Raw genomic sequence first — 114,851 nt, 5'->3', positions numbered from 1 at the left:
TGCTCCTGAGAATTTGCAATAATTGTTCTAACTCACGTTACATAAGTGTATCCTAAAATCCAGCATTGCAAAGGCCTTTATGCACCCATCTGTTAATGCATATATCAGTGAAACACCAATGTTACTCAGATGGTGGAGCCACGCCAGTGCGCGACATGTGCCAACAGTTATTGTGTTCTGCAAGCGTACCGGTGCCGTGGAGGTAGTAAAGTATTGTGCCACATTGTGCTAAGTAGTGTTTTGATGGTGATGTGCTTGGAAGGTTGGTGAGTGATGGGGCAGCTCTTGTGGTTTACAGTGAAAGTTTTCAGAGTTGTGCCAGTGTGATATACTAGTGATGTGCAGTGTTGTGTTGTACCAGTGATGTGCAGTGTTGTGTTGTACCAGTGATGTGCAGTGTTGTGCCGTGGCAGTGATGTGCAGTGTTGTGTCTGTCTCTTATACACATCTAGATGTGTATAAGAGACAGGNCCGTGCCAGTGACGTGCGGTGCCAGTGACGTGCCGTGCCAGTGACATGCCGTGCCAGTGACATGCCGTGCCAGTGACGTGCCGTGCCAGTGACGTGCAATATATCAGGTTGCAGTTTAGTTCGTCCCGAGATCGCGTTGAGCTCCCAGGTTACAGGCGCCACTCGCCAGTCAAGCTCATATTTTCTCAGGACACGTTACGGACCCACACAAAATTTCTGTTGCTGCGAAGGATCAAGCGTTGAGGGACCGTCACTGTGTAGTGTGTGACCTGAACTCTTTTTTTCTCTCGTGAAGCACTGCAGACGAAAATGTGCGTTAAGAGTTGGAATATTTATCCAATGAAACGAGTTGAAAACGTCCGTGTTATGATCACAGCTGACTATTTACGGGTTTACTTCAACCCAATTGCTCATGCGAGTAGTCGGTTTGATATACATGCGGCATGAGCGGTTATTTCTAAGCAAAGAGCATGTTAAATTTGTATTTATTTTTTCAAGACAAATATGTGCCCTCTAATTTCCGCAAGAATAAATGCTGATGATTTCATTGTTATACTTCATTGAGAACTGTGGCTACTCACCAGCTCTTGTATGTTGGTATTATATTGTCAGAAAATTTTTCGAGCAAGATGAGGGACGATTACTTTCGAGCAAGCATTCGCAATAATTCTTGAGATTCTTCACGTGTAAACTACATTAGCTTCCATAACCTCAACTTTATCATGAATATTGGCATCCAGAAAAGCCATTGGTGTTCCGTCAATCATGTGGAATGCACAACAGAGGCGTTCACCGAAAACTGCCGAAGTATTTGGGTGGGGTGGGCATGCATATTACATACCAATTGCTTTAATAATCTTGAAGCTGGTGGACGACGTATCTAAATTTAAATGCGCTTACGCGTTCAATATTTAAGTGAAGAAATGGAAGAGAAACTGGCCTTTGTCGGGAATTCGTAAGATATTTTTTAACGATATGGCCTCGTGATATCGGCATACTTTTCTGAATGCTGAAGTGAATCGTCTTTGTTACCAGACGGTAGTTGCAACGATCCCTCATGACGCCGTGATCCGCTGACTTTCGACTGGACAAACTTCTGTATTTAGTGAATAATATTTTATCATTTAAGACAGCTGCCGGAGAGACGCTGTTCCCTACGTGCAGACTGCATTGAAAAAAAGCCATTCGAATCTTCATTTTTTTTTTTTTTTGTCTCTTTTGTGGAGCTTAANTGTTTAATTTCCTACCTATTCTATTTCGATTCCGTGCATAATTCCTGTCTCTTATACACATCTAGATGTGTATAAGAGACCTGTGCTGATGCCTCCATCGTTTGCTACTCTGGATTTATTGGTGCACTGAAGTTTTCGTGGAGCTGGAGGTCAACGTTATCACGAACTTGAAATTGATGTAAGAGGTAGGTTGAATGATTTGCCGATGCTTCTTTGTTGGTCATATGGTCAAAATTCATTCTTCATAAAGTTATTGAATCAAAGTTAAATAAATTGAATAATATTTTATTCTTTCTAACTTACATATAATGAATTGCTTTTTATCGTTTTAGAAAACAGCATATTGCTGAACCCTATTTTCTAATGAGTAACAATAATAACAATTATAATGTTCTTATTCGAAGTAGATGTTACAAAATATGTGTATAACCCACTCTGTTTATGTATTGTTCCTTCATTTATATTGCGTTCTTCATGAAAATTTAGATTATAAAATTGAGTGCTCAAATAAATGCTTAAACTAAAGTTTTTTTTCTCCCCTAACGTGTCAAAACTTACACATTTTCAATGTCTCCTCGTAAATTCACTATATATATATATATATATATATGGACAAAAATTATTGACCAACTACCAGTTTGCGAATGTTTAACCTCCGCTGGCCCAACAAATTTGTACGAGCTTATATCATTTCTATATCAGTACTTATTTAAATACTGATATAGATATATCAAAATAAATATTTTAATACTTATACGAGCCTAGATCAGTATTTAAAACGTTCCAAGTAATCAGAAACCATATTTTTCCATGCCAACTGAAATAAGGTTCGACCATTGCTGTCGGAATCTATTTCTAGGAATGCCTTTGCAAGTTATAGTTTTCACTAGAAACAAACAATAACGTTTACACAACCTGAAGTTGAAGATAATAAAGCTGAGGCTAGTACCAGGTCACTAGGTTATGTTTTAAATGAGGCATTCGTTCAAAGCATAGGCTATGTACCTGTGCAACTTGTGAATGAACGCTAAATCATATATATCATTTGTAACTACCTAAGTACATGACGACGGAAGGTTTTCATGAAGTGAAGAGTGAACAAGTGAACATGCTCGCAATTTCTTTGGAACCTAAAAAAAATTCTGGCAACGCTTGCATGAACATATTGTAGTAAAATAACCTCGTTTTTAACAAGATTACTTTTCACTGGACAAAATTATGCGCGGAAAACGTGCTATGTAGCGGTTTCAGCCTTTATTAGGCCTGTCGCCGGTTCTAAACATTGCAGAACACATACAGCATGTTGCGGGCTTGAACTAGCAACTCGCTGCTTTAAATGTTCATGCTTAACTGCCCGGCGTCCTTGCCGATTCTGACCAGAAAGTGGCGCACATAGCTGACATCGAACCCGCACCTCTGTTCTTCAATTTGTTACTCTGAACATTAACCACTGGGCCGCCCTGCCCATCCTATGAAACCTAGACCCTAAAATTTATTTTGGAAATTTGACCCAAAAGTGTTCCTTCTTTCGTTTGGTCAAATTAATACTCCCTAGTTCTCGAGTTTTGCCAGTGAATAAATTTACGTACTGCATCAAAACCAAAATTCAGTGAAGGTAATAAAATACATATATTAAATTATTCATGTGTGCTGAAAGTATTTAAAACGTTCCAAGTAATCAGAAATACTCTTTAAACTATAAGTATTATTTGAAAGCTAAAAAATTATGACGTTTTCCTAATCATCTCTGATTATTAGTAAAAGTTTCGAGGGTCCTTTTCGTCGCAGAATTAGGCTACTAGCGTTTGTCAACAATCAGACTAATTAATAAAGTATGGTTTAATGTAAGTTATAAGCTCCCATTTTGTTACAGAATAAAAAATGATATAATTTTAGTCAGAAAACCATTTCTAAAAAACGAGAAGGAAGCTGAACCGCAATCAGGGTCGTTTACCGACCAAACTGTTCTGGATGTAAACATAAGTCCTCATGCTCATCTGCTACTTGAATTGACAGTTGTTTCTTCTGCAATGTAAAAAATCAAGAATTCACTAAGATACAGGATAAGGAGGAATTGTCACGGAACTTTTTAATCTTGCAAACATTTGCAAAAAAAGGGGGCCTGGCAGACCCCCCGGGCCCCCCAGAGAGTATTTTAGTTTTCTTCTAATGATTATTTGCGTGAATTTTCTTCAATCTTGGTCTATACCCGTATACCAAGTTATAAGACCTTTAAAAATCAAAGCATTTGAGATGCGGCGCCTTCACGTTTGGGCCCAAGGACTACAGATACATGGCAGGGAGCAATTTTATTGCTTCATTAAAATGATTTTTAACGGTACATATGAGAAGTTTTTTCACAATATTAATGCTAAAGAGCTGAAGCAAATAACCATATACGAATGGAGCGTCTAACTTAAAGTGCCTAATAAAGTATTTTAGAAGTGAGCAGAACCAAATCTTGGTTTATTTTTGATCGTTAAATTTCTAATAGAAATAATTTTTTTGAAAATGAGTTAAATATGCAGTAATTAGTGCAATTTTATCCTCTGTCGATACCAACTTACAGAAAGCTTCCTAAAATTACGCAGCTTGCACAAGAGTCTTTAACTCGTAGAACACGTTCAGAGCAGCGCCCGGACTAAGGCCATTTGGACGAAAATTTTGTCAATTATTGTCTACTTTGAAAAATCATATCTTGATCTCTATAGACGTTAGGATCATGAAACAGGGTCCAAATTAAAGGCAAAGACTTTTTCTTTATTGTTAGGGTTGTTGAAAAAATATACAAAATTTTTCCGTAGAGTTATTAAGCTTTTAATTGAGAAAATTCTAATTTTTGCATACAGCTTGGAATGAGCTGTGTGTGTCCAATTCAAGTTGTGTGGGAATTAGTTTTTATGTGTCTAATTCCGTTTCTTAACTTAATCATCTATTAATTTATTTAACCACTTGAAATCAGCAAATACAAGTATACTTAAAGGATTCCTAATATATTCACAGACGTATTTAAAAGTCTCAAGCCATAATATTCTTTCTACACAAACAGTTTATCACTATTTAGTAATGCAAGGTCAACTACCAACTTTCATATGTGTTTCAATGTTCTCACTAGTTGACTTGGACTTTTGCTCTGCGGAACTTAACATTTTTCCGCTAGACCTAGTGTTTTGCGTAAATCTTGCAAGCAATAGTATGATGTCACTATTTCAACCATCTATAGTATAGTATAATATAGTATAGTATCTTCAGCATTAAAGAATAGGCCTGGATAGGCCTGTTACTGATTCTTGTAGGTACTTTTCTTGACTAGATTTTGCATTATATATTTAAAAATTAATATTATTCATCAATCAAATTATGAATTTTATATATGGTTATATGAGTTTAGTATTAAAATTTTCAAAAGCATCATTGCTAGTAATTTTAATAATACCCAAATTAAGTTTTTGAACTTTTCATGCCTCTAGGAAAATTTTCATTGTTTAGTAGTAAGAATTACTGCATTTTGATAAATCAGAGAGGCAGGATTGTGAAAATTTAGGAATGTACATCAGTAAAATTTGAATATTATTAGAATTTGGATATTATTAAAATTTACTAGCAATGATGCTTTTGAAAATTTTAATACTAAACTCATATAACCAAATATAAAATTCATAATTTGATAGATGAATAATATTGATTTTTAAAGATATAATGCAAAAATTGTTGTTCGATTATGAATATCAAAAACATTATTTAAAAATGTTTCACAATTTATAGGAACATTACCTAGACAAGTAACATGACATGAGGTATTTGTAATTTAAATGCTCAACATTCATTGTGGTTACAGCATTCAATCATTCATAGAACAACTCCATTATTGTCCATTGATTCCAAATTAAATGACCATAAATGGATTTGGTTGGTAATTAATGAATCAATATTGCATATGGGAATGAAAATTTCCCTATTTTGTCAGAAACCTTTCATGAATGAATATGATGAAAAATTTATTGTTTGTAGTCAATGCAGTCTTTGTAATCACCAAATAGTTAATTTTAATATGATAAAGTATAAGAGTGAGATGGCCATGAGATTTGTAAGATCGTTGTCAATGTTAACAACAAACAAACAAACAAACAAACAAATAAACAAACAAACAAACAAACGCGAAGCTAAGCTAAGAAAAACGTGTTAAAAAAACATTGTTGTTCTTAGCATAAAAGATAGAATGTTTTTAATATAAAAGAAATATCAACAATTTCAGTAATAAATATAAGCCCTGACTCACTTGGCAACTGCCAATTGAAATGCCATGAAGCACTGACAAAGTGACAACTGCCTATTGGAGTCTGGACCAATCAGGGAGATGTAAGTTTTGTTGTGTGTGTATGTATGTCATTTTGCTCTCCTAAATAACCTCTGCTGTGTGTTATGTTGAACAGTAAACTCTGTATCTTAGTGTGAAATGATATTATTTCATTTAAGTTAGTTTATTGTCTTCAATTATTGTTAATGGACTAGTACATATCAGTACAATTACATTTTTTGAACATCTGTTTGAACTTTCAAGTGATTGCATCAAATGACATTGAAGGAGTGAGTTTGACTTTTTCACAAATTAATAAACACAGCCTTTCAATTTTTCAAACTTGAGTTTTTGGATTGAAACACTGGCTTACATGGATGGAAAGTAATATATGAACTACCATTTTTTAAAAATACAACCTGGCTCCATGGCTTAATCTGGTATACATGAGGCTCTAAGCCTCACTGGTGTACACCCGGGTGTACAAGGAGGCTTGTTGTACCCTGGAATTCTAGAGGGGTACTAAATTAACCAGTATGCATTGCATATTGGACACAACCAATCACAGTCTGGAGAGGATGGATGACATCACAATCCCAAAACATATTGGACACAACCAATCACAGTCTGGAGAGGATGGATGACATCACAATCCCAAAACTAAATCAAAGTCTGGAGATGATGGCTTACAATTCCACCAACCAATCACAGTCTGGAGTGGATGACATCATAATAAATCACAGTCTGGAGGTGGACATGCATCTGTCTAAAGATGACAGAAGCTTTATGCACTATCCTAGAATTCCTGCCTGCAAGGAGCTGTATATAATTATGTTCTTGGTGTACACACTGGCCTGCATACATCTGGGTCCAGCATGGGTGTTGCTTGCCTGCAGCTACTTAAAAGCCTCAAAATCTGCTCCAACTATCATCTGTTACAATACTGGTATTGCGAGGTATGAACCGGTATAAAATGGAACGTGATGTAACATTGCTTCTATCATTTTTCACATAATTGGCTGCATTTTCATTTTGGGCTCAGAAATACAATCTTCTCATTGAAATTCCCAAGCTAGACATGATTAATCTGCTCCAACATAGGATTGGAATTTTCCCACTTGTTACCAAAATCTCATGGTTTTAAAGGGAAATTTTTTCTAAACTTTCAGCTCAATCATGAATTTATGTCAAGAATTATAAGAGGTAATCCATCTGGTGGGCATCTTGCTGTTCTGCAAATGACATGAAAGCTCATTCAGGGCTCAAATGGTAGATGCCTGGCAAAAGAATTCTGTGAATCAGGTATCAACTATACTTGTATCTACTTTTATTGCTTCAACTAGAGCTTTCCTGACATTTTTAGAGCCATAAGATTCCCTCTAGATGAATTAGCTCCTATCTAATTGTTGACCAAAGTGCATGATCAAGCCACTAAATACCAAAATTATTTCATACTCCTTCCATTGTGTCTACTTTACTATGTTTTATTATAAGGCTCAAAATTTTCTTATGACCCCCATGTTGCTGCCAAGAGTAAAAAATATTTAATATATATGTGTTCAAATTTTCATTGTCAGATACTAAAGGAATCTGCTGCACCTTCTGACAGGTCTTTAGAAATTAATTGTATCTATACTGGACAAGCAACATGGATGAGGAATTTGATAAGAAGAAAGCCCACAATAAAAGGCATGCTGGCCGCAGTGCTGACAAAAAAGCTGAAAAGAATAAGCATATTCAAGAATACACAGACAAACAGCGCAATCCCAAGGCATTTACTTTCAAATCAGCTGTAAATGCAAGAAATAATTTTCTAAGGTAAGATAGTTTTTTTTGAAATGACCTTGTTTGCTTATATAAATCTTTATTTAGTTATGGATCATAAATATTCTCTGTTAGGAAGTGGAGTCCTGAAATAAAATGAGTTGTTGACTTTTTCCCAATATTCTTATTTTCCTGAGGCTTAATTTTGTGTCTAATACATTTTTTATTTTATTGTATAGGAAGCAGAATTTGCAGCACAAGAAACATCACATCCCAGTGGTAGACAGAACTCCTCTAGAGCCTCCACCTGTATTTATTGCAATTGTTGGTGGTCCATGTTCTGGGAAGAGTACTCTGATGCGCTCCTTGATTCGGATCTACAGTAAACAGAGGCTCACATCTATTGCTGGCCCTGTCACTGTTGTGTCTGGTGAGTGAAATACCATTGAATCCACCATCAAGACGCTGTCAGTGTTAGCACTTATTCCCCTCATGTATTATCAACATGAAACTGACCTTTAATTCAATGTCACCTCATTAAATATCATTGTAAGTTGGACAAATCCCTAAATAAAATATGTATATATACCCTATTTTTGTTCTCAGTTCACTCTCATTGAAAAGAATGGCTTGATATGATCAGGAAGTATAGTTTCATTTTTATCTGATGAATTGCTTTATTTTTCCAGGCAAGAAGAGAAGAGTGACATTTTTTGAAGTGAACAACGATCTTAATTGTATGATTGACATTGCTAAAGTGGCAGACCTGGTCTTGATGCTAATTGACATCACTTTTGGTATCGAAATGGAAGTCTTTGAATTCCTGGAGATTTGTCGAGCTCATGGCACTCCAAAAATTATGGGGGTGAGTAGTCACTGTTCAACTAAAAGCATATGTTATTCTATCCAACTTATGAATGACACTTGAATTAGATTTATAATAAGCTTTTTTCTTGCAATTATGTTTAGTTAACATTATTTTAACATCAGATGCCTGGTGTGTGACACTAAGCTGTAAGAATTTAATTTCCTTTAATTAGGCTTCAAAGATCTTCTGATGTTTCAATGTCTAGAATATGAATTAAAGTATGACAGCAATGTTATCTTCTAGCACAACTTCACTCAGCTTTCTAATTTCATTTGTGGGCATTATCTGCAACTTTCTTTTATGTTTGCCTACACTTCCATGTAGGAGATGCTTCTTACTTTGTCAATTTGATCTAAAATTTGAAGAATGTAATTATAGGCTCTAGTATATTTTATTAAATTAAAATTATTTTTATTTCTGTTCTTTTCATTTGAGAATTATTTTATATCTCAGGTCCTTAATCACATTGATGTCATGAAAGATAACAAGTCTCTCAAGAAACAGAAGAAGGCCTTAAAGCAACGTTTCCAGGTTGAACTTTATCCTGGAGCAAAACTATTCTACTTGACTGGTGAGTAGCTCAGTCAAATATGTGTAGTTTGTTCCTGCTGTGGTTATAAGATTGATAAGATGGATAAATTTATAGGAAAATTATAGCTAATAATTTCTTCACAATAACCTCATTTGAAATTTTTAAATTATATTTTTGTTAGAGTAGAATAAGCATGATTGCAAGGTGAATAAACGGTAATTAATGAATTTAAAGTACGGTATGTGATTTGTCCTCACCTACGGTACATTATTATTATTTTTTTCAGGTATGATCCGTGATGAGTATATGCTTCATGAAGTCAAAAATTTAAGCCGCTTCATTGCTGTGAGCAAATTTCGACCATTAACATTTCGATCTTCTCATCCATATGTTGTTGGTGAGCAGACCTTATTTATCTCCAAGATGTGTGAAGATTTTTCAATATAAAGAAATAAATATTGTTGATAAAGTGACAATTTATTCATAATTCATATCATCAGCTGTCGATTGAATGCCTAAGTGTACGGTATTAATGATTAGATACAAGAAAATAAATTATTTGTATTTTAAAATTTTTCTGAAGTGCTATGATGGTTTCTTCTAGAGAAATGAATCATTCAAATTAGTGAAATTACTCTTCCTTGTCAAAGAAAGAGTCATTGCACTTCCTTGCATCTGAATGTTTCTATTTGCATCATTCACTTGTGCAGTTGACCGATGGGAAGACCTCACTGATGCTGAAGCTTTAAGAAATACCAAGTGTGACAGAGATGTGGTGCTCTATGGTTACGTCAGGGGCGCCACTCTCAAGCCCGGCCAGCAAAAAGTAAAGTTCATAGTTTCCGTTTGCAATTTAATTATTCTTTGCAGAAATTTTACTCTCTCTGGCTTTTAATTCCTTTTACTAGTAAGTTTTTCTCTTAACTTTAATTGTATATTTCTCTTATGTTTTCCTTTGCAATTAACAAATGAACATTTTTTCATCAATTATACATTATAACGCTACCATTCTTGAGGTTTCCTGTATTTTACTGATAGTTATACCCAGATTTTCAGGGTAATTTGAATTGAAAGTTCCAATGTTGGCAGTATTTAAAAGATTTATTATTAGTCTCGGAAATTTGCCAGGTGCACATACCAGGTTGTGGGGACTTCGTGTTGGACAGCATCCAGTTTCTGCCCGATCCTTGCCCCCTGCCGTCGCACGAGAAGAAACGATCGCTCACCTCCGAGGAGCACCTACTGTATGCGCCCTTCTCAGGCGTGGGGGGCGTCGTGTATGACAAGGACGCCGTCTATATTGACCTGGGTGGCTCGCAACACGGCCGCTACATCAAGGAGCAGCAGGAGAAAGAGAAGAAGCTATTGCAGCAGCAGTTTGTGCAGTCTGGTGTGACTGTTAGTATCATTACACTTGTTGTTGCTCTAGTTGTATATTTTAGCTTATCTTCAATGAATCTTCCATTATACATTCTGTTCATCTTAGCTTTTCCTACATTTATTATTGTTATAATCTTCTTTTATCTCACTAGATGTTTAGAAGCTCACTCAAATGCTGTCTAATTAAAACCAACTGGCTGGTTGTGTAAATCGGTGCCAACTGGAAAATATTGGCAAAAAAGTTCAGTTCAAATCTTCTATTATTTATTTTTTTGCTTATATTTTGCTGCCTCACTGTAGGATGACTGCATATCCGCAAAATTCGAAGCATTCAATTTTCCGATGAATATCCTGGCATTATTATATTAATCTGCATCTCGTGCTCGTGAACGTTCATATTTTGAATACCGCCAACAAATACATTGTGTGTTTGTGTATTCAACAGAAAAGTGTGGAGGCTCGTGCCGATCAAGACGATGAAGATGATGACCATGACGAGGGCAACGCTGATGAGGACAGCGATAACGACGAGGAAGCAGAAGACGACGATAACGAAGGAGCAGTGCAGCTCATGAGCAGACTGCAGCGCTTGTCAGCGAGCGCCGCTGACGGCACACGTCGCGTTCAGCTCTTCGCAGGCGGCGAGCACATCATCTCTCAGAGACCCGAGCCTCGATACAACAACCCTGGGTGGGTAGATCTTGCATCATGTCATGTCATTGATTGTACAAAGCTACGTGAATATGTAGAAATCGATTCATGAAAGATTATGATCATACTTGATCATGATAAAGTATTCATATGGGGTCATGAAAATGCGAAAATCATTTACATTTGCTAGATGACTGTGGTGGGGGATTGCAATCATTTTTGGTGCGAAAGATGTCTAATAACATTGATGTCTTTTTAGAGCTTACACAGGTGAAGGGTCTATAATGTGATGACATACATTTATCCGCGTCATTTAGATGCTCGTGTTCGAAAATGTTGTTTTAATTAGTACTTAGAAGTAGTATTTTTTCTCTGTAGGTATTATAATTTGAAGGCAACCTAAACAGTGCGTAGGTTCACAAATTAACTGAAGACGTCTTCTGAACATCAGCGCATCTACAATCGACCTTGCATGATGTGAGCGGAGAATTAGATTATTTTTTCACGAGGTGCCGATTTGTGATACCCCTAACAAAATTAAAGTGGCGGATCACAATTACCTTTACCTCACGCTTGAATTTCACTTTTAACTTAGAATTAGTGCTTGTGTTTTTGCTTCTGGTTGTTATTAATTGTGGGTTAATATATCTTCTTGGACGTATATTTTTCAAGAATTAAAAGTGCAAATTTATTTAACGCCTGATAGTGATTCAATGTAGAAATACGGGCGTTTAATTTGTGATTATCAATTACGAATGGCCTATGTGTACAGTGCTGGAGGGCTCCCGAGCTTCGAGAGCGTCGTGGACCAGACCGGCCGAGTGCGAAGGCGTGCGCTAATACCTGAGAACGAGGAGTACCGCACCAGCGGCGGCATGGCTGATGCGGGGCGCGGCCCAGCTCCTGCTGGGGGCGATGATGACAACTCCAGTGATGAGAACGACTCTATTGACGACGACAGCGAAGAGGGTGATCAAGATGACAAAGAAATCGAGTCTGATGGTGATGAACAAGAAGATATGGATAACGATGAAAATGATGAAGTAAAGTCGGATGATGAATCAGATACGGAAGTTCTTCCCAAGAAAAGAAAGGCGCATGTAAGTTTTTTTTGTTGGGCAGCTCATTATAAACTTCAGGTCATGAAGACTTAAATTATATTATGTGAACGGTTCAAACCGGAAAAGAGTTATATGCTTGACCGCATCCTGTTACGTGTCTCATAGTGTCAACCTTGTTTCGTAGAATGATAATAACTATCTGTTTGAAAGGTCAACTGTGGTATATACTCTTACATTGAAATATTTGATTACATTTGGTGGTTTCTAAATACTTGTTAATAATATCTATAACGCCTTGATTATGACGGTATTCCATTCATAAATCGCCACTCACGTCTTTCCAGTAAATGTTGAAGAAGAAAAGTTTTATATTGTACCAAGTTTATTACAATTAACATAATAACTCTTTGGTTGAATTGAAGTGATTAGTTGTATTATTTGTGTTCTAAGGATTCGGGTGTCATCAACACAAATGTGACCAGCAAGAAGAAGCCCAAACTGGAGGGCACGGACGCATTCTCTAAGATCCAGAGCGTCCTGCAGTCGCTCGAGGAGGATGAGGAGGGCCAAACCTCGTCAGGAACTGATGACGTTGGCTATGCCAGCGGCGACGTAGGCACCTCTGGCACAGCAGATCCAGACGATGAAGATGAGGGAGATGAAGAGAATGATGGCGATGATGAATACCAACGCCTCATGTTCGAAGAAGCTCGTCAGAATTACTTCGAGCATCAGAGCGATCCTCTCACTGTGGATGCTGCTGTGTATGGCGATGGTATGACGCATTCCATCCAGGTTGTTTATTGTTGATTTACTTGTTAGTTGCCATGAATTGTTTGCTTTCTTTAGATTATGGCTTTCCAAAAATTTGAAAACGTTTTCTTATAATTATGATCTCAGGAATTTGTTCTTTTAGTTAGAAATCCCGATCAATTTTCAAGCTAATTATGTAGTTTATTTCTCCATATTGCGTATGTCCATTCATGAACCACTCCTCCATGTCTCACAGAATTGGTTCGTGGGTACGGGGAGGAAGAGATCTACGGCGGACAAGGGGACAAGCCTAGGGTGCCAGTGGCTGACGAGGACGATGATGACGGATTCCTGCAGCGGGTCGAAGTAGTCAAGACGATCTATGACGAGCGCGATAGCAGCTGTCGCAAGTATGGCAATGTCCTGAGGGAGTGGAAGGACGACTACAGCGCCGTAAGTTCCTCTCTAACGGTTCCTCAAGTTTCTTTTTCTTTTCCAATATTGACGTGACGAGTTCACTGTAGAAGAATATTGTAAGTTTTTTTTTGTATTATTCTGTTGCCACTGGGTATTTATTCTTATTAATACCCTGTCGTTGTCGGCAGTATTATCACCAATTCTCCTATTGAGAATTGTTGGCTAAAGGAAAAATTGTTGGTTAATTTGAAATCCTCCTCCTTGGTGAATTGTTGCTAAAATTTGAAATCCCGTTTGCTCGGAACTTGGAGACGATTTTCACAAGCATGCAGCTTTACATGAAAAGTTGATGATATGTAAATATGTAATTTGATGAGCAGGCAGAACATGCTTGTTGTATTACCATGTTCGCATTGCTGACAGAACATTTTTTTTTCAGGAAAAAGATAGTATAAAAGATTGCTTCGTAACTGGCAAGTGGAAGGACAGTGAAGACGCCCAAACGTTGCTGAAGCTTGACCAGGGCGACCTCTATGGAGACTTTGAAGATCTGGAGACTGGCACCAAGTTCCAAGGGGAGGATGATGACGAGACCGACAAGAAAGATTCTGGTAAGGGCAATTTCATAAGAATTTGAAAATTTCTACGACCAAGCCCAGTGCTTGCCATGAACTTAACTAAATGTTCATATCTGAAGGAAATTTCTAATTATTTTCTTACAAATTTCTTAACAAATGAAATGATGAAAAAATTAAATTGTTAATTTTGATGTGTGTGTGTATTTTTAGCTCTAAATAAATTATTCACTATCGTGCAATTCACAATATTTCCCCACACAATGATTTTATTTACGGAGTATATTCCTCAGAAACTCTTTTAAATAAAATAAATTCTAGAACATTGATCTCGATTTCTTGATTTGGCATCGATAAAATAGATTTTACAAATCCTTGTAATACCAGTTAGGTGTTTTCGTTACTATTATTTGCGCACTATTGTTTTGGCCAAGGTTTCCTGGTTTGTAGTCATTGAGTGAATTGTATGTGTTTCAGCTGCGGATGAATTTGCTGCAGCAACAACCAACAAATCAGAAAATAGTCGCAAGCAAAGAATAATAGAAAAGAAGAAAAAAATCAAGGCTAGGCTTCTGGAAAATGAAATGGACTCAAATACAGACTATTTTGATAGCTGGAAGGCAGACATGGCTCAGCAGGCTGAAGTAAGTCAACTTCCAATCAACATATTGGTTCTTCAAAATGACGAGATGGGGACTTAGTGCTTTCCCATACTACTGGAGACAGTAATCTTCTATACACATAAAAATACTTGTTTGTTTATAATGCCTGATGTCAGTTTGTTTTTATTCATGTTTGTATATAAATTATTATTTTACCTAATTCATCATGCTACTAGTTTTTTACTCCGATTTTCACCTATTAATGACTTCCAATTTAGCTATGAATCGTTCATTCCCTCAACTTTTCTGGTATAAATAAATAAATAATTTTTGAAAAGAAAACTCCTGGCCATTTCCGAATAATCAATAAATGAACTAATTCACAGTTAAACCGGACCGAGTTCGAGAGTCTGAGCGATGAGGTGCGAGTGCAGTATGAAGGCTTCAGAGCGGGCATGTATGTAAGGCTGCGCTTCAAGAGCCTGCCATGCGAATTCGTCATCAACTTTGACCCCACATACCCTCTGATCGTGGGAGGACTCAAGGAGGAGGAGAGCATGAATGTTTACAACCGAGTGAGTAACACTCTTCTAACAATGAATAGATATTGCTGGACATCTGTGACTGCTAACGATTGTTAAATTTTTGCCCTTACTTTAATTGGTGCGAATTCATATTCTGTATTGTTGGAAAGCTGTAATTTTCTTTCCTACGTGCTCGAGATTGTGAATTAATAACTGCAAGAAAAACTTGTTTTCTTGCTACCGAGACCTGCTAATGTGTATTCTGATCCCTTGCAACTAACAGACCCCTAACAGCTATTGTTTTCATAAGGTGCGAATGAAAGTTCATCGTTGGTACCCCAAGATCTTGAAGAACCGCGACCCCCTCATCCTCTCGGTGGGATGGCGACGTCTCCAGACGATGATGTATTATGGCAAACGTGAAGACGATCTCAAACTTCGGTCTCTGAAGTATGCCAAGAAATATTTACACGTTGAAGGCCTGTTTTGGGGCCCCGCTTCGCCCGTCGGTACGGGGTTTGTTGCTTTCCAGAGCGTGTCTGACCGCGTGAGGAACTTCCGCATTGCCGCCAACGGCGTCTTGCTGGACAATGATAAAAGCACTACGATGGTGAAGAAGTTGAAGCTGCTTGGTCACCCCAGAAGCGTAACAAAGAAAACTGCTTACATCACAAATATGTTCCATTCAGAAACCGAGGTAGCGGCATTTTTGGGCGCCAAGATACAAACTCAGTCTGGCATCAGGGGTCTCGTTAAGGCTAGCAATGGTCTGAAGGGCGATTTTAGGGCCAAATTTGAAGACACCATAAAAATGAGCGGTGAGTTCAAGACTTGAAATTAATTTAGCACTTGTTGCCATTGCCAGTTTTTTGCTTTAGGTTGACTTAATTTGTCTATTACTTGAAAACAATTAGAATGATTCCTTAACTGTGGTTTTCATCTTAGAACAAAGTGCAATCATGCTATTAGTATGAGCACTGTTATTACAAATTAGTCTAATTCATGTTCAAAATTCGAGTGATCAACAATAGGAGTCCTGTTAAATTACTGACAGAACTTCTGTTCCTGTCGATAATGTGACAATTAATTGTCATGACTCGAAGTTGTGGAATTGTGAGACTGACATTAGTGTTAACGGCTCGCTCTGATCTACTCTTGTTGTTTGCAGACGTTGTCCTATTGAAGACTTGGACTAACGTTGAGGTTGCCAAGTATTGTTCGTATGTGCGCTCCCTGCTGTTGACGCCGGAGCAGAAAGCACACTGGCAGGGAATGAAGACGGTTGCTCAAGTTAAAAAGGAGAAGAACATCAGGAATGAACCCAACAAAGACTCTCTGTACACGGTGAGACCAATTATTTAAATACAGCCACTGAGCTTTGACGTCAGATCAATAGTTTTGAAATGATTTACCAGTCATAATTATTCATAGTATTGGCGCTTCTTGTGGTGGAAAAGTATTTTTTTTTTTAATTCCATCTCCAATAAAAATTCCCTCGTGAAACAAATGCAAGCTCCGGCGTTCCATCTGTTAGTCTGTGACCACTTGTTCCGCCCTTCTGTTATAAAATTTGGAAATGTTATAGAGTTGTTTCCGTATAGTGATTCAATCCAACACGGCGTTTACGCAAGTAAACCACGAGTGTCATCATGGGGATTGCTTTCACTTAGCATGATAGAGGAAATTATATTGATATGTCTTATGGGCCAATAACGATGGAGTTGCTCTATTTTGAAATTATCCCATTACAAAGGCAAAACTTCTCATATTATCTAAATTTCATGTTGCTTGAAACATGTTTGAATTGTTCAGGAGATCACACGGCGACGAACGTACGTGCCGCAGCCGATGAAGGTACCGCGGTCGCTGCAGGCAGCCCTGCCGTACAAATACAAACCAAAGCACCAGACCGCCGTCGCGGAGGAGGAGCGCGTGCTCGTCGTCAAGGACCCGCACGAGGAGAAGGTGAGATCTGCAACCCACTGCCTTACATTTCTGCATCCCGTAACTTTCTCTTCGTCACTGAATTTGTCGTGTCGTAACAAGCATGTTACTCTTGTTAATTTTGTAATAAAAATCCACTTGTATTCATAAATCGCACAAGGTCTATTATTTGCCAGCGATGAATTAATTAATCATTTCCTTTGTTTTGAAAACGGTTGCTTATCATTGTTCTCGGCCTTCATCATCCTACTTGCGTTCACGAGTATCATCCAAGAAAAGTGCTGACTAATTTCACTGTAATTCGTGCACTCACAAGGACCTGAATCAATTTTTCATTCATAGCCTCGAAATTCGATAGCATTGTTCGTGTGATATTTTTAGTCTCGAGCTCAGGTGTCATTTTACAAACATTTTATCGTAGTAATGCCATCATCAATCGCGGATAGAATTTTGCTTAATATTCTGTAGTTATGCATCATAACGCGTCCACTGGTCACCTTGTAGTACGCTTGCAACTCTTTCATTATTCTGGTATTCACCTATTACGCCCATTCTTTACATTTCGAGTAATCATATTTATCTCTGCAAGAAGGTAGCTATAGTGAAAATGCTTACATATCAGTATAGCATCGGGAACGGTTAATGTATCCATATGCAGAGGTTTGAAAGTTTGTAAAGCCGTTGAAGCATCAACTATTTCACTAAAAGTTCGCGATGACGTACAATATGGGGGGACAATTGTACGTCGCGATGACGTACAATTGTGTACGTCGCGATGACGTACACAACCGGTGAATCAATAATATTTTTTAGTGTTTAACACGTGACGCCTACCCTCAGATGGACCGCTTCATGAACCGGTACCGGGAATTGCTGGAGGAGAAGAAAAAGCAAAGCAAGATCGCCATGAAGGCCAAGAAAACAAAGTTCCTCAAGAAGAAGAAAGAACAGGACATGTTCAGAGCAAACAGGGAGAAGAAACAGAAAACAGCCGCGTGCAAGAAATACAGCCTCAAGCACCCCAAGAAACCATGAAAATTCAAATAAATTTATTGCGAGATTTGGTGGTTTTCGTTCCAATAGAACATTTTTGCGAGCACGATGAAGCATACGGTGCTGCAACGTGTATTTTTTAGCAGAGAAAAAGTTCTTGTGTGCATTAGGCAAATTAGAACATAGTTTTAGATCTCGAACATTTTTTATTACAAATCTATAACAATAGGATATTTATACAGCATTTATTTTGAGGTTTAAATCCTTGTACATGATGAACAGTCGTCATCAAGCACATGCTTAGCGAGACATCAACACCAATTAATATAACTAGAACTACATTTCACAGCATATTGCTGTCTCGTGACCTGACCCTCCTAGTACGAGTAAGAAATATTCACGAGTTCTAAAAACTGTTAAAGCTGCAAGCACTTAGCCTTTAAACTGATAATAATCTGGAGTTACACGCAAATTCTCTACTAATGAAGCGAATATTTCAATGAAATTCATTTTTTTGGTCCTTCGACATTGTACTGACCGCATTCTCACGACTCGTTATCACATATTAAGTGATGATGAGAGAGAGAGACCAACTAGCTCATTCAGTAATTGTCTTCACAGTAATTTAAAACTATCACAAGCATATATGCATATTTTCTCAGTGCAAGCTCCTAATTAATGAGAGCCAGACGTCTTACCAGACTTAGCATTCGCAGGAACTTCTCTTCATTATTACGCAGGAGCTTTTCGTTATATTACGTCTCTTAGGAACGCTGTTGTGCTGAGGAAGATGCGCTACAGAACGCGGTCTTTGAAGGCAAGTGCCGTGATGACTTTACGGTGCCCCTGGTACCGTCGCTTCACGGACGACGTTTTGATTGACCATAGCCGCGCCACGTAATCCGATGATCCTGCAACACGAAAAACTGATGAAAATTTGCTGCTGCACCAGCAATTAATAAATAGGGATATAAGCTTCAGTTGATGACGAAAAAACAAGGAACCTTATTTTCAACTGTTTATGGATTGTTTGCATTAAATTTAATGTTATCGATAACTCACCAGTGAAAAGGTATTGTGAATCCCCCGAGTAAGCAGCATCCCACACCCATTTTTGCTGCGTGTCAGTCAGAGTTGTCACTAAAGAAAAATCGTCGGTCCGCCATATTTTTGCCGTACAGTCAGCTGATGTTGTCACCATCGTACTAAAGAATAAGAAAAAAAAAACTCACGATTTTATTCAACTGAATTGATCATTTGAATTGCCTCCAAAAAAAAATAGATCATTGAGTCTCGTGGCTTTGCGTGTATTCTCTCAACTAGGTATTCTAAAAAGTTGCAAGGCGGGGAAATTTATTGTTACTAAGTGCACAAAAATGGCTTGACTCACTTGCAATCGGGTGCGAAGCGTACTTTAAGAGCGTATGTTGAGTGGACGTTTATCTTGTGGACAGGCACAATTCTCGGAGGTGCTCCAGTAGAGCTGCCATCCAGCCGCCAGACGTACGCCCTTCCTTTGTTGGTGACGGCGGCAAGCATCTTGCCGTCGCTGCTCACGTCTAGGTGCTGGATGGAAGCTTCCACCTCGGGAATCTAGAGCACAAAATACATCCAAGTGGCAAATGAATTCATTTCCTCATCTTTTTCTATTTACTGAGTTTCCGTAAAACAGAATATCTTTTTCCTGGCAATGATGGTAGCAATGATAACTGACCTAGGTACATGAAATAAAAAAAAACTGGAAGGAAAGCAAGTGAAAATCTAGATTGTTATTAGGCACTACTGGATGCAACTTTCATGTCTCCACATAAATAAACTTATAGGTCAACAACAATCCTGGGAAATGTCACAATGGAGAATCTTGTATATAAAATAAAAATAGGATATGAAGTTAGCAACAACTACCTACATGATTAAAGCAATAATGTCTTTCTGTTAATTTTACTTGCTTGTCTGGTAAACTCACCAGCTGTTCACTGTGTTTGGTCTTCACATCCCAGATGTGGATGATACCTGATTGGTCCCCAATGAAGAGCTGGGCTTGATTAGGATGTAATGTTGCACATAACACTGGTGAATCTATTTGGAATATTCTTGCCACCACCAGACTTCGTGCTCTGAAATAATAATAGAATTAAAGACTTCAAGCCAATCCTGGACCATGTCCCCTCAAGGCATCAAAATATTTTATTTTATTATGTTAAAGTAATATAAAAACAGGTGACTAATTAATTGTATGTATCCTCAACAAATATTCAAAAAATTTATATTATTGTAAGACTTTAAGAAGAATGTTCAATGAACATTGTCTGATGAAAATTAACAAATCAAAAGCTTTATTTTTGACTTGTTCATTTATGGAATGAAAAACCAAAATTACTATAACAAACCCTGCAACAATAAGCTTTATACCTGTACTTTTAATTTTAGAATATCATGAAAAAGCAACATACATACCCTCTTATATCCCAGATTTTAGCTGTGCAGTCTTCCCCGCCTGTGTACATCCACTTTCCATCTTCTTGGAAGCCAAGTGCTGTGACATTTTTTTGAATTCCATCATAGCTGATGAGGTGGTTGGGGGAGTTGCTATTGATGTCATACATGCGAACATGTTGGTAACCTGCAGAGCCCAACAGGAAGCGGTCTGGACTGATGGCAAGTGCATTGGTTTGCTGCAAGTCATTTTAAGGAAAACTATTTTGTAAAATTGGTGATGAAATTGAGTGCTTATTGTTCATGCAGCGCAACATTAGTTTAGCATATATATTTATGCATGTTTTTTTAATATATATATATATATGCTCTGTGATTAGGCTGTCAAATAAATTTCCACCACAAAACTGATATAGCTGGTACATGTAATCATACACCATAAGTGGGACATTATTCAATGATTACTAAACTGAGCTTGACTCAGTTACATTTTAATAATGAAGACACCNACCTCTTATCCGAAAGCTTGAGAGATTAAACTCAAAAGATGTCCTCAATAAAACTGGCATTATTTTTAACCAAACATGTTTAAATGAAGGGCTCTACCCTAAATATCCAAATACAATGCATTATATACAGGATCTACCCATCAAATCTGGCAGCAATACTCCATCTGATGTTGGTAATTTTTAGTATTTCCAATACAAAATCTGTTGTATATTCTTATTATTTTGTTATAGATTTCTCATATAGTATAAAGCATTGGCCTAGTATTTCTGAGCCAGTAGGCACAGGAGAAAATAATTCAATAAAAATCATTAATAAATCCTAATTTTTTTCATAATTTGAATAATTGTTCATTAAGAATATTGTTCAAGTGGAAGATTGTTATAACTCCTGAAAACACTTTTGGCAAATAACGTACCAACGCTCAATGAACTACAGGTTATGTCTCTACGCCATATTGATCGTAAATAGTGTGCATCCATGTCAATCATGCCGCATTGTTTGCGAATCGTGAGTGTCCAAATCAATCATTGGGCATCGGCTACATTGATCGTAAAATGCATGCAACCATGTCAATCGTGCCGCATCATTCGTGAAAAGAGAGAGTCCGCCACGTTGATTCTAAGATGCATGCATCTGTGTCAATCTTGCCGCGTCATTTGCAAAGCATGTGCATCAAAATCAATCATTGGGCATCAGCCACATTGATCGTAAAATGCATGCATCCATGTCAATCATGCTGAATCATTCGTGAAGTGAAAGAGTTGGCCACATCAATTCTAAAATGCATGCATCTGTGTTGATCATTGATCATAAAGCATGGGCATCTATGTCAATCATTGTGCTCATGTCAATCATGCCGCATTGTTCGTAAAGCGTGAGCATCGGCCACATCAATTGTAAAATGCATGCATTTGTGTTGATCATTGATCATAAAGCATAGGCATCTATGTCAATCATTGTGCAACAGCCGCATCGATCGTGCAAGTACTTACGCCATTGTTGGTCATCGGGCTTCAGCTGAATAAATTGTAAAGCATGCGTATCAGCATCGATCATCAGGAATCATTCATAGATGCACTTTTGTTTTTCCTGCAAACATACTGGCAAATTTCTTCCCTGGGGTACTGGCGTACATCCCAAATAAACTTCCAGCGCCCACACTGCACCTTCCAGACCATGGGCAATCAATTTTGGTGTCCTCAGCCCTTGCTGTCTGTTTGCTGCAAACATTGGCATCCACAGTTTATTTAAATGGTGCCTTGGCATCTTTTGGGCAGAATAACAGCATCCTTGACCTATGTTGTGTAATGTAAACTCTACAGACTGGATAGTGATCAATTTCTTACGTATGATAATTGATAATGCTGGCATCTAAAATATTTACTAACTTACTATTCTACTTATAAAACTAAACAATGAACTTGAGGAGGGGCAAAAAAAAATATATTCTCCTTAGAACCTATGTCCTCTATGGGCCACTGGCCACTGGGTTTCCTTTGGATGCCAATGTGGGGTCAAGCAGGAATGGAATATATCTACTTGGCGAGCAGCGACTGACTTCTTCAAGCCGTCGTTTTATGGATTTGCCAGTCGTGATTCCATTTCTCTGAGCCATGAATTCTATACCTTGGCCATTAAAAGCCATTTATAAGCCGGCAGCTGCAAACCTTTTACCAAGTCCCATACACGTGTTACCCCTAATCTCTAATTTTACCCTAAAAAAAGTCAACACTAACATTTGTCTTTACTTAAGTCGAGTGGCAACTGATCTCACGACAATGCTGTCTGACCACTCTGACGTGACCGCAGCTACATAATCTTTAAGGAAACGTTTTATTTTGACTTGTTGTACTGTAAATGCACCATATTCTGACATTATGGAAAATTTCAACACTTCTCAACTTCTTCCTTTACATTAAGCTTTGTCTTAGTTCCACGCATGCGTAGATGGTTGAAATAGTGACGTCATACTATTGCACGCAATATTTCCGCAAAACACTAGGTCTGGCCAGAAAATGTCAAGATCCTCAGAGCGAAAGTCCACATCACCCAGTGAGAACATCGAAAAACGTGTGAAAGTTGATAGTTGACCTTGCTCTACGAAATAGTGAAAAACTGTTTGTGTAGAAAGAATATTATGGTTTGAGACTTCTAAATAAGTCTGTGAATATATTAGGAATCCTTCAAGTATACTAGTATTAGCAGATTTTAAGTGGTAAATAAATTAAGAGATGATTAAGTTAAGAGATGGTTTTAGACACATAAAAACTAATTCCGACACAGCTCGGAATTACACACAGCTCGTGCCGTGATGATGCCGAGCTGTGTTGTATTCTGACAAAGCTCACAAAGGGTATCGGAATTCCAACACAGGGCGTCAGAATTACGATCTTGAAGCGCTGTCGGAATTAGTCTCTTAATATGCAGCACTTAGTCACACATGTGTTGGAATTCAGCAATTTTGTAGGTTCGAATTTTATAGGCTTTTAAATAAATATGGCAACAGTTTGTGACATTTCATCATTGCTGGCGCATAGTGTGGTGTTTTGAGAGTGACGTAAACCAATCAGAACTAGAGTTGCGCATACGGTGATCTATTTATAGCCATTTATTTCTTGCTACGTCCTAGAGGTGTCGGAATATGGTGTGCTTATCCTAATTATGTTGTGCAGGATATTTTTGGCAGGATTGTCATTTGTCAAGTATTGCGGAAGTTCTATTTAATTTATGACATGTTGAAAATTGCAGAAAAACGTTGCAGAAGTTTTATATTATTAATGACATGAAAATTTTATGAAATGACATGTTTGCGGAGTGCAAACCGCAATAACCACAGTTTTCACTCCGCAAACATGTCGTTAGGTGCATTTTTTCAAACAAAAATACATGACTTTAGAGCCGCAAGATTTCATGGTAAACGTGGTATATTCCGACATCATGGGTAATTCCAACACCTCTCTAGTTTTTCTCTTTATATTAAGCTTTGTTTTAGTTCCATGCGTTTGTTGATGGTTGAAATAGTGACATCAAACATTTGTGCATCAAACTACTGCCAAAACACTAGGTCTGGGCCATCTAGCAGGAAAATGTTGAGATCCAAAGAGAGACGGTGCTGCGGTGCATCTAGCACCTCAGCTGCTTTTGCTAATATGAGTGGGTGGATATCATCCGGGCCCGCCGCCTTGGTAGGGTTGAGTTCGGAAAGCAGCTTCCTGACCTTCTCCACTGAAAAGTCAAAGTCCACCAGTTCCTCTCGGAGTGTTGCTGCGGGGGGGTCAGGGAGGGGACCATCCGGTTCAACTGTGAACAAGCTTTCGAAGAAAGCGTTGAGGATATCAGCTTTTTTTCATTTCTCGATGCGTCCTTAATGTGTCGGAATATACCACGTTTACCCTACCTACTAAAATTATATGATATTAAGAGCCACGATTTTTCAGAAAAAAATACAACTTTTCCAGCCTTTGTGTCAAGGTTGCTGTTGAGTGTTGACTGTTGAAGTGTTGAGTGATGAAAATCATCAAAAAATGTCAATATCTCAATTTAAGAAGGCCCTAATATAGGTACAGCTTGGAATTGGTGTGCAATGTTTCATATACCTACATATACTACTAATTGTCAATGTATGACTAAACAAACAAAATAAAAAATTCTCATGCAGCTTGAACATCTTCCTCTTCCTGACTAGATATAAGGATTATTTCATTATTTGTCATATATATAATAATGACATACATTTAATGAGCACACCAATTATTTTCACAAAATTTGGAATGATGCGAGATTAAAACTTAAAAGAGCAGTTTGCATTTTGCAACAAAGGATACACTCTCCGGATGAGAAAAAGTCCTTGCGCATTCTCCATTGTGTGCGTGCCAAATTTTAATATCAAAATCATAACTTGCCGTTGCCAATATTATGCTGTCATTTTTAGTATCCATGTCGAAGCCCTAAACGATAAAATACGAAAAAGGCGAGTCAGTAAATGAGACCTAAAATTTCCATTCCTTCACGCTTTGGAAGGAGACTGCTAGCCTCCAATTCAAAATTACTACTGAAACTGCCTTGTGCCTTCGTCGTACAATTTCCCATGGAACTGTTGCAGACGCCAGACGGCAGATGTGTGGTCTGTGCCTCTGTGGTGCTTCACCGTTCACAAGCGGGAACGCAGCCGAACACGACCTACTTTGAAAATGCTTTAGAATAGAATAAAAGTGTCGGCACTGAAGAAATAGGCCCGTAGCCTGTTGCCGATTCTTGAATTTTGAACCAATTTTGAACAGGCCTTCCAAAGTTCATCGGCAAAATTTATGAAGTCAAAATTTTCTGGGTTGTTTCATTTTAAATGCTCATCAAGTTGACCGAGTCCATCGTCAAAAAAGATTGACAATTCAAAATTAAATTCCTGATATTTTTATAAATAGGTATTTTATGCGAATTTCGTTTTTCAGCTTACAGATTTGAGAAACTGAGTTGAATAAATGAAGTTGCCTATAAAAAAAGTCACGAGATAATTAAATTCAGATAATACTAACCCAAATAACTAATAAACAGTATTGTGCCTAGTAGCAAGCGCAATCAATTGTGGGAGTCGGGGGGGGGAGATTCGCGCGTTTATCACTGTTAAATGTTTTGTTTTGAGTTAGTACCAAGTCATAAAGCATCGGGAGTGGTTGTGCGCAGGGAACTCCGAAAAGTTCAAACTCTGTCTCTCTACTTCATACGATAATTTAAAAACTTATATTAGCTTTAGATATCGAATAATCAATTTATCTATAATGTTGTAATAGAGAATTTGCATTTTGAAATTTGAAGTGAAGTTGCTTTATAATTATTCTAGGCATCTATATTTCGAGCTTTCTACGTTAAATTACTCGGGCCTTGAAAGTTGCATCAGTAGCACTATTTCCCTTTTTTGACGTTTTTTGACTTGAATTGAATAGCAACATTCTTGAAAGTGCATAAGAAAGAAAAGGGGAGCAACTAAATTGTTTGAAGGTGAAATTCTTCTATGTTTTGTCATTCAACCATTAATTAAGATTTTTAAAATTAACTTTTATTGCAAGTGTCCCGGATTACCCCCTTCCCAGGGGTAAATCAGGACAGTTTTATTTTGCGTCTGGCACCTTACAAATAGCATATGGAATTTTTTTGAAGATGCCATTGGATAGCCCCCGCAAAGAGCTATAAAATGAGCCTAAACTTGTTGCTGAAATGTTTCATGGTAAGAAGTTATTAACAAAAAACGCTCAAAACCATCCTTTTTTTTTGCTGTTTGACAGTATATATATACAGTCATTTGCAAAAGTTTAAGACCACCTTCCAAATTTGGGTTTTTTGCATTAAAAATTGAAATGAGGCAAAATATTCAAACTGTTTGTATTTGATGAGACAAGGTAAAGAAATAACAAGCAATTTGTGATATATTTGATATATTCAGTACTTAGTTTGTCTCCCTCTATTGTCAATAACAGCCTGGATTCTTCGTGGCATACTGATGATAAGTTTCTGACAGTACTCATTGGAAAATTCTTTGCACCATACCTGCTTAATGCATTTTTCTAATGACTTCAAATTTGAAGGCTGCATTGCTGCTACCTTATCATTCATGACTGACCACAAATTTTCAATGGGATTCAGGTTTGCGCTAATTTGCAGGCCAGTACAACAATTCAAGGTTGTTTGAGGTCAAAAAATCTTCACCTGCCAGGCCCGATGACATGGAGCACCATCCTGCATGAAAATAGTACACTGGTGTATTCTCATGTGTAGTACAAGCTTTTATTGAAGCAGCTTGAGGTACCTTGCTCCATTCATGGTTGTTTTCTGAGGTAGAAATTATGATCCAGCTGTCCCATTATGGCTAAATGCCCCCCAAACCATGACACTGGGTGGATGTTTCATGGTAGGTACTGTATATTTCTCTTCAAATCTTTTACCAACTGGTCGCCTAATGTGTTGATGGCATGACCCAAACTGCTGAAATGTAATTTCATCTAAAAACAACATTGTGTTCTACTTGGCAACCATCCAATCTTGATGTCTCCGAGCAAAATTAAATCGCTTAATTTTCATGGCTACAGTTAACTTTGGTTTTTGAGCAGGCTTGAAACTCTTTGCTTAAACGGCGTGAAATAGAACTGATGCTCACCGCACATCCTTTTCGAAGCAAAATTCCTTGAATTTTCTTACAGGAACTTGTTGGAGATCTTGCAACAGTGAGCTTCATGATGTTGTCATCATGGCTGGTTGTTTTCCTCGGACGCCCCGATCTTTTCTTGTCTGAATAATAGCTATCATGTTCAAACTTGCGTATTACATTGTTAACTGCAGTCTTGCTGCATCTCATCTTTAGAGAAATCTGGCGTTCAGAATAACCTTTGTCATGTAAGATCACAATTTGAGCCCTCTGGACTTCGGTAAGAGAAGCTTTTCTACCCATGTCTAATAAATGAATATTCTGCTGGCTTGTAGCTACAATCTTCTCATGCAAGAGCTGGGAGGTAGCTGATGCATGAACACACTTCTCTGATTGCCTGCAGCTACTGTTAGGCCCGCCGCAGGCTCAAACTTGTACACCACTCATCCAAAAAGGGTCATTTCCTGATTTAGGTCAAATTCTGTGGGTGGTCTTAAACTTTTGCAAATGACTGTATATATATATATATATATTTATATAAGTAGATCGATAGTGCGACGTTTTTATGATATTTCGCGACAAAAATATATTGTGCGACAAAATCACGTCGCACTATATTTTCGGTGATTAATCTGTACTCAGTTGTGCGACACCGACAAGATGAACGCTATTATGCGACATGCTAATTAATAAAAATCTCGTTAGGTTATGGTTAGAATTAGGGTAAGAAGTGTAAAAAATGTTTCTTTAGACACTTTTTTACAATTTTACTAAGGTTAGGTCCAGCCAGGAAAGGTTCTATTATATTAAATAACCAATTGAAAAACGTCGAAAAATCACTGTCGCGGAATTTCAATGTATAGCTATATAATAAATATATATATATATTACATATATAGCGTATAATATATATACGCTTTCATTAATTAACCAGATGTTGCTTTGAGTATTTTTTCTACTTACGCAAGAATAATTTCCTTCGTTAATTCATGTTCAAATATTTATGGTTTTTAATGTCATTAATGAAAACTTTGAGTCGAGATTTATTATTGAAATCTTGAATAACGTTTTTACATATACAGTGTGTATCTTAGACTTTAAATGGTTAATTTCCCTATGAATAACGGAACATTGCAACAATATTCGTCTTCAACAATAAAAAAAATATTATCCATCAAAATTATTGTTGTTATAATATTAAATGCGCGTCAGCGATCGATAAAAATTCATGTCATAATATTGCCAAATAATTTCTCATAATATTTCTGAATAATCTAAGAGTAATCTTTCAGAAATACTGCTAATGCAGAATATTTAGTAGTTTAAAGGTTTTAGTTAATGACTTAGGTATGACTATAAAGATTAAAACATATTTCTTGCATATATAGTGCAGAGATCTTCAAATTCCTTGTGAATACAATATTATAGAATTTTTCTATTTATTAGGTTTTACTCCAACACTGAGGAAAAGTACTGAGTCATATTATTCGAATAATGACGCACTTCTATCCAGCAACAAGAGCAGAGAGCGGATGTATAAGCGCTGATACCTACCCTCTTTTGCAGGGACCAACTGTCAGAATGACCCACAAGAGGGTATGAAACGCGTTGTGGACAATGTTCTACAACTATTTCTCTACGATACGCTCTTTCCTAGGATGAAGGTATGATATTGAACGCTTACTTACATCATATGCGCAACTGTTATTAGGGTTTTGAACTATTATTGGCGTTAGTAGTGTTATTATTAGTGTCATTATTAGTGTCATTATTAGTGTTATTATTAGTGTCATTATTAGTGTCATTATTAGTGTTATTATAAGTGTTATTATTAGTGTTATTATTAGTGTTATTATTAGTGTTATTATTAGTGTTATTATTAGTGTCATTATTAGTCTTATTAGTGTTATTATTAGTGTTTTTATTAGTGTTATTTTCAGTGATATTATTAGTGTTATTATTAGTGTCATTATTAGTGTTTTTATCAGTGTTATTTTTAGTGTTATGATTAGTGTTTCGAAATTTATCCTGCATAATATGCATACTGTAAGCGCGACGGCGACTTCCGACCGCTCTTACGTCAGCGCCAGCCAGACAAACGAACTTTAACCGTGCAGGGAAGTGAACTTTGGTAGTCTGACGATTTATTGGTAACACAGGCACTGGTAAGAACACAAAATACTCGGAATGAACCCAAAAAGCCACAAAATAAACCTTCTTCTGAAGGCAAAAATTTGGCTACTGAAGCGTCGCCAAAGATCTTGCAATATTCATCCACTTTCTGCACAGTGGCTGGTATCCATGATACTTTTTTGGTCTACTTATAGGACTTGAAATTGAACTTGAAGGAGAGTCTAAAAAACTCTCTGCTTTGCCACTATGGCCCTATACTATAGACCAGTGGTTCCCAAACTTTTTCAGGCCAGCCACCAGCCCCTCCCTTTTGGCACCCTAGTGAATCTCTAGGACTCTAGCGCCCCTAACTCCTAAGCCAACAGACACATATAAAAACATACACCTCTTTCTTGAAATATAGTACGCTGCAATTTTAAAAGACAAAGGTTAAACAAAAATGTGTATTTCTCAAGTAGAACCTCATTTAGTGAACCAATATGTTTTTCAACTGTTTCAGCAGTTAGCACTAGAAACCTAGGACGTCTCAGGTGAATTTACAGCCAGACTCGTGGCCGGTCTCAGGACCAATTTCCAAATTCAATTATCAAGTAATATCTCCCAAACCAATGAATGCAAATCTATGAAACTTGGAAGTTGGAACATGTATTCATCAGAACCTAATGGTGATGTTTAGCTTATAATTTTTTTAAATTTCACCTTCATTTATGAGTTACACATATATTGCGAAACAGATCAAAAATTGCAGTGCAAAGAATTTCTTCCAAACATCAAACAGATTTGAACAAAATTTTGAATGTACATTCCAAACTACCAAATGGTGATTTTTAAGCTCAAAAAATTTTTTATTTTACCTTCGTTTGTGAGTTTTTTTTTCATTCATCAAGAAATTTCTTATAAACTACTGAACAGATTTCAACAAAACTTCGTATATAAATACCTAACCACCCAACGGTGATGTTTAGCTTGTGACAATTTTTCTATTTTGCTTTCGTTTGCAAGTTATACAAATATAGGAGGAATTGGCCAGCTTTTCCACTGGCTGGTCAGCCTGGTTTAACCAAGAGCTGTTTATGTATAGGCGGTATAGCCATGCCCGTATAACTTGCAAATGAACGCAAAACAAAAAAATACTAAGGTTCCTTCAAATTTGTTCAGCAGTTTGGAAAAAAATTCTTGATTACTGCGAATTTAAACATGCGTATTGATGTTTAAATCACAAATGAAGGTGAAATGAAAAAAACTCAAGAACGAAGGCACAATCGAAAACATTTTCACAAGCTAAACATTACTGTTTGGTAGTTAGGACTGCAAATTCAAATTTTGTTCGAATCTGTTCAGTAGTTTGGAAGAAATTACTTGATCACTGTGAATTTTGGCCCGTATTGCCAATTGCCATATAATTATGGCAAAATTCAAAAAATTTTCCCGAGCTAAACATTATCGTTAGCCTATTCATTAGGACCTAACGATGTTAGGTCCTAATGAATATGTGTACTAAGTTTCATCAAGTTAAGTTCATTAGTTTGAGAGATATTCCTTGATCATTGAATTTGGAATTTGCCACAAGTCCGGCCGTTAATTTGTCTGAGACATAAACCCAAGAGAGGTTAGAAAAACAGATCAGGGCGACAAAACCATTGCTGGGAGTCATGTGCTGCACGTGTTGTGTACAAATCGTCAAACAAACGTTTGAACTTCTGACATCGACTTCAGACTACCACCCCTCCCCCTATCGCCTCCCTACCGCCCTCTTCCTTACCGCCCCCAGAATCTTTCCACCGCCCCTAGGGGGCAATATTGCCCACTTTGGGAACCGCTGCTATAGACTATAGAGCCTGCAGTCTGCAATACTGCATACTGATACTGGTAGTGGTATAATAGTGTAATTTGAATTTTACAGGATTAACAAAAATATTATTATTTAATTTGTGTCATTGTTAAAAAATTTCTTAATGTATTTTAAATTATTTTTTCTTTTAATATGCATATTATCAGCATATATATATATATACCGTAAAATGGGGTAACTTAGACCGGCGGGGTAACTTAGACCACTTTTCGTTTTTTTAACAAAAACCCCCACAACTCAAAAACTATTTGACATAGNTTCAAAACATTGAGTGACATTCGGGCTGTGTGAGCTGTAGCCCCATCCTGCTGGAACCACACATCTCCGAATGCTTCATTTTTGTTTTCCATTCTGGGCTGCAAGAAATTTTGCAACATTGCAGCATAGCATTTGGAATTCACTGTCATGGTTACTCCCTCTTCTGAGAACGACTTTAACAGGTTGGAGCTAACGGCCACCATCTTCCAGTTATTGTTTTCAAAACATAATTATTCTAAATGGTATGTTATGCTAACCTCAAGGAAAATAAACTTTCTTCTTTATGTACCTACAATACTCTTTTATTTTGCCTCAAAGCTGCACAATCATTTCTGCCCCACCCTGTATATTGAGAGGTTGAGAATGGATTGACCTTTTAGGCAATTACAAAGATTTTCCACCCTAATATGAGTACCTACCATATTCTAATTAAAATATTTAATTTCAATTTTTAAATATTTTAATTTGAAACTAGACAAAACAATTACAATTCCCATTTTACGGTATATAAAATAATTAAATGCCGTGAATGTAAATAAAATGTTTGAATTATGCATAGATTTATTTCCAACAGTGTTAGCTTTTCTCTAACATTAGTCTTGTTTCAAGTTGTTGCTGATTTTAAGTGGTAAGTAAATTAATAGATGATTGATTTAAGAGACGGTTTTAGACACAAAAACCAATTCCGACACAGGGTGCCGGAATTACGAAACACAGGATGTTGTATTCCAACATAGGGTGTCGTAATTACAAATTACGATTTTGAAGCGCTGTCAGAATTAGTCTCACAATATGCGGCATTTAGTCACACACAGTGTTGGAATTCAGCGATTTGGTAGATTTGAATTCTAAAGGCTTTTAAATAAATACGGCAACTGTTTGTGACATTGTTACCGATGTCTCAACGGGGGTGACACGAAATCGTCGCCTACTTTGACTAACTTGTTGGTAACAAAGAATTAGTTAAACTGATGTGATGACTAGAGGTTGAAAAGGAAAATGAAACGCAAATACTGGTTCTAATAACTGTTTCGATCTCATACAGTGAAAGTGACAGGAAAATGACAGAATAAAGGAAAATGTGTAAAACTGATTAACTGATGCTGAACTAAAGATGATGCCAAGTAAAAAATGCACACGGACCAATGAGTAAGATGCACACCAATAACTGCTTCCAATACAAGTCAGTTAGGAGGTTTATAGGGTGCTTTAGAGCAAATCACTCAAGAGGTTAGGGACTAGGGAGAGCTTTCCAGCAAATCACTTGAGAGGTTAGGGAGGAGGAGGCTGGTACAGCAATTCATCTGGCACCACACTTTAGAATAGTCTTTGACATAAATTTAGATAATCAGTTACTGATCTAAACCTGACCTGAAGAGAATAAGATTTATTTTAGTTGAATTAATGAAATAGTTAAACACTTCAATAGAAAACACACAGTAACACACATGAGAGGGAAAAGGTGAACACATATAAGAGGTACAAGAGGGTGTGCTGCTAAGTAGCCTAAACCACCCCCGCCAACAATGTTTTATCATTGCTGGCGCATAGTGTGGTGTTTTGAAAGTGACATAGACCAATCAGAACTTGAGTTGCAGATATGGTGATCTATTTATAGCCATTTATTTCTTGCTATGTTCTTAAGGTGTTGGAATATAGTGTGTTTACCCTATACGTTGTGATTTCTTGGAGTATTATTATACCTATGGTCCTACCTAATACCTACCATTGTGCAGGATTAGAATTTTCCTACTTGTTTCTGAAATCTCACAACTTCAACATGACAAATTTTTGAATACATTTGAAATCTTGTGGCCCAATTGTGCATTTTTGTTAACTATTATATAATAAAGAGGTAATTCATCTGGCAGAAATCTCGCGGTTCCGGAAATGGCAGAAAAGCTCTAGTCGCAGCCCTAAAGTTAGAAGTTTTCCATGCCTGCCATTGCGGCATTGCAGACTCTTAATTGGAAAACTGGGCAGAAGCCACCTGTGAGTTGGACAAATATGCCTGTGAATCTGGCTAATTTTATATACCGTCAACCGGGGCTACTCGGGACGATTTAGAAAATATTTCATTCATAACTTCTTACCATGAAACATTTCATAAACAAGTTTAGGCTCATTTCAAATCTCTTTGCAAGGGCTATCACATGGTTTCTCCAAAAAAATTCCATATGCTATTTTTTTTCCATAAATGAGAAAACACGCTAAAAAGATAGTGAAAAACATACCTGAAACAGAAAGGAATGTTTTAGTGACAACCATCATATGTTTTGGAGAAATAAATCATAGTTTAGGTCAATTACTCTTCATTCTATGATGCCTGGTGCACAATTCTAAATATGACATTCTATGCACAATTGTGTGATGACCGATGATGCACTAATTTTTCGATAAGTGAACTTTTTTTTGCTCAGCAAGGTAAATGTAATCAATATTATTTCAAAATTTTTGTTCTTTTTTGTTATAGTGAAATCACTTGACTCAATTAAAATTGTGCAAAATTACAAACCATCCTGTAAGCTTACAGATACAGAAGAAATGCTACATGGCTGCTGATATGAAGCTTGCAGTGGACAAGGTCATTGTCAATGCTCAATGGCATGTCCATGGATACAGTAATATCATATTAATAATATGGCAATTAATGAATATGGTAATATACTATCAATAAAGGAAAAACAAGTTAAAATCACAGAAAATGTCATTTATTTTACATCTACATCATCTACAATGAAAGAGGACTTCAAAGTACTGTTAGTAATGGATGAGTAAAATCTGCATGCTTCAAACATTTTAAAATTAACTTTTATTGCAAGTGTCCCAGATTACCCCGTTCCCAGGGGTAAATCAAGACAGTTTTATTTTGCGTCTGGCACCTTACAAATAGCATATGGAATTTTTTTGAAGATGCCATTGGATACGTAGCCCCTGCAAAGAGCTATAAAATGAGCCTAAACTTGTTGCTGAAATGTTTCATGGTAAGAAGTTATTAACAAAAAATGCTCAAAACCATCCCTTTTTTCACCATTTGACAGTATATATATATAGGTATAGCATAAGTTTTTATTTATCTGTTATTATTCAAACCAATTAATCGTTTTTTTGCATTAATCAAGTCAGTTACAATTGGCTTTGAGTTTCCTATTTTGTAGGATAGGTAGTTTGACTAACATTGTATGGTAGTTAGATGTTTGTTGTGCATTGGGATATTGTACTTCATTTGATGCATACGGTAGTTATGGAAAACTACTCCAAGCTTTTTTGATAATTTATTCAATTTATGCAAAGATTTTTAATGTAATAGTCATAATGAACATTAATGAAAAAAAATATTGACAAACTTCTTTTCATTTTGAAAATGTACATTTACCTAATTTTATAGTACTTTCCCTGTAATGGACAGTACGGTATCTCTTGCCACTGCTCCACATATCTTTCATTAATTATGTTGTAATTCTCACTGAAATTTTCTCCAGATTTAATGACATTCAACTTTACTCAAATTAATTTCACAAATGATATTAATAATTAAATAGCTTAAATGGATAAATTTCTCCTGTATTCATGTATATGTGTAGAATTTATAGGTTCTACACTATTCTAATTCTATTTTGCATTTTCAGATTGTGGCCTTCTGAGAGATGTTGAACTTAACTGCATGTAACACTCTGAGAAGTTCATAGAAAATAAAATTCACTTCAAAGCAGTTGCAATAATGGCCAAAAAACAATCCAAATCCGTCTCCACTTTAAAAACTCAGAAGAATGAAGCAACACAATCTAAGCTCCCTTCACGCACCTGTAAAGCCAATGCAGCCATCCCTGTTGTAGCAACAAAACAAGACAAGCCTGTTACTAAAATTAGCAAGAAATCAGTCATTAAAGAGGGCCCCAAAACTCCAAAAGCCAAACCCCTTCCTAACAATGTTCCTGATAGCAATAAAAGCAATGAAAGAGTGAAAAAAACTGGTAAACTGTCATCAACTCCAAGCTCATCTAAGGTTTTGTCCAAAATTGCAAAAAAGACACCTAAGCAGTCATCAACTGCTAGTAAAAATGCAAATGTTTCTATGAAAACCCCTCTACTTTCAAAAAGAACTACAGCTATAAAAGCAATAAAAACAAATGATTATTCTATTCTGGGTGGGAGAAAAGCTTCTATGGAGAAGAAAATTGGTCAGAATGCAAAAAAATATAAGAAAAATATTGACAAAACTGTAGAGGTTTCTCAAATTTCTGAAGAATCTGAAATTCTTGGACCAGTTTCAACTCCTGCTGCACCTGTCTCTGTTTCTGGTGACAATATCAAGACTGCAAACATTTTGCTTCAACCAGCAGCAAAAGCTGGTCGTGGAAAACCGAGAGGGAAAAAGATTCCAGCTGGGAAAACATCTGCCACAACTCGAGTTACAAGGACACAACAAATTTCCCAGTCTAATAGCACTTTGTCTCAAGACCTACAAGTAAATGAGAGTATTTCCTCAGGCAAAAATACCGTTCAGGCTGGTAGACACATTGAAGTGAACTCTGTGAAACCCCTGAAAAGAAAAACATCTAATGCAAGTGAAATAACTTCTCCGAGCAAAAAAGTTCTAAAAATTACTTGTGAAAGTGTTGCAAATTCAAATGAGATGAAGGATTCAGGAGTTGCTGTAATTACTGGTGAAATAACTCCCACATCAATGTCTGTTTCTGATAGTCTTTTTCAGGATTCTTGTCCTCCAGAACCCAGCTCGAATGCGCTATCTAAAGTCGGCCGTGCTAGCATCTTTGATTTGTCTTCAATCAGTGCCACAAAGTCACCTATCATCCGGACAAGAAAAGTGAATCCCAAGTATTTAGATTCAGCTGTAATACCAAGTACATTTTCATTTATGAAGAATACCATAGAACAAGGCAAAACCACCCCTGGCAGTACTGGTCCTGCAAAACTATCAGTATCTGTGCCCACACCTCGTATCTTGGCTAAGGATATCACCCACAGGAATGTAGTCACAACACTGGAAGAGTCTTCTAACACTAGTGAGCAGGAGGTATCTGAGGTGACTCGTCCTAGTAAGCCCATGTTGGGTGACAGGCGTCAGAAAAAATTATTGAAGACAACACTCAGCAAAGTTGACCTGAATTCCAATGTGTCCAATGCCTCCAAAAGTGAGCACAGTGAAATCAACAGTCCAAGAAACATTGAGAAGACTTTGAAAAAGACTACTGTAAAGAAAACTGTCAATTCTCTGAAAGGGAAGAAGGCTGGTTCAGAGACTAATAATAAAGTCGAAGTTTTAGAGTCAGTCAATTCTGTGATAAGGAAGAAGACTGCTTCAAAGTCAAACGCTAAAGCTAAAGTTGTAGAAGGCCGTACAATATCGGAAAGTTCAAGGGGCTCAATAAACAACAAAGTCAATGATGCAGTTGAAGAATCACCCGGCACCATTGTTAAGCTGTCACAGTTTCCCATCAAGCTTGCTGTTTTCAGGTCTCCATCTCAAAGCACTTCTCTTGAGGACACAACCTTTAAACCTAAAATAATCAACGCAGAAAACTCAGTTGTTGAACAGCCACGTCTGAGTAAACGGAAACTACTTGCTTTGGCTCTCAGGGAAGGGAAGCTGAAAAAAGTAGTGAATACTAAAACTGTGGAGAAACCTGATGTCAAGTTTAATGTTCCTGTATTAATCAAGTCACGCAATGTTGTTCTTGAAAATAGTCATGCAATTCCTTCTTCTGCCAAGTCAAAATTGCACACACCTCCCTCTACATCTGAGTCTGCATTAGCAGAGTCCAATTCAACCCTAATGAAAAAGCCAATTTGGGCTCATGCAATTTCTCCCAGTAAGAAGGCAAAAAGACTTTCAAGCACTCGCTCTGTCACGCCTGTTGTTCAGAAAAGCAGCACAGTTTTTGAGTTCTCATTTAATTCTGAAGAAGAAGTGAGGGAAAAAAAGGTCGTTAAACCGAAAAGAGGAAGGCCACCAAAGCCAAAGGTTATTCAAAAGAACTTTAAGCCACTTAGTACAAAAACTAAAATACTCACTAGACTCTCCCAACGCCCGACGCTACGAGATTAATGTCAAAATTGGTTGGTGGCACATCAACGCCATTCCCAGCATCCTTAACCAGTGCACCTGCTGCGTCCATATCTGCAATTCCCATCAACCTTGCAGCCAGCAAAAACTCGCATCGACGTGACGAACGCCGTGAGCCAGAAACTGTGTCAGATCAAATCAAAGTATGTTTTGGTTTTGATGAATCGGACAACGATGAAGCGGAATCCTGTGGTTATGAGCCAGCAAGCTTCAATTTATCACCTGTACGTCGTGAGCAGGGATCTTTTTGGCCACCCTCTCACTATTCATCAATGCTCTCGGAAGCAGAGGATGGAATACCCCGAGCGCACCATTCTGTCACTGACAATAGGTCTATGAAGAGCAACGTTTCTTCCTGCGGAACATTCCTCAAGCCTCCCGTTGTTAGGAGAACATGTGTGCCTGCCAGACTCACTGCAGCAACTTCAGGCCTCGCGGCAAAAGTAACTTCTTCTATCTCACAACGACCAGTTGCTCCTATTTCAAACCCATCTCGTCAAATATCTGCTTTATCAAGCCACATTGAAGGCAACAGCATCACAACTGAAACGAATGCTTCAGCTAATGCAATTGAATCAAGAAACGTTGAAAAAGATCCATCATCAACCAAGAATCATAATGTGGTAAAAACAGCCAAAATTAAAAGCAAAGACCGTGAAAATGGGGGCTTCAGTTCCAATATAGGCGTTGATGCCACTAGCAACACTGCAGGCTTGGAGGAGAGCAGACTCTTTGACGAGGAGGACCTCAGTCCGGCGAAGGAAGCTTCCCCAGTTAAAGCTACTGCTGAAAATGCTGCTGCTTCCACTGTTGTGTCGCCTGAGAAATCTTTCTCTGAGGTTAGATATTATTTCTTGATTTAAACTTGTTAAATACACCGCGAGAACAGGTTCAAGTTCTATTTTAATATTTTATTAAGAATTAATAATAAGAGAAGTGCGAGTTTTAACTTCAGTTGAAATTGAGTGATAGTTTTTCAATGTTATGATAATATAGTACGAGTTAAATTTTAATTACTACATGCATCACTTTCTTAAACTCGAATGAATTGTATGGTGGGCCTGTCGAAGTAAGGACATAAGATATTAATCATAATCTAATGTTCTCAGTGATGCTAATTTTTTGAATTAATAACCCTGCAGCCTGTGCGTCGCGCCTACGACCGCCGCAGCCTGGAGACGTCACGTCGGTCGCTGCTGGTGAGCCTCGCCGGTGGGCCTCCTGACGACGACGAGGACAACATGGCCGACCAGGTTTGTCTTCAGCCATTTTTTTTCTATAAAATGTCCTATAATGAAGTCTTCTCGTAAGGTCCTTACCAAAATTGGCTTTGTAAAACAAATGATAATTTTGACTTGTGTTTAACCAACATCAAAGACAAAAAGAGTTGCGATTCGTGATTCTGGTAGAAGCAAAATATATATATAAATTAAACCTAAATTTAATTTATTTAGACAAATTTATTGAAGGAATTCATGAATGCTGAAGAGTTGTGGACTGTTCATTTCATATCAAAATGTCAGGTTTGAGTGAGAGAATCCTCGTGCAAAAATGTACACGCAATATTAATATCCATAACTTATAACTGCAGGAAGACGTATCAAGCGCATCTGTTACCCGTCGAAGGAAACGCAAAACTGCCGCCACTGACGCAAAGACTCGTCCCATGAAAGCCCTGAAATCTCGTTCTGCTAAGCAGCCAGCAATTGGAAAATCTCGAGCTGAAGCTGAAGTTGACTCCACATTAGAAGAATCAGTAGCGTTACCATCAGTGAAACTCCCGAAAAAGAGCACCCTAAAGTCTGCAACTAGGACCTTATCTTCTAGAACAAAAGCTAAGAAACGACCAAGCGATGATTCAGATAAGGGACACACTAATAAGAAAGTAAAGCCCGACTCCATCTTGAGCACAGACAAGAAGACAGGAACAGGCAAGTCGGTGGCATTCGAGACGAGCAGTGATCAGAGCGGCGCTAGTTTTGGGGATTCTTCCAACGCCTCTGCGAATTCAGCTCATGGAAAGAAACATAAACGGCCTACAAAAGCTGCTGCTTTTGTGAGTAATTACAGTGATTGTTCATAAAAGTTCCGTGTTATCCATGCATAGGAACAATTTACAATAGCTTAAGGAAAAACACTACTAGAATAACCCGTGTATGCCAGTGTGGATATTTCAACACTTGCACGTGTAAATTTGTTGTACTTATTGTCTCAGTAGTTGTGATTTAATATTATTTCATTTACCGAGGAACTATTATTACCCCTGTACTACTATTACCCAGTACTACTATTACCCCTGTAATATTACCCCAGTAATACTATTACTTTTATGCAGGAAAAGAGCCTGAACGACTGGGCGTCAGACCTGAACAGCCACTTCAGCGAAGTCGAAGACCTCGAGCTCGTGGTGGCCTGAACAGAACTGGTAGTAAAGTACATTTTTTCTGCAGCTGGTCATTTAGACGAGCCACGACGCCTCGATATGTTCCTGAGACTCTCACGCTTGCTCCAATTTCCTTGCAATTGATTTGTCCAATTTCCTTGATTGCAATTTATTCAATGGCGGATTGACATCAATACTTTCCTGTATCTGACACTATGATGGGCATAATCTCCTTTCTTACTAATAATTACGACCACTATGATTAGGTGGAATATTTCTTATCACTGAAATTTATCAACATGAAATCGACGCCTCCAGTATTGAGGAATAAAGTGCAAGTTAATTCATACTTGAAGTGAAGTACTTTGCAGTACTTCTATAGCAATCAACACTCGACCTCCGGGAGATGTCAACATTCGCCTAGGCTCGTGTTGCATGACTTGGTATTATCATCGGTTCGAAAATAGATGCTTTGGAATCTCATTTGTGGATTACGATATCATCGGTTGTCGTTTTTAAATGTAAACATGAAAAATTCTTTTTTGAGACTTGTGAAAGATGGTATCGGTATGTTGTTTGGTGATACTGCTCGACCATCTTGCTGCTGAGAATGTTGGTGCAATTGTACCATTTTTTTTTCTAAGGAATTTTGTTCCAAGTGTTTAATTTCAGGATCCTTTTACTATTAAGATACGTTTTCAAATAAATTCATAATGCCCAATCCTCATATTACCTCCATTTTTGTTACAATTTTATTGGCTCACAGTCCATTCATTGTTTATGCGCTGCAGACTCGCTCTCTTATTTTCTTCGCCATAATAGTGAGAATATCTTGAAATAAGTACCTGTCGGTCCCATGATCGGTTCCTGCCAATGGAGTTGCCCGTTCTGTACATTTGTATCTGCAAATTTACGGCACATATTTTTCGCTTTAAGTTTTCGTTGTATTCTAGGAACATAATTTCGCTTTATATGTTTTCGTTGTATTCTAAGAACGTATTTTGAATTGTTCAATTTGAATCATTTTAGGTCGTAGCTGTAAAAAAACTTTCGGTAATTTTTTTTTAGTAAATTTAGTTCCACGGACTACACGAGTTTTGTATATTGAATACGTACTTTTTAGCCTTATGTCCCGACTTGAATTAGAGTAATTGAGTACATAAGCCGTGCATTATTTCTATAGTGTTCTTAACAGGCATCGAAGTGGATTGTGTGTGTTACTGTTCAACTGTATAGTTGTATTTTTTTGCCTTTAATTTTAATGTATCTTAGTGTTCTAAACTTTACTTCTTTTTCGCAATTATTTGCTATATGGCAGTTTATATCATGTAGACTATCCAATGTAGTATCTTTTGAATTATCATTTGTTATGCGTGTTTAATACAATGGAAGCTTCAGTAGAATAGCGACATAAATTCTTAATATGATCATAATTGCCTGATACCATGGACTTTATTTGATGTTTAGTAGAGCATTAGAAATTATTGCTTATTGTATGTTTATTATTCAATACGAGTAAGTAATGCAAGCTCATCGCGCACGTGGTCATGTTCCGTCATATTCAAGTCAAAAGATGACTTAAATCCCAACAATTTTAAATTAAAACTTCCAGTCTACCTTTGGCATTTGGATTAATGCGCCCTATGCTCTGTGAAATATGTCGTTGTATTGATATTGATGAAAATTACTCTGCTTCTTTGATTGATTCATTTGGTTAATGTATCTGTTTTATTTTGTTTATTTAAATCATACGTTCTTTTTGTACAGCAAACGACGCATAATTTACCTGTAATTACTATGGGATTATAGCACATGATGGGTATGTAATGTGCACCGTAATTACCAGGCATTCATTGTAAATCGAACGCTGACATCGTAAATAATAAGCATTACATTCATACAGCACTAGTTCAATTATTGATATATTTCCTTTCGTCTGAACGGTCTCGTTTCGAACGGTCTCGTTTAATAATTTTGATGCAAGACAGCAATATAAAGTACAAATTCATGGCCGGTTGTTACGTTTTCTTACGCTAAATCCCGGCTCGTCCAATAGAAATCATGCCATTTCATCGCCTACACGTCATGTAAACCTGTGGCATTATACTGCGTGCGTTTGCACTTGTTTATACGCACATTATTTTATTACTTATTTTACTTGAAAAAAATAAAATGGGGTATTTTGATGTATATACATTCACTTGCATCCTGGTGGCATCAACGACTTCATCTGCAGCAATAGCTTCGTCTAATGGTTTAAATTCAGTCGCGTTCCACACAAGTCATCAAAAGGCTCGTCCAAAAGCCAAAATCGAACAACCCCGCCCGTATACAAAGAGTTTTTATTGAATTGTAAGAATTTTCTTAGGTAAGCGTCACTTAATGCCGTAAGAATAAGTAGAATAACGAAATAGATGGTAATGCATTGCGATAGCAGTTTCGTATGCGAGTAATATTAGAATTGTGCCTTGAACCCTCCATGTGCGTGTTGTAAACAGACTCTTGCTCTTTACATGATTGCTTTATGTTTTATTCTATGTTCTTTTAGCATTTTTGACGGTCATCAAACGACTGTCTCGTTATCGAATTTCTGGATCCATTTACTATTACTTTTACACACTTGCCTCATTCGTTCATTTGTGTTAAAGGAATTTCTGTTTAAATGGCCGAGTGCAAGCGAGAATCTAAAATGCATCGTGCATTCTTAACGTAGCTATTTCAATAGCGTGTAAAATTTTTATCAAGGATCAAATGTATTCGGTGTGATGTGCCTTTGCTAAAATATATTCAGGGCACGCCAGTGTTCGACATGATCCGTCTCAGGAGTGGAACAGCGATCCCAATAGCGATGATCCTATCAAGAAACTGAGCTCCCACTTCAGGAGATGAATTTGTTGTGCGGGTACAAGCAGTTTACCCTCGTATAGTATTTAAATTCACTGATTAAAACGAAGAAGGTGTAGGCATTTCTTTCATCCAAAGTAATTATAGAGGAACCTCCCTCAATATGATGTATGAAAACAGAATTGTTCGAGAAATTTTTGTTCTTTGATTTTTTCATGTATAAATTTTTCGTGGTCATACATCTTTATTTCGCCCGTAAGTCTAATTGCAATGTTGTGACTTGATTAAACAACAATTTTCCCGCAATTTTTATTTATTTTTTATTTTGCCTGGTATTAATCGAAATATTTGATAATGTGATTATGAACTGAAATACAGAATGGAATCGTGAATGTAAAATAGACTATGTGGAGATGCGACCAATTGTCGATTGACAATCAATGATGTGTTGTAAATACTGGATTCAATTATCTTGACTCATCATGCTCGTTGCGTTTTTTTTTTTTTAATTTCATCTTCGGCTTCTTTAAAAAAAACTATTTTCTGTGGAATTTTCCAAATTTCTGATTAGAAATTCTGCTTGTAAAAAAATATTATTTGTGTGAGTTATTAATAATCCTAAGTCTTGCCTATATATAAATAAATTTCGCACATATTGACCTCTCATTTATATGATCCTTTACTCACCTCACCCTCAATAATTTCAGTTTTACAGAAAAGCGATACGTTCTCTATGGGTTTCGTAACATTATTTGATGCTGAGCTAAAATAATATATTGAATTTCACTCGTTTAATTCACGAAGAAATTGAAACTGATAAGTTGACAATTGCTAACATTTGATCCTATGAAACTTCGGTGACGCCAGTGTGCAGTGCCATGGATACGTCTGCGCGGCCCCTTAGCTCGGTGTGTGGTTACGTTGACGACTCGCACCTGCAGCCATGTTTGAACTATGGAACCATGCCTGCAGCCGAGGTTAGGAGTTGTTATCTACGTTTTCACCGCATAACACGGAAGCTCATAATTTAAAATGCTGTCAGAATGACAGAAGTCGCTATTTTATGGGAAAAAATTAGTATTACAGTTAGCCCGAATGTTAACGTTCGGCCTAAATGATAAATCTCACTTTGGATCTTTCTCTCCTATTTAACAAGCATTTAGTGTTCTTAGTGTTGAGAATCGTGTATTGAATACGAATCGCCCGCAATTATCTGCAAACTCTCTTTCAACTGCTGCCTTCGTCTAAGTTATTGTCGTCGGGCTACAAATAATATGCGCAAGAGTAGGTGTGCAGTGACCAGCCTGCATGCCGAGCACGATAGTGTCTAGGATCAGCTAGGGCGGTTCCAGCTATACGCGAACCTGCGACACCTACATGCGACATGCTAGAGCGTACGTCGGTAGCGCCCGCTACATTTAGAGCATGTAGCGGTAGCGGTAGCGGTAGCGGCCGCTACATTTCGAAGTAGCGCTGCCCAGCTCTGATGACAGTTAGCCCGAATTTTAATATTCGGCCTAAATGATAAATCTCAGTTTGGATCTTTCTCTCCTATTTAACAAGCATTTAGTGTTCCTGATGTTGAGAATCGTGTATTGAATATGAATCGCCCGCAATTATCTGTAAACTCTCTTTCAACCGCTGCCTTCGTATTAGTTATCGTCGTCGGTCTACAAATAATGTGCGCAAGAGTAGGTGTGCACTGTGCAGTGACCAGCCTGCATGCCGAGCACGATAGTTTCTAGGATCAGCTAGGGCGGTTCCAGCTATACGCGAGCCTGCGACACCTACATGCGACATGCTAGAGCGTACGACACCCTTGTGAACACGGGGTCGAGAGAGATAAAAAAAATTCTGTCCAGCCATTTCAGATCAAGAAAAATTAAAAGTATAGTCACTAAATCTAAGATTAGCACAAATTTTATTCATTAAATTCAGTACCGTTTGAGCTGACCGAGCATATTTATTGGTGGATATTTATTAAATGGAAGAAAGAAGTATTTAATCAAAAACTCTAATTTCAGGGCCGGTCTAAAATTTGGGTTGTTTGAAATTTAGCCTGTTCCAGTTTACAATAAAGAACTGAAAATAGTAGAATCAGACCATTAACACTAACTCGCATGGAGAGGGTTGAATCAATACAATATTAGTTCAACCATGACTAACTTCCACGTGTAAAAAAATTGCGCATTCGATGTCATAAATTATCCCGTCTTAAGCATTGGAGAGCCGGGTGGACTGTTGAAATTGGCAAAACTGTTATACATTTATGCGTTTTCCGAGTAGCTTTGGTTTTGTTACATAGGTTGGGATATTGTGATGTGCTAGTGCTAAATTTGAATCCAAAAATCATGTTTGAATTTTTAATAACTAAGGAGCAGTAGAGATTTCAAGCAATGTCTAACTTTAATATATGACAACAAAATTCAGAGTCATACTCTCAATTATTCGTCAAGCTTCAATTTCCACACCCAATTATCATAATCTATAAAAATTATTCATTCATTTTTATCCCAGTGTATAGAAAAGAGCTCAAAACATTCGGCCCACGGTAGAATCTTTATAGTCAGCCGTGTCGTCGCCTGTTTTCATTACCTTATGCCGGTTCCAGAGTAACGGGAATACTGGAGCCTATCCCAATCGGAGAGCTCGCTTGTGCACACGTTCTCTCCCTTTTTCGGTCATAAGAATCAGTTGGCCAACAGCCATCGGGAAGTGAGGTGTATTGCGCATATACGCTCCTTGCTTCCTGAAGAACGTGACGAATTCGTGTACTCCATAAGGTTTACTTCAAGTTTCTTTATCGTGTCGGTAGCAAAAATTATTTTAGAGGAACTCCAAGGTTTCATACTATACTCGAGAATTATATATATCGATCAATGAAGAATCTGAGCAACCCTAGGTGTATTGAAATACGTGCGTTACCGCAATTAGTCTAATGAGACGCCCATGTAAATGCTTTGATTAACAGATGTTAATGAGGTAAACATGAGATTTGAGCAAATTATTTCATGCACTTGATGATCTTTTACAATTTTGTTGCATTCGTTTGAAATACAAAATTATTTGCAATTTTTGGTGCAGGAGGGAGACAAGTTGTGTTGGCATATAGTTCATAATTTTATTTAATGATCGGTTAGGCGCTGAGGCTTGCTACTGGAATATTAGAAGACTTTTAACACGGCCTAACTACTGTTAAATAATTATTACATTACATAAGTCATATCTTGATGTTATCCAGTAGTAGAATTATTAAAACTTATGATCCTGGAAAAAATGTGTACGCTTTCAAAATAACGGCATAACTGACCTCTTTGCCAGTCTCTTCATTTGAAGTATTTTGTAGTTTACGACAGACCACTGCAACATTGCTACCCCATACCGCCGTTATTATCTTTGTACCATGCAAAACATTCGAGCTTTGATGCGCGGTCGAAATTGAAGTTTTATTTGTAAGTTCTGTGATTTTTACGTGAGTGAATCGTGCCAATCTTTGTGCACAACCACCACTACAAGTTGCTTTATTTACCAATCTGTCACGCGCACCATAGGAAGTGATCACATAGCTTGGGCGCGTAGCGAGCTCGATCACCCCACTGGGGCGCTTCCGATGCAAGATCTATTTTGGTGAACCACGTTTGTTGTGCATGGCTTCGTAGCTCTCTAATTTGTGACCGCCATCATGTATGCGACCAGGGTGCTAGCTTATTGCTGTGTTATTTGTTGACTTAGAGCGCGGAGCTATTCTGAGTGCTAGGAAAAAAAGTCGTGAGTTAGAGTATTCAAGCAAGGGTGCTTAGTTTACTATGGCAGAGGAAAAATTATGCGTTGCGTGTTTACTTTGGTTCCGTAAGTAGGCTGTTTCAGGTGCAAGTTTGCCGGTTATTAATCGTAAATTTTAATGGGCTCGATGCACTCAAAATGTGATAGGCATTTAGAGTTTTAAAAACAAAATGTGGCAGAATGTTTTTGGTGATCGTCATATTTTCATTTCATTTATTGGTAAATTTTGCGAGAAAGCGTGTTGTATGCGTCAGGTTTGAACCCAACTTCGCGCTACAGCCAACCGGCTTCAACAGAATCTTGCGTCAATAGCGCTTGTGTTTTTTAACCAGCACCTATCAAGTCTTCGAACATTTTTGCGCGTACAAGGGTCCTTTTTAGCTTCCTTTGTGCCGACGTCGTGCTTCTGATGGTTGATGTTTTCTCGTGCTGAAAGGCACTGTGTGTTGCCCTCTATTTAGTCGCCTCCTTGTTTTGTGTGATGTCGTTATGCGCACGCAACAACTCGTTCTGTTGCAAGCTTATCATTTGCTTTCATCTGGCTTGATTGTAATTCGTTTGCTTTTTTAGCGCATTTTCTCATTTATGGAAAAAGTGCACTATTGTGCTCGCCATGTCCGTCTGTCTGTCCGTCCGTCCGTGACCTCAAGTTTTCGTCGACGAGAAAATGCGCTCTCTGTCACTCACTGCAGTGAGTACTGAGTTATTAGCGCATTTTCTCATTTATGGAAAAAATGCACTATTGCACAATTGTGCTCGCCATGTCCGTCTGTCTGTCCGTCCGTGACCTCAAGTTTTCGTCGACGAGAAAATGCGCTCTCTATCACTCACTGCAGTGAGTACTGAGTTATATTTTTTTTATTTATAACTAGCAGGTTAGCCCGGCGTTGCTCGCGATCAACAATCCGTGCGCTTGTAAAATCCCGTTCGTCCTAACCCCGTTCATAATAATAATGCTGTTGCTTGATAATTACGTCTTCTAACCCATTAAAGCCCAGAATTATTTTGGGACAAATTAAAATAATTTGTTGATTTCAAATACTTTATTTGGTCACTATACATCTAGTGAAAACTTTATTTTTCGAAAATAATATATGAACGCTAAATTATTGCCTGACAACTAAAATTTCCACTTGTCAGTAAGCTAACAAATTTGAAACTTCATGGGCTATTTGGTTAGTACAACGACCAGAACCAATAAAACTAAATTATCTATGGGAAAATTGGAAAAATAAAATGAATATTTAAAAATAATTTCTTCATTCTGTATACAAATCAAAGATAAAGTCATGAAAAAATGTACCAATAACAATTATGATTGTGAGCATAATCGATCCCATTTGCAGCAGAGAAGAATAAGCATCTCGATCAGTCTGTTGCGTGGTGTTCTTTCATGCATACTGGTTGAAGAGCATTATTGCATAATTCACATTTGCATGCAGTCCTCTGTTTGCAGCTTTGACATCTTGCAATTGAATTGATCTCATTACACGTCAGATTTTATTGTTGAACGTATAATTTGCTCTGTTCACACAAATGACCCATTCGTCTGCGTCCACAACCAGGTGTAATTGTTAGCATCTAATGAGGTACGATACTCCTCTCAGTCAGAGAATTCTTGGACGGTGTGTCAATCTTCTCTAAGTCCGGTATTGTCACTGCATTTATGCTCCATTTGTAAACGAATTTCTTTCTCTTCTTTGTTGGCGGTTTTGTTACTTTGGTGCTCGTGGATGCTTCAGACGGAGTGGATATTTCCTCTTATTCATTATCATCTACAACACGACTGATCAATATACATCTGTGCAAACGATTAGGTTTGCAAGCAACCTCATCAGCAGAACCATTTGAATCCATGTCTGATTATGCCTGAATATCTTAAATTGGAGGTTCAAACACAGCTTTATTGTCACTTTCGTCCCACTCTACCAAAGTCAGCTGGCATGAAATATATGTAAAAATGTTACATATTTCATTATCTAACCTAATTAAAACACCTTGCTAGCAACTGCACGTTAACTATTTGTTATAGTACAGGACTTGCAAAACATGAGGCAGCCAACATTCATGCAATAAATACAATTTTCATGTCACGAATGCCACGGTAATCTTCATGCATGTTCTGCAAGGAACATGCATGAGCAACAGCTCCTACACCTCAGACTTTTCGATCTGGAAAATTTAGATAATATTCTCTCCAATGTCATTTTTAATGCCATTTATGAGTATTGTCTGATTACTAGACTCCTAATCCATCATTTCAACACGTTACATAATAAAAAATACACTGAAAAAACAATGGTAATATACCGTTTTCTTGTTGAGTACGCGAATGAAACGTGCATAATGTGGTGAAGTACAACGAAACTGTAATCCAACTTATATTATGAATTACACAACCATTTTTCCGAGGTGCTTTAATTTGTTAAGGTAGATCCTTTCAAACTAAAATTTTACACAGAACACCCGTTTGTCTCTCGTGTAAAAGCATGAAAAATTAATTTGCATCTTTTAATTTATTATATACCTTCCGATTTAAGCACTAAACATCGATTTTTGCTCCCATCTTTTCCTTCTTGTTTCGCAATGCCATGCTAGTCTCTTACTAGGATTAAATTTGCAGGTCTATAGGGAATATCCTTACACGTTAAGTATATCATGAATGTGCGCCTCAGCAGCCCTTATATATTTATGGCGCCAGTCTTCTAACACCTGTAAACTTTTAAAAAATATTTATAAGATATTTCATCTCTGATAGACATGCATCAATCGTTATAGAAACTGCCATTCAACAAACCTAAAAAAATTGTATCACATGATGTTTTCTCTACGTACACAAGAATTAAGTGAATTTCTGTTTAAGCTCATTCATAACTGAAAGTGATAATTGAATTGGATTATATGTTTTTTGTTTGTTTAGCTGTGAGTACGTGCGTCTCTAATGCTCAATGTGGACAGCATCGCAGTCTGAACTATTCTAATTTCAACGACACAGTCAGCCTCGTGAAAAATATAGGCGTTCCGAGAAATTATTATGACTGGCAAATCACGTTATGTTGCTTACCAAAAAATACTGTTCCGTAATTGGGGAAGCTTTTTTAACAAAGTAAATTCTCACTGAACTCATAACCGAAACTGTGTCTGAAAGTAATACTGACGCACATTACTCTGTATAGTATATCAGCAACCACAATTCAGTATACCTCAACGCCCTCAGCGTGACATACTGCATTACAACGTGCCTTTATTAACTGCGTCTACGTCGAGCGTCGATTTTAATTGCGTTGTGGTCACGTTCCGAGGTTGTGTTTCACAACTGTAATTGGAAATTACACACGGCGCGTAATGAGAGGGGCTTTTTGCCAATCAACTCGCGGGTGCCATTCGTGCCGGCTGGACTGCGTTTTTTTTCGACCCTTGTTGAGTGCATTATAATACAAAATGTACACTAAATTTTTGGGTGTAGAATATATTCCAAAGTATACAATATGTTATAAGGTATACAATAAACTGTCAGGTGTGTTGCGTCTAATTCATTTGTGGCAGCTATTTATTTTGTTGAGAATACAATGAAAACTATTTGACGTCACAAAACAAAATAATGCTCAATCGTTGCACTGGATTGCGCGTGAAGGTCTTCCAGTTTACTTGTCGTGGGAAAGAGGTTGTTAATTAAATAGAAATATTTTCCCTAGAATGGTGTTTCAGTTTATTTGAAGTTCAAAGGAACGATTAAACGGGTATAGAAGCCAGGAATTCGCCGCACTATCATGAAAGTATTCCTTATAAATAATATCACAACAGTATCGCTATATTTGGCCAGCATGCCCTGCCTAGCATGGTCAGTTAGCGCATACCGCTGTTTAGTCTCGCGCTACGAAGACCACCCATATGGCCCATTTTGGTCCTATCACGGCCGCCGCTACAACCTTCCGAATTAAACTTATATCCGTACCAGCGGCGGCATATCATCGGCCATTTAAGCGGCCAACCATAGTGACCATAGCTATGTTAGCATTCATCGTATCACAAGTGAAGCTAGGTTGGTATTCATGATACGATTCTTGATTGCTAAATTTCCACCGTGAAGTTCACGCATTGAATTTTGATGTCGTTTCCAAATAAATTAATCGAGAATGGTCACGTATGATTACAGAGTGGCTTTTGCATAAAAAGTAAACTTGCATCCGATATAAACATAAATGTGCACTTTTATATAGATTAGGATGCAACAGTTGTGCAGTTCCCTGACGCAGCTTAGAACTTTGGTTTAACTCGATACGATAAGTAGACATGCACTGCCCACTGGTCGTGCTCTTCTAATAGTCACTTTCAGATAACGACACACACGGAAAAGGAATAATTTCCTTTCATAACAAATTTTTTAATCATTAGTTTTATTTTTTATATGCTATAGTGCTTTTCTTGATGATTCTTTGCAAGCGCTGCTGCGTACATACGTTCTATATATAGGCTTGCGTGACGCACGTCTTACCGATGTCCTTGTACGTGACGAACACAAAGGCATCCAGCCTATCACTGCTCACCAATACAAACTGTTATGTCGGCTTGTTGTGCTGATACCTGTTCATAAATTATCATCCAACATGACTGTGAAATGTAGAAAAATTTAATATTCAAAGATACAGAGGAACTGAATTAAGAGTCAGCTGAATTGTTCTTTTGATATTTGAATACGACTTGCTTATAAGCAAACCGGTTGGGATTGCCATCTGCTGTAACATACTTGTATTGATTTGTAATTGAATTGTTTTTATCTGCTATGATATTTAAACATAAGTTTATATAGTTGTCAGGTGCAGTCCAGTGTGCTGGAAGAGACGCCACCTGGAGCGTCGAGATCGTTAGATTGCCATCTGCTGTAACATACTTGTATTGATTTGTAATTGGATTGTTTTTATCTACTGTGGTATTTAAACACAAGTTTATGAAGTTGTCAGGTGCAGTCCAGCGTGCTGGAAGAGACGCCACCTGGAGCGTACAGAGGTGAGGCACTGCAGCCCAGCACGGCCTTGATAACATCGCCAGGGTCCAAGGCTGCAAGGCTATACGACGTATCTCCCTTCCTTTAATTGCTTCACTCAACCGAGCGCTGCACTGTCGAAGAAACGAAGAAGTTACGGCCCTTTGTGTTGTGCCACTATCGGTAATCCTATTAATCTCTTCCCTTAAATATGTCTACATTCCACCAGAAATATCATGAAATACAGGAGAAGCTGATCACGTTCTGTGTTGGTCAATGTTGTTTTATTATAAATGCATTATTTTAAGCAAACGAATTGCGTAAATTTCTTCCAGTCTAACAAGAATGAGTAATACACTCGTCTCATTGACTATGCATGAGGGTAACGCTACACGCAATTAGAAGTTTGTATGTAAAAATTATGCAGGTGTAAGGGCTACGTATGAGTCAAGGATGAAATATTTGATGTCTCATTCTTCGTGGGCAGTTTGTCAATATGATCATAACTTATGAAGCGCCGCAAAACGAGCTTGCGGGCATTTCTTGAATATCTTTATCATTATGCCAAATTCAATGATTTATGCGAATCAAAAAGAAATTTTTACAGAAAGTTCTGCTGAAAAATTATATTTCCTCGCGGTCGGTTTTCATTTTCATCATGGGGGAAAGTTATTTGCCAAAAATTTGTTCCTATTCACAAGCCTGATTCCGTTCTCTCATAATTGAGGGAAGGCCGCACTTGACGAATTGGACCTATAGAGAGAAAAAAAAATCACCAACCAAACAAAGACAGACGTCAACTCAAATTCTGATCGCTGTATTTGAAACTCAAGAATCCCGTTGGAGGTTTTCGTGTACATTTGATCGGGTTGTGGGTATGGAGGAAGGTTATAGAGTGCACCACGCATGACATAACGCGTGTTACGTCACGCCACTTTCACGCGCTCTAACCTTCGTTGCGCATGACCCCTTCACAGCTCTCCATGACACGACAGGAAGGGAGTGAGACAACGATGCTGGCTAACCGCGCTATGTTAGATAGCATTAAATTAATTAATTGATGTGTTCAACGGCCTCCAACCAACAAATTAATAGAAATGAATGGAAGAAAATAATGCTCCTGATCTTCATTTGGTGCTATTTTATAACTATGCCGACATTTTCATCTGCTTACATGTTGATTTCTACCGACGACTACACTGAACCACTAGCTGATCTCTCTGATCATGTCGCATCACTTGCTGATATCAGCAGGCGACTACACTGAACCACTAGCTGATCTCACTGATCATGTCGCATCACTTGCTGATATCAGCAGGCGACTACACTGAACCTCTAGCTGATCTCACTGATCAGGTCGCGCTGCTGAAAGGCTTCTTTGTCGCAGCTGCTGAGGAAGCTGCGCGCTGGAGCCCCTCTTGCCTATAGTACAGCACTGCCTCAGTCTTGTTATTATTTAACGCTCGCTTGAGAATTGCCGCGAAATATTTCTTAACTAATATAAAGTTTATGTGTGACGTTTTAATTGAACTGCAGAATTTCTATAGCTCGTTGATGTGCTGCTGATTCAAATATTTTATAGTTGTGCAGAGCAGATTTACACTTTGTGTGTGTAAATCAAATTTTAATCTTCTGTGAAGTTTGTCTTAATTGTACCTCAATTAAATCTTGAATTTAATTATCACTGGTTTATTGGATGGAATTTCGTAGGTGATTTTTGAAATTTTAGCAATTTAACGACTGGCCGCCCATTGTGCGAATATGTCGATAATTTTAGGAAAGCCTTCGTAAATTGTTAGCATGTGGATATGTCATCATTGTTGCTAAAGTAATGGCTTTGAGCTGTCAAAATTTAAACTATAATTCAACCCGAACTACCTTCTATGATACTAACGAACACTTATTGTCTTTTGCAGGTTTTACCGCTCACTTTTTTACTGTAAATATAATCAAAAGCACTTTAGATTTCTGCTCAGTTCTTGAGCGAATTAAAATCTCATTTCGATAAAATCTATTCTGATGTTCTCAGTGAGGCTCTTATAGATTACGAATATAATTTTCATATGTTTAATTCAGTATTTGTGTAGTGAATTAATGTATAAGTGTTAGAAATGTTTTTACTGGTTGATGAAGATGACACCGTGTAAAAATGTACTTATTCGTCGAAGACTGGCGGACTTCAAATGGCTGGACTGAACCAGCTGGATAGTGCAGCAGCTGGACAGTGAACCATTGTAGTGCACCAGCTGGGCAGTGAACCATTGTAGTGCACCAGCTGGGCAGTGAACCATTGTAGTGCACCAGCTGGGCAGTGAACCATTGTAGCGCACCAGCTGGACCGTATAGCCCATTATTGTGTAGAAGCTTATGAACCACATAAACAGTGAACCATTATAATTCACCAGTTGGTTCTTAACCCATTGAAATGTACCAGCTGGACTGCGACACAGTGTAGTGCAACAGCAGTGGTGTGACACATTATTGTGCACTAGTTGGACTACGAACTATTGAAGTGCCGCGTCACGAGATCAAGACACTGAAGTGTCTCAGTAGCACTCATATCAGGACACTGAAGTGTCTCAGTTGCTCTAGTGTATCACTCAGGAGTGACAGGACACACGATGCTGGGACAACGTACAGGCGTAACGTGTATCAGGAACACCTTGTGTGTGCTCAACGCTGTAACGTGGGTCAGTCATTGCATGTGCACTCACTTTTCTAATGTGCACCACGATTACAGTTTATATCGTACAATATTGAGCAGTTTATTTTGTTTACATTAAATGTCTGAATTAAATACTTGCAAAATTAGTTTGTATTCTTTTTGAAAGCTGGATATTTTTCCTCGACCAATTGAAATTTCCTAACACATTCACTATCACCTTTGCGCCCTCAGATTATTTAGCGCTCTAACAAACTCACGTTCGCCATTCTCAACCGTCTCACATTCAGTAATACCTATCCTCCATCACATTTGCCAGCGCTTTTGCTCCCTCATATGTATGCCTCACGTGTAAGCCTCACATGTATGCCTCACGTGTAAGCCTCACTTGTAAGCCTCACATGTAAGCCTCACGTGTAAGCCTCACATGTAAGCCTCACATGTATGCCTCACGTGTAAGCCTCACATGTAAGCAGGCTTTGCAAGGTTTTCCTTCTACCCCGTAGACCCTCACAGGTTCTCAAGCGTCGAGTGATTGAGAGAGGGCGCTCGAGTGCCCTCGTGTGAGGGTGCGTGAAGTGCCCCTCGGATATTGATGAGGCTTGTCGGCAGGAGGTGTCGGGTGGGGATGCTACCCTAGCTTAGGGGGAATGGGTAGTTGCTTGGGGGGAATTCACTCCGTGCTTGGGGAGAACTCTACTTAGGGTTGCTGTTAGGGTAAACACTTTCTGGAGTTTGTCATGCTTGAGTTAGGATGTAACGTGCTAGTGACTTATTGGTAAGGTGATTATAACTAATCGGTTATAAGTTCCTAAAACTTCCTAGTTCCTAAAAAATTTAGAGTCGCCCCGGCGTCTGGTAATCCAAATCAAAAGCTGCCGCGACTGTAAATTTTCACTGGGATATAAATCCCTCGTTCTTCCCCAGTTGCTTGGTTGCGCTGTGCTCGCTACCGGCATTTGGCTGAGGTTGGCGTATGAAGGATACGCTTCTCTCCTTCGTCACTACGTCGTCATCTCGGCAGACTCTCTGTGCATCGCCGCTGGGGTCATCACCTTCGTGCTCTCCTTCTGCGGCTGCTGCGGGTCCTGGTGCCACAACCGCTGCATGCTTATCTCGGTGCGGTGGCATCACGTAAACATAGTAGCGTCGTAAGGTTTTTTTATTTAGACTTGTCTATTTTATTCATTAGTGTGGATGATTTTTACTATTTATGTGATAACGTAAACAAAGTAGCATCATAATTTTTTTTGTTTAGTTATTTAGACCTGTCTATTTTATTCATTGGTGTGGATGATTATTACTATTTATGTGATACCGTAAACATATTAGCATCATGAGTTTTTTTTAGCTATTTAGATCTGTCTATTTTATTCATTAGTGTGGATGATTTTTACTATTTATGGTCATGCATTTATGCTTTATTATTGATCGATGTGTAGAATGTGGTGTAGAATATTGGCGGCTCCGTAGCTAGCTTTTTGCACAAAAACATGTTGGATTTATCATGCATGTATTGTAAATCCGGTCGCACCCTTTTTTTCTATAATAAACGTCATGCTTACTTACTTCTTAACAGTGCTTTTCGGAGGAATAATATTTTAAGTAATATTATTTGTTGCTTGATCAGCCGATCGCACCGCAAACTCCATAGAAAACCCGTTTGGAAAAGTCCAGCTTCGTAATAGATATTTTATGCATGTTATATGTATGCCTGCATAAGTATTTTATAGACTATTTAATCATTACTCCCAATACAAAGTGTCGGGTGCTAATTTTTCACCTATCAATCAGAGACAAGAAAACAGAGCGTAAGTACCTACGTTTACTTAGCGAGTTTTGAAAGTATGGGCCTGTGCAGTACTTCTGCCTGCTGGTGTCGGTGCTGGCGCTGGAGCTGACTGCGGGCGCTGTGGTGTTCGCACACCGGGCACAGCTGGGCAGCGCCCTCGAGGGGGAACTGCGCGGGGGCTTACGGGCAGCTGGTAACATGAGTGATGATAACCTCGTGGCCACCACCTGGCATGGTCTGCATCGTACCTTTCAGGTGAGGCGTGTTTACTGACTGCACGGATATAAAACCAAACTCGTGTTATGTATGTCTTTTGTTTTCGTGCGTTTTATGCAGGTGAGGCGTTTTTACATGTGACAGGGATATAGAACCAAACTCGTGTTATATATCTTTTATTTTAGCGCGTTTTATGTGCTCAAGACTTGCCTTGAAAATTTACTATATAGGCACATGTGCCGAATAGGTTGTATACGACGTAGTATTTATTGCGTAAACACAATTTTAATCAATTCTTTTTTCGTATTACAATACAAGGAAGATTATACAAAGTAGCGTCAAACGTTTATGATGTACATGTAGAAAATCGCATAGTATTAGCAAACACAAACCTCTCTACAAGGTTACCAATGAACTTATTCAACTGAAATTATCATCAAAAGAATAGGTACGCTTAATGTCATAATTTCAAATAACGTGTAAAATTTTCATGTTCTCAGATTTTACGAAGGATAATAAAAAGTGATCAAGGAACGTGTAAATTTTTCATGTTCTCATGTGAAGTTTTCATGTGAAGGATAATAATAAGTGTCGTATATTTTCAGTGCTGCGGAGTTTCCGGACCTGCGGACTGGCACGACAGCGAAGCCTGGCCCGGCAAGCCTTGGGTACCTCAGTCCTGCTGCACCACCGCCTACTACAGCGACCCTGGTCAGTGTCTTGTGAGGTGGCACTCTTGTGAGGTGACACTCTTGTGAGGTGGCACTCTTGTGAGGTGACACTCTTGTGAGGTGGCACTCTTGTGAGGTGGCACTCTTGTGAGGTGTTTGGTGTTTCAGTGAGCAAGTATTGGCAGGAGTATAATAACAGAATTTGTTATTATCTAAAAGGTTAAAAACTTTGTTTTGTTGTACAGATTGCGGACGCAAGGGGCGGCTGCGTGATGAAGTAAACCCTCGTGTGGGGCGCCGGTGGCACCAGACGGGCTGCTATGCCGCCGTCAGGCTGTGGTTCGCCCAACGCCTACACATTCTCGGCCTCGTGGCTCTCATTGTGGCCTTCTTGCAGGTCTGTGCCTCGTGAATCCAATGTGAAGTGAGGGAGGTAAAACCTACAATAAATTAGCCGGAGTAAAATACTGCTTGTTATCCGATGACAAAATAACCTTTTTGATTTATTTGCAAGATGCGGAAAAAAATTCCTTAAGCACAGCTCAGGCAGTTTCAGGTGATTGCTCTCAGTTGCATTTCGCAACAAAAGAATTTTAAAGTAAGTCTATTGAAACGATTCCAATTTAAATAAAACGATAATGCAATGGAACTTTCATAATTATTCATAAAACTCCTCCACGTATTCTAAAGTGTTCCACTGATTAAATAGATGTAATTTTTTCAGCTGTTTGGCTTGATCGCATCGATGCTGCTGGTGTGCACGCTGGGCGAGAAGCGCAAGTCCCGCACCTACAAATCCTATGCCACGGACCCCACGTGATGTCGTCCGGCCTCTCGCATGATCATCCATGTTGGAAAAACCGCAGCAGTACTGCAGTTCAGTGGCCGGCTAGCCCTTGAAATAAAACACTGTCTCGCTCTTTTTAGTGCATTTTCTCATACATGGAAAAAATGCCCTATTGTGCTCGCCATGCCCGTCCGTCCGTCTGTCTATATGTCCGTCCGTGACTTCACGTTTTCGTCGACGAGAAAATGCGCTCTCTGTCACTCACTGCAGTGAGTACTGAGTTATATTTTTTCAATTTAGCACAAAGAACCCGTAGCACAATAGGTGAAAACGGCAAACTGTTTATTTGCACGGTGAAGCTGGCTACTGGAACGCTGGTCCCGTTTTTTACGGTTATTTCGAATATGTAGTATTCCCTATGATGTTCTGTTGCCCAAGCCCTTTGTTACTTGCGCTCTTATCGCCAAGGTCTCCTAAAACGTATTGATTAAAGAAAATATCTCCGCCAGAATGGGCTCTGTATTGTTGGAACCCAGTGTCCGTTAAAGGCAAACCGACCAAGTAAAGTGCACATTCCAAATTAGTCTGTATATTGTTGGAACCCAGCTTCCGTTAAAGCAAACAGTTTACGGGAAGTGCATGTGCCAAAGTAATCAGTAGTTTGTTGTAAGCAAACGGCCGTCGTAGCAGACTATGGAAAGTTCGCATGCCAAAGTAGTCTAAATAATGTTGGTGCTAAGCGTCAATATAGTGAACAACTCTAGGGAAGAGAACTATTGAATTATTGCGTATATTGTTGGAAAATATGTATAATATTGCCATTAGCGACTAGCGAGTCGTAGTGCACCCCCGAGTTTGGCTCAGGTTTCTCACCGAAAATATTTCGGGTTTGTCCTCAGGTTTTTGCAATTGTTTTAGACGTAGCGAACAATTGTTAATGGGACCAATCTAAATGCTATTGTAAATGCTTCACTAAAGATCCATTTTTATTATTTTGATTTTATGTAAATATTGTTGTTTCATAATGTTGCCCTGCCCATCATTACTCGTCTTCGCAATGTCTATGTCTTTTTTGCTAGTTTCGTGTACTTCCTTCCGATCTACTTCGCCGCACCGACCATTAATTAGCAAGAATCTAAGTGAAACAATTCTGTAATCTCCTGTCACTTTGCTAATCTCATTGCATTTTCTAACCTCATTTTTATAATGAAAGATCAGCACAGGACCTAAGGCAATGGAAATACCACTCGTCAGTCCAGCCTTGGAGGTCGCCGGAGTCTCTTGTGTTCCAGACGTCGGTCACTCGCTTTCTAAACCACGGAAGAATTTCAGAGGCGACAAAGCCAAGCAGTCAATTGTTTTAAAATTTATATACCATCTTCTGACCATTTATTGATATAAAAATCTCTTCGATTACCAGGAGCTATACCCTCGAAATCGTATTGCTTACGTTGGGCATGGCTTGTGAATTAAATTGAAATGTTGCCTTTCAATTTACGACGGGGAAGCTTTTTTTTATTATGAAATTATTGGCTGGTAAACGTTATTTCTTGAGAATATTCATTTTCTGTGTATGTATCAGTTGTTTCTGGCGTTTTCATGAACTTTTTCGGTCACTGATATCACTTGGAACGTGGTTTGTTATTATATTATCCTTAATTGTCAGACGTATAACGGCCCTTCAGATTTGTTATGAACTAGAACTGATGAAAAGTGTTAAATAATTGCGTTAAAATTATCAGCGTATTCTTTGTGTTAGTTTAAACGATTTTATGAAGCATAGCTGGCTTCCCTTGACTATTTCTTTATCTTTATATTGCCTTCTAAATTTATTATTGATTGAATCTAGCGATGATATCAGCGCTTGTATTTTTACCAAAGATGTTTGTCTTATTCCATTGAGGGGTGAATGTGCTGTCCTATTTTCATTTTTAAATGAACTTAAAACATACTAATGGTTTTAATAAAATGTCATGTTTATCAGTGTGTTATCAACTTCACAGTTATGATTAATTGGACTTATGGATTTAGAGATTGGAATTTTATTATTATTTTTTTTGACTGAAGAAAGTTTATGGTACTTGTTATTTTAGTTGAAAATTTGATTCTAAAATATTGCACTCTAAAAAATTGTTTTGAGTAAACAATACGTCGAAAAATGCAACCTCCGCAAGACAACAGATCAAGAATATCCGTGAAATGTTTGACTGATTCATGAATTGGTGCTACCGTAGCGAATTTGTACCTGACTTGATGAATCCTGTTATTTTAAATTTTGGAACTATGAACTTTCCAGACCATCGTCGTTCGTTGTGAGTGCAGACATTAGCTTGGAGACTTTGAGCAAATTTGAACTACATAAACGCTCAAAGAAATAAAAGGGTAATTGACCAAATAGCTATGCACTTTTTACCCTCGTGTGTGTAAGAAAGTGTTTTAATATTTGGACACTTTAAGTCATTCATTTTGCAGAGTGAATGATTGCATCAAGAACATGATGCTGCCAAATACACGTACGTCCTCGGGATAGGATCAGTAACATCGATCATTTTTTTCTCGACATTTTGGGATGTTTCACGATATCAGCATGTCCAGGTGCTCACGCAATTCGCATATTAACAGTTATTCGTATTAATGATGAAGTCTCGCAAATTATCTGAAAAATATGCGTGCAATTGAATATCATTGATGTGAACTACGTGATCATATAAACTTCAGTACGTGTGCCTAAACTAATTTGTAAATATTAATGTATATAATTTAAGAGAGTTTCAACTAATATATTTCTAATATGTTTCTTTGTTTTTAGATTTTTTCTGTGTTTTCTGGGAGGTGAAAGCTTTTTGCCTCTACTTAGTATGAATCACTCAATGTTTTATATTAGAATTTGACTATTTCCTAAGCTGTTTGTACAGTTCACTCGTGCATACGTATCAAACAAACCACTTATTAAAATTGTATAGAATTTTTTGGATAATGGAGTATGGCTGAGTATAAGCGTCTGATGTAGACAGGGTCTTCCATAAATCGGTAATTCAATAAAAATTTTAGCTCCGACATCATGATTTATTTTCCTAATGCCAGCGGCTCTCTGTATTTTTCCATCTTAACATATTAGGGTCCAAATCGAGTCACCAATAGAGTTATAATTAATTACGCAATTAGAAGAGTATCTCTAAATAATTTCCTATTATCTTTCAATTCCTGCTTATTTTTATCTCAAAATTGAAAACCGTTTCTGTAGATTTATGTAAATCAAAATGATATTTTTACCAGTGGTGCCAAATATTTTATTTATTTGGCATTAAATTTGGAAGGAATACACACTATCTGTAGTTGAATAAACAAAAAAAAAATTTCTAACACGTTATTCTAATGCAATATGAGCTTATTAAAAACTTTTAGTCTCCTATAGTTTGAAACCTTTAAAACAAATTTACCTTGATATTCACTAACTGAGCGAAAGTGTTACCCGTTGCTCTAGTTTAAAAACGCGCCAAAAACAAAGTAGTCAGTCACTCTACTATCGTTATTCGTGCTGAACTACCCATAGTGATATCGGCAATGATTCATTTTAATTCTGGCATACTAAAGTCACCAAACTTGTGTAAAGTTGAATTACGATAGTGTGAAATGTCTATATTAAACTTTTTCAATGAAAAACGCGCATATAGGATAAGATTCTAAAAATTACATCATTTTCATGTACCTACCGGCACAGCCCAGTGCCAACTTCCTAACAACTTACATACCGTGTCGTTGTGACAGATTTCGCCTGTTTCTTCTCTTGATTGATATGTGCAAATTCACTAGATGCCCTGATCGTGATACTTGTCTTTTTTGGACCCTATTCTTCTTACTTTCAACCCTATTCTTCTTCGGTATCATTTTGCTGCGATAGATTGAGACTCATTTGAGAGTTGTAGCTAATCAATTTACCCGATACGACGATACCTACCTAGGTACTTGCATTGTTCAATTTCAAATGAAAGAATCTCAACTTCAGTGAAGTTTTAGAGGCACTAGTTTTTTTTATTGTGTTACTGATAGTGTCTTTTGTAACGTAATCCTTTTTGTTGAGATAGATTTTTTTTTGTTCGGTTATCATTGCCATATACTAGTCTGTAGTCAAGCACTCTGCAGTCTGCACTCATTTCCTCGCCCTAGCTTGAAATAAATTAGGCTAGTAGTTGTGTTTGACATAACGAAGCTTACAGTTGACACTTGACACGTTGACTTTGGGTTGTAAGATAATTATTCGGCGTAATTAACTCAATTTTAGAACTTTACAATAGAATTATGTTATTGTGTAACGAATTTTTTGTCTGATACTGAAGTTCTTGCAAATTTAAATATTCGTTAAATGCTGTTTGCTTCTTAAACGTGCAGAAGCCTAGAACTTAGAAGCCTTTGCTTCCTAATGATTGAAGCATGCAAGAACAGTTTGTCTCAAGGTAAGATGCAAAATTAAGAGATTTCAGTAATAATAGAATTTAATTGCAATTTTTTACACACACGACTGACACGAGAATAATGAAAAGTAAAAATTCTGTAGAAAATAACTATTTATACAGTTATAAATGACATTCCCAGTTCATAGTTATATATTTCAGAATTTTGGCAATTACAGTTGAATTTAGCAATTCACGAGTGAAATACCTAATGTTGTGATTATCGTAATCCTAATGATAATTACATCAGGACGTCTACGAGGGCTGTCATCATGGCGCCTCAGCAGCCGCAGGTGCCAGTCACATCTGCCTCGATCTACAGCAGCTCATGGCGCAGAGGCTCCCAGGCTGCTAATGCTCTGAACTATTATCCTGCAGCAGACCACACAACGCACGTCTCTGAGGCCTACGTACACGAGACTAGTTTTGGGAATGGTGCGCTTAACGCCGGTGCATTTGCAGCGTTCGGTGATGTCGGCGAACTGCCAACTTGCCAGCTCGGTAATCTTCCTGGATACATACATGACTTTCGGTATGCTAACAATAATACCCTAGAGAGAACACAAGGGGGATTTATGCCTACCGCCATCGTAAGAGATCAATGGGATGCCGAGCATGGCAACGAGGTACCTATCGCTCAAGGAAGATTCCAGTCCGGAGTCCCAATGCAGGGCCACGAACCTGGAACGAGTCAAGGGACTCACGAAACCGAAATGACTCAAGGAAATTATGAAATGGAACGTCAACAAGAGTATATATTGACTCACGAACCGACACAAGTCACTGGTGCATACGAACCTGGTGGCTTCCAGTTCACTCATGTTACTGACGCTGCCTATAGCAATTTTGAGTGTACCGCTTTGTCATATCAGCCTGGAATATCAAGAAATTATTTAGAACCTGTGAACCTAACTGGAGTCTTCGAACCTCCAAATTATAGTCTCCATGGAACAGGTGTAGTCAATGGATCGTCTCTACCTAGACTTACCTCAACGTCCCAAGTGCCTCCTGCAGCTCCACGATTCTCCGAACACGAACGGCTCTCTTATAACCAGATCACGGAAGCTGGAATCTCCTCATTTGCTGATGACGATCGACTTGCACAATCTCAGCGAATTGAGAGTGCAGCTGAATCTACCCAGTACGTTCAATACGATATTCCGGGTGTAGATGAAGAGTATCAAATTAATGAAGAATTTCAACAAAATATAAATAATGACCGAAAGCGTAAGAGATCCACAGCTGAAGAATGTTCCGCTCAGGACGGACAAAATTATCAACATGATACAAGAGCAGACACTGGCATGACATATACAGAAAACGTGACGGAAAAAATTGTTAATCTTGAGAGAGGAAACAACCGAACTGAATATGCTTCCTCGTCTGTGGTGCAGTGCTCAGAAAACATCATCCGATCTCACGTACCGGAGCCCCCAAGCCGCTGCACTGATGCCTTACATATATGCACTGCGGCTCCTACTGAAGAAGATGTCCCATACATTGCGGCCCCTACTGATGGGGGTGTCCCAAAGTCTGGGTCTTCTGGTCAGCTAGCCCCGCCGAGCAAAGATCCACGGGACGCCAAAGACATTAAGCGTCTGGGCGCGTGTGAGTGAACGTCTTTGACTCTCTTGTGTGTGTTTTTTCGTGCTAAGCTTACGCCTATATTATTTACAAATATATAGACGCGTGTTGGTGTTTTCTGGTTTACTGCATGCATAGTTCTTCAACTTTTTAATTTTTTCTTAGTATGGAAAATATTACAGGGATCTGAATTTTCCCGCCATTTCGCTCATTTGTAGGTGAAGAATATTTACATTTCATAGTAATGGTGAACATTCTGTAAAGAATAAAAATTTTTCATAGCATATAAATTTCCACATCGACTCAACTTGGCCTGATTGTTGTTGCCTCTCACGCAAAGCAACAATAACGTGCTGGCAGTGTCCGGACTCAGACACTGCCAGCTGGCACTTATTTAAACGCTCATATCGAGCAACTGCTAGAAACTCGCCTGTTTCAGCCTGAGAAATATATTCTCACGAATCACAGTGTGCCCATTAATATTCTAGCTATTTTTCTTGTATCTTTCTGAATAATGAACCACTATGTTCTATGTTGTAGCGACCCCTACCTATGACGGCAAGGCTGTGCTGCCTCCCATCCCCTTGAGTGCCATCAAACCTGCGTCCCGAGACCGCGGGCCGTACAACCCTATAAGCAGCAGCATCTCTAGCGGCGCCCGAGGCGAGGAGTCCAGAAACAACATCGCTACAGAACACAACATTCAAGAAAGTAGCAGTGACGGTGGTAAATTTCATACCCCACATGCTGTGGGCATGAGGTTACCTCGTGCTACTCCCGGTCAAGGAGATAGTTTGGTAAATCGCTCCTCTTCAGTAAACAATACAGAGGGAATTTCCACAAAGCGTCAACCATATTCTGCCTCTGATACAGAGGAGTCCCGCGAGCAAAAGTATGCGAAATTCGCTGGTTACAATACCATATCAGACGGCACGAGAACGTCGCTGTTTTCTGATGCTGCCCTGCACGCTGCCATGGCCACACCATGTGCTGTTGCCTATCGAAAGTCATCTTCGTCAGGGGGTTTGGGTTCCTCTTCGTTTTCGTCGGGGCAAGTGCAGCTAAGAATCACTCCAAACGCTGGGCTCACGGCCCATAAGCCTGCAGGTTCAACTTCAAATTCATCAGACAAGCCCGCGTTTCTTGCATCGATCGCTTCATTCAAGACTTCCATCCGTAACGCCGCTCTTAAAACTCCCACGAATCCATCATCTGATTCGTCGGGTTTTGGGCTTGGAGGCTTATTGTCTGGGTCTGCATTATGTAACCAAAGGTCTGGTTTGCGAACTCCCAGCTCCGCACTACGAACTCCAGGATCTGGATTACGAACTCCCAGCTCCATGGTACGAAACTCGGGGTCTGGGCTGCGTACTCCAGTTTCTGGAAGGCGTACTCCGGCTTCCGGTAAACGCACTCCAGGTTCTGCCAGAATGCCAGGTGGATCTGCTAGAACTCCCGGATCGACAAAAGATGACGAAGATAGCGTCCAGCCTGCAACTGTTGTCGGTAATATTACTCACACTTCAGTCTAAGTATATGACAATAATAACTGTCTGAAAATAACCTATTATTTATTTGATGGTCAAGGGATAGCAGGTTACGTAGACCAGAGCATTAAAGAGTTGTTTTCATAATCGTACATGTCTAAATGCAGTGTGTGCACATGTCTAAATGCAGTGTGTGCACATGTCTAAATGCACATAATTTCTCCGTCATTGCATTGCTGAAGGGTTCATCATAATTTCAATCATTGCTTGACACATAAATTAAATATGGAAGTCGCAAATAAACCTCTGATGTGTTTACTCATTGATGTAAGCTTGCAGCAAACTTGTATTTCAGCTCCTAGGTTTCCCTTCAACAAGTTCTTATTTTACTTCATGTCATGTGTTTTCAATCTTTTGCTTTAAAATTATCAATGTGCGGAAAGTTTTTGGCGCTCTGTTCTTGTTCGGGTGTAACTCAATGCCGGCTAAAGTAAACCTGATCTGTATGCAGTGCTGGCAGCACTACTTTGAAATGTAGTGGCCGCTACCGCTACATGCTCTAAATTTAGCGGGCGCTACCGCTACAATTGCTTAAATGTAGCGCCGCTACCGCTACTGGAAATGTAGCGCGCTACTGCCCACCTCTGTCTGCATGGAACTAAAGCCTATCCCGTGCGCCGCAGTGTTGATGGAGGGCGCGGGGCAGGCGCGCTACACCGTCGGCGTGGCGGCCCTGGAGCTGCGGCAGCCACGCCTGCGTCTCGAGCAGTTCTCGGACACNGGGCAGGCGCGCTACACCGTCGGCGTGGCGGCCCTGGAGCTGCGGCAGCCACGCCTGCGTCTCGAGCAGTTCTCGGACACTCAGACCTACAGCCTCACCCTGGCCCTGCTCAGCGCCCTCAACCCAGTGCAGGTGAGCAGCAGACCTACAGCTGTGCCGTCAATTTAGCAATTATCTTGCTATTTCCGATAACAAATATAAATGTTTCATTGGAGGCTGCAACTAGCCGAGGTAGTCGGCCTTCTGATGCCAGGTTGGACGAGTGTGTGGGGAGAAATTCTTCTATGTAGTTGTTTTAACGCGTTCTAATGCTGCAAGGCTTTTGAATGAAGCTAATGTTTTCTGATAACTTATTTTTACATAGTTCTAAAGTTTGAGGCAGTTTAAGTTAAGGTTTGCTGAGTGGTTAGCTTTGGAGCAGCGAATTGGGGGCTTGAAACCTGTAACTATTGATGAAAATATTGATTAATAAATCACGAAGTAGAATTAAGATTAAAATCAACGAAGTAGCTGGTTGGTTAAGTTTCGGCGACCTGCCAACGTTGCCAAGTCAAAATGGCTGACGTCACTAGGCGTATATTTAAATAAAATAATAAAATGAATGGTTATAGAGCAACCCTGGAATATATTCAATGCATGGCGTTGTTTTCAGGTCCTGGTACCGAGCACCGGAGTGGGCAAGGGCGTGGGCAAGGCCGTGAGTGAGTGGGCGAGTGGGGCGAGCGTGAGCAGCGTGCACAGGCGCTACTTCAGGGAGGACCTCGGTCTCTCCACCGTCAGGAGACTCGCCACACCGAGCTGCCTCGCCGCCCTCGTGCACCTCGACGACAAGTGAGAGGGGGTTACTTGGGGGGTCGTGGGGGTTAGGGGTGTGTCATATCACCTAGACAAGTAAGGTGAGGGCCTGGTGTGTGTTGCGTATGTTTGTGTGTGAGGCGGTATGTACCAAGTCTATAGCTACAAAGCAAAAAATATGAAGTATTTTCTCTCGTTTCCTTTCACAATGCAGAATATTGTAGCAATATTTAAATATTTCCTGGTGCCAATGAGATCCCAATGTTAAAAGGTTCGCTCATACATCGTTCACGACGCCTGTATGGATGTATGGTGTTCAGGCATCTGTGTTTGGCGTCGGTGGCGGCGCTGCTGCGCTACGTGGAAAACCTCCAGAACGTCACCTACGCCCCTGCCAGCCTGCACGTCACCTACGCTGTGTCGGACCACACCATGCTCATAGGTGAGCACTCGTGCTCATAGGTGAGCACGTCGTGCTCATAGGTGAGCACTCGTGATGATCTGTCTCTTATACACATCTAGATGTGTATAAGAGACAGCATAGGTGAGCACCTCGTGCTCATAGGTGAGCACGTCGTGCTCATAGGTGAACACGTCGTGCTGTAATGCTTTTTCATCGCCAGCTTACACTAAGCACTACTATAATTGGCGAGCTCAATTGACTCAGCCTGGCATGGAATTAATGATAATGAAGTTAACAGCAAAAAGAATAAGTTGAAACTTTGCCGCAGTTAAGCTGTAGTACTTGTATCATCATTGTTAGCTACCCTTGAGTTTGTCACGGCTACAGTTGTCTCTGGATGTCGTGTATCTATTACACATTACCGTGCATAGGTAATGAAATACTCGACTCATAGGTTACGTAGAGCTGCCGTGCCCCCAGTGGGTTACATACAACTGTCGTGCCCCCAGAGTGGAGGTCGTGCACGGAACTGGAGGTGGTGCGGGCGCTGGACGGCGGGTGGCGGCACTCGCTGTTCGGGGCGCTGCGCCACACCAAGACCTGCGCCGGCACCCGCCTCCTCAGAGCATCCCTTCTGCAGGTGCGTCATCAGAGCATCCCTCCTTCAAAGTGGGTCATCCCTCCTGCAGGTGGGTCATCAGAGCATCCCTCCTTCAAAGTGGGTCATCCCTCCTGCGGGTGGGTCATCAGAGCATCCCTCCTTCAAAGTGGGTCATCCCTTCTGCAGGTGGGTCATCAGAGCATCCCTCCTTCAAAGTGGGTCATCCCTCCCGCAGGTGAGTCATCAGAGCATCCCTTCAGAAAGTGGTTCATCCCTCTTGCAGAAGTCACATCCTCCCTCGCGTCTTGCAGCCGCCATTTCCTGTATTTCCTTCGATACTCGCCTCCATGCTTAGTATTAAAGAACTTTCAAATATTATTATTATGCTTTTAATTTGATTAGGAAGTTAATTATGGTTGTTACAAACTGGAGCCGCGCAGGTCCGATTTTCTGAAGTGGTGTGAGTGGAAGTTTTTTTAATTAGTTAATATGCAGTTATTTTCCTTTTCTTCGAACTTCTACGTTTCTCTCCCAATGTACTTGAAAAAATAAATTTTTGCCGCAGTGCTAGACGTCTCCTATGCTCAATACACTATGAATCCAGATTACCACTGTATCGTCATAACCGTCTTTAATTATTGTCGTATAATGCAAAATCATGCGCTCTCAGCTTGCCAACCTTTCGAAATGCCTGTAATTCTCCGAATATTGCCAACGTTGAATATTAACGTGCCTAAATATTAACTGCTCTGAATATTACCGTGCGTAAATATTATCTTGTCTTTCTTAATATTACCGTGCCTAAACATTACCGTACCCGTGCAGCCGTACGCGGGGCTGGATGCGATCGAGCGTCGTCTGGACACGGTGCAGTACCTCACTGAGAACCCTGCACTGCTGCAGTCCATCCAGGTCTGTGGCGCTCCATCACGTGCAAATATAGCAGCCTTTCTCAGCACCTCGCTCATATAAACAAAGATCTGTAAATTGCTTGGAAGTTTTCAGTTTGACTTCTTTGCCGCAATGAAATTTCTTGAAATTTGAGTGTCGCTATAGTTTTGCCCACCACTGTTTAGCAACAACAATAACGGTTTGTTGAACGTAGGGTTTAACATGTTTGAAGAAAGCACAAGTTGCGCTGAAAGATAATATGCTATAAGAGATTAGAGTTACGGTACATAAGCAGGCTAATCAGCTAACAATGAACGCAATGATTTTACTTGCGTAAACGATAGTTAAGGCGTCACAATTACTATAATAGAACGATTTTTGAATATTGGTAAAGATTTATTAGCTAAATACATTGAGGTTATTCATACTTAAATGATTGATCAATTCGTGTTGCGGCCAGAGTGTGCTTGGGCGCTTCCCAGACCTGGACTGGCTCCTGACGATGTGCTCTCACCAACTCAATGAGGTAACGCTAAAACTTAGTTCTGCTATCACATAAAAAACGTGCTAATAAAACTAAACACGTTTTATCTTAGTGGTAGTGTAGTATTTTATTACTGATCACAGTTTATATTAGTGGTATTGTAGTCCTCTATTACTGATCACAGTTTATATTACTGGTATTGTAGTCCTCTCTTACTTATCACAGTTTATATTAGTGGTATTGTAGTCTCTTACATGTCACAGTTCCTAATTTACTGGATGTTCTAGTATTTTCCCACCTAGACGTGACATGAATATTAACTGCAATCTGGGCAGATCCAATTTGACTTACGATGGACAATAATCTATGATTATAATATCTCAAATTGTTTCTTGAGATTATTTTGTGTTGGCCACATTGTTGGCGTTGCTTCAGGCAGTGAATAAACGAAACTAATTAAGTGTTTAATTGAGTGCGTGAGAGCGATGGCCATCATGAATAGTGTGTGCAGTTTAGAGCTGTGGTGTCGATGTTTATTGTTCAGGCATTGTATGTGATGAATAAACGGGCGTTCACATGACTCTAAACCTGACACTCTCGTAACTTAGTTGGGATTAACGATTATTTCTTTCACCTTAGTCATGTTTCAAATCAGCATAATCATGATATTTCTGCTCACTATTTTTTTATCGAACGGAAAAAATTTCAAATGATTTCAATTTATTCGTATCTGTTTAAGCTCACTCGTACCTGTTCAATGTCGCTTGTATCTAAGTTCAGTTTACTCGTAGCTGTGTTCAGCTCGCACGTATTTTATGTCAGATCTCTTGCACATAAGTTCAGCTCATGGAACATCCTTGAGCCCCGATTGTTGTGTAGCCTCTTCTGTAGACAGCATTTGTGACTAAGGTTTTTAATAGAAGTGTGACTTAAGCTTATATGTTTGCCTTATGTTTGCCACCAGTCATTGACAGTGTAAATTAGACTCGTGTACCAATGTCAACTTGTAATGGCCAGATTAATTGCAAATGGATTCTTTGCTTGCAGCCCAATTTTGATGTGTGCAAGACATTCAAGAAAGTTTGAAAAGCATTGTGAACATAGTGACCTCAAACTCATTCTTGGCGCCGATTAGTATCAGTTAAATACCATCACCTTTGCTCTTTATGATGTTGAAATAACGAGTATCACCTTAGGGTGTTCACACGCAAGCATTAATGATGGGACGTTGAGTATCACCTTAGCGTGACCCGATGCCGGTTTCGTTACTGACACTGACTATGCACTTTAGAGTGATCCGACGCATGTATATGTGTGATGATGGTGATGATGAACATCACCCTATGGTGACGTGACACAGCCTAGACGATAGTGATGACGTGACCCAGGCCTTGTGTGAGCATCACCTTCATTACCGCATATGGTGCCCATAGGAGAGCGAGGAACGCAGCGAGCAGCGCCTCAGTTACGTGCTGGGGCTGAAGTCTACGCTGGAGCTGCTGGAGGGGCTGTGTGTGCTGCTGGAGGGCGCCACGGACCCGCAGCTGCAGGCCATCAGGCAGGTTAGTTGCAGACCAACCGATGAGCCTGTGCATGGTAACTGGCGCGTTGGTGTTCATTAGTACAATATTTTAGCTCCATCGTCTCTACCTCTGCCCCTACAAATTAGATTTTATCTCGCGTTAAACTGATGTCGGTTATTGCTTAATCACCTCCTGGCCCATACCCTCGTCTTACCCTCTAACCCATACCCACGTCTAACCCCCTAACCCATACCCACGGGCCACGTCCCACCCCCTAACACATACCCACGTCTCACCCCCTAACCCATACCCACGTCTCACCCCCTATAACACATACCCACGTCTCACCCTCTAACACATACCCACGTCTCACCCCCTAACACATACCCACGTCTCACCCCCTAACCCATACCCACGTCCCACCCCCTAACACATACCCACGTCTCACCCTGTAACCCATACCCACGTCCCACCCCGTGACCCATACCCACGCCCTACCCCGTGACCCATACCCACGTCTCACCCCGTGACCCGTGCGTGCAGGCGGTGACGGGTGCAGACGTGCGCGGGATAAGTGAGGTGCTGAGTGGCGTGCTGCACGAGGACGCGCGTCATGTCAAGGGCGCCACGGCCATGAGGATCCAGCGCTGCTTCGCCATCAGGAGCAACATCAACGGCCTCCTCGATGTCGCCAGGAAGATTTACTCGGAGCTCATCGACGACATTACCAGTGAGCTCGCATAAACATTACTGGCTCATAGTGTCCAAATATATGCGAAATTACCAGTGAGCACCATAAACATTACTGGCTCATAGTGTCCAAGTATATGCGAAATTACCAGTGAGCACCATAAACATTACTGGCTCATAGTGTCCAAATATATGCGAAAGTGAGCACCATAAACATTACTGGCTCATAGTGTCCAAATATATGCGACATTATTAGTTAATACGCATAAACATTAGTAGGTCATATTGTCCAATTAGTGGGCAAATCAACGACATTACGAGTGAGCTCGCACAATTATCACTGGCTCATATTGTCCCAAAAGTGACGCGTTTTCTAACCCACATAATGAGCAGAGAGCGGAGGTAGCACTGATGCGCCCTTTTGCTGGGCCAAACTGGGTCAGAATGAAGCAATCAAAGAGAAAAGGGCCTCGCTATTTGGACAAAAACAATTATTTCTTTGAGTGAAGGTCGTATTAACACAGCTCTGACGATAGCGACCTTTATTAACACAATTACCAACTGCCTTGCATTAACCTTTGTCAATATTATAAGTATTCAGATGTCTGGTAAAGAGAATTACTGTTAGTTTACAGACAGTTAATATTATGTTCATGATAACGCTGGGGGCGGTTTAATCCTGTCACTTTGTTCCTCACATTTTATTCACATTTAATGCCACGGTGTGCTTCAATTGCTCATATTATGCTCCACTGGACTGAACTTGCGAATTGAATCTCTTGCAGAATATTGGGCGTTGCTCAGCTTTAAACCAAATATAAAATCAATTTCATTTTATGAGTAATTATTTCCAAAGTACAATGATAGCTTTTTTTCGTTGGAAATCGTCAAATTTTGTTGTAATTGTTGATCTTATCAGCCTCTGAGTGTCAGGTTCTGGTGGTGTATTTCGCACGCTGTTGCGCCACGAGCGTTATAAAATGATTGGTGCCACTTGTTACACGCGCACGCAGCTCACGTGTCGGAGGTGTGTGAAGAGCATCGCGTGGTGGCACGTGTAGGGCAGACCGTAGCGCGTGGCTTCCACATCATCATCCCTACGCCGCCCCTGCAACCTGCGCCCAAGCTCCCTCCGATCTTCATGCAGGTTCTGTTTATCTAGACCTTTTATTGGGGTATATTACATTAGAAATATATTTATTATATATCTTTATTACATTTTGTGGGTGTGTGGTTTTGTTTGAAACCTGGCACCACAAATGTATAGAGACTTTTGGTGAGATAACAATTAGATTGGAGATAATTAACGATTGATATCCAAGATAACAATCGTGTCGGGATCTTGCATGGACCTAAAATTTCATTCTTAGTGAGAGTATAATGAGGCGATGCAAAACTGTGATAGGAAAGTTTGAACAGAAATAAAAGTTTGTATTAAATTGAAAGGTACAAATAAAATTTAGAAGATTTATAAAAAAATTTCGCCTTATATAACTGGGTTCAAACGGGAGTTTGACGTTCAAGGTAAAACGTGGATATGAATAAGTCTCTCTTTAATTACATTTATTATTTTTTGTTTTTTCCCCGCTTTTCGGGATAGTGGGATGAAAAATGTCAAGAATTATTGAAGCTGGGCGACGTCGAGCTGATCTGCTAGTCGTTTAGAAAATATTGCCTGAAATACTTCGAATTCCTACGGCTTTTAATTCGATGTAACCAACTGCTAGTATATTAATATTTGAGATTATGGCTCATAACGCTCAAATTGCTTAATAGTTTTATATCAGTACTTTCTTCCTATGCGGCGGTAGGCGAATGCATTGAGAAGGTTATTGCAGGTGCATTGAAAAGGTCATTGCATGTGCATTGAAAATGTTATTGCAGGTGCAGAAGACGCGGGGCGCGGTGACGTGCACGACAGAGCTGCTCTACCAGCTGGACCAGCGTGCCAGGGACAGCCTCAGGGAGATCCTCGTCATGAGTAACAAGTGAGTGTGACGTGGCTACGTGGTGCCTGACGTGATGCTTAACGTGGCTCGGCTTGTGACGTGGTGGCTGTATTATGGTTGCGTGTGGTGCCTGACGTGATGCTTCTCGGGTTTTGACGTGGTGGTTGTTTTATGGTTAGGTGTGGTTCATGACGTGAGTGTACGATGTGGATCCCATGAACATGACGTGCCCGACGATGTTTATGTCATGCACTCTGCTCACGACGCAGTGCCTGACGTGTGAAGTGTGGATCTCTTCGTGACGTGAGCTCTGACGTGGCCCCTGTTGTGTTTTGAAGTATTTGATGACATGGAACCGCGCGTGGACCTAGGCGTTATATGCGACGTGGCTGACGATGTGTATGACGTGTTACCGTCGCAGGATCTTGACGTTATATACGACGTGGCAGACGATGTGTATGACGTGTTACCGTTGCATAACATGTTGTGCTAAGACAGCATAACATGTTGTGCTAAGACAGCACAACAAAAGAATACACATTACACAATTATGTACGAGTTCAAGGTGCCAAGTGGTGCCTAATACATTCTATAGTAAATATTGAAGTGCTTCTGTACGCGTATTGGTGTTATACTCAAGGTTTATGAGTTAATTCACTATAATTTATCGTTACTTCCAAAATAAGTTTTTTTACTAATGTTTCAATCTGAAGGGTAAAATCTGACTCGTGATTGTCTTGCGTCTGCGCTGAGCTCCTAGTATGTGAGCAGGAGATGAGCGCAAGTGAACGCGTGCTGCTCATCACAGGACCGAACATGAGCGGCAAGAGCACCTACCTGCGTCAGGTGGCCCTCCTTCAAGTGCTTGCTCAGGTTGGTCGTTATCTGTGCAGGGTCACAAAATATTTGAATAATAGAATTGAACTTTTGCGAATTTCAACATTTATTATTTAATCATATATGTAAATAAATATAATTACTTGTATAATTGTAATATTATAAGTGGATAAAATTCGTTAGCACCTATTTTTCCTACTCTTTTTTGTAGTCAATTAAGTTAGATATAATATTAAAAATATGTATAACCCACCGCGACCATTGCAGATGGGAAGCTTCGTGCCAGCGGCGGCAGCAACGCTACAGGTACGCAAGAGCCTCTTCGCCGTGCTCGGCTCGCACGACTCCATCCAGAAGGGAGCCTCCACCTTCCAGATGCAGGTGCTGTCTTGTGCTGTCAAACATATAGGTCTTCTTAAAATATTTAATGAGGGAATATTTGTGATTTGCGGAATATTTAAACTTTCTTTTGAAAGCAACTCACATTGCACGTACGATTCTTGTGGATATTTGATCCAGTTATGCCAGATGATTTTTATGCTTGGATATTAACTTAACAGAGCTTGGAAATGAAATCGTCGCTTTGAATATTTCCTAATTACGTCATAACTGAGTCAAATGCGTGAAAATTGATTAATATGAAACCATTTTATTTTTATTTTATTTGTTTCAATGATTGGCTTGTTGTGCTGGTGTTACATGTTTTCTCGCGCATGAAACTAGAGCTGTGCAAACTATCGAGCGATGCAGAATAAGACAATGTACCAGAAATGTTACGAAATATTCTATTCATGAATTTTACAGTCATGATATCTGGCGTTCACTATAAATATTACTATCATTAAGAACCTTTATTCTTATTAACATCGTCAAACTAATATTATGCCGAGCAGATGATGGAGGTGGGAGCTATTCTGCAGCAGAGTGACCATCGATGTCTGGTCGTGCTGGATGAGGTCGCTTCCAGGACCAACGCTAGCGAGGGTGCCGCCCTTTGTTGGGCCATCGTTGAGGCCCTCATCAAGACCCGGGCCTCTGTACTCCTGGCCACTCACTTCTCTGCTCTCACCAACATGGCGAGACTCTACCCTCAGATAAGAAAGTGTGTCGTTGTCTCTCTTGTTGCACTATAATGCCTGTTTCTCTTCTTTATATCAATAGTTTGATTGAATCGAAAAGCAACATGGAATTAATAATACCAACAACATAAAAAGTACCTTCACAATGCTATTATTGAAAAATGTTGAAGGAGCTGGTCACAGAAAAGGTATATGATAGGTACGTGATAGGTAATGTTAGGTAGTGAAAGGTAATGATAGGTAGGTATATGATAGGTAATGTGAGTACGTGATAGGTGGGTATATGATAGGTAATGAGAGGTATATGATAGGTAATGATATGTATTTTGTATACGCGCTAGAACCTCACCGGTAACAGGCTTCATACATGTGCGAGCTTGGATTTCACAAGTAGTTGGTAACTTGATTTCTTCCATGGTGTTCAGTCACCACTTTGCGACCTGCGCCTCGGAGGGCGGGAAGCATCACCTTCGTCCCGGCGTGACGCCCCGAAAGAACTACGGTCTCGCCGCTGCCTCCGTCAGCGCCTTGCCGCCCACCGTCGTCCAAAGCGCCGTCCGGATCAGCCAAACGCTGCTGCAGCCCTGCGACTCGGTCCGAAATATTTATTATTGTCGTGACCTCCTGTAATGGTTCACTATTTGGTCTTGCTACACAATTGGAAATGTCGCTGTGACCTTGTTTGCATCTTTTTTTATATGTTAACTTTCATATATCGCTAGATTGAAACCATGAAGATTTTACAAACCCTCATTACAACCTCTGAAAATTAATAAAATACCCCCACGGACTAATTTACTCTCAGTTTGTTGATAACTGATGTACCGGTAGTGTCTGCACTCGCTCTGAAGTTTCTACACTTCCATTCATTTGTCATCTGTAAAATTGATTCACTCGTGCTTAGGACAACTGCACACAGAGTTTGTCCTTGATGTATTCATAATGTAATGCTCTCTATGATCAACTTGATTTAAAACTGATGTATGTAAATTAATTATCAGTATTAATGCGTAATTTCTTTAATAAAAATGGTACCGGTACTGATGATTAGCGCTTCACCAATAATACCAACATATGTACTTCTTGCCAACATATGCACTTTCATAATGTGGTCTTTCTTGAACAGGGCGAGTCGTTGAGTCTGTGTCCGGCTGCCGAGCGCTACGTGGCAGAGCACAAGCTGGCCCACAGGCTCATCAAGCTAGCCAGGGAAATGGTCCAGTCCGGCACCCTTAATCCCCTCCACGCAGACAGTGAAGGCAGGAGTCATCATGCATCAGATGCGAGCCACACTGTCGACACGAACATTATTATTGATAAAAACAGTGTGCGGAACAGTGGAGAGCAGGAAGGATGCAGTTCAGAGATGAGAGGATCGACTCCCGAGGCAGTACCCATGAGCAGTGACGAAAACTGTATCTCTGCTTCAAACGTGGAAAGAACTCCTGTTGAAGGTTTGAACAAAGATAGTGAAACCGAAGTCAAGTTCAGGAACCGAATACAGCGAACAGAAGAATCTGGAGAGGCTTTGCAACACGCAAGAGAAGTTACAGAAACAGAAGAAACTTCGCCAACGAATGTACGAAATTCTGCCGCTACGAGTGATATTGGAAATGACCAGGACGTTGAGCTCAACTCTGATAGCGATGCCACGGTCGTCTGGAGCGAAGAAGAAGAGGATACGTGTGCACGAGTAAAGCCATATCGTGCCAGACAGGAAAGGAAGCCTGAAACCAAGACTAGCCAGTTTGAAGTTCATCCTGCAAATGCTAACGATTCCGAGATCTCGAAATTAGAAACTCGAGAGAATGGACACCACTCCACGGCTGAGAAGAATGGAGGTGACAATGTCCCAAACGAGCCGAGGCTAATAGCTGAAAATTATTCCAATTATGAGGTCCGTCACTCTGTGCAGGTTGCAGGCACGGATAGTGACGAATATTTTCTTCAAGACAATGACGTCGGTGAAGAGATTCACAGCTCGAGGGATGGCACAACAAGACTGGATCCTCGCGCGAAAAGTATGTTGTTTTCCAGTATTCCTGAACGTAACTCAGAAAACTTGTCCTCTATTCAATCGCAAGAACTTCACCCAGATCGTTCACCTGTTGCTGTGCCAAAAATAGTCGAAATGAATCGAGAGCGCTACAATGAAAGTGAAACTGGTGAGTTGGCTGAGAAGCCTGACGCCATCAACGAGCATGAAAAACTAGGCCAACCATCCACCGTTGCGATTGCAGAACAAAATAGATCGGCATCATGGAGCAGAGCTGCTACACCGAGTTCAAGTTCCCCAGTCTGGGACGAGGTAGAAGAGCTCGTCAGGTCCAAGCTAGAAGGCATGCTGGTCGACTTCCTGACGGAGATGAAAAATTGCTGCACTACGCCTGCTGCTCGTGTAGGTGGTGACAGTGATGCTGCTGCTGCTACAACGAGTGCGCGTGCCAGCCACTCATAATCGTATTATATGATGCTCGAATCTCTATGTAAACAACGAATTATTTGTTACCAAGTACGTGCTGGAGGTTCTCGTGGCATTAATTCAAAAGTTGTTTGTGGAGCAGCATGTCATTTTAGAATGCGGAGTATCAAACTTCGTTTCATAGCAGAAGTGCGAATCTATTTTCAGAAGGAAATTATTAATTTGCAAATGTCATTCTCGTTTGATTTCTCGTTCAAGCAATTGATTTTCTCATGATCATTCTCTTCTCCATTAGCTTCCATGGCTTGATTAAATGTCCTCGATTTAGTTTCGTTAAATAAACACTAACTTTTTCTTATTTTTTTCCTGAGTTTGAGTACAAACATTTTCTTCGTACCCAATCCCTAAGAAGCTTCTCAGCTTCGCCGTTACCCACGACGCATTTGAATACCTCAGCCTTGTCGGATATGACCATAAACATCACCTACCAGGGTCATTCTTGATTATGTACTCTGCAGAGACTTCTCCGGGCAACAGCTTTGAAATCAAAAGTCTCAGGAGCTGATCTATGTCAGTAGTCCGCTAAGCAGTCGAATCGATGACATTCGCGCCTATCAAGTCTTGCTGGAGTTTTGCAAAATGTAGTGTATTGGGTGTCAATACAAGAAATAGCGAGGATGGCGGACAAAAAAGTAGAAGCATTACCATGCGTGTGTGTTTTGATTGCAAATGTTTACTCAACACGTACATGTGCGAAACACCAAGCGTGCGATTCTGCAACACAGCCTGACGCACTTGCGGTGGGATTGCAATGCAGCAACAGCCTTAACTTTTGACGCTTCTTTTTATTCATCTTTGCTCTTAAATTTCACAACTTGAATATGTATGCTACGTTGTATATGTTGCAATTATAAATTTATCTCCATCGCATTAATAAGCAATGGTCACGGTCAAATAATTTATTTTTGTCCGTTGTTGACTCCATGAACACGAAGCAAAAAAGTGCTGGGTTACAAAAAAAATGGCTTGTTCTCGGTAAAGCTGTGCGAGGAAACGCGCGAATTCCTTCGTTGTATGTGTTCAGTTTTGTTTTATAAATCTCTGTGGTTGGGCAAATAAATAATGAGAGCGCCATCATACTTGAAACAATGTCAGTATAAATGCCATTTCATACTTCTTAGCACTGATACTCACAAAACTGCTTATAATTTTATTTCAAGTAAATTGCGGTTATCAGGAAATGAGCCTGGCAAATCTACTGTGCTGTGTGAACAAAAATTCAATTTCGAGCTACACATGTAAAATAAGGAAGAAAAAGCAAACAGAATTAGTACAAATAAAGTTTACTCAATATGTCATCCATTAGAATAAATGGTAAGTCGAAGGCTTTTGGAAATAGACCAAAAAAATTAGCCATAACATCCAGTCATGTCCTTGCAAATGTATTCGCCTGAATTAAATAGCTCAACAAATGCCATTCGGTTATTTACAACTTTATAACTGAATTTACATATCTGACTGTATAAAGATTTCTTATATAGTTTCAAAAGTTTTGTCACATTGGAAAAAACACTAAAAATATTCTTTTCAACGTAATTGTGTTGAGGAATGTAGAACTTTACCAGAACCCGAAATTTAAAGTTAACGTTCAAACAAAATCACTATTCGCCTGTTGTTCTTGGCAGGATGTTGCGCCCGCATCAGAACTCTCGGGAACCGTGGAACGTTGCCGTGCTGACGCAGCTTTAGAACCGGTTCTGCCATGCCATCTTGAGATTACTTAAAAGACGGATAATTTTGCCATGCAGTGCATATTAATTCTTGAAGTCTCGTGCGTAAATGGAAATGACGTCCGTACATGTACTCTATATCTACTTGCGTCACATTGAAACACTAGCACTCAGATACTTGCTACGTGAATGGTGAACTGCAGTTGATTAAACAGGGCAACAGCTATCACGATAACAGATAAAATTAATTTAAATTGAGCATGAAAGCGTATTATTTTCTTCAGTGTACACATAATAACGATAAGCATAATAGGGAGAGCTACATTTTTTTGAGAAAATTGAAGCTGATTGCGATGTTAGGTACTCGATTACCTTACGTATTACATTAAACCTGATGAACTCCAACTGACATAGTTTATCATAGAAGACAAATATTGTCTGCTTAAATCACGAGTCTGCTTAAATCACTTACAGTTATAACGATCTAATCGGTAATACTGGTCTTAAAAACATATTGGTTCACTAAATGGGGTTCTATTTGTGAAATACACATTTGTGTTTAACATTTATCCATTAAAATTGCAGCGTACTAAATTTCAAGAAAGAGGCGTATGTTTTTTATATGTGTCAGTGGGGGGCGCTAGAAGCTCACTAGGGAGCCAAAGGGGGCGCCAGCCTGAAAAAGTTTGGGAACCACTGATCTAAAGATTACATGGATAATAGGATTCCATCAGTATTTGGATAATTTATCCAAACATGGAGCATAGGTTCTTGGATATTTTAACAATTATCCTGGAAACGCGCTTAAAATTTGGTGCTAACGAACGTCAGAACGAGAGCGTGACGTCTAACAAATTTAGTAGTTAAACTATCATTGCTTATCACAGGAAGCTATCGCTGCTGATAAGGCAGTATCTTATGCGTCTATTCTAATACGTTGATCCTAATTTATGATGATTTTATTTGTAAGCGAGGCAAGATTGAAGGTTGATAATAAACTAAATACAAATTGGATATTGGCCTCATGCGTGACCTACTTCACTCAGTTTTCGTTCCTGGTATTGCATTAACTGCCTCTCCAAATTTTTTCTTGTTGTTAATTTTATTTCTTAAAAACTTTGCAAATAGCGCTGCAATGATGGGTACCCTTTCAATGAGTGTTTTTTTTTATATTTTCAGAGAGACCGCGAAGTTTTAGATATTGTAATCTGTGCGATGAATAAATTCTTAGTACTACTACGGACTAAAATGAAAATTTGTAGACAATATTGACCGTTTTTCAATTATTTATATCCCATTTGTCAAAATTGAATCAGTTTTAACAAATCTCAGTGAAAGAGAGTTTAGCATTGAATGGTGACTAAATGAAGAGATGAGTTTGACTCTATGAATCATCTTCCGATTTCTCACCCTAATTCTTCAATATTTATAGTTCAACCATAATGTTTCCCATGAACCCAAGCCAGCATATAGACCCAAGGATTTGAGTTTATCTTCTGAATATCAAATTGTATGCAATACAATATTCCTTTACATGGTCAGAATTGATATCGTGGCTCAAGTGGGATTAACTCCCTCAAACGCCAGATAAACTGCCACCTTTATTTATTAGAGCTTTAGAGTTCAGTAATACGGCATGTTCTTTGCTGCTTCAAGCCTTATTGCCCTGATCAATATCTGTTGATTAAACTGATAAACGAGCGTTGACGGCTGAGTGAGCTTCTTATTACGAATGAACAGAATCTGATTGTCATACACAAACACGCTTCCTTGGTGAGAGCTGTTGGTCGTCTGCGTTCTGAATACATATTTTACATCAGATTAATGCATCGTATTTTAAAATAATTCACAAACAAAACGCTTTGTTATAGAATATTGCTAAAGTCTACATTTAAATAGTCAAATATATCTCATGAAATCATCAAACGAGCTGTCATATCCGAGCTAAGATGTGTACCCAAAAGTAACAATTAATTTTCTGATAAGACGCAATCGGTTCGAAAGCAAAAATATTTTAGATACAATATTACATCGACTAAATATAATTGAAATGAAAGACGCCAAAACGCTAGCGCTTGCTCTTCTTACTTCGATTGGTATTTTGAACATCGTTGCCAGCGATGTGTTGCAGTATGGCTACGGTAATTTTGCTGAAATTTTCAAGAATTTCAAAGAAAAGTCTTTCCAAGAGATGGCTTCAAGTTATGGGATCAAAAACCCAGACGGCACGACGACCGGAGGAGGGGCCTTTCTCTTGGATTCCTCTGGTTATCAGTGCGATGACGTGTTAATAAGTGCGAAATCGAAAGTGGAAATTGTCAGTACATTTTGGTGCTCTGGAACTGGTGGTGAACTGTCGCTTACATTGATTCCACTTTGGGACATAGAAATATTATTGTGTGACGGCACTGAAACGACTCTTGAATGGAGGAGCAATATTTCAACCTCCGAGGTTAAAAATGTACGTTTATTTTTATAATTTAGATGGTAGTAACATAAATCCATTATGTGTTCAGTATAATTTGTTTTCGTTAATATCCACATGTTTTGCATCCACATTGTTTTAAATAACTGTCAATACAAATTCTTTTGCGTCACTACTGGTAAAATATTTCATGTCAGGATGTCATTCTAGGCAGGATTCTCGCTAAAATTTACATAGATGCAGCAAAATCGTGTGTATGATTCCGTTTGTATAACCTATTCTCCGATATTCGAACTACCATTGCATCAACTAAATCCTTCAGTTTGGTCGGCAATCGGCATGGTGGGGACTACATTAGGTCTTTATAAATAAGCTTTGCTGGGAATGAATCACAGCCACTAGAGTACACGAAGAGCAAAATGAAGCATTCACTTCATTTCATTTAAAATTATGCACGTACTATGAGGAAGCAAGGAAACAACCTAGCTAGGACAATAATATCAGCAACTACTTTGCATTAACGTCAGTTCTTGATAGATCAGAGGCCAGTCCTAAGATCTCCAAGAACATTACTAGAATCGGCGACAAGCTAAACTTGGCCAATTCTTCAACTTTGATACTACTATACTTATATCCTGGAGACATAAGACATAATCTGCAAACAAATTGACAGCTGTACGGAGATCGTATTCGTGTACGGCTTAGCCCTCGTTTTAGTAAAGCCTAAACCAGACGCTGGGTCCTCCGTCCATACAAATGACTCTAGCTCGGCCTCGCTGTAGTTCGATGTCAACAGACTCGTGCACTTTTGCATGCGGTCTCGAACATGCGGCGAGGAGTTTTAAACTCATTTCTCCGTATGATCCCACATTCTTAATAGTCCTGGCAATTGTGTTCAAATTTCCAGATCATTTTCATAATTCAAGTTATTTTATAAATGAATCCTTTGAACAAGTTATATATTTATACTTTGTACTTGTGATTCACTCTTAATCGCAAAAAATTTTTATATGGGTTTTGTCAGTATTTTATTTCAGCATCCGAATTTCAAGAAAAAAATTACGTAAATCGAGTATTTAGTAATCTAAACAATTCACATTTCAGGACCCGACCATAAGAATCTGTGGCAACAGTCCACTAATGGGAAAAGCGATAGGATTCTATACTATCACCGTGTTGACGGATGGCAGCGAAATTCCAACCACGGAAGCGTCCTTCGAAACCTCCACTATCTCCGAAACAACATCAGAAACCACGTCTGCACTGGTAGAAACTAGTTCTACTTCTGGGACATCCCCTAGTAACTCTATAGAGACGAGTTCAATCACACCTGAATCGACTTCTTCCGCATCTACTATTTCTACGGATGCCAGCTCGGATTTAATGACGTCCAGTGAATTGCTCTCCACTGATGCAACAACGATATCACTTACCTCTTCTGTCGTGCCTACCGAATCGTCTACATTTACTGTTGTGACCTCCGAAACACCTTCCTCAACTGCTATGACTTCAGAATCATCGACCTCAAATGTTATGACTACCGAATCATCTTCCTTTGCTGTCACGGTTGCTTCAACTGAAGCAACTACCTCTAGTGCCGTGACTTCTTCAACTGAAGCATATACCTCCACTGTCACAATCCCAGCAACTCAATCATCTACTTCTTCCCTGACTCACACGACTACCATTACACCCACTGAAGAAACATCTACCTCGTTAACATCGACAGTTGAATCAGCGTCTAGTTTTCCTCCCTCAACTTCAACGCAAACCGTGACGGCTTCATCGGAAATAAGAACTTCTTCCAGTGATCCAACACCAACACGGGCAACTTCAACTCAATTACCGATTACGGAAATTAGCTCTTCGCCCACAACAGGTACGAGGGACTATAGGCAAGTATAAGTATATATCTTCATTATCGACACTTTAATATTTAAAACATAATATTGGATATCTTCGAAATATCTACTAATATCTCGTAGGTGGCATCGGCTGATTCTAGATTAATGATTAGTACATTGATTTAAGCATATTAATGTTTAAATATGATTGAATATATATTTGGTTTTGGTTCTAATTTAGCAAAGTTCGTGTCTCCCGTATATATACATAAACAAGAAATAAAATGTGATCAGATGAAATCACATCCATAGTACTCACTAAATTCCTACAAGAAAAGTGTACAAGGTTATTCAACTTATTGAGATAATTCCTGGAAATGTTCATCGTAAACGTAATTTACAAAAACCACGGTTGGTCACTGGCATCATGGTTGGTAGTAGATTTCTTTCCATTTTCAATGCAGACGCTGTAGGAAATCTTCAACCAGACTGCGTCGTGTTTTTTGCTGTGCAACTTTGCATGTGTTCCTCAGGCCATAGAATAAGTTTCTTGAAAAACACGCACTTAACATTCATCCCATGCATGGAATGTTTTGAAACTGAATATATATTCCACTAATCAAATAATCACGATTAATGTGGCGCAGGAAGTACCACGTCTGGTGGCGTGGAGCAAGAACCTCCATGGTTGTCGATGGTACTCGGCATCGTCGCTGGAGTGGTACTGACTGTATTACTGGTCGTGGTGCTTGTCTTGAAGGGCCTGAGGGGACCTTCATCGCACCGCCTGTTCTTGGTGAGACCATGCATGAGCAGGGGGTTCCACGGTCAATCTGCTGAGAGACCTTTTAGAGTTGAAATGAAGTTAAATGCCTTGAGAGACTAAATGATCGTCGTAATTTGCAGTTAACAGTCGATAGTTTAGTTAGTAGCTGGCAGTTGTGGCTCCTTCCTCTTAGAATTTAACTTCTATAATATCTGTAAGTTAAACTTGCTTAATGTTTAAGCTTACCGACCGGTGATATTTAATATTCACAAGTTTGACCGAGCACCGAATTAATTGGCAATATCGCAATTTCTGCGTTTCAAAAAATGAATTTATTAATTGTGTCATTTTCTTTTTAGCGCATTTTCTCATTTATGGAAAAAGTGCACTATTGTGCTCGCCATGTCCGTCTGTCTGTCTGTATGTCTGTCCGTCTGTCCGTCCGTCTGTCCGTGACCTCAAGTTTTCGTCGACGAGAAAATGCGCTCTCTGTCACTCACTGCTGTGAGTACTGAGTTATATTTTTTAATTATGTCCCATTCAACATTATAAATACCTTAATGCAGGGAACTTCTGTTGGTTTACTAATTAGCATCACTAAGTTACGCATGCAAACTCGTTACTCAGTCTCGAGCTCTTTTATTTAATAACGATAACATTCAATTAACGTAGTTGCTAGCCATATGCGTTTAATGGATTTCATATTACAGTTCAATTGATTTAAAATAGGTTAGTTTGGTTTCTTCTTTATCGATGTTGAACTCGACATTCCGCGTGTAACAATTGACTGGTTTGGGCAATTGTGAGTGATTTTGATTCCAAATGTGTTTCTGGTTTTATTATTATGACTTGTTTTAGTAGCTGCACGTGTATGAGTTTTCATTAATCTGAAATTCTCAAATTGTCATTACGCTGTTGATGTGATATTCAAGAGAAATTTTTGCAACCCATTTTGTTAACCTAAACATTTCCGGGTGTTGCAGATTACAGATACAAATGCCGGGAGTTCTCCGCCTGAAGCTTCCCCTTCCATGCAGGCGAGTCAAGAGATATCTTCAAACCTCACCCACGCTCCCCCTCCACCCGCACCCCCTCTACTCGCACCCACTGAACCCACCTTGGCTCCAGTACACCGAACGTTCCCTGTTCATCCTCATCCTTCAGTAACACGAGTCCCTGATAACTACGGCCTCCAACAACAGCCTCGCGGAAATCACTCACAGGACTCGATTGGGGAATCTCAAGGAAATTTTATGCATGATTTAACAATTAATGGGCAGCTTCACCCAGCTGGATCTGCTTATTTTCCAGACCGTCATGATGGGGTTGCAGGTAGTATGACTTCATCTCATCCATTACAGGCTTATGATGATTTTCTAAGAGATCCACCACTCCGAGCCACAAGTTATATAGACGTTGGAGGAAGAGCAAGTAACGTATTTTATCGTGAAGACATTTTCATGGCAGAACCTTTGCCCAAGATTTCCGCAGTTTACTTGCCGAACAGAACACATTCTTAGGACCTCGCTGTCGCAATGTCCTTCCGATGCCGTGCTACATCCGGTGTTGTTAATCACGCCTGATACAAAGTGCTAACAAGCACGAGTTACTCAACTGACTCCATCAAAGGAATGAAGACGTTTTTCCTAATCTTTATTTTTAATTACGGAGTAATTGTTTTGATGGAATGTACATGAAAATAATTATAATTAAGTAACTAATCAACCCCCCAGTTAGGTTTCGGCGTTAGATGATAGATTAACTCTTAGGTAGAAAGAGTAATTTGGAATCATGAATGAATTTCATTTTGAGTTTTAAATGATTTGGGAGAAATATCTTTTTATATATAAGTTCCCGACCTTTAAAAGGTCTTAATAGGTATAATTAGAATTCCTGTTACATTCCTGGAATTGGAATTTTTTTCCACTTTAGGAATTATTTTCATTAATCATTATGTTTGTAAATTAGTGTTCTCAAAGTAAATCTTTGGTTGTTCATGTGTTGTTTACTGTCAAAAATAAATTATTTCTCTAATTACCAAAACCATTAATCCATTTAATCTACACATAATGATTGCAAATCATGATACCTGAGTTTTGACTTTTCCATTGGGGGAAAACCCCAGCACTTCGAGCGCTCTAAACAGGACGTACACGAAAGGCCCGATCTCATCACTCTATCTTGGAGGTGAGTCTAACGTTCTGCGAAAACCTGATGTTTGCAGTTGCCAGCTAGTGTTTTTTTTTACACAGTAAGGAACCCTAACGGGGGTTGAGGGGTGATGCAAGGGAGTACTCCTGCGGGTGTCGCAAATGCAGTCGCAGCGAAACGGCCTTCGGAGGAGGTGGTTGCGCGTTTGTGCGTTGGCTACAGTAACTGTGGGATAGAACTTTCTGACGAGCTCGCCATGCCTTTCTTTCGGTTCATGTAGAAAAATTTCGAACTCATTGACATATGATCGTTTTCCGGTTAGAAATCACACAGAGAGCCAGAATTTATGGGAATAAATTTTACAATTCACTGTGAGTGTGTGTTCGCAGAGAGACGTTATTTTGGCACTTTCATTCTGCATTATTTTAATAGGATTAAAGGAGTTTATCAGTTTTCTTTTATCTTTGAATTAGAATTTTTACAAAATAAGAAAAGCTTCTTTTAAAGACGACACTATCACGAAGTGTTAGTTGCAAAACTAGTCAATACGAGGACAAACTTGTTCCGTCATTCCTGTTCTAGCGGGGCTTTCCAATTTCCATTGTTAGAAAATTACAATTGATTACTTTCGATGTTCCTTATCTGTCCAAATCTAATTACTTTTATTTATTTCACCGCATTACAATAATTTACTATATTTCGAATGAATAAGATCTCACTTTTTTCGTTTTTATGATGACTACCTAATTATATTCTCAACTCCAATTAAGTAGAAATTTCTTAGCTCGAATTATATTCGGTCATTAAACATGGGTCGCAACTGTTACGTACGTCGACTCCTTCCTGTAGGAGAGATGGATTTCAAGAACGAAACTTGGGAAGAAATTTAACTTTAGGAAATCAGAAGTTTAGAGAGTCGGGATTTATATATTTTTTTATCGCTCGAACACATCACAATGAATTTGTGACCAGTATAAAATAATGATTGGCGGCGATTTAAGAACAGTGTGATAATAATTTATCATTGATGGTATGTATTAGCATGCAGCATTTCTAGTTAGGTGTAGTTACTAGCGTCCTAGTGAAGTGACGCGCTCTTCAACCTTGGAGGTTCCAGTGCCAGTTCCACAGCACTTGCTCTGTGCATCGCTCATTGAGAATAATGATGAGCGTTCGTTAGTGAACTTTGAGCCTGGAATGCGTGAAATAATTGACTTTGTATATATTTATGAACGTTATAACAATACATTTGTATCCAGTTGTTTCTAATGCAAAGTTTCTCTAATAATATTTCATCGTGTGCGAACCTAATGAGCGATTATCATGAAGATTTTGCAGAAATTTACATTTTACTTTATGTGTCATTCGTAGCGTGGCAATAGCTGAGAGTAATTATTTAAATCCATACAATAAAAGTCTTCGTAAACTTATTTAAATTCATAAAAAAAATGTTTTTTGCATGCAATACAACTCTATCGTTGTTTTTCAGTTTATATTACTGAGTAAACCTTTCTAAAATCAGAAATTAATTAAGTAAACACAGTAAAAAAGTGTTTGCATTTGCAACGGCGGCGAAAATCCAAATTACAGATTACAGATATCTATTCCAGAATACGGATATCCATTTCAGAATCCAGATATCTATTCCAGAATCATGGGACAAGAAAAAGGGATAGTCAATACAGGATTTACAGAGACAGAATCAAACGCACAATCCGCGTTTCGCAACGGTCATACCGATGTCATCAAAAATGGAAATACCCAGACTTACGGTACCGGAAGCGCCGTTAAAAGCCACGTCAAACAGGAACCAAAGCCAGATGACAACAATAGCAAATATACATGGGCATCTTTTAGAGAAGAGTTTAGAATAAACAAAGAGCTCCTGCCTGTGAAGTTTGCGATGTTGTGTTTCCATGGAGGTGAGTTCTTGGTTGGTTAAAACTTGGCACGCCATTATGCATTGTTTAAGCTAAAATATTTGTTTTTGTTTGCTCAATTTGCTAACTAACCGATAATTTAAAAGCAAAATGAACGCCAAATAAATTCAGCACATCTTTATTGAAGAAGTTTCGATGATTTAGTTGCTTGTCTTCGAGACGTTTGCAATGTGCATATTGAATTTTCTTGATATTTTTTTTTATTTAAATTCTTGCTTTACTTCAGTTGTGTTGTATATAAACGCCATCACTATTTTGCTATATGAGTTAATCTTCCAATTGAATTTAAAAAAAAATAAAATATCGCATTGTTATCTTTCTAAAAGAAATCTGAATTTATGCTCGTTTTAATGGTCAGGTTTTAATGTATAGAATTTGGTTTAAAACAACGGGTCTGCACGGGCGTCATCTCGAAAGTTTACAAATGCACCATAAAATGTCCTCTACGCGACAAACGTTCACTATTTACTACAACTATTTTTTATAAAACAATTCCTTCGCAAGCAATAAATTGACATTTGTTGTAGAAGTTATTGGGTTTGGTGCAGTTTCCTGTTAACCAATCTTTTAGTTTGGGAATTGAAAGATTGAATCGCTAGAAATTGTTTTTATTAAATTTTTGTTCAAATAAATCATGCATAGAGACTGCTTATGTGATGTTTATTCACTGGGAGAATGAATGTTTATATGGAATGATTCAACGTAGAACAGTGTTCAGACATCAGTGTTCATGTCTTGTCATGTCATGCCATTTCTTGCCTTGTCATGTCTTGTCTTGCATTGTTATGTCATGTCTTATCATGTCATGTCTTATCATGTCATTTCTTGTCTTGTCTTGTCATTTCTTGTCTTGTCATGTCATGTTTTATCTTGTCTTGTCATGTCTTTTCATGTCTTGTCATGTCTTATCATCTCTTGTCATGTCTTGTCATATTTTGTCATGTCCTGTAATGTCTTGTCATGTCTTGTCATGTCCTGTCATGTCTTGTGATGTCTTGCGATGTCATGTCTTATCATGTCTTGTCATGTCTTGTCATGTCATGGCAAGACATGACACTCCATTAGCCCAGTACAGCATGTATTTGAGATGGCTGGCGGTCACGCGTCTAGCCGCACCAATACTCACTTCGGAAAGAATTAGCCGCCGAAATATATTAATGTAGAACTAGCCGTTCAGCGGAACGGAACCCTTCGTAACAATTCTCGTTCACACCATTTGTTGTATCGCTCTTGGCCATGTGGAGGCCAAATCGTGCGCCATTGACTTTTCTACGAAAATGACCGAGCTACAGGAATGTGAAGTTCACGAGTAAGGTTGAACTCTGTGACGCATTACGCCTCCCATTTCTTTGTTGCCGGGTGACCGCGACCTCGCGCATGAAGACCATTTTCGTCTGATGTTAAATATCAAGCGCATACTATTCTAACAAAAACACATTTCTTGAGTCGCAATTTCGGTATAAAAAAATTAACTTCGATTGGTTCTCTACTGGCAAATTTGCTTTTTCATACTTAAAAAATAATTCATGCAACACATTTTTCCTAATGAGTAAAGAAAAGTAATTTTATAATTGCTGGCACTTGAGCCCGCAGTCGCACGAACTCAAAAATCTCTGCAATTTTATAATCCCGTTAATATGCCAACGTATGCTAGTTGGATAAAATCTCAAAACCCACATTTACATGGAAGATAGAAGTCCCATGGACTCTTGTTCAAAACCATTATGCGACTTTACAATTAAATTTTAAAATTGTAGTTTAGAAATCGAATTTATATTTTTTCTCGATTTTATTTTCTCACATCTTTGCAATTCTTGAATACCCATGCATGGTTCAATCGTGTGCATGATTTTCTCCTCCTATCCCCCTATTCCCTACCTCCTAATAGCAATCAGCTGTACAGCTAATTGCTTTTATAATTTTACCTGTTAATCATCATCAGGGGAAAAGATAAATTCTATCAATCCTTGATTTATTAGTGACTCTTCTTCTTCGGAAACTTCCGAGACGTACAATTAACTAAGCTTAATAATTCGCGAAAATTCGGTCGGTGGCAATGAGACGCCATTTCATAGGTTAGAACTATAATCTGTTAGATCTGCAATATAATCTGTTAGATCTACAATATAATCTATTAGATCTGCAATTGAAACCAGTCGATGTAACAGGTTCCCACGAAAGCATTGTTCATACGCGCAAGGTACAGCCGGGATTTGGGAGGTTAATGATGACAAATAACAGGGATCAACAGCTAGCTTACGTACGTATGTACTGTATGTCGGCAGCAGACCACAAATTGGAAAGTAACCGCCTGACTGTTTATCCAGCAACTGTCGTGCTGACAATGCCGGCTTTCCTATTTAAGGCTCAGGGATTATAATCGGAATCCCAGTTCCGTCAAAATTACAAGCTTTTCCTTTAACAAATAATGAATTGTTTTAATAGTAAGATAGTAATAAATAGTTCTAGGGTATAATATATTTAAGTCATCTATCGTTTGATCGTGTTCACAAGCAGAAATTTCTTGTGTTCAGTTTAAGACTATTGTAATAAGCTCAGTAATATTTTGTTTATTCTAGGGTATAATATATTTAAGTCTCCTAACGTTTGATCGTGTTCACAAGCAATATCGCCAGTGTTCAGTTTAAGATTATATTAATAAGCTCAGTAACTATTTTTGTAGCTTCTAAGGTATAATAAATTTAAGTCTCCTATCGTTTGATCATGTTCACAAGCAACATTGCTCGTATTCAGTTCAGGACTATAGTAATATGCCCAGTAAATTTTTCTTCTTCTAGGGTATATTATATTTAAGTCTCCTATCGTTCGATCGTGTTCACAAGCAGAAATTGTTTGTGTTCAGTTCAAGACTATAGTAATATGCCCAGTAATATTTTATTTATTCTAGGGTATAACATATTTAAGTCTCCATTCGTCTGATCGTGTTGATAAGCAAATATCGCTTGTGTTCAGATTAAGATAATATTAATATGCTCAATAACTTTTTGTATATTGAGAGGTATAATATATTTAAGTGTCCTATCGTTTGATCGTGTTCACGAGCAGAAATTGATTGTGTTCAGTTGAAAACTATAGTAATATGCTCAGTAACGTTTCGCTTATTCTAAAGTATAATATACTTCAACTCTCCTAACTTTTGATCGTGTTCACAAGCAATATCGCTTGTGTTCAGTTTAAGTTTATAGTAAAAAGCTCAGTAACTTATTCGTACAATCTATATATTTAAGTCTTCTTTCGTTTGATCTTCACAAGCAGAAATTGCTTGTGTTCAGTTCAAGACTATAGTAATATGCCCAGTCATTTTTTATTTCATCTAGGGTATAATATATTTAAGTCTCCTATCGTCTGATCGTGTTCACAAGCTATCGATAGGATAAGTAGAAGTGTTTTAAATTTCGATTACAAGATTTGTAGCAGAGAGACAGACAAACAGATAAGAAGTGAAGTTAAAGAGAAGTGTTGTAATAACTTGTATTCACTGTATTTAACCCGTACTATTTCGGTTAGGTTAATTGCAATAAAGTTGCATTGATGTGTTTTGAAAATGTTTTATTATCATTAAATGTTTACGAGTAAATCCCAATGGCAGAACAATAAATATTAGAGATTTCCTATAATTTTGGCCATTGTAGCGGCTAATGTAGCGGCGCTACATTTTACTGTAGCGGTAGCACCCGTTACAATCTAGTGGGTGTAGCGGTAGCGGTAGCGCCCGCTACATTTAGAGCATGTAGCGGTAGCGGCAGCGGCCCTACATTTCAAAGTAGCGCTTCCCAGCTCTGGTAATAATAGTAAGAACCGCATTCGCGGAACGCGGTTCTTGAACCGTATTTATACTTGGCACTTATAGCCAGGTTAACTTGATTGGATTTATCATATTGTTTCATTAACGTGCTCTTAAACTCTTACCTTTTATTAATTTGTGCATTATCTCTCCCATTGCGTTGCATAAATTTCCCATTTTCCTCGCCTCTGGTTAAATACTTTTTAAAATTTACATCGACATCAATTCTTTGCATGAAAATTAGTCGCCATTATTCACCAATGTTCGCTGTTCTTATCCTAAATTACGGTGTTGCTCAGGAGTGTTCGCGTTTCTGCCGTACGTGACGCTGCACATGAAGCAGATCGGCATGACTAACGAAGAGGTCGGACTCACATACGCCATCCTGCCCGTGTCGTCCATCCTCGGTCCTCTGATCAGCGGTGAGACGCCAACTCCACATCTTGTATAAAAATAATCGGTTATATTATTTAAATAGCAATAGACTTTATTACTCGCAACACAAACATAGAGTGTACGTAGTAGTGTTACGCCCAACTACTGGGCCAAACTGGGTACAGTAGTTGTTGTACAGTCGTTCTTACTCCCTCCCAAGGATCAATGCTTTCAAGTATTTCAATCTTTGGTTTAATTTGGTAATATCTACATCGATTTATTCTGGCAATTCTTGTTGGAAGGTATCAATGCATCGCAGCTAAATCTATATTGTAGATGATAGCTTTTCTAGTTTTATAGTAAAATTTTCAAAATTATTTGTGATGTCAGAAGCAGTACATTGTCTCTGCGACTGTAATACTTCTGTCAACTGTTTCAATTTGGTAAATTATACATTTTTCTTTCCACAGGAATAGTTGCCGACAAGCTGGCAGCGTTCAAAGCCGTCTTCCTCTTCAATGTAATCTGCGCGGCTTTGTTCCACACGCTCTTCGTTACGGTGAGTTCTAGTTCAGTTAATATATACTGTCCTGCGTCACTGAACTCACATTTTTATATACTAATTCGTATTATTCCCGGCGATGTTAAAAATTTCATGAAGATACTCATTGCTTAGGATAGAAGTTTAACTGTGAATACCTTTGCTAGGCTTGGTAACAGTTGAATATGTGTGTGTTTTACCGAGCGTGTTCACGAAGCATAATGTATCATAAACCCAGAGGTGGGCAGTAGCGCGCTACATGTAGCGGCCGCTACATTTTCAGTAGCGGTAGCGGCGCTACATTTAAGCAATTGTAGCGGTAGCGGTATACGCCCGCTACATATTTAAGTAGCGATACGAGGTTTTGCCTCTACAGCGCTACCGCTAAATTTATAGATAAAACCTTTAGATTTTACTTAATAGTATTAAATATTATTTAAAAACCAGCATGATACATACATAATATAAATTACAGAATAAAATGTACGAAATATTTCGGTGTAATGTTGTCAACCTCAGCCTGTTACTAGTGTCAACATGTTAGTTGTTAGTCCAGAGGTGGGCAGTAGCGCGCTACATGTAGCGGTAGCGGCGCTAAATTTAAGCAATTGTAGCGGTAGCGGCCCTACAATCTAGTGGGTGTAACGGCATCGGTGGCGCCCGCTACATTTAGAGCATGTAGCGGTAGCGGTAGCGGCCGCTACATTTCAAAGTAGTTCGGATTTTTCTAATATTGAATAAATATAAAACCGTGTTTCAAAGAAATAAATTGTCTACATTCATGGCTATATCAGCCTTCACATCGCGCTTTATCTGTATTAGTACTTCATTTTACCATTAGTTGTTTGCGGGACGCGTCTATTAGATCGTTTCCTGCTTCGAACTCACTGTGGCTCTTACACATCCTTTTTTTTCTTACATACCCACGTTGACCGATTTGTTTACTATTCCGACAGGAATAGCATTAGATGTCTTTATATTTATAATGACCGCCTAATGTTCTGAGTTCGTGCAGTGTAGGGTTTGGCGTTTGTTTCGCGAACATTTAATTAGCCTTTTCCGACCGCTGATTGCATAGAAGTCTTAAACCTGTTGCTTAAAAATTGTTTCAACCGCGCTCCAGGTTATGCGTGTGAAGTTTGGCTTCTTGATTTAGGATTTCAGTTGTGACGTTTATTTTTTTCGCAGAATAATCTGAAATATATTCCCATGTGCCTTTTTTTTAAATTTCGTTCTAAAACATGTGCAAGCTTAGTTGGCAGGGAACAATGAGGATAAATCTGATTCTCTGTTAAACAAGTTATACGCATAAATACCTGAATACAGTGGCCTTAAGTATTACAAATTCTATAGAAGGAGTAATTTTAATCAAAAATGTGAAAATATTATATTTTGTTTTACGGACGATCCGGTTGATAGTAATTCTCGGGAAACGAATCGCGTACGTTATACACTGATACATAAGTCTACCCAGTGTAGACACCCCGAAAAGAAGAAGAAGAATACACTGATACAGTCGCATCAGTACTAGTACGGTATGCCCAGTTAACAAGAATATTCGTGGTTATTAGGACCCAAATGATGGCGTCCAGTTACCAGAAATTAACTGAATAACTGAGCAATCGCGTCTCGCTGCATTTTTTGTCAATTATTTTTATTTTGACCTTGCCAAGTCTTAGCATGTTGAGATGCAGCAATGATTTGCTCCTTCCGCCCCCTCAGGTCCCCTATGCTCCTCATCCCCCCAGCCTCAGCTTTTCCTGTGGGGGGCAAGGGGGGCAGCTTGCATGGTCTCCCCCATCCTGTCACATTCCGAGTCAGTCAAGCAGCGAAATTACCTGGCAAGACATGAATGTAACTTTAAAGGTGAGTTCTTATAAAATAGGTATAAAGTTTTGGTCACCAAAAAAGTCTAGTATCACGATCGCGAGAGTTAATTGGTAGTTAGTGGGCTTGTGTTTTGTGTAACTATCGACAAGTGAAGGAGAGATGACCTGTTTCATATATGTTCGATTCGTGGAAAGTTGAATCAGTTATGATTGTGTTCAATTTAACAATTAACAAGTTAGGAGAGGTGACTTGCATGTTACATTCATTGTTACCTTATTAATAGGATCGTTTTCTGTCTAAAGCACGATCCGCACGTTTAAATTTATCGTCATTCTTGTATGATCAGTTGATCATGCAAAGTTTGATTCCCTTGGCTTAAGACTGATGGGCGTCCACATGATTCAGAATTTTGTTCAGTTTAATGCTCCCTCAACAACGTAAGACCTTATGTTGATCGTTGTGATCACAATTTGTGCAAACAAATTAAATTTAAAGGATATAGACGTGGTTACTTTAGAGGAGAAAAATTTTCGAGAGAGTCTTCTACGGGACTAACAATGCGAACCATCACATTGGTGTAATTTACTCACGTATGGGCATAGAAATTTAAGGTGAATTGTTAGAAGTTGTAGCATCATTCAATCAACAAACGACACTAAAGTGAGGACTTCGATCAGACCCCACGAACAACTCTCAGCTACTCAGAGATTTTTGGCCACCGGATGAAGTTACTTGGACCTGTAATTCGCAGCTACAATTTTCAGACAAGTTTATAGTAAAATAATACCGGAGAACTGCAAGGCCATGTACAAAGTTCAAGTATAGAACACTTCAATATAAATAATATGAGTCAATTTTTATACAGTCAATATTTTAGTTAGGCACATTCTTTCCGATAAACCGTACGAATTAATTAACTTTATTTGTTACGAATTCTTTCTTACTTTTAGGATTTATTTCCTTTCACTTCTCGAAGTCGCATCGGTTAGACTTTGTGTTTTGGTCCTGTAGCCTTGCGATTTAAGTTGACACCGGCAAAAACTACGATATAGGTATTTATGAACTCGCTAAATAAATCGTGTGTCCCGTGTCGTACATGTTGGGATGTTATTTCCTCGCGCAAAACTAGGGCTAGCAATGCGCAATGTCATGGCTCTCAACCACAAAACAGACAAAGAGGGAGAAGTTTGGCTGATTAGTCGGCTGCCGTCCACACGATCAACATTGTCGTCAGTCTTGCATGAACCCGAAGGTCTCGCCCATCTGTCTTTTACAGGTTTGTCAAACATCAAACTGTCGTGTAACGGTGTAACTGTAAGACGCCGAACTTAGCGTCAACACGCACAGTCTTGTCTGTCAAGCTTGACATTCAAGACTGACGATTTTAAACGGATGGACCGGGCTCAAAAGTTAACCAGTAAAGGGGAGTAACCTAATCAATGAACGCGCTTGTGAAATACGTTGATCGTGAGCCGTTTGAACAGTAGTATCATCTATTGAAAATAAACTTGAGATATACCTGAAATTGAACTGGATCGCAATACTGGATTAATATTACCAGAATTACTAGAAGAATTATGACCATTGAACGTATATGATAACTAAAACCACTAGTTTACGCTGAGGGATTAACATTGCCCATTTATTTCTAAGCATTTTACATTTAATTTTGAATTGGATTTCAATTATGAAAATGGTGAATTGAATTCTGACATTCAATTCACATAATTTAATTCAATCGCCGATTTGTACGCCGTGATCGGAAATTAGTCTAATTAGTTTGCCAGAGTATGATTAGTTGTAGACATTCGATGCCTAAATGAAGTAAGGTCCAGCAGCAGCAACGCGTTACTTGCCAGCGGGGTAATTACGCCACAATATCGCGGTAGCGAGTAAACTAGAGATTTGAAATTTTTACATTAAATCTAAATTTTATCTAATTTAATCTAGTGAATCTAAGTACAAACACTCTATTTACATTGTATCGCGAGTCTCGTGGACACTTTGACTAAGTGAGCCAGTGTAATTTTTTTTTTGTAATTTGGACTGTTGTGCTCTATACTTTACTTTTCTTTTCCAGAATTGCAAGCGAAGTTGCCAGACGCAGGAAGTTGGATCAAACAGTGAAGCGTTCTGTCTTGTACGGGCCAACGAATCTGTCTGTTTCGAACACTCATTGAACACATCGGTAACTAAATATTGGATACATTATTGGATGCATTAAATATTGATACATTTCCTAAATATTGGATACATTAGTTCTATGTAATAATGTTCGATCCGAATATTATCTTCTGACGCGATTCTTAGTGCTTTGAAAAGTCAGTCTTGAATATAAAGACTCCATTGTTTAGTGTGGAACTTTGCGTATTATGATTGCGATTTTATTATGTATCAATCAACCTGTTTTGACTTTGCATTGCAACAGTATAAAAATGTAAGGGCTGATGATTGTTTCGAACATATATCCTATACATCGCTTAATTATCTATATTTTGATAAATAAAATATACCACTTGTAGGTTATAGCGCACAGCACTAAACATCTGCATTTTAACAGCTGGAGCTTACAATGAGCATCGGGTCCTCGTCTTCCAACACGTCATTGTCATCCAACACGTCACTGGTCTCCCCAGGGGCAGCTGCTCCACCTACTTGCTATAACGAGGCGCCCCCCTCATTAGGGGATCTCCACTTCGAGGGGAAGACTTATGAGCGCTTCAGCTGTACCCCGGTGTGCACTTTAGAGTGCAGCGTCGAGGGGGGACCTAAGCCCCAGCACTTCCATGCTAAGCAATACTCGACGACCTTCTGGGTGTACCTCGCCCTCAGGATGCCGGGGCAGTTCTTCTTGGCCGCCGCCATGACGATGATGGTGGGTTATTTTGAATACTTTGAATTTTTTACTCTTAATGAAATAAATTTGACATTGAAATGGATTTCTTATGGATCTAAATCAAAACTTGGGATCGTTTTTGAACTGTATAAAGATCGTGTGACTAACATGTTCATGTTGTGTGTCACGATCGCTTCATTTTATTTTCTGCGAATTCATTTTCATTTACCTCATAATATGCGTATTTATCAAAATCATTTGATTGCACAAAACATGAATAGACAATAAATGAAAAACTGAGAAAATTCTAAGCAATTTCACTTTATTCGTACTCAAGCGTATAACTAACAAATTATTCTGTTGATTTTTAATTCATAGCTATAGCCTGATGGTGTGGACGGATGACGTAAAATGTTTTAACGAAAGTTTGGTGTAGAAAACTGATGAAGAAGAAAGTATTTCGTAGAATGAATAATGAATCATCATGTCGCAGGATGCCCTCACGATGGCCGTGATAGCGAACAGGGGCGGGGACTTCGGCAAGCAGAGGCTCATGTCGATGCTGAGCCTGGCGTTGATGCCCTTCATCTCGTCCGCCATCGTCACTAACGTGCCCACTGATAACGGTCAGTCGTGGCACCCGCTTGTGTATTGCCTTTTGATGCAAAATATCTGCAATAATACTGGTACATTATGACGTTCTTAAATGATGTCTTGATACCATGATTCTCGCTGATTTATATGTTCGTTATTCACAAGAGAAATATGTGTAACAATACAAATATTCTTCGACATTCCTTAATGGTGTGTTTATCTCATGACTCACATTGACTTAAATTTTATTCATCCACCAGAAAAAAACTCCTAGAACAAACAAGTTTTTGTTGATAATTCAAAATGATGTATTAACCCCACGAGTCTAGCCGACTCATTTATTATTTATTCGCCAGAGAAATATCTGCCGAAACACTAGTATTATTCGCTATATTTTCACAGTCACCCCTCACATTGCGCAGGTTCCCCGGACTACACAGTCGCCTTCTACTTCGGCGACGCGCTGCTCGTGGTTGCCGTCATCATCACCGCCTGTATCAAGCTCGAGGTCGGAGCTTCAGCGCATTTACTCAAATATTTAGTGTTGCTTAGCATTGTGTGTTTGTGTGTTGATATATATTGGGTGTTGATAAATTTACGTAATCCATATAATTAGAATATAAATGTCTAGTGTGTAAAAATGGGAACACAAATTCAAGGTCCATCTAATATTTATAATTTTGTATACTTTTTACTGCTAACAGGAGGGAGAAGTCAAGATAACAGTTTTTTTTACTTTACCAGTGAAATTTATGCATAATTATCAGTATCGCTGCGAATGAATATGCAATAAACGGTTTTCTTACGTGCAGCGCCCGGACAGCTCGTCGCAGAACGTCTTCCAGGACCTGAAGCAACTGATGAAGAAGGCGGACATCCTCGTGTTCCTGGCGGTGATCCTCGTGCTGGGGTCCAACTGGGGCTTCCTTGAGAGCTTCTTCTTCGTCTATCTCAGCGAACTGAAGGCTCCAGCCTACCTGCTTGGTACGGTCGCTAAATATTTAACTGCTTGAAATACTTCGTTTTAATGATGATATAAACTATAAAGCAACAATTTAACAAAATGAAGTATCAAAGTACTTCATTAATTACATACTTCTAACTAGGTTTTTGTGACATTTATCTACAGTCTCAAGTATAAACGAGACTCTAACAGTTACTCATGGTTTAATTCTTTAATTACAGATAAATTAAGCTGTTCTAATGTTATTCGTAACTGAAAACAGAATATCTCATGGCCGTTCTAAAAAAAATACATATATTTTTAGTCTTCAAAACTGAACTTGTTGCTACAGACTTTATTTTTGGCACAATCTGGGAATATATAAGCAACTTTACGCTACTTTATATTACTGACAACTATGCATTACTAATATATAACTACTATATATTAATAACAACTTTAATGGACTCATTACACAAGAATTGTCTCGCCCATCTGATCGCAGGCTTGACCCTGACATTTGGTTGTCTGGTCGGCTTGCCCGCGATGTTTCTGTCTAACCGCATCATCGACTGCGTGGGCCGCGCTAACATATTCATCCTCAGCTTCGTTGCCTACAGCGTCAGGATGTTCGGCTACTCCATAATCTCGTGAGATTATAATAAACGCCGTATAGTTATATTTTTTCAGCTGCACAGACATTTTCACTTGGGTTTCTTTCTTGAAGTTCCGGATCTGATTCAGTTGCCTAAAAACGATGTAATCTCTAACCTATGTCTAACCCACTCGTATGTCGAAATGACCCCGACACACACCTAAAAAGCATCTTGGACAAAAGAGAATACGGTTATTATAATGTCGATCGACTTATATAGCGGTTTCAGCGTTTATTAGGCCGTATGCCTGTCGCCTTTTCTTAACATTGCAGAATATGCACAGCTTGTTGCGGGCTTAAACTAGCAACTCACTGCTTCAAATTTTCTTTGCTTAACCGCCCGGCCTCCTTGCCGATTCTGACCAGAAACTGTCGCACAGAACTGGGATCGAACCCGCACCTCTCTGCTCCAATCTTGGTACTCTGAACTTTAACCACATTATTTATCCAACAGATAAATAATGTGGTATCCACCCTGCCCGTAGAATAATACCTGAGGGTATAAATGTGTTCGACAGTATATAACCCGGCAGGTGATGTACCCCAATCTCAGCTCATTATGCCCAACGCGACATGCGGCGCGAGATAGCTCGATCTGAAGCGCTGGCAACTAAGGCCACTACAACAAACAAACATGCTATCCCTACCGTTAGAGCGAGTGGGTAAATTTAAGACCTTACGTTCGGGACCGAATTTAGATCTCGTTGACTGAATATTCAAAGGGTTATAAATAACTGACAATCGTGGGCTTCAGGAACCCATGGATGAGCTTCCCGTTCGAGGCACTCGAAATAATCACGTACCAGCTGATGTGGGTCGCCGCGGTCACCTACTTCCCCATCTTGGCGCCTCCCACCCTCCTCGCCACCATGTCGGGGCTGTCGGGTACCCTGCACTATAACGTCGGTACGTATGCGTCAGGAGCTTCACTATAGTAACGACTTCACACGTCTAATTAAGATCTTTGTCTCAGATTGAATGAAAAATATTCTACAGGATAGTATATAAATATACCGATTGGTGCACATAAATGATTATCAACAATTTCGACTTCGACCACTATTTGTCATGAATGGTTTCCTTTCCATTACAATTACCTTATTAATTGTAGCGGAAATGGCGTTCCTGTTTTGTAAATAACCGAAAAATATTACGCCTTTAAAAGATGGATTGGATTTTTGTGGCTTAGGTTTTTCGTAATATTTTCCAGGCCGAGGAGTCGGTGCATTAATGGGAGGCAATTTAATTGGGAAAATCGGATCAGTGAACACTTTCCGAGTTTTTGGTGTCATCTCTTTAGTGAGCGGCATCATCTACACTTTCGTGCACTACTTCTTCTTTGCAGGAAAAGTCAAAGATGAAGGTGAGTAATAAGTGGTAAGCCTTGCTTTATTTCAACTATAAATCAAAGCTGGTCTTAATTGTGTGGGAAAATTACGGAGATACCAGAATTGTACATGGAAAAGTGAATAAAATTGTACGCAGATTTAAGAACATCAAAGCATCTCCTGTATTTAGGTGAACAAAAAGGGCTAAAATCTTTCAAACCCTGATTTGTTACAATGTAATGTATTTTTCAGAAAAAAAGCAGAAGGAGGTTGTGGAACTCAAGACGGACTCTAAGAAACAAGAGGCTGGACTGCCGTGAATAATTATACTCTAATATATACATAATTTTTCAATCAGATCTCTGTCCACAGTGAGAATCTCGCTAGTTTAGAGAATTACTATGTCTGATCTTGGCAACTTCTATTTTTAATAATAAGCCTGGGATACAAATCATACATATTTTAACATTTGCTTCCACGAGCCAAAATTATCTTTCAATATTAACGAACTCTAGCTTTACTATAATTTTAGGAACGTTTTATTTTCGAAAAATATCACGAACTAAAAATAAATTTTTATTGTCAACAAGTGGATGGAAGCAAGGAATACATGAAGTGGTCACCAGATATTCAATGCAATGGCTTTTTTCTACAAGATGAATTGATCTCGACTAATTACGCTAGAATGTATAAACTTTCCGAACGGTTTAACGACATCGCAGGTCATGGTCAGGACAAAAAGTTGCGCAAGAAATATTTTTGCGGCGTTAGTAAATATTTTTGCGGGATTAGTGAGTACTAATGTGCTGTCTAAGTACTACAAATTAGCCTGGACTTGTTCAAAAGAAGAACGTTCAAATTACAGACAAGTTCACATGTATGGTATAATTTTACGAAGAGACGTGATTACTTATCATTTAAGTGTATTTATTAATAAGGCTTAATTATCACAGAAAAATAACTATGTTAATTGACATTTAAATCCTATCGCTCATATGACTAGATTAGTGACTCGAAAGGCAGCACGTGCCCACATTTCCTTTCATATCATGTAGCGTTACTTTTATGATGAGATATTGAACAAATACAATAGCTAAATATAATGTTAACAAAGATTATACTGCACGCTTCACTAGTTCATCGTGCGTAATGAGGACCAGTGGCGATTGAAAAATCGTTTCATTCCTTCAGTGTTGACACTTGAACATTATGTGCGTATATAAGGCACAGATAAGTGTACGTAGACATGAACCTGGATCATATAAACCTAGAAATTGGTAATAGAAATTAGCCATGACTTTCTCGACTAGTGAGATCGTGACAAACCAGCCATACCCACATTGGCAAAATATTTTTGGTTGGCACCTTGTGCGTACATTGAAAAGTCAAACTCTCTGAGTTCTCTTAAAGGACGATAATAAATTTGTACCACGGATATAGCCTTCGTCCTCCTGATACGAATCATCGATTATTAATGGCATACAACGGACTATGAAGGCGGTTATAACTAAAGTTGCTGTAGCTAGTTATAAACATGTCCTAAAAATAAACTTTCTACTTTAAAGTCGTCATATTTCATTCTAACAAGCCGGTATGAAGCGCGCGTTTTGAATATTGCAAAAGATCCCTTGCCTTCTGTTAATATGCGGACAATCTTCGCGCCACAATTCTTAAAATTTCGCGTTTTAATGGGTATTCCAACAATACGCGATGAACGGAAACGACAATAAATGAAGCGCTATGGATTGCAAAGGTATTACTTTATTCTAAAGTACACTTTTTCAAATTAAAATTGTAACTTAATTACCCTTTCGAAAAATTAAACTCAGCCAAACTCATCAGAATATAAACGCTTTCCTCCCACCTCCCAACAAATTCCCCACAAATGCTCCAACCTTGAAACAAAGCTTGGCCAAACAATGAAAAGTATCCATTAAATGATTTTCAAGACTCTGAAATTTGCAGTGAAGTATCCATGAGGTGAGCGAGTTCTAGGGACTGAGGAGGTGACGCGGGTTGTTCGGTGGCCCACTTCCTGACAAGGGGTGGTAAGCTCAGCACACAGAACTGCCCACCGCCTTTGCCCACTACCACCAGCCGCTCGCCTGAGGGGTGCCATCTGAGAACAAGTTCAAACTAAGTGACTGAGGGACTGGCAGCCATGTAATAAAGATTAAGATGCTTAAAATGGTTGCATAAAGATTATGATCAATGAAAGACAGAAAATTTGCTCGAAAGACATTAAGCAACGTGGCAGCTCTGACTGACTTGGCAGCACTTACTCACTTGGCAGCACTGACTCACTTGGCAGCACTGACTCACTTGGCAGCACTGACTCACTTGGCAGCACTGACTTACTTGGCAGCACTGACTCACTTGGCAGCACTGATTCACTTGGCAGCACTGACTAACTTGGCAGCACTGACTCACTTGGCAGCACTGACTCACTTGGCAGCACTGACTTACTTGGCAGCACTGACTCACTTGGCAGCACTGACTAACTTGGCAGTACTGACTCACTTGGCAGCACTGACTCACTTGGCAGCGTTGTCTCACCTTACAGCAGTAGGCAGGATGCGCAGCTGCTGCGGCAGCGGCACGGTCAGGCTGCCGTACGGCGTCCACATGAAAACTGCGTCCTCTCCCGTCGTGATGACCAACCGCGCCTGACGCGGACTCCACGAAACATCTACAAGGAAAATATCAGCGATCACTGAATAAATGGGAGAAAATAGTCAATATTTTGATGGATGAGCAACTAGATAAAAAGTACAGATACGTGTGGACGTGCTGGAAGCATGCTTTGAAACGTAGGTTCTTGACTCGCTGAAATAGCGGTCATTTTCTGTTGATTAAACGACTTCCTCGGATATATACTTCAACAACCAAATTACTGTCGCCTAAACTTTGCAATCAAAAGAAAAAAATTATGTATGTTAGTCAATATGTACAAGTAACTAATCCTTGCACTTGCATAATCCTGTCAGACAAAAAGTTATGTAACTAGATAGTTCAAAGTAACTAAAACTTGCACATATATAATCCTTGCGAGCAAAAAAGTTATGTAAATAACTAAATAGTTGAAAGTAACTAATCCTTGCAGGCAAGTAGAAGTACAAAATATACGTGCCCTGCACGTGCATCTCGTGCACAAGCAGCGCTATGAGCTCGAGACGAGGCAGGCGCCACACCCAGACGACGCAGGGCAGTTGGCGTACGCACGTCGCAGCGTACAGACCATCGCAGCTCAGCAGCACGACACTCACGCCACCGCTGCATCCTGCATCGTTATCAACAGCCCATAATTCAAGCAACAATTACTTTATTACCGTGTTAATCTAATCCATTGATAAACGTACTCGACAATGCAACATCAACTGATAGATCAAACACTTGATACATTATTTACAGTAACATTTCACTTAGTACCTATATATTTACAGTAAAAATTACAAACACATTCAAAACACGTACGTAGTGCAGTGATGGTTTGACTCAACACGTCAATATAGAGTAATTGTACCGCGTTAATATAGGTACATATAATCTTGCACCTACCGCCCGCCTCGATGTTGCTTATGAAGCCTTGCCCGTCTGACCGATGGCATGGGTGGCCTCCCGGGCTTACGTTCTTGACACACGAGAAGGCGCCCTTGAGAGGCTCGTTCCTCTGGGGGTACAGCTGAACGGGGCGCTGGACGACCTCAGAATCTGTGGTGAAGGAATAAGGTAGCATTGGTATAGTTAGGCAGATGAAGAGTTGTTAGACACTTTAATTTAACAGGAATGAATGAATGTGTTCAGAAAACAGAAGGAATTGGTCTTCGCGAGGAATAGGAGTTAAGTGTTGTAAAACCTGCAATTACTTGTAAATGAAGATTGTATATTCGAAATGTCTGAATCTATTAAAACACCTTTTGGCAGCCTGATTTATGATCAGCCAACACCAGCAAGATAGGTACATTGTTCGATTGAAAGAAAAACAACAAGAAAATTGTTCATAGGAAGCCTTCTGTTCTATGATCATAGTTGGCATAAACACCTGGTAAAGAAGAACTCGAAGAAGTAATTCAAACAATGTACAAATATAACTCAGTACTCACTGCAGTGAGTGACAGAGAGCGCATTTTCTCGTCGACGAAAACGAATTCACGGACAGACGGACGGACATGACGAGCACAATAGGGCATTTTTTCCATAAATGAGAAAATGCGGTAAAAAGGACTACATTGATTGCTATAACCAAACAAGATTTTAACAGTTTATGAAGTATTTGTTCAATAAATTCAAGTCCAGGAACTTCAAGTTATTTCGATGAAAATAGCACACACATAATAAATATGATAGAATGTGTTTACGGGCAGATTCTAGTTTTGGGCCGAAGTTCTCACCTGCTGATCTACACTCAATCACATAATTATCTTGATAAGAATATTATGGGAGTTGACACTCACAGATTTTATTCGAGACTCCGCTGGCTGAAACCTCTTCCACCACGCGGAAGACTCGCGTTCGAAGCTCCAGAGCCGATGATCCTGTTTTCTCTTGGTCGATTTTTTCGATCATGGGCGAGTGCAGCTGCTCGTCCAAAATTTCCCAAGTTCTGTGGCACATGACGCGCAACTGATCATGAAAAGAATATCAATACAATACAACACCAACCAATAGCTATGTAGTCGGAAAATCAATATAGCTGGAAGTCAAAAATAATGTTGGTTGAATATACCCAACTTCTACAGATAAATAAAAAATCAGTCACAATAAGCATGAATCGTGGGAAGATTATGAAAATTTTAAATGTGAAATATTATCATACATCACGTATATTGAACTAAAAATAAGCTGAAAAAATTTAACCCTAAAAAAATTGAAATAACTCATCGTTTATTACAAACACTCAAGGAACTATCACAGCGATATATGAACAAATGCCTGGGTCATCTCACATTAAAAAAATTGCAGTTACTTCAAATGGAGAGATATCGTTCAGGTTTTAGCTAGTGAAGAAAAGATAAAACAAGAAGAAAAGACAAAACAAGAAGAAAAGATAGGTATAAGCAGAAGAAAACGTATAACGGTCAGAATTATATTCCGTAAAAAAAACATTACTTGGTATTAATACCTCGAGATAAATCATTGATATTGAGCTGTTTATGTTAATAACGTAGGCGGTGCATTCATACTAATAAACCATAATGTTATTGCGAACAATTTCTATACATTTACTTGCTATAGAGATTATCGGTTTAAAATAGATTCGCTCTTACGTTAATATTGATCTCGATTTTTAACGAGCTTTAACCAGTACAGGCGCCCAACTCACTTTTGTATCCTGGCTACCGATGATGAGATGGTATCCAGATGGTGTCCAGCACACCACCCGCACACCGAGGCCATAAGGCTCAGCTCCTTTCACAGTAGTTAGCACCCTGACGAATTAATGCGATGCTCTAAAAAGTTTAAGTGATGCCCTAATAAATAAAAGTGATGAACAATATCAACATATAATGCAGGAAATATCCACTGAATATTTTATCATCACATTTTCCAAATTCATTCAGCACCCTAACAATATAGAGTGATGCAAGTATCACACATATTATGGTTAATATTGTTTGTACAGTATTCAGACCGTATGAGATTAGTCAAAAATTAAAGAATATTTCGAGTTCCAGTGACTCCTAAACTTAATTAACATCCTCATTTCAATACTAAATGAGAAAAAATTACACCTTTAAAATTTTATCAATGAATACGTTACAAAAATTCTAATGCAATGCACACATATATTCATATCAGAATATATTTACTCTCCTTGCTCCTAGAAAACTCAGAGGTACTTGTATTATAAGATAGGCTTAACCACGATATAAAGACTTTCCACTATTTTCACGATAAAAACTGCTAATTATGCGCGAACATTTAATCTTTCATGGACAAGCTTTATGATACATAAGTACTCTAACAAGCCAAAATTAGTTCCAATAATAATTTATACACCCACATTTTCATCCAACCCTTTGCAAGCAAAATTTATAGCAAAATAATCGAAAAGGCAACTGATCTGATATGCTGGCAACCATGTAAGCAGCCTGGCACACGCGTGACTATTACCTTGTTGACCTTTTCTATGGAGTTGTTCTCTACCCCAGTATATACATACATACATATTACATAAGGTATTGAACAAAATGTTTAACTATATTACTCAATTAGAATGAACAGAGTTTAAGAAATGTCTCATTTGTCCCTATACTGACGTAACAATACGGCATCCGGGCACGGCTGAGGCGGTACCTGCCACAGAGAGCATAGAGCGTGACGTTGTAGCAGAGCACGCTGTCCCACACTACTGGGAACTGCTGTTGAATAATATCACACTCAGTAACCATGCTAGTCCCGCCATGTCTGAGCAGCTTACTGGGAACTGCTGCTGGATAATATCAGATTCAGTAACCATGCTAATCCCGCCATGTCTGAGCAGCTTACTGGCAACTGCTGCTGGATAATATCACACTCAGTAACCATGCTAGTCCCGCCATGTCTGAGCAGCTTACTGAGAACTGCTGCTGGATAATATCAGATTCAGTAGAAAACACTGCATTTTTGTCACCGGTAACATCAATAGGATTTACTTACATGTAATAACAATACACCCTTCTACGTCTTCTGGTGTAAGTTACGTGCTACATCAAGATAGGAACACGCACAATTACGCTCGTAACAACATAGGTTATCTCTCAACTTACAGCAAACTCTAAACATTTGAAGAAGAATGTAAAAAAGTATTTTTTCCTCTGTAAAAACGTGTCTAAAAATGCTTCATTATCGAAATATCATTTCGTTAATATTCAAGGATTTTGGGGGCCTTTTTTTACTTCCTGTAATTTGAAGACTTGCTTATTACAGCAATATTTGATGGTATTTCTAGCTTTATTACACTATCCATCATGCAAATTTAGTACAGAAGGAAAATTAAAATAACTGTTCAAAATGAATGTTCCCTAAGCCAATTAATGTTCTCTATCAAAGCCCATCTAGAACTTACACAAATGCAAATCTCAAAATGCAAACATGACCGAACATTTATCAACAAGTTTTGCATCGTCACTATCCTACAGTGAGATCCAGCGCTCTCTGAAGCTTCACAAATACAGCTCTCCATTTGTTCCCATTAATAAATAGTACTTAGATGACACACCTTGAGACCTCGCTGGCCATGACACTAGGTCAAAGCAACCAACTCATCTATTTGGATAATATTATATAATATATAATATAATGAATATAATATAATGTAACCATATTAGCTATATAATATCAAATAGCACTTCATCCAGTGGCTCAATCAAAACCTCCCATAAGAATACTTCAGAGATATCGAAATTAGACGCTGAGGCAGCACATATGACCCAACTGCTAACAACAATACAAGCCCATTCATTTACACTGAACCCGGGTGAGGAATTTCACTCTTCCACAGGTATTGTGTCAAACACACTGTCATGAGTGACACTTGTTTGATCAATGATCAGTGATGAGTACATACACATACTGTTGATACTTATTATCTTCAATATTCTAATGCCAATGTTCTACACATCGGGTACATACCATTATAAACTAAGTTCCCCATACCAGTGAATAGGTGACAGATATAAGACATTTGCCAAGGCTTGAATATAACTCGTAAGCGAGGTGAGTGTACCTACAACAAAACAAATGCTACAGTTTGGCGGTTAATCTACACTGCATTAAATAAGAACTCATTTAAAAAAAAAAAACATCTGAATACCGACAAGCAGAGTTCTGGCGTTGCCATCCGTCAAATGGTTTACTGTCATTTAAACACACACTATGTTGTCAGCACAATATTCAAATTGTTGAAACTGTTTACTGACAGGTGAATGAAATGCAGCCATAATTAAAAGGCCTTTTGAATTGATAAAAGAATACATTTTGAATAGAGCTTTAAAAAATGATTTATTCGATATCTTGATAATGACATATTTTTAGATAACTTATGCATTACTGATGAAAAAAAATGTTATTTTAGGGCCCCATGCATGTTGTCAAAGTTGGTATTATGGGCTAAAGAAAATATTTTATACAAAAAAATGATGATTAATGATTATCTTCATGCAATTATAGACAATTTAGAACAAATGCAACAAGAGAATCACCGTTGGGCTCTGCTGCAACCATACATACTGGTTTACAAACCTTGACTGTATTCCAAGTGCGAGTCTCCAGGATGGTAAGATAGTCTTTACACTCAATGCGCTCTGCTGCAGCGAGGTAAGAACCATCACAGCTAAATTGGAAGCTAGGATTGCATTCTTTAGGATTTTTGATGATGGCGATACTTTGATTGAGCAGGGACCAAATTGTTGAGCGCACCTGAAAAGAAAAACTCATGATCAAATAATGGCTCTAATATTATATAGTTACAATTTTAAAATTTTCCAGCAGCTTTCCAAATTATTCAAATAAATATACATAGGATGATATCAAAGGGGTTTTCAAATAATTAGATACACTTTTGGCCACAAGAAAAGCATAAGCACAAATATCAATAAAAACAAATGTTCAGTACAACTTAATACGGTATAGCTAAAAACTAAAAATAATTAAAAAACATCAGACTAAGACTAGACACATTAAATAATCATTGAGATGTCATATGATAAAAATCACAAAATCTTACATAAAAAAGATCTGTAGTGATGATGTGCCGGCTATCAGGTGCCCATGCAGCACACTCAAGTCCTGCAGAGCCAAGTTCAATCTTACATTGCCAGTCAGGATCAGTAATGTTCCACACCTCCACAGCAGCTTGAGACACAAATGAAGAGAGGGTTTTTTTACCAGAGCCTGCTGATATGGAGCCTGTCATGATGAGAGAAGAGTCAGGAGACCACTGCAGCAGCTGCAAGAAAATTGCATGATATGAATACAAGTGAAAATATATGTACATTTATATATATAAATGCAGACTGTGCAGTACAAGAAAACTTGTCCAAAGTTCACAAGTAAAGCATTTATATTTAGTTAATTGTAACACTAAAGGCAACAAAAAAGGTTATTTGAACATTTGAAAATACAATGAGGTATTACTCAAAATAATGAGAGTGCTGTTGAACTGACACAAAATTTAACATTAAGGTGATAACCTACCTTGACTGCTTTGTAGCAAGTGAATGTCACCAAAAGTGAGCTAGCAGAATGACCATCCTTGATGTAAACTTTGTTTTTGTCAGGGATGGCTAAATATTGTCCATTTGGGGACCAAGCCACTAGGTTTGCTGCACTTGAAGAAAAACCTAAACTAAAATTCATGTTAATTTTTCAAAATCACCATCTGCACTTCTGAAAACAATGTGAGAAACAATAAATCACAAGTTATGGGGTTAATTTAGCTAGATTAGGACAAGAGGGTTAGCTATAATTTTAGTACGGTATGTTGAAACCTAATAAGGAATTTGTGTGACAATGACACCTACTATACCCAGGAAACGTAGAATTCTCCTAAATTTCTTCTCACAACTACTCAGAACATACGTATATATTCTCTACCTAAACTCTCCACGTATGACAATAAAATAAATTTTCAAGAAAGCAAACACGGCAACTGATTACTGAAGCATTGATTCGATTTGCATATACTGTCAAACAGGGTAATAAGGGACGGATTTGCAAGTTTTTTGTGAATAACTTCTTACCATGAAACGTTTCATAAATGAGTTTAGGCTCATTTTAAAGGTCTTTGCAAGGGCTATCATATGGAATCTCCAAAAAAACTCCATATGCTATTTGTAAGGTGCTAGAGCCTAGACGCAATATAAAAGCCTCCTAAATTAATCTAGAAACGGGGGTAATAAGGGACACTTGAAATAAAACTCAATTTTAAAATGTTTGAAGCATGCAGAGTGTACATACTCATCCATTACTAACAGTATTCTGAAGTCTTCCACTCTTCCTCATTCTTCGTAGATGATGTAGATGTAAAATAAATGACATTTTCTGTGATTTTTACTTGTTTTTTTTTCTTTATTTATATATTACCTCATCCATACATTACCATATTATTGATGGGATATTACTGTATCCATGGATATGCCATTGAGCATTGACAACAACCTTGTCCACTGCAAGCTTCATATCAGTAACCATATAGCATTTATCTGTATCTATAAGATTACAGGATGGCTTGTAATTTTGCACAATGTTAATCAGGTCAAGTGATTTCACTATAACAAAAAAGATTGTAAAAAACATACCTGTAACAGAAAGAAATATTTTAGTGACAACCATCATATTTTTTGGAGAATTAAATCATAGTTTAGGTTAATTACTTTTCATTCTCTGTTGCCCAGTGCTCAATTCTATCTATGACATTCTATGCACGATTTCATGATGACTGATGCATTAATTTTTTGTTAAGTGAAATTTTCTTCACTGAGCAATGTAAATGTATCAAAATTCTTTGTTTTTAATTGATTTTTTCATTGACTGGAGCATATGCTAACCCAGGTTCTACTGTAAATGTGATTTTAGAGGTGTCCCTTATTACTCCATGTGCAACTTTTATGTAAGTAAAATTTTTTAATATGACAAATATTTTTTCTGCTACAGAACTTAGCAAAGGTACTTTTCCAAAATCTACTTTTCACACTTTTTTTCAGGGATTTTTTACAGGTAATAAGTGTATGATTTCTCAACTTGCTTTTTGTTACATAGATAGTAAAAATGTTGAACATTATGCCACTATTTTTAGTTCTGCAATATTTTGATTAGTTTAGCTGCTACAGCATTTCTACAAAATGTTGGAGGACTGTCCCTTATTACCCCACCCATCCCTTATTACCCCATTCGATGGTACTTGGTAATAATAATGGTTTTATATGCGCCTATAGGCTATGACCCTATGTAAATTAAAGTGGCAAAATCAAAATTTATGGGCGAGTGCTCAAGGCTGCATGGCTACTTCTTCTGATCTTATTTATAAGGAATAAACACAAAATATATATATATATATATTATCAACAGATCAGAGTTGTTTAAACTGTTTCAACAAGGCATTTGTACAAATTTCTTTACCATGAATTGCACAATTGTTGCTAGGTACTTGCTTGTCTTCATACATGCAATGGATTTTTCTTGCATTAAAAAGAGGCAGTGATAAGCCATTGAGGCTACAAAACGTTTGACCACTTTCTGATGCAAGTTTAATGTAGATAAAAATTGTAGTCATTTTATTTTTCAAAGGTATGCTATACACCATATACTACCATCAATTTGCATCAAACGGAGTAATAAGGGACGTGTGGGGTAAATCCAGTCCCCAGACAGTCATCTCATATTTTGTAGAAATGTTGTAGCAGCTAAACTAATAAAAATATTGAAAAACTAAAAATAGTGGCGCAAAGTTCAAAATTTTTACTATCTAGTATGTAGCATAAAACAAGTTAAGAAATCATACATTTACTACCTCTAAAAAATCCCTGAAGAAAAAGTGTGATTTTGGGAACAGACCTAACTTCTGCTAAAATCTGTAGCAAAAAAAAAATATATATTTGCCTGACTAAAACATTATAATTATATAAAAGTTGCACACCTGTGTTGGCTTAAAAACTTGATTGACATAATTTGCACATCTCATTCAAAAAAAAAAAAATGGCAGCTATTTCCACCAGAGAGGGCAATAAATGGGGTAATAAGGGACACCACTAAAAATGCATCTGCAGTCCCAGAACCTCAATTAGCAAAGGCTCCAGTTAACAAAAAAATCAATTACCAGCAAAAAATTTTGCTTATATATACTGCATTCAGTGACAAAAATTTCACTCAATATAAAATTAATGCATCATCGATCATCACAAAATTGTGCAGAGAATGTCATAGATAGACTATAGAGTTGTGCACCAGGCAGCATAGAATGAGACTGAGGTAACTAATTAAACTAAACTAGGCTAGTATATATACAGTCAAATGGGGTAAGACATAAAATTTTTATTTTTTGCTCAAACTTCATTATAACTTGTTAGCTTTTTTAATTAGAGAAATGTAGTGCACTATTTTATATTGCATCAAAGGGATGTCTATTCCCATTAGTGAGCTGCAGAACTATGTGCAAGATTGGCTGGGAGAAAAATCACTGTGTGAAACATGAAAAATAATTATGATCACATCTCTGTGAGAGGGCATGAGCTATGTTTGAAGAAGTATACCACAAATGCAGTTAGGTAGCAAAAAAACACATGACATCTAACACATTTTATTACTGACACTTTATTACAGTTATTACTGACATCTGACACTTCATTTTTATTACCAATTTGATAAATTTTTCAGACAATGACACTAATGGAATATACATGAAGCATTTAGCAGTGCCCTTATACTGCTCTACAATGAACCAAAGCCAACCCACTATTAGCTACCTAGTACCTACTATGCTTAACAAAGTTTTCTCGGGACAAAAATTTCAATGTGACTGATATTAGAGTTGACTTCCCGCAACACCAAACAGTAACAAGTGGTTATTTAAACAAATAATGTGTTTCTAGATGGATAATATTGAATATCAGATTTGTACTTTTATTAAAAACCTTGTAACATAAGAAATTTAAGAATTACAAGTTGGTCCATTCTTACCCCAGCCTGGGCCCATCTGCCATCTTACCCCAATGGGGTAAGATGGGACCGGCTCACTTTTTTTAATCTGTACAGAAAACTATGTTAGATGCAAAACGTCTGAGTTATAGCTTAGAACAAGCCCATTGCAAAACTACACCTTGTGATAGGTTTAGGGTTTTTTAGTTATTCATGGTATAGATGCTATAGGCTTGTTAGTGATTTCGGTCCTGTCTTACCCCATCTGACTATACCTAATTTATTTCTCCAAAAAATATGATGGTTGTTTTCTTTTTCAGGTAGGCCCTATGTTATTTACGATCTTTTTTGCTGTAGTGAATTCTTCTGGTCCAGTTAAAATGGTGTGAAATTATGCTACAAGCCATCCTGTAAGCTTACAGATACAGAAAAGTGCTGTACGGCTTCTGATATGAAATTATGAAGCTAGTAAAAATCACAGAAAATGTCATTTATTCTTCATCCACATTATCTACAAATGTAAAGGAGGACTTCAGATAACTGTTAGTAATAGAAAAATAGATGAGTACACTCTGCATGCTTAAAAAATTTTTAAATTAAGTTATACTTCAAGTGTCCTGGCCCCGGGACCCGGATTACCCCGTTCCCAGGGTCAATTTGGGACGCTTCTACATTGCATCTAGCACTTTACCCTGTCCTAACGAAAAACATGGAAATTTTTGGAAGATGACATATGTTCCTATGGAGAAAGATTATAGATTATGAAAATTAAAACCCTCTAGTCCCAGGACAAGGTCACAGAAGATGGTAATTTGATATTTCAGTGTCAACTGTTCTATTTGAAAACCCATTATTCACTAGAATTTGTTTACACGATCTGAGTTCGGTTTTCAAATC

General features: G+C 38.6%; 9 protein-coding genes across 9 annotated transcripts; 7 read left to right on the top strand and 2 right to left on the bottom strand.

The window, feature by feature from the left end:
- The first annotated feature begins 7,557 nt into the window (after positions 1 to 7,557).
- On the top strand, positions 7,558 to 18,131 carry LOC108683175 (ribosome biogenesis protein BMS1 homolog). Its single transcript, XM_018172465.2, has 18 exons — positions 7,558 to 7,818; positions 8,004 to 8,194; positions 8,454 to 8,629; positions 9,086 to 9,203; positions 9,451 to 9,561; positions 9,875 to 9,990; positions 10,293 to 10,562; positions 10,990 to 11,234; positions 11,968 to 12,295; positions 12,707 to 13,031; positions 13,266 to 13,462; positions 13,866 to 14,037; positions 14,479 to 14,645; positions 14,990 to 15,178; positions 15,438 to 15,945; positions 16,296 to 16,471; positions 16,940 to 17,092; positions 17,912 to 18,131. Exons 1-18 carry the CDS (start codon positions 7,649 to 7,651, stop codon positions 18,104 to 18,106), a joined length of 3,807 nt encoding a protein of 1,268 aa, XP_018027954.1. The 5' UTR covers positions 7,558 to 7,648; the 3' UTR covers positions 18,107 to 18,131.
- Positions 17,968 to 25,250, bottom strand: LOC108683176 (target of rapamycin complex subunit lst8). Its single transcript, XM_018172466.2, has 6 exons — positions 24,835 to 25,250; positions 20,522 to 20,739; positions 20,031 to 20,181; positions 19,455 to 19,657; positions 19,127 to 19,269; positions 17,968 to 18,975 (listed from the first exon to the last, which is right to left on the bottom strand). Exons 1-6 carry the CDS (start codon positions 24,946 to 24,948, stop codon positions 18,860 to 18,862), a joined length of 945 nt encoding a protein of 314 aa, XP_018027955.1. The 5' UTR covers positions 24,949 to 25,250; the 3' UTR covers positions 17,968 to 18,859.
- A 428-nt stretch (positions 25,251 to 25,678) lies between these two features.
- On the top strand, positions 25,679 to 37,459 carry LOC108683155 (chitinase-like protein PB1E7.04c). Its single transcript, XM_018172440.2, has 2 exons — positions 25,679 to 26,005; positions 35,019 to 37,459. Exon 2 carries the CDS (start codon positions 35,111 to 35,113, stop codon positions 37,457 to 37,459), a length of 2,349 nt encoding a protein of 782 aa, XP_018027929.1. The 5' UTR covers positions 25,679 to 26,005; positions 35,019 to 35,110.
- On the top strand, positions 37,433 to 42,506 carry LOC108683177. Its single transcript, XM_018172467.2, has 4 exons — positions 37,433 to 38,316; positions 38,620 to 38,730; positions 39,069 to 39,533; positions 39,813 to 42,506. Exons 1-4 carry the CDS (start codon positions 37,459 to 37,461, stop codon positions 39,891 to 39,893), a joined length of 1,515 nt encoding a protein of 504 aa, XP_018027956.1. The 5' UTR covers positions 37,433 to 37,458; the 3' UTR covers positions 39,894 to 42,506.
- Positions 42,507 to 53,385: 10,879 nt separating this feature from the next.
- LOC108683172 (tetraspanin-9) lies at positions 53,386 to 57,778 on the top strand. Its single transcript, XM_018172462.2, has 6 exons — positions 53,386 to 54,161; positions 55,061 to 55,252; positions 55,995 to 56,180; positions 56,747 to 56,852; positions 57,058 to 57,209; positions 57,537 to 57,778. The coding sequence occupies exons 1-6, from the start codon at positions 54,093 to 54,095 to the stop codon at positions 57,630 to 57,632; spliced, it is 801 nt and encodes a 266-aa protein (XP_018027951.1). The 5' UTR covers positions 53,386 to 54,092; the 3' UTR covers positions 57,633 to 57,778.
- A 4,209-nt stretch (positions 57,779 to 61,987) lies between these two features.
- On the top strand, positions 61,988 to 77,924 carry LOC108683154. The gene is made up of 19 exons (XM_047882949.1): positions 61,988 to 62,053; positions 62,301 to 63,658; positions 64,175 to 65,140; positions 65,805 to 66,034; positions 66,555 to 66,733; positions 67,018 to 67,139; positions 67,610 to 67,740; positions 68,527 to 68,613; positions 69,053 to 69,118; positions 70,510 to 70,638; positions 71,143 to 71,329; positions 72,303 to 72,436; positions 73,174 to 73,270; positions 73,577 to 73,692; positions 74,010 to 74,111; positions 74,343 to 74,456; positions 74,969 to 75,177; positions 75,580 to 75,748; positions 76,281 to 77,924. Exons 1-19 carry the CDS (start codon positions 62,031 to 62,033, stop codon positions 77,610 to 77,612), a joined length of 5,751 nt encoding a protein of 1,916 aa, XP_047738905.1. The 5' UTR covers positions 61,988 to 62,030; the 3' UTR covers positions 77,613 to 77,924.
- A 5,310-nt stretch (positions 77,925 to 83,234) lies between these two features.
- LOC125178660 (cell wall protein DAN4-like) lies at positions 83,235 to 86,095 on the top strand. Its single transcript, XM_047882947.1, has 4 exons — positions 83,235 to 83,610; positions 84,223 to 84,371; positions 85,325 to 85,504; positions 86,075 to 86,095. The coding sequence occupies exons 1-4, from the start codon at positions 83,235 to 83,237 to the stop codon at positions 86,093 to 86,095; spliced, it is 726 nt and encodes a 241-aa protein (XP_047738903.1).
- A 1,861-nt stretch (positions 86,096 to 87,956) lies between these two features.
- Positions 87,957 to 102,774, top strand: LOC108683178 (major facilitator superfamily domain-containing protein 6-A). The gene is made up of 13 exons (XM_018172468.2): positions 87,957 to 88,414; positions 92,537 to 92,659; positions 93,083 to 93,171; positions 94,876 to 95,019; positions 97,064 to 97,171; positions 97,544 to 97,858; positions 98,313 to 98,445; positions 98,836 to 98,921; positions 99,226 to 99,397; positions 99,862 to 100,006; positions 100,766 to 100,917; positions 101,222 to 101,374; positions 101,592 to 102,774. The coding sequence occupies exons 1-13, from the start codon at positions 88,147 to 88,149 to the stop codon at positions 101,657 to 101,659; spliced, it is 1,956 nt and encodes a 651-aa protein (XP_018027957.1). The 5' UTR covers positions 87,957 to 88,146; the 3' UTR covers positions 101,660 to 102,774.
- LOC108683152 (WD repeat-containing protein WRAP73) lies at positions 101,503 to 110,710 on the bottom strand. Its single transcript, XM_018172436.2, has 10 exons — positions 110,517 to 110,710; positions 110,047 to 110,268; positions 109,563 to 109,739; positions 107,729 to 107,772; positions 106,663 to 106,768; positions 105,794 to 105,962; positions 104,898 to 105,050; positions 104,470 to 104,619; positions 103,896 to 104,028; positions 101,503 to 103,458 (listed from the first exon to the last, which is right to left on the bottom strand). Exons 1-10 carry the CDS (start codon positions 110,676 to 110,678, stop codon positions 103,284 to 103,286), a joined length of 1,491 nt encoding a protein of 496 aa, XP_018027925.1. The 5' UTR covers positions 110,679 to 110,710; the 3' UTR covers positions 101,503 to 103,283.
- Between the last annotated feature and the right edge of the window lie 4,141 nt (positions 110,711 to 114,851).

The sequence above is a fragment of the Hyalella azteca genome, unplaced genomic scaffold, assembly GCF_000764305.2.
Source record: "Hyalella azteca isolate HAZT.00-mixed unplaced genomic scaffold, Hazt_2.0.2 contig1557, whole genome shotgun sequence".
Classification (NCBI taxonomy): Eukaryota; Metazoa; Arthropoda; class Malacostraca; order Amphipoda; family Hyalellidae; genus Hyalella; species Hyalella azteca.
This window is presented reverse-complemented; position numbering and strand designations above follow the sequence as displayed.

Coding starts and splice junctions, on each gene's coding strand:
- LOC108683178 (XM_018172468.2), top strand. CDS start 88,147: ATGGGACAAGAAAAAGGGATAGTCAATACAGGATTTACAGAGACAGAA. Junction 88,415..92,536: donor GATGTTGTGTTTCCATGGAG/GTGAGTTCTTGG, acceptor GGTGTTGCTCAG/GAGTGTTCGCGTTTCTGCCG. Junction 100,007..100,765: donor TTCGGCTACTCCATAATCTC/GTGAGATTATAA, acceptor CGTGGGCTTCAG/GAACCCATGGATGAGCTTCC.
- LOC125178660 (XM_047882947.1), top strand. CDS start 83,235: ATGACTTCAGAATCATCGACCTCAAATGTTATGACTACCGAATCATCT. Junction 84,372..85,324: donor CATCGCACCGCCTGTTCTTG/GTGAGACCATGC, acceptor CGGGTGTTGCAG/ATTACAGATACAAATGCCGG. Junction 85,505..86,074: donor CTGTTCATCCTCATCCTTCA/GTAACACGAGTC, acceptor TCAACCCCCCAG/TTAGGTTTCGGCGTTAGATG.
- LOC108683177 (XM_018172467.2), top strand. CDS start 37,459: ATGTCAAAATTGGTTGGTGGCACATCAACGCCATTCCCAGCATCCTTA. Junction 38,317..38,619: donor CTGAGAAATCTTTCTCTGAG/GTTAGATATTAT, acceptor ATAACCCTGCAG/CCTGTGCGTCGCGCCTACGA. Junction 38,731..39,068: donor AGGACAACATGGCCGACCAG/GTTTGTCTTCAG, acceptor TTATAACTGCAG/GAAGACGTATCAAGCGCATC.
- LOC108683176 (XM_018172466.2), bottom strand. CDS start 24,948: ATGGATACTAAAAATGACAGCATAATATTGGCAACGGCAAGTTATGAT. Junction 19,270..19,454: donor CGCTTCGCACCCGATTGCAA/GTGAGTCAAGCC, acceptor CTTATTCTTTAG/TACGATGGTGACAACATCAG. Junction 18,976..19,126: donor TTCACAATACCTTTTCACTG/GTGAGTTATCGA, acceptor TTCGTGTTGCAG/GATCATCGGATTACGTGGCG.
- LOC108683172 (XM_018172462.2), top strand. CDS start 54,093: ATGCTGGGACAACGTACAGGCGTAACGTGTATCAGGAACACCTTGTGT. Junction 54,162..55,060: donor TGCTCAACGCTGTAACGTGG/GTCAGTCATTGC, acceptor GTTCTTCCCCAG/TTGCTTGGTTGCGCTGTGCT. Junction 57,210..57,536: donor TCATTGTGGCCTTCTTGCAG/GTCTGTGCCTCG, acceptor TAATTTTTTCAG/CTGTTTGGCTTGATCGCATC.
- LOC108683155 (XM_018172440.2), top strand. CDS start 35,111: ATGGCCAAAAAACAATCCAAATCCGTCTCCACTTTAAAAACTCAGAAG.
- LOC108683175 (XM_018172465.2), top strand. CDS start 7,649: ATGGATGAGGAATTTGATAAGAAGAAAGCCCACAATAAAAGGCATGCT. Junction 14,038..14,478: donor GACCGACAAGAAAGATTCTG/GTAAGGGCAATT, acceptor TATGTGTTTCAG/CTGCGGATGAATTTGCTGCA. Junction 15,946..16,295: donor AGACACCATAAAAATGAGCG/GTGAGTTCAAGA, acceptor TGTTGTTTGCAG/ACGTTGTCCTATTGAAGACT.
- LOC108683152 (XM_018172436.2), bottom strand. CDS start 110,678: ATGAATTTTAGTTTAGGTTTTTCTTCAAGTGCAGCAAACCTAGTGGCT. Junction 110,269..110,516: donor CTTGCTACAAAGCAGTCAAG/GTAGGTTATCAC, acceptor ATTTTCTTGCAG/CTGCTGCAGTGGTCTCCTGA. Junction 109,740..110,046: donor TCACTACAGATCTTTTTTAT/GTAAGATTTTGT, acceptor TTTTCTTTTCAG/GTGCGCTCAACAATTTGGTC.